A 129,827-nucleotide genomic window follows, 5' to 3' on the forward strand; every position below is an offset into this window, starting at 1 on the left:
CAACACAGACTGGTATACAGTCAATGAATCACAGTCTCTGGCTGCAACTGTAGCCAAGGACTGTTCATGTCCTTTCACATATTTGCATTCCTAGCCCACGTGACGTTTATTCTTAGGTCTCTGAGGCCTTGGGCAGAGGTCTTCACGCTCCTGTGCTGGGACCTTATAGGAGGAAGAGGGGAATCTGAAGACGCTTTTCCCCACTGATTCAGTATCCAGTACTTTTCCACTCCTAGACCCTCGCCCTTCCATGACCCCAGGGTGCATCAAACTGCCACAGCTGGGTGTCCCTCAACAGTGTAACAACCCCATGTCTTTGGTGAGCCACGTGACCTTCAACTGGTGCACTGGTCCACTGGAGAAAACAGAAGATGGAGAAATATACAACGGAACTTCCCGTTTTAGCTTCTTGCTTACGCCATCACAGTAAGTGATTAAATTCTTACCTCTTTCATTTTCGGCTTGTTGCTTTAATTGGCTCCTCTGACCCTTCCATGTTCGGCTCTCCCAGCTCAACTGAGCTCCTCCTGACAAGACTCATTTTTCCATTCCTAAAACAAACGCCAAGAATCACAGTCCTAAAACCCGTGACCACAGTGAGCAAGTATGGCTAGTGCTTGAAAAAGAAAATGAGTTTTAGTAAATTTGCTCCCAAATATTTTATTAATAAGTTTTATATAAAAAACAAGCTAGAGATGTGTCACACTGTAGAAAAGGCATTGAAAGCATGTGTATGGTTGTAGGTTCTATTTTCTCTACCAAATTAACCAGCCATGATGGAGTTAAGAGTATCATTCATATTTTTTGGAATACTTCAAAGTACAAAAAGCAGTGTTAATATTTTAAGTGCAAAGAAAGCTTATAATAAAATAGACTTTAAAAATTACAAATAAAAATCTGTACATCAAGGATATTTTCCAGGCCTTCCTGTGTGCATAGCACGGATATAGAAAGAGAACGGGAACTGCCGACAGAGGACCCGTCACATCAGGTGTTGCAGGTCTGGCCCATTTCAGCTTGCAGGACCATCTCCTCTTTTCGCAAGGGGAAAGTGTCGATCAAGGTGAAGAGGGCCACAGGCGTCACCAGGGAGACATAGCGCTCCCTGTCCATGCCGTGCTTATCCACTAGCACCATACTGAAGGAGTAGAGTGGGATTCTCAGCAACAGCCTAGGGCAAAGAAAAGAGAAGCCTAGGTCAAAATTGGCTCCCCGACGGCTCTGGTGGACCCACTAGAGTCCTAGGATGACACTGTGTGCAGAGAAAGGCTTAATACCGCAAAGGACTGAATTACCCTTTAGACCCTTGCTACTCAAACCTACTGGATTAGAATCTATGTGATGAGTAAGAGCCACCGAAGACTGGTGTGCACGTGACAGGTTGAGTAGCATGGCTTTAGAGTCTAGTGGCCAGGAAGACTTTAGACCTGCAGTGGTGCTATGGACCAATAGGTGCTCCAAGGCATGTATGACAATGCTAACAGAATTTTTCTGTATTAAACTGGAGTCAACCCCCATTCGCAGACTAGGTTTGCACAACCACATACCACGAGTCATTGGTTATCACTGGGTATCAACACAAGTTTTGGTGTTCACAATGGCAGGGGGCGTGCTACTGGCCTCTAGTGGTTGGAGGCCAGGGCTGCTGCCTAACATCCTACAATGCACAGACCAGCCCTCTCCCCACCAAAGAAAGAATGATCAGGCCCCAAATGTCAATAGTGCCAAGGTTGAGAAACCCTGGCCTAGGTGAAGCTGATTGAAATGACATTCCAAACATTGTAGCTCTGGCCCATCGATCTCACAACTGCATAGAGGGAATCGAACTGGCGCTTCACCCTGGGCCGAAGGACTTGGTTCATTAGAATTTTTTTTATACCTCAATTTCAAAAAGCACTTGAAGTGATTTCAATGGCCTGTTTTTTTTCTATTCTACCCCCATTAGAATTAAAACTGTAAAAAAAGAATGTATTTCAGTACCATGTTTAGATGAAAAAAGCCAGAGAGAGCAAACAGATAAGCTGAGCCCAAGGAAAAAAGAGCACACTCAGCTAAACTGAGCAACAAAATCTGGAGAAGACACTTTCGAGGAAGATGGGGATACTTTTATCTCATCCCAGTGGGAAACTAAATTGCTAATCCACTTCTAGTGAGTAGAGACAAAAGCGTTACAGTGTCTGCACTGGTTTCTTGTGGTAAGAAGAGGGGACCTCGAGGAGTGCATTAATGAGTTTTTGAACATGTAAACGTAAAGCACGAAAGTGAGGTGAGAATGGAGAACGAATCTTCTCTGCCTCTTTAAGAAGAGGAATATTTAGAGTTTGGAGGCAGGGGGAGGAGGGGGAAGTCCTGGGGCAGGGGTGACCCAGGAAAACAGAGAAATAGCAAAGTCTGGAGGGGAAAAAAGGCTATGCAACCTTGTGGTGGCTGGAACCTGTGGGAAAGGACCTGGAGCATGGGGGTGGTCCAGTACTTAAGTCAGGATAGAAACGCCCCCCCCCCCCCCACATTGGTGCCACCATCTACCACACGCATTCCTCCTGTGAGCCTTGTGCCCTAACAAAATATTAATGAGGGAAAACTGCCATGAGAGATGAGTGGTCAGGGCAGCAGGCTACCTACCAACAGGTACAGAAATGCATCCGCCATGGCTAAGAGACCACAGAAATTCGGGGGATGGATAGACACCCGATGGATGAGGAGTGGTACCAGCCACAGTTCAGAGTTACACAAATGTCAGACTGAAATGAACTCCTGGAGAATCTTCTAGAGAACTAGACAAAAAAAAAATACAACCCTCCTCCTCCCATGGACACACCAAATCTACAACTACATATGGAACAATGTTCTCTGCCAGAAAGCGAAAAACTAGGACTCTTGCATATCAGGCAAGTGAGAAGGAAATCACACCAAAGTGGGTAGAAGAGGCTGAGACACAACCCTGTCCAAAAACCTAGCAATACATCCAGCCCCAGTCACTGCCCCCACCCATGTGGAGGGAACTGGAAACCTGGAGTTTCTCCCTGAGGAGCAAAGGGTTCCAGTCCCACATCAGGCACTCCAGCTTTTAAGACCCACGCCTGAGAGACAAACCCCAAAATATCTCACTTTGAAAACCAACGGGGCTCACACCCACAAGATCTGCTGGGCTGTCGCAAACTCAGAAACACCCCAAGACACAGTGCAGAAGCATCCGTTTGAAAAGTACCCACACTTTATGTGAATAGGCTCATTTAATAACCTGAAAGCATCAGAGTGGGGCAGGGATGTGCCGGTGGAAAGCAATTTTCAAACTCTCCCTCCACCTTGCTAAAGCCAGCAGAAACCATCTCTTATCTCTTCTTTTCCAGCAGGTTGCCACCTTTACGTTCCATCTAGCAGAGACATCTTCTTGCATTCCTCCTGCCTTGCTAAATCCAGCAGCACCTTACATCTCTCTCTCTCTTGCCTGGCTCCAGTGGCCAACAGGCCTTATGCTTGCAGACCCTCAGGACTGCATCTACTTTTAAGCTGCTGCCTGAGGGTCTGCCTTCCAGTCAGCCTGAATCTAGGTGCTGACTAATCCTCTCCATTGGGGCACTAACAGGTCTTGGCGCACCCTGAAACTCTGGGAGCTATTAAAAATAAAATAAGCTATATAGACAAAGGTCTGAGAGACCAGAGTTAGGGCAGGGTTGAATAATAAGTTTCATCTCCTACCTGAGGCCACTTCTTCAAGACCAGAAGTGGCTGTTGCATATTTTAATGCATAGAAACCAACGGAGAGCCAAGTAAAATGAAGAAACACATGAATATGTTCTTCTATATATAAAATTGATAAACATGTAAGATAACCAACAAGGACCTACTGTATAGCACAGGGAACTCTACTCAATATTCTCTGATAACCTCTATGAGAGAAGAATCTAAAAAAGAATGTATATATATATATATATATATATATATACACACACACACACATACACACACACACACACACACACACATATATATATATAACTGAATCACTTTGCTGTACACCTGAAACATAACATTGTAAATCAACTATACTCCAATAAAATTAAAATGTAAAAAGATAAGGCGATTGTCAAAAAAAACTTAAGCTAAATAAAAACTCAGGCCAAAATTCAAGCCCCCCCCCCTCCAAACAAAAAAAGAAGGTCAAGATGGTGACAGCACACCACTAAACCAAACACAAGACCCTTTTCAGTGTGGGACCTGTGTGCTTGCACAGGTCGCACACCCATGAAACTGGCCCTGGGTCTACAAGTCCACCAACTCTTTCCAAACAATGCAACCATGCTAAGCCAACCTCAAGTTCCAGGATATGACAGTCAAGGAATAGTTAATTACAATTCCTAATGCAATGAGGTGTCTTTCTATTATCAATTCACTCTCAGCAAAATAAATGCATATCAAGTAAAATAGATAAAAAGGGACCTACTGTATAGCACAAGGAACCATATTGAATATCTTGTAGTGACCTATAATGGAAAAGGAGATGAAAGAACAGAAAAACCTCAGGAAAAAAACTTAATGAAACAAAGATAGGTAATTTACCTGATAAAGAGTTAAAAGTAATGGTTATAAAGATGCTCACCAAACTCAGAAGAATGGGTGAACATGGTGAACTTCAAAGAGATAGAAAATATAAAAAAGTACCAAAGAGAAGTCACAGAGCTGAAGAATACAGTAACTATAGTGAAAAATACACTAGAGGGGTTCAAGGGCAGGCGAAGCAGTGGAAAGTACTGGGCAAACTCAAAGACAAGGCAGTGGAACTCACCCAGAGAACTAAAAGAAAAAAGAATTTGTTTTTTCATTAAGATAACTCGAGAGATTTATGGGACACTATCAAGCACACTGACATTCACAGTATAGGGATCCTAGCAGGAGAACAGACAAAGCAGCAGAAAACTTATTTTAATAAGGAACAGCTGAAACCTTCCCTAACCTGGGGAGAAAAACACAGATCCAGGAAGCCAAGAGAGTTCCAAAAAAGAGGAACCTAAACAAACCCACACCAAGACACATTATAATTAAAATATAAAAAGCTTAAAGTCATGGAGAGAATCTAATGGGAAAAACAGCATGTTACATACAAGAGAATCCCATAAAAATATCAGGTTTTTCAGCAGAAACGTAGCAGGCCAGAGGGAGTGAAACAATTTATTCTCCTGAAAGATAAAAGCTTATAACCGAGAATATATTATACTACCCAACAAAATCATTCAGAATTGGAGAGATGAAGAGTTTTCTGGAGAAGCAAAAGCTAAGGGGAAGGCCACCAATAAACCAGCCTTATAAGAAGTGTTAAAGGGACTTCTTTAAGCTGAAAAGGGCACTCATTAGTCATAAGAAAAAATACCACAGTATAAATCTCACTGTTAAAAGGTAGGTATACTATGATAAAGGAGGCAAGAATATACAATGGAGCAAAGACAGGCTCTTCAATAAATGGTGCTGGGAAAACTGGACAGCTACACGTAAGACAGGAAAATTAGAACATTTTCTAACACCATATACAAAAATAAAATGGATTAAAGACTGAAAGGTAAGAACAAATCCTATAAAACTCCTAGAGGAGAACACTAGGAAGAATACTCCTAGGGAAAACACTGTGACATAAATCACAGCAATACGTTTTTGGATTTGTCTCCTAGAGTAATGGAAATAAACATAACCAAATAGGACCTAATTAAACTTAAAACCTTTTGCACAGCAATGAAAACTGCAAATAAAATGAAAAGACAACTTATGGACTGGGAGAAAATATTTACAAACAATGTGACGAAAGGTTAATATCCAAAATATACAAACACCTCATACAACACATTATCAAAAAAGACAACCCAATATCCCTACCCAATGGGCAGGATACCTAAATAGACAATTCTCCAAAGAAGACATACAGATGGCCAACAGGCACATGAAAAGATGATCAGGATCGCTGATTATTAGAGAAATGCAAATCAAATCTACAAAGGAGTTCTCACACCAGTCAGAATAGCCATCATCAAAAAGTCTACAGGGCTTCCCTGGTGGCGCAGTGGTTGAGAATCTGCCTGCCAATGCAGGGGACACAGGTTCACACCAGTCAGAATAGCCATCATCAAAAAGTCTACAGGGCTTCCCTGGTGGCGCAGTGGTTGAGAATCTGCCTGCCAATGCAGGGGACACAGGTTCGAGCCCTGGTCTGGGAAGATCCCATGTGCCACGGAGCAACTGGGCCCGTGAGCCATAACTACTGAGCCTGCGTGTCTGGAGCCTGTGCTCCGCAACAGGAGAGGCCGCAATAGTGAGAGGCCCGCGCACCACGATGAAGAGTGGCCCCCGCTCACCGCAACTAGAGAAAGCCCTCGCACAGAAACGAAGACCCAACACAGCCAAAAATAGATACGTAAATAAATAAATTTATATTAAAGAAAAGTCTTACAAATTTTGGGGAAAGTGTAGACACATTCATTCTCTAATTGTGGCGATGGTTTTATGGGTGTATACATATGTCAAATCTTATCACACTATGCTTTAAGTATGTACAGTTCATTGTATGTCAATTGTACCTTATAATCTATAAAACTCTTAGGCCATGACTTAGCAAAGTTCTTAAAATATCAAATGTATTGAAGATGAACAGTATGAAGAAATGCAAATGATAATGGCCTGTATTCTCCAGTTATACTAAGTAAAATAAATATGAATATTATTTTCTCAAAAAAAAGTCTACAAATAATAAATGCTGGAGAGGGTATGGAGAAAAAGGAACCCTGCTACACTGTTGGTGGGAATGTAAATCGGTGCAGCCACTATGTAAAACAGTACAGAGGTTCCGTAAAAAGCTAAAAATAGAGTTACCATATGATCTTACAATCCCACTCCTAGGCGTAACTCCGGAGAAAACTTTAAGCTCACCTCATCTCATGAAAACACAAAATCACAACTGCTGAACAACCATCAACAAAAAAACACTGGAACCTACCAAAAAAGATATTTTAAATTCAAAGACAATGAAGAAATGGCAACTGAACAGTAACGGGTGATTTTGCGACATAATCAAATCCCATACCCGCCAGGTGGGTGACCCACAAACTGGAAAATAATTATATTGCAGAGTTTCTCCAAAAAAACGTGAGTCCCAAGCCCTACATCAGGCTCCCCAGCTTGAGGGTCTGACATCAGGAGGAGGAAGCCCCAGTGCATTTGGCTTTGAAGGCCAGTGGGGCTTGAGTGCAGTAGCTCCACAGGACTGGGGAAAACAGACTCCACCCTTGGAGGGCACACACAATATTTCACATACACTGCGACCCAGCAGCAAGCAGGAACTCCATATAAGCCTGGGCTGTACCTACCTACAAGTCTTGGAGGGTCTCCTGGGGAGGCAGGAATCGGCTGTGGCTCACTGCGGGGGCGGGGGGGACCAAGGATACTGGTGGCAGAGGCTCCAGAGAATACTGTCAGAATGAGCTCTCCTAGAGGCCGCAATTTTGGCATCAGGACCTGGCCCCTCTCAACAGCCTTCAGGCTCCAGTGCTGGGACGCCTCAGGCCAAACAAACCAGCAGAGGGGGAATACAGTGTTACGCGTCAGAAGAGAGGCTGCCTAAAGTCCTCAGCCAACAGCCACCAATAAACACACCCCTTGACATGGCTCTGCCCCCCAGAGGGACAAGACCCAGCTCCCCATCCCGCAGTGTGCAGGCACCAGTCCCTCACAGCAGGAAGCCTGTATAAGCCCCAGGACCAAACTCACTCACCAGAAGCAAAGGGAGCAGGCACCAGAAGCAAAACGGAGCTACGATCCTGCAGCCAGTGGAAAGGAGACCACAAACACAGAAAGTTATAAAAAATGAGATGGCAGAGAAATGTTCCAGACGCAGGAACAAGATAAAAGCCCACAAGAACAAGTAAATAACTGTAGATTGGCAACCTGAAAAAGAAAATGATGGTAAAGATGATCCAAGGTCTCGGAAAAAGAATGGAGGCACAGATCAAGAAGATACAAGAGATGTTTAACAAAGAGAAGATTTAAAGAACAAACAGATGAACAATACAATAACTGGAATGAAAAATACACTAGAAGAAATCAATAGCAGAATAATTGAGGCAGAAGAACGAATAAGTGAGCTGGAAGACAGAATGGTGGAAATCACTGTCATGGAACAGAATAAAAAATGAAAAGAAATAAGGACAGTCTAAGAGACTAAAGCAACTAGAAGAAGAAGAACAAACAAAACCCAAAATTAGTAGAAGGAAAGAAAGATCAGAGCAGAAATCAATGAAATAGAGATGAAGAAAACAGTAGAAAAGATAAGACTAAAAAGCTGACTCTTTGAAAACATAAACAAAATTGATAAACATTTAGCAAAACTCATGAAGGACAAAAGCGAGAGGACTGGAATCAATAAAATTAGAAATGAAAATGGAGAAGTTACAATGGACACCACAGAAACACAAAGGATCATAGGAGACTACTACAAGCAACTATATGCCAATAAAATGGACAACTTAGAAGAAATGGACAATTTCTTAGAAAGGTACAACCTTCCAAGACTGAACCAAGAAGAAATAGAGAATATGAATAGAGCAATCACAAGTACTGAAATCGAAACAGTGATTTAAAAACTTCCAAACAAAAGTCCAGGACCAGATGGCTTCACAGGCGAATTCTGTCACCTATTCTTCTGAAACTATTCCAAAAATTGCAGAGGAAGGAACACTCCCAAGCCCATTCTATGAGGCCACCATCACCCTGATACTAAAACTAGACAAAGATACCACAAAAAAAGAAAGTTACAAGCCAGTATCACTGATGAACATGGATGGAAAAATCATCAACAAAATACTAGCAAACTGAATCCAACAATACATTAAAATGGTCATACACCATGATCAAGTGGGGTTTATCTCAGGGATGCAAGGATTCTTTCACATCTGCAAATCAGTGTGATACACCACACTGACAAACTCAAAAATAAAAACCATATGATCGTCTCAATAGATGCAGAAAAAGCTTTTGACAAAATTCAACACCCATTTATGATAAAATCTCTCCAGAAAGGGGGCACAGAGGAAACACACTTCAACGTTATAAAAGGCCATATACGACAAACGTACACTTAACATCATTCTCAACAGTGAAAAGCTGAAAACATTTCCTCTAAGATCAGGAACAAGACAAGGATGTGCACTGTCGCCACTTTTATTCAACAGTTTTGGAAGTCCTAGGCACAGCAATCAGAGAAGAAATACAAGGTGTCCAAACTGGAAAAGAAGAACTAAAACTGTCACTATTTGCAGATGACATGATATATACACAGAGAATCCTAAAGATTCTACCAGAAAACTACTAGAGCTCATCAATGAATTCAGTAAAGTTGCAGGATACTGAATACACAGAAATCTCTTACATCCCTATACACTAACAACGAAAGATCAGAAAGACAAATTAAGAAAACAATCCCATTTACCATCACATCAAGAAGAATAAAATATCTAGGAATAAATAGACCTGTACTCCGAAAACTTAAGACGCTGATGAAGGAAACCGAAGATGACACAAATGGATGGAAGGATATACCACGTTCTTGGATTAGAAGAATCGATATTGTCAAAATGACTGTACTACCCAAGGCAATCTACAGATTCAATGCAATCCCTATCAAATTACCAGTGGCATTTTTCACAGAATTAGAACCAAAAGAAATCTTAAAATTTGTATGGAGACATAAAAGACCTCGAATAGCCAAAGCAATCTTGAGAAAGAAAAACAGAGCTGGAGGAGTCAGGCTCCCTGACTTCAGACTACAATATAAAGCTACGGTCATCAAAACAGTATGGTACTGGCACAAAAACAGAAATACAGATCAATGGAACAGGATAGAGAGCCCAGAGATAAACCCATGCACCTATGGTCAGTTAATATATGACAAAGGAGGCAAGAATATACAATAGAGAAAATACAGTCTCTTCAACAGTGGTGGTGGGAAAACTGGTCAGCCACATGCAAGAGAACGAAATTAGAACATTCTGTAACACCATACACAGAAATAAACTCAAAATGGATCAAAGACCTAAATGTAAGGCCAGACACTTTAAAACTCTTAGACTAACATATAGGTAGAACACTCACTCTTTGACATAAATCACAGCAATATCTTTTATGATCCACCTCCTAGAGTAATGAGAATAAAAACAAAAACGAATGGGACCTAATTAAACTTAAAAGTTTCTGCACAGCAAAGGAAACCATAAACAAAATGAAAAGACAACCCACAGAATGGGAGAAAATATTTGCAAAAGAAGTGACCAACAGGGGCTTAACTTGCAAAATATACAAATATCTCATGAAGCTCTATATCAAAAAAACCCAAACAGCTCAATCAAAAAATGGGCAGAAGATCTAAATAGACATTTCTCCAAAGAAACATACAAATGGCCAAAAAGTACCTGAAAAGATAATCACCATCACTAATTATCAGAGAAGTGCAAATCAAAACTACATTGAGATATCACCTCACACCAGTCAAAAAGGCCATCATCAAAAATCTACGAACAATAAATGCTGGAGAGGGTGTAGAGAAAAGGGAACTCTCTTGCACTGTTGGTGGGAATGTAAACTGGTACAGACACTATGGAGAACAATATGGAAGTTCCTTAAAAAGCTAAAAACAGAACTACCATATGACCCAGCAATCCCACTCCTGGGCATATACCCAGAGGAAACCATAATTCAAAAAGATACATGCGCCCCAGTGTTCACTGCAGCACTATTTACAACAGCCAAGACATGGAAGCAACCTAAGTGTCCATGAACAGAGGAATGGATAAAGAAGATGTGGTACATATATACAATGGAATATTACTCAGCCATAAAAAAGAATGAAATGATGCCATTTGCAGCAACATGGATGGACCTACAGATTATTATACTAAGTGAAGTAAGACAGAAAGACAAATATGATATCACTCATGTGGAATCTAATTTTTTAAAAAATGATACAAATGAACTTATTTACAAGTGAAACAGACTTACAGATATTGAAAACAAACTTATTGTTACCAAAGGCGAAGTGTGGGGGGGAGGGATAAATCAGGAGCTTGGGATCAATATATACACACTCCTATATATAAGATATATAATCAACAAGGACCTACTGTATAACGCAGGGAACTCTACTCAATATTCTGAGATAACCTCTATGAGAAAAGAATCTTAAAAAGAATGAATATATGGATATGTATAAGTGAATCAGTTTACTGTACACCTGAAACTAACATGACATTGTAAATCAACTCTATTCCAATAAAACAAAAAAAAGAAAACCTGCATGCATCCCAGTGTACAAAGCAGCACTATTTACAATAGCCAAGACATGGAAGCAACCTAAGTGTCCATTGACAGATAAATGGATAAAGAAGATGTGGTACACGTATACAATGGAATATTACTCGGCCATAAAGAAGAATGAAATAATGCCATTTGCAGCAACATGGATGGACTTAGAAATTATCATATTAAGTGAAGAAAGATAAAGGTGGACAAATATCATAGGACATCACTTATATGTAGAATCTTAAAAAATGATATAAATGAACTTATTTTTACAAAACAGAAATAGACTCACAGACATAGAAAACAAACTTATGGTTACCAAAGGGGATAGTAGCGGGTGGGAAGGAGGGGAAGAAATTAGAAGTTTTGGATCAACACATACACACTACTATATATAAAATAGAAACAACAAGGACCTACTGTACAGCACAGGGTACCATATTCAATATCTCATAATAACCTATAATGGAAAAGAATCTGAAAAATACATATATATGTATATAACTGTATGACTTTGTTGTACACCTCAAACTAACAAAATTGTCAATTAACTATTTCAATTTAAAAATGGTTAAAATAAAAAGATTTTTAATTTTAAAGGTAGATATATGAGTAAAAGTAGTGGATTTATAAAGCTAATATAAAGGTTAAAAGAAAAAAAAAAGGTTAAAAGACAAAAGTGGTAAAATAACTACAATAACTGCTTAAGGGATGGATACACAGGATTAAAAGATATAAAATGTGACATCAAAAACAAAACGTGTGTGGAGCTTTAGAATGCCTTCAAACTTAAGTTGTTATATTTATAATGGTCCATTTTAAGTTGATAAGTTAAATGTAAGCTTCATGGTGACCACAAACCAGAAACCTATAATAGATACACAAAAGATAATGAGAAAGGAATCTAAGCATACCACTAAATTCATCAAATCACACAGGAAGAGAATAGAGAAGAATGTAACAGAGGACCTATAAAACAGCCAAAAAACAATTAACAAGATGGCTGTATCTACCTGTCAATAATTTAAGTGGACTAAATCCTCTAATCAAAAGAAAGAGTAGCTGAATGGATAAGAAAAAAACAAACACCTATCTATATGCTGCCTACAAGGGACTCACGTCAGATGTAAAGATACACACAAAGTGAAGGAATGGAAAAATATATTCTATGCAAATGGAAACCAAAAGTAAGCTGGATCACTGTTCTTATATCAGACAAAATAGACTTTAAAACAAAGACTATGGGCTTCCCTGGTGGCGCAGTGGTTGAGAGTCCGCCTGTTGATGCAGGGGACGCGGGTTCATGCCCCAGTCCGGGAAGATCCCACATGCCGCGGAGCGGCTGCGCCCGTGAGCCATGGCCGCTGAGCCTGCGTGTCCGGAGCCTGTGCTCCGCAACGGGAGAGGCCACAACAGTGAGAGGCCCGCATACCGCACAAAAAAAAATAAAAAAATTTTGGGTTGCTCTGAAATTACCTTTTGGCTGTTGAATTCTGCTTTTTTAATGCACCATTACTCAGAGTCTGAACACCATGATTCTGGCTTTTTAAGTGTTACCAAAAGTTGTTAAAATAGGACTATGGACAAGTGCCCTGGAAGCATGGGGGAAAAAGAGGCCAAGCCTGGAAAGGCTAAATTGGAGGCCTGCCCTCTTAAGAAGACCAAGGATTGCTTAAGTCCTTTTTGCATTCTGTCCCCTTCCCATCCCACTCCCACCAAGGGAAAAAAAAAAAAAAAAGAAAGCAAAAACACCTGGAAGGGGAAGGAACCCTGGTAATTACCCACTGCATCATGTATTTGGACAAGGAGCCACATGCCAATTAATATTGTTATAATACTCCCAGAATAAAAGTAATTAAAGGTTGAAGGTTGCCTGGAATCAAGAATGAATAGAGAGAAATCAGGGAACCTGATCAGAGAAAAGCACATTTATAGGTAACAACACTTAAGAACAGAACTTCCCCCTACCTGAGTTGCAGAGCTAGGGCTGGAGGCATAATCTTTGCTCCTATCCTGCCGATGAGGGTCGGGAACACACCTACCAGCTCCACTACGGTGATGTGTCGAAGATCCAGGCCACATTGTGCTTGCTGGAAAACAAACAAAATAAACAAACAAAAAAAAAAACCCAAGCAGGGAGGTGTGAGCATGGCTAAAGAAAATTCCATGTCAAACTACAGACCCACAGGAGCAGCATTGTTCTGTTTGGGGAAGTTTATTTGCCCACTCCAAACTGTCCTGAAGGTAGGTGAGAAATTCGAGTTCAACTAGTGGCTATAAAACCTAAATACCTTCCTAGAGGAATCATTCAGAAATGGCTTGGCAATGAGATTTTGAAAACCTAAGCAAAATGGCAACGTATGTATTTCCAGATGGGCTGAGACTTTGCATGAGCCAAATTTCCTAAAAAGTGTCCAAGACCACCCCCAGAGGATTCTAATTTGTCTTTGCAAGGACAAAAGAATATTTCCAGTGTCCCACTATCTGCCCTTGTTTTCACCCCTCACACCCGCCTTCACGAACCCCCCCGCAACATGAGCATGGTGAAGAAATAAGGATAAGCGATTCCAACCCTCATCTGATGCCCTGGATTTTTACATCTGGTGACCTGGCCTTGGCAGTTGCCACCCAGGGAAAGCCCTTGATGGCCTGGCTCTGGTGACCAGAGGGGCTGGAATTCCTGGGTCCCACGCGACTCTAACAGTTCTTGGTGGGCTACCACCCCTGGGGCATTGCACAGACAGCAGACTGAAACACACCCCCAGTTTCTGTGGAAAAGGCCTCATTTTTTGTCCTGGATCATCAACCTTAAGGGCAGGCTTCAGGCTTGGCATACATCTAGAGGCCTATAGAGAGGCCCTCGGGGAACATAGGCCAGGGATGCCATCTTTGTGTTCTCCCTCTAGAGATTTTCCCTGTTACACCCAGGCAGGGGAGGTGATACATGGTCCCACCCACTACAGACTGAGGCTCCTGGCCCTTCCAGACCAGAAAGCCTGTTTGGGAAAATTTGAGAGCTACCTGAAGTGGGCCCTCCCAGTGCCACCCAGGCAGGAGCCCAAGTTATAGCCCTAGGCACTGTGGAGTGTGGCCCGCATCTGATAGGAAGGGTTTGTGAGAACACCTGGAAGCTGTGTAACCCAGCAACTCTTAAGCTGAGAGGAGGGTGGGCAGAGCTGATGGCTGCCAGGGCAAACAAACTGGCCCCGTTCAGCCAGGGAACTTGTGGCATGAGTTGGCTTGACTCAAGGCCACCGACAAAGAGCATTAGTGGCATTTGAGGTGTTTTTCCTGCTGTGCCCAGGAAGGGGAACTGAGTCACAACCTCACTTATTACTGAATACTATACCTTCAGACCACCTGACCAAGGAACCTAACCCTAACACACGGGAAGCTGCATCGCCCATCTAACAGCCATGCTTATGGTGGCGCTTGAATAGAGTACAGCCCATGGCTTTCTCCGCCTGCAAAGGAAAACTGGTGGCCTCACCTAACCAAAATATTCAGTGCACACTCTTGCCTGATTTGAGTCCCCAGACAATGAGCCACACAGGCCCTGGGTCCCGTCCTGCTGCTTTGCCAGGGCAGGGAAGCTAATTCATAGCCCCACCTACCGCTGGGTATAGTAGTACCCAGTACAAAGCATTTAGTAAGCCTGACCAGAATCCAGACAGTCATGAAGCCCATCCTACAGCTGCATTTGGGCAGGGAACCAAGATAGCAGTCCTATCCAGCTGCTCTCAGCCAGTGGCATGCCCCCACCGCTAACCTCAGAGCTTGAACAGATGCCTTGACCAAACTGACCCTAATAATGGGCTCCACCTGCCCAAGGATGTTACCAGCAGACATGTCCAGAAACCTAAACAGAGCTGACTGGTGAAGAACTGTCTCTGCCAAAGTAAACCTGAAAGTCTGGAAAAAGAGATCACTTATTCAAATGAACAGACGCTGGTATAAAGAATCAAGGATCATGAAAAAGCAAGTATGTATGATACCACCAAAGGTAAGTAATAAAGGGCCAATAACTGACCCTAAGGAAATGGAGAGCTATGAAGTTTCAAAGAATTCAGAACGATCATCTTCAAGAGGTTTCGTGAGCTACAAGAACAGACAACTAAATGAAATTAGAGAAGTAAACAAAATGAGTTCAACAAAGAAATATAAACCATGAAAAAAATCATAGAGCTGAAGAACAGAATAACTGAACCAAAGAATTCAGTAGAGCGCTTCGGACTTCCCTGGTGGTGCAGTGGTTGAGAATCCGCCTGCCAATGCAGGGGACACAGGTTCGAGCCCTGGTCCGGGAAGATCCCATATGCCGTGGAGCAACTAAGCCCATGAGCCACAACTACTGAGCCTGTGCTCTAGAGCCCACGAGCCACAACTACTGAAACCCGTGTGCCACAACTACTGAAGCCCGCGCACCCACAGCCCGTGCTCCCCAACAAAGAGAAGCCACCGCGATGAGAAGCCCGCGCACCACATCGAAGAGTAGCCCCCACTCGCCACAGCTAGAGAAAGTCTGTGCACAGCAACAAAGACCCAATGCAGCCTGAAATAAATTAAGAAGGAAAAAAGAGAGAGCTTCAAAAGCAGACTCAACCATGCAGAAGAATCAAATCCTGGAAAACAGGCCATTTGAAATTATCCAGTCAGAGGAACAAAAAGGAAAAATAATGAAAAAAGATGGAAGGGAGCCTAAGGGACTTATGGTACACAAAGAAAAATATTCGAATTTTTGGAATTCCAGAAGGAGAAAAGGGACAAAAAGTGTATTTAAGTCAATAATGGCTGAAAACTTCCCAAACCTGGGGAGAGAACTAGACATCCAGATTCAAAAGGCCCAAAGGATCCCAAATAGGGTGAACCCAAATAGGGCTACACCAGGACATATTATAATTAAATTTTCAAAAGTCAAAGTCAAAGAATTTTAAAAGCAACAAGAGAAAAGAGAGAAGTTACATACAAGGGAACCTCCATAAGACTATCAGTGGATTTCGTAATGGAAATTTTTCAGACTAGAGGAGAATGGTAGGACATATTCAAAATACTCGGGGTGGGGGGAGGGGGACTTCCGTGGCAGTCCAGTGGTTAAGACTTTGCCTTCCAATGCAGGGGGTGTGGGTTCGATCCCTGGTTGGGGAGCTAAGATTCTGCATACCTCACAGCCATAAAACCAAAACATAAAACAGAAGCAATATTGTAACAAATTCAGTAAAGACTTTAAAAATGGTCCACATGAAAAAAAAATCTTAAAAAAAAACATTGGGGGGAAAACTGTCAACCAAGAAATTCTACACCCAGTGAAGCGCCCCTTCAGAAATAAAGGAGGGATAAATACTTTCCCTAAATAACAAAAGCTGAGAAAATTCATCATCACTAGACATGCTTTACGAGAAACGTTATAGGAAGTTCTTGGAGTGGAAGTACAGTCAGCCCTCCATATCCACGGGTTCTGCATCCACAAATTCAACCAACCGTGGACCACGTACTATGTGTACAACTGGAGGATCCTTGGATGTGGAGCCCACAGATACAGAGGGCTGACAATGGGACATGAGCATCCACAGATTTTGGTGTCCCCAGCAAGTCTTGCAACCAGTTCCCTGCAGATACTGAGGATGATAATTATCATAAAAACATAAGGCAGTGTAAAACTCACTGCTATGGAAAATACAGTCAAACTTGGATTCTGTAATATGGTAATAGTGGTATGTAATTCACTTACAGCTCTAGTTTAAAAGTTACAAAACAAACATGGTCAATGGAGACAAGATGGCAGAGTAGGGGAACATGAGCTCACCCCTTCTTACAAAAACACCAAAATTTCAACTAACTACTGAACAACCATCAACAAAAAACATGCTGGAGGGACTTCGCTGGTGGCACAGTGGTTAAGAATCTGCCTGCCAATGCAGGGGACAGGGGTTCAAGCCCTGGTCTGGGAAGATCCCACATGCCACAGAGCAACTAAGACCGTGTGCCACAACTACTGAGCCTGTGCTCTAGAGCCCATGAGCTACAACTACTGAGCCCACATGCCGCAACTACTAAAGCCTGTGCTCCACAACGAGAAGCCACCGCAATGAGAAGCCTGCGCACCGCAGGGAAGAGTAACCCCCGCCTGCAACTAGAGAAAGCCCACACGCAGCAACGAAGACCAAACTCAGCAAAAATAAATTAAAAAAAAAAACAAACACTGGAACCTACCCAAAAAGATACCCTACATCCAAAGACAAAGAAAAAGCCAAAAAGATGGTAGGAGGGGCACAATGAAATCCTATACCCACTGGATGGGTGAACCACAAACTGGAAAATAATTACACAACAGAAGTTCTCCCACAGGAGTGAAAGTTCTGAGTCCCACATCAGGCTCCCCAGCTGGGGGGTCTGACAATGGGAGGAGGAGCCCCCAGAGAATCTAGATTTGAAGGCCAGTGGGGTTTGATCACAGGGATTCCACAGGACTGGGGGAAACAGAAACTCCACTCTTGGAGGGCACACAAGAGGTCTCGTGCTCACCAGGACACAGGGGAAAAAGCAGTGACCTCATAAGAGACTGGGCCAGATGTACTTGCTAGTATTGCAGGGTCTCCTGCAGAGGCGGGGGCGGGAGGGGGCGGCTGTGGCTCACTGCGAGGACAAAGACACTGGTAGCAGTAGTTCTGGGATGTACTCATTGGTGTGAGCCCTCATGGAGGACGCCATTTTCTCATCAAGACCTGGCCCCACACAACAGGCTGTAGGCTCCAGTGCTGGGACACCTGAAGGCCAAACAACATTCAACGCTCCAACATTAGCATTATTGAAGTCCCAGAAGGAGAAGAGAGAGAGAAAGGACCTGAGAAAAATATTTAAAGAGATAATAGCTGGGGCTTCCCTGGTGGCGCAGTGGTTGAGAATCTGCCTGCTAATGCAGGGGACACGGGTTCAAGCCCTGGTCTGGGAGGATCCCACATGCTGTGGAGCAACTAGACCCGTGAGCCACAACTACTGAGCCTGTGCGGCTGGAGCCTGTGCTCTGCAACGAGAGGCCGCGATAGTGAGGCCTGTGCACCACGATGAAGTGTGGCCCCCGCTTGCCACAACTAGAGAAAGCCCTCGCACAGAAACGAAGACCCAACACAGCAAAAATAAATTAATTAATTAATAAACTCCTACCCCCAACATCTTCTTAAAAAAAAAAAAAAGAAAGGGGATAATAGCTGAAAACTTCCCTAACATGGGAAAGGAAACAGTCACCCAAGTCCAGGAAGTGAAGAGAGTCCCAGGCAGGATAAACCCAAGGAGGAACATGCCAAGACACACAGTAATCAAATTGACAAAAAGTAAAGACAAAGAAAGAACATTAAAAGCAACAAGGGAAGAGCAACAAATAACATACAAGGGAATCCTCATAAGGTTATGAGCTGATTTTTCAACAGAAACTCTGCAGGCCAGAAGGGAGTGACATGATATATTTAAAGTGCTGAAAGGGAAGAACCTACAACCAAGATTACTCTACCCAGCATGGATCTCATTCAGATTTGGAGAAATCAAAAGGTTTACAAACAAGCAAAAGCTACGAGAATTCAGCACCACCAGACCAGGTTTGCAACAAATGCTAAAGGAACTTCTCTAGGCAGAAAAGAAAAGGCCACAATTAGAAACAAGAAAACTACAAATGGAAAAGCTCACTGGTAAAGGCAAGCATACAGTAAAGGTAGGAAATCATACACACAAATATATCAAAACCAGCAATTGTGAGAAGAGGAGAGCACAAATGCAGGATACTGGAAATGCATTTGAAATTAAGAGGAGCAACTTAAAACAACCTTGTTTATATATAGACTGCTGTATCAAAACTTCATGGGAACCACAAACTGAAAATCTACAGATCACAAGAGGATAGAACAAAAGAAGAGAAGAAAAAAGACCCACAAAACAAATCCAAAACAATTAAGAAAATGGCAATAAGGAACATACATATCAATAATTACCTTACACATAAAGAGATTAAATGCTCCAACCAAAAGACAGACTAGTTGAATGGATCCAAAACCAAGACCCGCATATATGCTGTCTACAAGAGACCCCCTTCAGATCTAGGGACACATACAGACTGAAAGTGAGAGGATGGAAAAAGGTATTCCATGCAAATGCAAATCAAAAGAAAGCTGGAGTAGCAATACTCATATCAGACAAAATACACTTTAAAATAAAGACTGTTACAAGAGACAAAGAAGGACACTACATAATGATCAAGGGATCAATCCAAGAAAAAGATACAAGAATTATAAATATATATGCACCCAACATAGGAGCACCTCATATATAAGGCAAATACTAACAGTCATAAAAGGAGAAATTGACAGTAACAATAATCATGGGGGACTTTAACATACCATTTTCACCAATGGACAGATCATCCAGACAGAAAATCAATAAGGTATACAGGCCTTAAATGACATATTAGACCAGATGGACTTTATTGATATTTATAGAGCATTCCATACAAAAGCAGCAGAATACATGTTCTTCTCAAGTGCACATGGAACAATCTCCAGGATTGATCACATGCTGGGCCACAAAGCAAGCCTCGGTAATTTTAAAGAAAATTGACAACGTACTGACAACAACTGACAGCAAGCATATTTTCTAACCACAATGTGAGGAAATACTATAAAAAAACAAACACATGGAGGCTAAACAATATGCTACTAAACAACCAATGGATCGCTGATCAAAGAGGAAATGAAAAAACACCTAGAGACACATGAAAGCACAATGATCCAAAACCTATAGGACTCAGCAAAAGCAGTTCTAAGAGGGAAGTTTATAGCAATACAATCTTACCTCAGGAAAGAAGAAACATCTCAAATAAACAACCTAACCTTACACCTAAAGCCACTACAGAGAAAGAAGAACAAACAAAACCCAAAGTTAGCAGAAGGAAAGAAAAAATCAGACCAGAAATAAATGAAACAGAGATGAAGAAAAGTTCAATGAAACTAAAAACTGGTTCTTTGAAAAGACAAACAAAATTGATAAGCCTTTAGCCAGACTCATCATGTAAAAAAGGGAGAGGGCCCAAATCAATACAATCAGAAATGAAAAAGAAGTTACAAGGGACCCCACAGAAATACAAAGGATCATAAGAGACTACTACAAGCAACTATATGCCAATAAAATGGACAACCTGGAAGAAACGGACAAATTTTTAGAAAGGTACAACCTCCCAAGACTGAATCAGGAAGAAACAGAAAATATGAAGAGACCAACCACAAGTAATGAAATTGTAACTGTGATTTAAAAACTCCCAACAACCAAAGTATAGGACCAGCTGGCTTCACAGATGAATTTATCAAACATTTAGAGAAGAGTTAACACCTATCCTTCTGAAACTATTCCCAAAAAACTGCAGAAGTAGGAACACTCCCAAACTCATTCTATGAGGCCACCATCACACTGATACCAAAAATAGACAAAAATAGACAAAGATAACACACACACAAAATAACAGGCCAATATCACTGATGAACATAGACACAAAAATCCTCAATAAAATACTAGCAAACAGAATCCAACAATACATTAAAAGGATCATGTACAATGATCAAGTGGGATTTATCCCAGGTATGCAAGGATTTTTCAATATCTGCAAATCAATCAGTGTGATACACCACATCAACAATTTGAAGAATTAAAAATCATAAGATCATCTCAATAGATGCAGGAAAAGCTTCTGACAAAATTCAACACCATTTATGATAAAAACTCTCCAGAAAGTGGGCATAGAGGAAACCTACCTCAACATAATAAAGGCCATATATGACAAACCTATAGCTAACATCATACTCAATGATGAAAAGCTGAAAGCATTTCCTCTAAGATCAGGAACAAGAGAAGGATGCCCACACTCTTGCCACTTTTATTCAAAATAGACTTGGAAGTCCTAGTCACAGCAATAGGAGAAGAAAAATAAAAACAATCCAAACTGGAAAAGAAGACTATCACTGTTTGCAGATGACATGATATATATAGAGAGAGAATCCTAAAGATTCTACCAGAAAACTACTAGAGCTCATCAATGAATTCAGTAAAGTTGCAGGATACAAAATTAATACACAGAAGTCTGTTGCATTTCTATACACTAACAATGAAATATCAGAAAGAGAAATTAAAGCAACAATCCCACTTATCATTACATCAAGAAGAATAAAATACCTAGGAATAAACCTACCTAAGGAGGCAGAAGACCTGTACTCTGGAAACTATAAGATGCTGATGGAAGAAATTAAAGACGACACATACAGTTGGAAAGATGTACCATGTACTTGGATTGGAAAAAATAATATTGTCAAAATTACTATACTAGGGCTTCCCTGGTAGCGCACTGGTTAAGAATCCACCTGCCAGTGCAGGGGACACGGGTTCGAGCCCTGGTCCAGGAAGATCCCACATGCCACAGAGCAACTAACCACAACGGGTTCGAGTTGTGTGCCACCAACTACTGAAGCCCGCGTGCCTAGAGCCTGTGCTCCGCAACAAGAGAAGCCACCGCAATGAGAAGCCCGTGCACCGCAATGAAGAGTAGCCTCAGCTCACCGCAACTAGAGAAAGCCCGCGGGCAGCAATGAAAGCCCAATGCAGCCAAAAATAAAGCAATAATTCAAAAAAATTTTACTATACTAACAAAAGCAATCTACAGATTCAGTGCAATCCCTATCAAATTACCAATGGCATTTTTCACAGAATTAGAACCAAAAAAAAACTTAAAATTTGTGTGGAGACACAAAAGGCCCTGAATAGCCAAAGCAATCTTGAGAAAGAAAAATGGAGCTGGAGGAATCAGGCTCCCTAATTTCATACTATATACTACAAGGCTACAGTCATCAAAATAGTATGGTACTGGCACAAAAACAGACATATAGATAAATCGAACAGTATAGAAAGCCCGGAAATAAACCCATGCACCTATGGTCAATTAGTCTATGACAAAGGAGGCAAGAGTATACAATGGAGAAAAGATAGTCTGTTCAATAAATGGTGCTGGGAAAACTGGACAGGTACATGTAAAAAAAATGAAATTAGAACATTATCTAATACCATACACAAAAATAAAATTAAAAAGGACTAAAGACCTAAATGTAAGACCAGATACCATAAAACTCTTACAGGAAAACAGGAAGAACACTCTTTGACATAAATTGCAGCAATATTTTTTTCTATCTGTCTCCCACAGTAATAGAAATAAAAATAAACAAATGGAACCTAATTAAATTCAAAAGCTTTTGCACAGCAAAGGAAACAATAAACAAAAAGACAACCCACAGAATTGGAGAAAACATTTGCAAGCAATGCAACCTGCAAGGGATTAATCTCCAAAATTTATGAACAGTTCGTGCGGCTCAATAGCAAACAAACAACCCAATCAAAAAACGGGCAGAAGACAGACCTAAATAGACATTTCCCCAAAGAAGACATACAGATGGCCAGGAAGCATATGAAAAGATGCTCAAAATCACTAACTATTAGAGAAATGCAAATCAAAACTACAATGAGATATCACCTCACACCAGTCAGAATAGCCATTATCAAAAAGTTTACAAACAATAAATGCTGGAGAGGGTGTGGAGAAAAGGGAACCCTCCTACACTGTTGGTGGGAATGTAAAATTGGTACAGCCACTATGGAGAACTTACAGTATGGAGGTTCCTTAGAAAACTAAAAGTAGGGGCTTCCCCGGTGGCACAGTGGTTAAGAATCCGCCTGTCAATGCAGGGGACACGGGTTCGAGCCCTGGCCCAGGAAGATCCCACATGCTGCGGAGCAACTGAGCCTGTGCACCACAAGTACTGAGCCTGCACTCTAGAGCCCATGAGCCACAAATAGTGAGCCTACATGCCACAACTGCTGAAGCCCTCATGCCCAGAGCCTGTGCTCTGCAACAAGAGAAGCCACAACAATGAGAAGCCCGTGCACCGCAACAAAGAATAGCCCCCGCTCACCACAACTAGAGAAAGCCTGCACACAGCAACGAAGACCCAACACAGCCATAAATAAATAAATAAATAAATAAATTTATAAGGCAAAACCCCCCTAAAAACAGAGCTACCATATGATCCCGCAATCCCACTCCTGGGCATATAACTGGAGAAAAACATGGTTCAAAAGGATACATGCACCCCAATGTTCATTGCAGCTCTGTTTACAATAGCCAAGACATGGAAGGAACCTAAATGTCCATCAACAGATGAATGGATTAAGAAGATGAGGTACATATATACAATGGAATATTACTCAGCCATTAAAAAGAAAGAAATAATGCCATTTGCACTAACATGGAGGGACCTGGAGATTATCATACTAAGTAAAGTAAGTCAGAGAAAGACATATCATATGATATTGCTAACATACGGGATCTAAAAAAAATGATACAAATGAACTTATTTACCAAACAGATATAGACTCACAGACTTAGAGAATGAACTTTTGGTTACCAGGGAGGAACAGTAGTGGGGAGGGATAGAGTAGAAGTTTGGGATTGACAGGTACACACTGATATATTTAAAGTAGATAACCAACAAGGACCTACTGTATAGCACAGGAAACTCTGCTCAATATTCTATAATAACATAAATGGGAAAAGAATTTGAAAATGAATAGAAACATGTATAACTGAATTACTTTGCTGTACACCTGAAACTAGGACAACATTTTTAATCAACTTTATTCCAATATAAAATAAAAATTTTTTAAAAGGTAACTTAGTAAAAAAAAATGGTAAAAATAACTAAAACTACAGTAATTTATTAGGTACACAATATTAAAAATTGTAACATCAATAACCTAAAATGTGAAGGGAGGAGAAGTTAAAGTATAAAGCTTAAGACTTTATTGAAGTTAAGGTGGTATTAGTTTAAAATAGTGTGTTTTAATTTTAAGATTTTTTTAGAATGTAAGCCTTATGGTAACAAGTGATACATCTGAATTACAAAGAATATGATAAAGTCAAAGCATACTAGTACCTCACAACATCAAAACACAATAAAAGAAAGCAGGGTAAGAAGGAAAAATGGATCTAGAAAACAACCAGAAAACAATTAACAAAATGGCCTAAGTCCTTATTTACCAATAATTACTTTAAATGTAAACAGATTCAGTTCTCCAAACGAGAAACAGAATAGCTAAATGAATTTTTTTAAAAAAGATTCAACGATATGCTGCCTACAGGAATGACTTTAGCCTTCAAGACACACATAGGCAGAGTAAATGGATGGAAAAATATTTTAAGCAAATAACTAAAAAGTCAGGAGTAGTTAAGTCAGACAAAATAGGCTTTAATTTTTAAAACGGTGAAAGGAGACAAAGAAGGTGATTTTATAATGATAAAGGGATCAATATATCATGAAGTTATAAAGATTATAATTATTGATGTGCCCAACATTGGAAAACTGAAATATCAATACATGAAGCAAAAACTAATAGAGCTAAATAAAAGGAGAAGTAAACAGCTATACAGTAATAGTTGGGGACATTAACACCCTACTTTCAACGATGGATAGATCATCCAGACAGAGAAATCAATAAGGTAAGAGCAAATTTGAACAACACTATAGACCAAATATAATCACAGAATATCCTATCCAACATCAGCAGAAAACACATTCTTCTCAAGTGCACACAAAACATTTTCTAGGATAGACCATAGGTCACAAAATAAGTCTTAGAAAATTCAAGAAGACTGAAATCATACCAAGTATCTTCTCTGACCACATTGGTATGAAACTAGAAATCAGTAACAAGAAGAAACTGGAAATTCACGAATACATGGAAATTAAACAACATTCTCCTGAATAGCATATGGATCAAAGAAATTAAAGGGGCAATAAAGTATCTTGAGACAAAAAGTGGAGAAACAACATACCAAAACTTATGGGATGCAGCAAAAGTAATTATAAGAGGGAAGTGCACAACAATAAAAACATTAAAAAGCAAGAAATTTCCCAAATAAACAACCTAACTATGCCTTAAGGAGCTAGAAAAAGAAACTGAGCCTAAAGTTATTAGCAAGAGGAAGGAAATAATGATTAGAGAAGAAATAAATGAAATTGAGAACAGAAAAACAATAGAAAACATTAACCAAACTAAGAGTTGGTTCTTTGAAAAGATAAACAAATTTGACAATCCTTTAGCTAGACTAACCAAGGAAAAAAGAACTCAAATCAACAAAATTATACATGACAAAGAAGACATTACAACTGATACAACAGAAATACAAAGTTTATAAGAAGCTATTGTGAAGAGCTCTACACCAGTAAACTGGACAACCTAGAAGAAGTGGAAAAATTCTTAGAAACATACAAACTATCAAGAGTGAATCATGAAGGAATAGAAAGTCTAAATAGACCAGTTACTAGTAAGGTGATTAAATAAGTAATCAAAAATCTCCCAGTGAAGAAAAGCCCAGGACCAGATAGCTTCACTAGTGAATTTTGCCAAACATTTAAAGAAGAATTAACACTAATCCTCAAACTCTGCCAAAAAAATAGAAAAGGAGGAAACACTTCCAAACTCATTTTATGAGGTCAGCATTACCTTGACACCAATGTCAGAAAAGGACACTATCAGAAAAATACAGATCCATAACCCTGATTAATATAGAAGCAAAATCTCTCAAAATACTAGCAAACTGAATTCAACAGCATATTAAAAGGATAATTCAGCATGACCAAGTGGAATTATACTTAGGATGCAACGATGGCTCAACATACACAAATCAATGTGATACATCAGATTAATAGAATGAAAAGAATCATCTCAGTATATGGAGAAAAAGCATTTGACAAAATACAACTTCTGTTCATGACTAAAAAAAACTCTGGTAGAGAAAGAAGGTACCTCCCACAGTTTACGTCATACTCAGTGGTGAAAAGCCAAAAGATTCTAATGGCATTTTTACATAAGTAGGGAAAAAAAGAACAATCCTAAAGTTTGTAGAGAACCACAAAAGACCCCTAAATAACCTAGCCATCCTTAGAGAATAGAACAAAGCAGGAGGCCTCACACTTTCTAATTTCAAGCTATACTATAAAGCTATGGTAATTCAAACAGTATGGTACTGGCCTAAAAACAACAACAAAAAAATCAAATGGAACAGAATTGAGAGCCAAGAAATAAACCCAAGCATACACAGTCAACTAATATTTGACAAAAGAGCCAGGAATATTCAATGGAGAAAAGACAGTCTCTTTAATAACTGGTGCTGAAAGAACTGGATATTCACATGTAAAAAAAAATGAAAAAAAGCCCCTATCTTATACTACTTATAAAAAGGAACTTGAAGTGGATTAGAGACTTAAATTTAAGATCTGAAACCATGAAATTCCTAGATGGAAAAACAGGAAAACGAGCTCCTTGATATAGGTCTTGGGAATGATTTTTGGATATGACACCTTAAGCACTAGCAACAAAATGAAGAAAACAAACAAGTGGGATTACATCAAACTAAGAAGCTTCTGCACAGTAAAAGAAACTATCAACACGTGAAAAGACAACCTACAAAATGGGGGAAAAAACTGCAAACCATGTATCTGATAAGGGGTTAATATCCAAAATATCTAAAGAACTCATACAACTCAATAGCAAATAAATACATACTCTAATTTAAAAATGGGCAAAAGACCTTAATAGACATTTCTCCAAAGAAGATATATGAAAGGCCAACAGATACATGAAAAGATGCTCAATATCACTAGTCATGAGAAAAATGCAAATGAAAATCATGAGGTATCACCTCATGGCTATTAGGATGGCCATCGTCGAAAAGACACATAACAGTCAGCACTGCTGCTCTACGTGGATGGAGCTCGTGTGCTGTTGGTGGGAATGTAAATTGGTGCAGACACTACGGAGAACAGTATGGAGGATGCTCAGAAAATTAAAAATACAACTACCATATGATCCAGCAATTCCACTGCTGGGTATTTATCCAAAGAAAAACACTAACTTGAAAAGATATAAGCATCCCCATGTTCTCTGCAGCATTATTTACAATAGCCAAGCTATGCAAACAACCTCAATGTCCACTGATGGATGAATGGATGAGGAACATGTGATAGGTAGAATGGAACATTATTTAGCCACAGAAGAGTGAAATCTTGCCATCTGCAACATGGATGGATCTTGAGGGCATTATGTTAAGTGAAGTAAAAGAGGAAAAGGTAAATATCATATGATCTCTCATATGTGTAGAATCTTAAAAGAAAAAAAGAAAAACACTGAGCTCATGGATATAGAAAACAGATTGGTGTTTTCCTGAGGTGGGGGCTGGGGGTTGGGCAAAAATGGGTGAAGAGGGTCAAAAGGTACAATTTACAGTGATAAAATGAAAAAATTATGGGGACGCAATATACAGCTTGGTGACTGTAGTTAATAATACTGTACTGTATATTTGAAAGTAGCTAGGGGAGTGGATCCTGAAAGTTCTCATCATGAGAAAAAAAATTTTCGCCACTAGGTATGGTGATGGGTGTTAAACGGACTACTGTGGTGATCGTTTTGCAATATATACAAGTATTGAATCGTTATGTTGTACACCTGAAACTAATGTTATATGTCCATCATACCTCAATTTTAAAAAAAAGAAAATGGGGCTTCCCTGGTGGTGCAGTGGTTGAGAGTCCGCCTGCCGATGCAGGGGACACGGGTTCGTGCCCCGGTCCGGGAAGATCCCACCATGCCGCGGAGCGGCTGGGCCCATGAGCCATGGCCGCTGAGCCTGCGCGTCCGGAGCCTGTGCTCCGCAACGGGAGAGGCCACAGTAGTGAGAGGCCCACGTACCGCCAAAAAAAAAAAAGGTCCAGCCCCCAGAGCTGGCCCTTGGCAAGAGCCTCGGGAACGTGACCCACTCAACCATATGCCAGAAAATCTCATCGGGAATGCCAATGGCAGTAAGGGAACAAAAAAGTAATTTAAGATGAATACGACTAAATGGGAAAAGAAAATTTAAACTGCTGAATTATTAGAACACCAAGTTTTTATTACACTTCCACTGAAATCTCTCTGGGGTGACAGAATTGGTAGACAAGTTAGAAAAGGTAGAAATATACATTTTTATTATTCTAACTGAATCACATAAGCCAATCAAACCTTTCCTTGAAGGCTCTGCTTAAAATGCCAATGTAAATATGTTGGGGGGGGTCACATATAAACACCTTGATAGCAAATATCTCATCCAACTAGTTGATTAGTAATTTAGCAAGTACCTGAAGGAATAGGATAGACTAGGGCAGGGGTCAGCCAACATATTCTGTAAAGGGCCAGATAGTAAAGGTTTTAGGTTTCATGGGGCTGGATGGTCTCTGTCCTAACTACTCAGCGGTGCCTTTGTGGTGCTAAAGCAGCCATAGAGAATGCACAAACGCATGAGCCTTGGCTGTGCTTCAATAAAATTTTACTTACAAAAGCCACAGTTTGCCAAACAGAGGAAAAGCAAGTTGTCTGGCTTTTTCATTTTTCCATGGAACTAAGAAGAGGTCAGGGGACTTCCCTGGTGGCAGAGTGGTTGGGAATCCGCCTGCCAGTGCAGGGGACACAGGTTAGATCCCTGGGCCAGGAAGATCCCACATGCCGCAGAGCAACTAAGCCTGTGCACCACAACTAGTAAGCCTGCGCTCTAGAGCCCTCGAGCCACAACTGCTGAAGCCCGTGTGCCCTAGAGCCCACGCACCACAACTACTGAGCCCACGCACTGCAACTACTGAAGCCCACATGCTCTAGGGCCCGCGTGCCGCAACTACTGAGCCTGCATGCTGCAACTACTGAAGCCTGCGTGCCTAAAGCCTGTGTTCCGCAAGAAGAGAAGCTACCACAATGAGAAGCCCGCGCACTGCAACAAAGAGTAGCCCCTGCTCACCACAACTAGAGAAAAGCCCGCATGCAGCAATGAATTTCCAATGCAGCCAAAAGAAAAAAAAAGAGAGAGAGGGAAAGAAAAGGTCAGGAAACGTATGGTTGTGAAATAGAGCCCGCAAGGCCAATTTCCCACACAACGGAGTGGTGCGGGCTTGTGCTAACCAAAGAGCAACTCCCTAGCTGGGACGAGGCGACACAAGGTGGAGGTCAGGTGGCAGGGATTGGGGCTAAAGACGAGATGAATTGGGTTCCTATCAAAGGAGCCCAAAATGTTTTATATGGCTCTTCAGAGTTCATGGGAAGTCCAAGTACATGGGGAGAATAAACAAAGTTTTATCATTATTCATTGTCTTAATGCTGAAATGAGAAGTTAAATTGTAGCCTTTGATTAAACCAAGATTGTTCTAAAAACCTAGTTCTATTCACTGTAATACAGGAATGAAACATTCCTCCCAAAATGTGCAGCACCGTGTCCATGACCCAGCATAACATCCTACCTCTTTAGCATTCAATCAGACTGGCCACTCTTATTGACAACACGCTTCAGGACAGAAATCAAACAAGTTCTAATTCAATCCTTTCAGTTTCTAGCTTGTTTGGTTTTTTTCCCCAAAAGACACTGGTTGCCTCATTGTGTAGCTACAAAACTTACACAGCTAAAAAGGGCACATTCCCTAGCAAAGCGCCCCCCATCAAACTTTGAAGTTCTTAGGAATCACCTGAAGGTCTTGTTAAAATGTAGTTTCTGATCCAGCAGGTCTGGGATGGGGATCGAGAATTTGCATTTCTAACAAGCTCCCAGGTCATACTGACGCTGCTGGTCCACAGAGCACACACACTTGGAGAACCGCTTCTCTAAAGGATGGTTATCCCTCTCTGAGGAGCTCTGTGAGAGCTGGGGAAGCTCCCTGCAGCAGGATGTGGGGCCTGAGGGCTCCTAGACCCCTCTCATCCCTTGAGCCAGCCTTTAGGGCCAACAACTGCTTGATCGCCTCCCTCGCAGGCATATCCTGGACGGGTTCAGCAAAGACAATTTGTTCTTTGGCTGAACCTGGACAGCATGTCAATTAGGCTTATTAGTGAAGACGACCAAACCTCATTAGTTGGAAAACGATTGGGTTAGCTCTGGGGAGTCAATGTTAATTAGGTTATGCCCCAGAGCCAGAAATGAATGGGGGGAGTTCTGAAGTGCGGTTCCTGAAGCTCACGGGAAATGGATTAGGCACTGAATCTGGCCTTTGCTTTTAATGAAATGACTGGGCCCCTCCTGTTCAGAGGTCTCCCTCCCGCCTTGGCCCTGCTGCAAGGACTCACCTGCAGCATCCCCAGCTGCAGCCGGTAGAGGAGGTTTCGGGCTGTGGGCGTGGACACAATGAGCAGTCTTCTTTTCTCATAAAACTGATCCAGAAGCGCAGCGGCTGTTCTGACGCCGACATTGACGTTCATAGCTGTAATCAGAAATGGCCAGACAGGTCAGAAACTCTCTACTGGTTCTGGCTCAACACAGCCTGTGATGAGACACAGAACCACATGTGTAAGAAGTAAACCCTGAGATAAAGATTCAACTAGAAATATTAGTTTATTCGGGATGTGGTCCCAAGGAGCACTGGGTTGGGGAGGGGGGAAGTGTGTTAGTTTCCTCTCGCTGCTATCACTCGCCACCACAAACCCCGTGGCTTAACAAACACACATTCACTTACAATCCTGGCGGTCCGAAGTCTGGGACGGGTTTCACTGAGGTAAAGGCAAGGTTGTTGGCTCGTAGCCTCTCCCCCACCTTCAAAGCCAGCAGCACAGCATCTTCCAGCCTCTCTCCTCTCTGACCTCTGCTTCCCTCACCGTTTTCTCTGACTCTGAGAGCACGTCTGCCTCCCTCTTATAAGGACGCTTGTGATTCCATTGAGCCCACCTGGATAATCCACGCTCTTCTCCCCATCTCAAAATCCTTAACTTAATTACACCTTCAAAGTGCCTTCTGCTACCTAACGTAATATATTCACAGGTTCTGGGGATGAGGATGTGGGTATTTTTGCTAGGCCTGGGGGGTGGGCATTCCTCTCCTGCCTCAGGAAATGAGACGGGGAAGGAAAGAGGGATGTTCTTTGTACTTTGATGTATGAAATTGAAGAGCCTCAGGCATTTAGCTGAAGACTTATGTGTCTGTGTCTCTCTGTCTCTGTCTCTCAGCTAACTCTGAATGGCTGGGATTAAAGGGAAAGCATAAAGATGAGAAAGTACCAGGAAACGAGAAAACAGTGAAGTATAGAAATAAAAGACATGTCTGGAATTTTCTGGCCAGCCCAAATTTCACACTATAATCACTACCCAGCCCAATTTGTGTTCCTCAGCTGTGTTTCTCAGCTGACAGGTATTGAGAGTTTACCCTGTGCCAGGCCCCGCTCAATTCCACTGTTGAATAGATGACCTCATTTAATACTTACAACCACTCCAGGAGTGGGCAAAGTATTATCCTCCTCATTTGACATTAGAGGAAAGATTCCAAATGCCCAAGGTCTGCGGGACTTTCCAGCCAGTGCTGCAAAGCAGGCATTCTATCATCTGTGTGCAGCAGTGTACTGGCTTTGTAAAAAAGATCCTTACATTTGTAGAAGGGAGGAACAAGGGTACAGACTGTGCTGATTCATAATGCCGCTGATTCATAATGGGCTCTGGGCTCCCACCTCCAGCTTCCTCCTTACAGGACATGAGAGAGAAATCAGAAGATAGGCAGAGGCACAGGAAGAGGGCAGGTGAGGTGGGCTGCCCGGGGATTCGAGGACTGTTTTCACCCATCCGATGAAGAGGGCTGGCACCGAACCTTTCACGGTATACAGAACGAAGCCCTCCCTCCTCCCTGTACTGGAAATCTGGGCCAAAGGGTCTTCAGGGTCTGCTGCTGGCTGGAGAGAGGGCTGCCCTCGTACCTGCACAGGTGGGCTCTGTGCCAGACCAGGCCAGGTTGGACTGACACACTCGGGCAGGGCTCCCCTGGAGCTCGTAGCCTCCGATGCAGGAGAATTCACAGGTGGCCCCGTAATTATCGCCGTCGCTGGAGCACTTCATGTAGCCATTCTCTGGGGCGTTGAGTTTGCCGCAGCGTCTGACTGTGTGGGACACAAGCCCAGAGGGGGCTCAGTGCTGAGCTCCCCGCCACAAAGTAACCAGGGAAGGGGAGGGTTCAGAAGCACCAGAAAACGAGTGAGGGGGCAGGCATGGGGGCAGGCATAGCTCTCTGGCCAGTGGGTGGGCCTTGGGATGGTCATTGTTCATACTAACAAGACCACTGAGATGCACTGATTTAGCCCCCTGTGTTCTAGATGAGGAGGTTGAACTCAGAAGAATAAGGAGGAAGGATGGTTAGTTAAGTAACTGCCCACTGAGGCATAAAATAAACCTTTTTTTTCAGGTAGACCAAGAGTTCTAGAGCACCAAGAACATGGTCTCCTGGTGACCCCAGCTGGGGCGGGGGGTTCTCCTAACCTCCTTCATATCAGTAGAAGGACTTACAGGCTTTAGCTGGTCACCGAAGCCCAGGGGTGGAAAAGTTATTGAATAATACTCTTCTGGGACAGCCAGCTGTGGGCTTACGTGAGACAAACTTACTGCTCTCTCGGACTCCTTCAATCTGCCAGCACTGGACCTCATCCGGATCGGAATTGTGAAATTCAGGCATTAAGATGGCACCCTTCCCCTAGCCTCGTGATCAGAGGCTAATCCAGACCTGGCAAGTCTCCCTCTGGCAGTGGCCACTCACAGAGGGTTCTTGCTTAAGGCTCTGTTTCCCTTTGTTCTTATAAAGAGAGAAAAAAGCCAAGAACCAGTCATCTTACCTCTTACTTTAACTCGAAATTTGCAAATGCCCTTGTTCTCAGCTCTGTCATACACTGTGTATTGGATCTTGTGGTCTCCTTCTGGAAAATGTGAGCCTGGGGGTAGGCCTTTTAGAATAACACTTAAAGGGGGAAAAAAAATCAGAAACACCAAAGATGATCATTGTAGGCCTAACAACAACTGGGCCATGATGGGCGTAATGATCAAAGAGGGGCATCACGGGCATTTGTTGAGTACCCATTCTGCCCAAGATACAGAGACTCCAAGGGACAGCCATTGGACCAGTTTTACTACTTGAATTCTCAAAGAATAGAATTTCCTGAGCTTTACTCTGTTTTGGAAGAACGGTTTGAGACCAGAAAAATGGAAGTCCCCAATTCCTGGGAAGTTCAGATTTATTTTTCTCGTTGGAATGTAGAACAGAGGATGGGGGATGCTCAGAACCCAGGGCCCAACTCTTCCTTCCTTTGTTCCAAGGGGGACCTGCATTGCCTCCCTGTTGGGAGAATGAAGGAATTTTCTGTGAGGAAAATCATTTGAGAGGGAAGTCCGAGCACTCATTGGCAATTTGGGCCTGCAGGGGGCGCTAGAACTTTCTCTGCTTTTTCTATCTGGGTGGAGACCTTTCCTGAGCAAAAGGCAAGTTCACTGTGATTCCTTGGTGATCCTAATAATAATAATAACTTAAGTTATTATTATTAATAATAAGTTATTATTACTATCATTATTATTGTTCTTTGCACGTACATAAACCTTATACATGTCAGGCATGGTTCTAGGCATTTTACATATATTAGTTTATTTAATCCTCACAACAACCCCATGAGGTAGGCATCATTATCCACATTTCACAGGTGAGGAAATTGAGGCACCAAAAGATCAAGGAACTTGCCCAAGGTCACACAGCATGGGTGACTCCTGCATCTTTCTTCTTGGTTGTCTGATAAGAGCAGCAGTAGGTACAACATGATCAAATGCCAGGTTTTGTTTGTTTTTCAATAGATAATTTCCCTTCTCTCTATACTTCTTAGAAATAATGAGAATATTGGCTAATAATAGGCATGTGAAGTTATCACTGTCACCATTGAGGAGAACCTTCCACATAGGTGGACAAGGTAGCTGTTTACTTGTAAAAGGGTGAAGTGAGGGGTGTTAGGAAAGTGCCAGAAATCCCACCATTAGAGACGTGTCACTTTGAACCTTAGATGCTTTAAGGTCCTCAAGAAGCACAATTTAAAAGCAGATAAACCTGAAAGGAATCAGACTTCCAACGTGAGTGGCTGCTCACCTCTTGGAGACACTCTTTCATCTGACATGCAAATAACAGTCATAAGGAGTAACTAAGGGAGCTCACAGGAAGCACTTGTCTCAGTGCCTGACACTAGAACCTTCCCTCCTAGAAGGGGACTATATAACAGGAGCTTCCAAAACACATGGGGAAGAGAAATGTCAGAGAAGCAAGGAGGCCAAGCAAGAGCTGAAAAGGGGGTAAGACGGCCTTCTCTGAACCCCTCGTTCTGCCCAAGGAAGCGTCCTGCTCCACGCCTCCGCCGGCTCTGAGCTGTAGAGCTCAGGAAGCCGACAGCTGCTCTGAACAGAGGCGTCGGGGCTACTAAGACGCGCCTTCAAAATGTCACATTTCTGGGCTTCCCTGGTGGCGCAGTGGTTGAGAGTTTGCCTGCCGTTGCAGGGGACACGGGTTCGTGCCCCGGTCCGGGAGGATCCCACATGCCACGGAGCGGCTGGGCCCGTGAGCCATGGCCGCTGAGCCTGCGCAGCCGGACCCGTGCTCCACGACGGGAGAGGCCACAACAGTGAGAGGCCCGCGTACCGCAAAAAAAAAAAAAAAAAAAAAAGTCACATTTCTAACCATAACACACAGGTTACCCACAGGCATGCCAAGGTGAATATCCTTGTTTGATAGAGTCATCTGATGACCTGATATTGTGTGTTTATTATACCAGATTTCAATAGCAATCACAGTTGTGAAAAAAATGTAAGAACCTATTATGGACTAGGGGTTAGCCAGGCATTGTGCTGGGTCCCAAAAGATTCAACGATAGTTAAAACCCAATCCCTGATTCTATCAACTGTGATTTATTTTTTCATCCCAATTGCCTAAAGTTTCTCCTTAGGGGTTTGTGACGTGTATACAACAACAAATAAATACTTTTCTTAATACTCAAAGTTTATCTTTGAGGAGTTACAAGGGGAAACATAACAATTATGATCTAAGCTAGATGGTGCACAGGGAGATCATTATCAGGCTGCGGGAACAAAATGTCCTGCTACGGGTGAGAGACTCAGGCTCTTGCTAGTTGAAGATGTTCTATTATGACTAATAATCGCTCTAAAACATTTCCTCTTGCCCAGCCTGGGTTGACAGGATTCTAGAAAGTCTTTCCCTGCTGTATGGCTCACCGGGGGGTAAGTCAGAGGTATTCTTTGCCCACAGATGGAAACTCGGTAAGGAGGTCTAGCAGGACGGTGAACTTTAAGGCATGGATGTGAACGTGCTGACATGAAGTAGTGGCCTTCAGGGAAGGTGGGGGCCCAGCAAATAGCCGCAGGGGCACAGGCCCATATGCTAGATTAGAACAACATGTGGCTGAACTTCACCGAAGGGAACCACCCATTTTTAAAAACATTTGGGATGTATTTCAAACTACTCATGCAGTTGGTCCTGGAGAATGGGGGAAAGGAAGAAGGCAGAAGATCCCGTCTCCTTTTACTTTCTTTCTTTTTTTTTTTTGCGGTACGCAGGCCTCTCACTGTTGCGGCCTCTCCCGTTGCGGAGCACACGCTCCGGACGCGCAGGCTCAGCGGCCATGGCTCACGGGCCCAGCCGCTCCGCGGCATGTGGGATCTTCCCGGACCGGGGCACGAACCCGCGTCCCCTGCATCGGCAGGCGGACTCTCAACCACTGCGCCACCAGGGAAGCCCCCATCTCTTTTTTTTTTTTTAAAGCTGCTTCTTTAAGTGTTTAATGTGGTTGCAAGTTTTAAAAAATAAAAATCAAATGTTTTGAAAGAAGCAGGTGCCAAAACACAAGGGATAGACTCACAGAGCACAAGGGGGGCAACATCGGGCTCCGCCTGGGAGACACAGAGGTTCCCAGCGAGGTGGTGGCTTAGGAAGGTCTGGGCAGGGGCCCCTGGCAGGCAATGGGGGTGAGTCTATCCCTGAATTTACCAGTTGGCTTCCTCTTCCTCCTTCCGTCTCTTCTCCTCCCTTCTTCCCACCACCCCGTCGTCTTACTTCCTTTCTTTCCTTTGACAGATATTTACTGAGTACCAACTATGTGCTAGGCATGGTTCTGCGCATTAGGGATATGGCAGCGAACATACTGTAGTGGAGACAGGCAATAAACAAATACGAAAGTGAAAAATATAGTATGTCGGACGGTGAAGAAAAATAAAGAAATGAATGAGGAATGGCTGAAAGAGTGCTGTACTGAGTCTGAAAGCATTAACTGACCAGCATAGATACACTTCCTGACTCTGGGTGGTGAATGTCTCACAAAAAAGAGGCAGCATCATTCCAGCTGCCAAGTTGCACTTACTCAGTGAGAATGCCATCTGCTGTGTCTCTTCCCTCAGGGGTCTCCCAGGACACCCGGACTGTCAATTTATTGGGTTCCGCAATGCGTTCCTTCACACTTGGGCACTTGATTCTAGGAGGTTCTATATCTGCAAACAGAACCAGAATATTCTCGCCATCAGCAGGAAATATCTCATCAACCTGGGGTTCAACACCCAGCATTTGACATGCCCAAAGGTCTAGGTGCTCCCCACTTTTGAAGGGTTTCTTCACCCCTCTGTATTTCTCTTCCCTCCCTTCATCTTGCCCCTTCTTGCCTGCTGAGTTTTAAAGATTGAGTACTCACCTGTGCATTGCTAAACCTGCAATCAGCTGGCCTTGCTAGGTGTCTCGTGGGGTAATTTATTAGCTACAGCAACTTCTTCCCCAGACTTCCAAACTCTGCCTGCTGACTTGGCAATATGGCAGTTACTCGACTAGAAGTCATTCAGCCATTCTGAGTCCCTCCCGCTTTAAAGACAGCGTCATAGGAGACTAGAGAAAGGTGCCTTAGGTATCATCTAGTTCCATTCAATTCAAGGCAACAAATCTTTAGTGAGTACCTGCCTTCCCCAAGGCATCATTCTAACTGCTGGGTTTGGGCAGGCACAAAGGCAAGTCTACAGTCTGTTGGGGATCATGTTACCATATGTGAAATATGACACGAGGTATAAAATGACACTGCCCCAGGCTATATAAAAGTAAATGCTATAGGGACTTCCCTGGTGGCGCAGTGGTTAAGAATCCGCCTGCCAATGCAGGAGACACGGGTTCGAGCCCTGGTCGGGGAAGATCCCACATGCCGCGGAGCAACTAAGCCCATGCGCCACAACTACTGAAGCCCGCGCGCCTAGAGCCCGTGCTCCACAACAAGAGAAGCCACCGCAATGAGAAGCCCACGCACCACAATGAAAAGTAGCCCCCGCTCACCGCAACTAGAGAAAGCCTGTGCACAGCAACGAAGACCCAACGCAGCCAAAAAATAAATAAATTTATTTATTTACTTATTTTAAAAAAAGTAAATGCTATGGAGGCTTAAAAGAATTACCCAATGCTCTCATTTTACAGATATGGAAACTGAGGCTCAGAGTGATTTATTTAAGGCCAGGCATGTAAATAATGATAATGTGAATTATAACCCAAATTAGAGCACTTACCCCTGGAACCAGCTCTCTCTCTCCTGGCTATGTCTATCCCCAACATACTCCTCAATATCTTAAACAATGATCTGTCTGGGTCCACTCTCCCCTCCAACTGCCACTGGACCACACTTATGCCTTTGTATTTCGGGACAGCAGTTTTACCTTGGTTCTGACCCTCCAAAGACCTCCCAAATAGTTTCCCTACCTGGTAATAGAATTTCTGCCCCCTCACTATCAAGGATGGGTTGATAATGAGGGCTAGCAATAAATGAGATGTCAATTCCTCACTCCCTTAGATTTCATCTTATTATAGCTAAAGTGAAATCAGAAGAAGGGGGAATTCAAACTTTGGCAAATTCTACTGGATGATTCTGAATAGGTAGAGAATGTATTTAAAGAGGGCAGAGTAAATTAACAACATGTAGATTTGCATTGCTTTACATGTCAGCTGGTAATTATTTACATGCTACTACAGCCTGAATGAAAATGAAATGTCATTCGATTCTGAATTACAAACACCTTTGAGAGACTAAATGCACCAAGTAAAGTCTTCATATACTTTCTCCTGTGTCTTGTCTAATAACTTCTCATTTTATTTAGGGTAAGAAATTATGAATAATTTGTTAAACAATTTTGTCTTCAGCTATCCAAATTCATTTTCATTCTACGGCATGCTTCAATGGAGTGTGAATTTACAGCCCTAATATACTAATCCTAAATTGAATAACTACCATATTTTATTGAATCTAAGTCACTATCGATTGCGAGATGCATCCTAATTCCAGGGATAGTAAAATGTGAAAAAAAACATGCTTCTTAGAATTGATAAAGTTTATAAATGTGATGGTGCAATGGAAGCTGCTTTAAATACATTAGAGGTGTCTATTTTCAGTTGATACGTTTTTAAAAATAATCCCCCTTTTTCTGGTTTTACTGTGACAGGTAATAGAAGACATACTTTACAATTCAGATGAACATTTCACAGCTTTGGGTGAATCAGGAAGACAAGTGTACAATACCTGCCCCCTGCTGGCCAAATACAGTTGGCAACCTCATAATAGAAAGCATATTTATTTTTAAAAAATTTAAAGCCAAAAGGGAGGGGCTGAGGAGAGGAGATAGATTTCACTGTAAAATTACTTAGTGTTACCAGATTTTCTTGGAGCGACACTGTCAGAGTGAAGAGATACTCTTACCCTCTGTGTCATGTAAACTAAACAGCTGGATGATAGGCTGGGTTGTCTTCCCTATAAACTTGACATTGTCACTGAGCAAACAGCACTCCAAATTAGGTTATCTGGGTGAAGAGTCTCAGAGCTTCTGAAAGCCAGCTTCTGACAGCTAACAATGATCTGCTGAAACTGGCCTAATTTTTCAGAAGTGGTGTTCCTCCAAGCCAGAAACAAGAAGAAATAAAGCACTAAAAATAATAGCTAATATTTACTGAACCCTCCTACCTGTCCACCCCAGGCGAAGTACTATCCCTGCATTATTTCATTGAATTCTCGCCACCACCTACTAGACTAAGTACTGTTATTATCATCCCCATTTATAGACCGGGAAGCATCTCCTCTCTTTTGGAATTTCTTTGTGGTCTGAGATTCTAAGCCATGATCGCATCTTTTTCAATTATTTTAATCAGCCGAACACTTCTGTATGTCTGCCTGCCGCTGACCTAGCGTTTTCCTCCATCCTCTGCACACACATTCTTCCACGGTCGCCGGCTCCAGCTTCCCCTTACATCCTTTAAGAGCGGCAGCAGGACTGAACTCTGTTGCATCCTCCAGCGTCATGGCCTCTCTTTCAGCTCAAGAGACCAGCTGGCCTGCCCTTCCCCAGATGCTCCAGGACTGAAGCCTAGTATTATACAGCCATGGCCATCATTGCTTTTTCTAAGTTATTATAAATTTCCATGAATGAAATAAACGAAGTTACTATAGAAACTGAATCATGATTCCTTGTTGAGTCAGGATGCCCACAGAGCCAGTTATTGTGTGGCAACTGTGCGACTCTGCACAGAAAAGCCTGGCCTCTGCCCCACTCACTGGAGACATCTGACAAACTGTCTCCCTCCTCCGTGCTCTAGTTTCTTCTCTGCATATAAAAATATCAGAAACAAATATACTGCACTCTATCAACTACTGTTTATCTGAGAAGCTAAACTATATACCTGGGAATATTGAACATGTCTAACCAGGTAGGTGGTAGGTGGTAGGTAGTGGAAATAAGAAAGAGGGTGAAAAGGGCAATGTTCTGGCCAACAGATAACAAGGGGGAAAAAACCCTTTAAACTAAGGTTATAAATTAACTGCATCCTAAAATGTTTGCTTAAATAATGTTTTCCAGCGGAGACCTGTGTTTGAACATGACTGTTAGAGGTATGAAGAATAGGTGCTTCAGAACATAACAGTAACTTGTGTCTGGGACTGCCTCACCTGGAGTGGGGATGCGCGTTCTTCACTCCCTCCACCTCATTCTAAGACAAGGTGATATTCTTTTTTTTTTTTTTTTTCTTTTTTCACTGTTGTGGCCTCTCCCGCTGCGGAGCGCAGGCTCAGCGGCCATGGCTCACGGGCCCAGCCGCTCCGCGGCACATGGGTTCTTCCCAGACCGGGGCACAAACCCGTGTCCCCTGCATCGGCAGGCGGACTCTCAACCACTGCGCCACCAGGGAAGCCCAAGGTGATATTCTTATCTCAAGAATGTAAAGGATCATCACAGCTGCTCACAGCAAGCAGACTCCATTTGATGCTCCTTTCCTCTCTGATGTCCTCCATAACTCATTCCAACTGGATTTACGTTTGGGAACTATCTTATACATTTTCTTTATTAAATACAACTGATTATTGCAATGAGAACCTCAATTTTTAAGCAAATTGTTTCTATAAATACTTTTACCTATATGGTATATAATATGATTTTTTGTTGAATTTAAAATTTTATTTTATTGAAGTATAGTTGATTTACACCAACTGGCTTTTTAACTAATCTTTTTCTCCCTTGATCTTTTACACCAACTTCCTCTCAATCTGTACAGTCGATGTGTTCACCCGCTCTCCCATCCCCCTTCTTTTTTTAGCACAAAAGAAGTTTCCCCGGGCCTGTGGCCCTCCAGAATAAAGACTATATTTCCCAGGCTTGTCTGAAGTTAGGTGTGGCCATGGGATGGCTTCCACCAGTGGGTTGTCAGAAGAAGTGATGTGCTTTTCAAAAAGTATGTGTGGCTACCCCCGCTTCCACCCTGGTTTGAATGTCCATGGGGTGGGGAGCCGGAACAGCATCTTCGACTGTGGGATGAAAGTGGCAAGTTGAGGATGGAAGGACAAATGAGAAGGAGTCTGGGTCTAGGACACTGCCCCGGACAAACATTTATACGAGAACAGAACTTCTATCTTGCTTAGGGCATTATGACTTTGGCCTTGTTAATAGTATGTGAACTGGGATATAAGCAATCACACCTTTTTTTTTTTTTTTTTTTTTCAAATTTGGTATGGCATCTTCCAAGATGTATATCATTAATGATTTCTAAGCTCTGATTTCTAACAAAGGATACTCTGGCGAATTTCCTGCAAAGATGGCCACCCATAATCCCCTTATATACATGCAGCTCCTCCTAGCAAGAGATGGAGTCTGTTTCCCCTCCCTCTGAATCTGTGCCAGGCTTGTGACTTGCTTTGACTAACAGAATGCAGGGAAAGTGACCCCACGCCAGTCCCAGGTGTAGGCCCTTAAAGAGTCTGGCACCTTCCGCTGTTCACTATCTCAGAAGCCAGCTGCTATCTAAGGAAGTCCAATTATCTGACTGGAGAGGCCATGTGGAGAAACTGAGAAATTATGAAGGGAGAGAGAAAGAGACTCAGTCAAATGCCAGCCAGTACAGCCGCCTCTGAGTGAGATGCCAGACATGGGAGTGAAGCCAACTTGGATCCTCCAGCCCCAATCAGGCACTTCAGCCATTACTATGTGGAACAGAGGTGAGCCACCAAGCCCTGCCGAAATTCCCCATCCAAACAACTGACCACACAAAACTTAGTGGTTTCAAACAACCATGGTATTCTTCACGGTTGTTTGGATGGGGAATTTTGGCAGGTTGGTGATGGAGGAAGGTGGCGGTCATTTCCTGGGGCACAGGAGGAAAGGGCAGAGGCAGAACAAACCTGGACACGGAAAACTTGCCCCATTGCTTGCCTCCCCCAGCTAGAGTGTAATCCTTGCGGATGTCTCTGGAATGTGGTTCCATTTCTTTGGCACCATGAGGTATTAGAAAACTTTCCCCAATGGACAGAAGAGTCTAGAAGAGAAGCAAAGAACTCCACAATTAGAAGTCACTATCACCAGAAGCAAGATACCAAACTAAAAACTGCAACTTGTTGCAAAGCTGAAACTAGCTTCCTGAAAGTTTGCAAGAAAATGTGTATTTGTCAACCCAGGAAAAATTCAATATGATTTAAGAGCATCTACAACAATGCACTGACACATTTATTCTTAGCCCCATGATATCTGTATCCTCAACTGAATCTCGGGAAATAATACCATTCAGCCCAGCAAACTTCCTTGTGGGTCATTGGGTCAACCCAGCTGTCAGATGATTGGGAGGCCAGAAACGTATTCCATCAGTTTTCAAATCTAAAATCACAGATTTTTTTTATTCCAGACTTCCATTTGTGTTAACTCTCCAACTATTCCATTCTGTAGGAAATATAAAACAAGCAAAGAGTAATTCCAAAAACCAAGTTGGTTTGTATGTGGACCTTTGTTAAAAAACGAAATGGGGCTCCCTGCATGTCCAAAGATACCTGCTCGGTTTTCATTGCCCATGGATTTTAAACTTACTTGAATTTTGGTCTCTTTCTCTTTTGGCCTAGGAAAAACTGTTGGTCTAAAGGAGAAATCGTGTGTCTACTCAAAATCTGGTCTCTAGATGGGGCCTTGTAATTCTAACTGTCCATTGTTCGATCTAAATGCCAATGTAACCGAAATGAACTAAAAATGGAAAAAAGAAAAAAAAATCCCCCCAAACAATAGTTATTACATTCTATGGTTTACTTTTTTTTATATCAGTGGAAGTTGCGGCTCTCTAAATATTTTACCCTCCTGCAATTTGCAGTGTGTTGTTTCTCCCACACTGACTGATTTCTATCTATATCTGTTTCTGAAATAACCATGGATTTGAGCCCACTGCCAGAGTGTGGGCTGCCTAAGAGAATGAGTTTTAACTTGCGGTCCTTTCAAATTAGCCAGACCACAGAGTGAAAAGTGAAAAGACCACCACCTCAGAGCGAAAAGTAAGCCCAGTGTTCTCTCGTCCCTCCAGATCTGGAGGAGAACTGAGACGATTTCCTCAGCACTCAGTACAGCTCTGGCCCAGAGGCACTGTTCAAGGCTGTGTGGAAATCTGGGAAATGCTCGGCCACCATGTGTCAGCTCCTAAACTAGGCTGAGGCTCTGAGTTGTGCTCAAGGACCCCTGAGCCTTGCCAACACACAAACAAAGTCATTAAACGAATTTAATAATACATTTAAAGCCAAAAGTATCCATGACAGCCCTGCAGTAAAATTCACCGGGGACAAGCTCCAGCTTATCTGTCACAAAATCTAAGAAAGAATCGCCTGCTTGCTTTGTCCATTTCTCTCCTTTTCCTGGGAGCTCATTGCTCTCTTGTGGCTCACGGGTCCCCTTTTCACCATTACCCACCCCCCCTCACTGCGCGCACAAATTCCCCTTCCCCCAAAGATGCCTGAACCTTGCCCTGGCCCGCTCTAAGATAAATGCCCTGAAACTGGGGTTCATTTCTTAGTTCTTTCTCTCTCCCTCTGGGAAGGTTCCAGGCCCATCTGGTCTGGCTTAAGACATGCTTGTTGCTTTTTGCGAATAATCAGCATTTTCTTTCCACTGTTGCACACAATCTGGACATCTGAACAGTGTGATCCCTAGAAGATTCTGCCAAAGCTTGCTCAGCATGAAGATGTGTATCTCCTCCCATCCCATCACCTCTGGCCCTTCCAATGTGAGGAAAGAGAGAGTCCAAAATGGGGGGGAGAGCTTGTTCTGAAGAGCTAGCTTGCACATACCAAGTCACAGGGGAGAGAGTGAAAGCAACATCTGTGACGGGCTCTTCTGACCTGAACATCTGGCCTGAAGTCATGTCCTTCCAAAGGAGCGTGTCCAGAGCTCACAGCCTGGGCGCTATCCTACCTGCACTGGCTGAGCGGGGCTGCTCTGCGTTCTTCTCCTTGCCGAGAAGTACAGTAATTCACGGGGAGATGTCTAAGACCTCAGAAAATGGTTGCTGTGCCAAAGATTCTGTTGGTGCTCAGTTTTTCTATCATCTCCCTTTTACTGCCTGTGCTAAAAGTCACGAAATGACATTTCTTGGACTCCTTCTGCCAGCTGGGTACCAGCTAGGTTTGCCAATGGGAGGAGGCACTCATGAGAATAGAAGGCAGGAAACAGATGGAAGCCATTATGCTTCTGGTAGGGGCTTCAGTGAGGGCTTCCTGGGCTCCTGGCTTCATTCTCATCCATGATGGTGTCAGGTACAGACATGTCAACATCAGCGTGAGCTTCTGGATTTGGGGTAACACTACCAGGCCACTTGTGCTCCCCCAGCCCTTGGTTGCTATGGGTTTCTGCTGTAACTAATCCCTCGTAACAATGTTTTTCCTCTTTTGCTCCTCCAGCTCTTCCTATGTTTTTGTAACCAATGCCCCTTATTAAATTCTCTTCTGCTGGAAATACCTAGAATGGTTTCTTTCTTCCTAGTTACTGATCAATTCAAACTCCTACCTAAATCCTAGAAAAAGAGAAGCTCGGAATGAATCTGAGTCGGTTATCTGAGTAATTATTTGGACCTGGTGCTCTTGTCAGATGGATACAAGGTAAGGTCCAGGCTGTGACTCTGATGTAGAAGGTTTTTGCTCACATTGGTGGGGAACAATTGACCAAAACTGCCTGCCTTGGCCAGGCCCGATGACAACCGCTTGCCTGGGTTTTCTCACAGCAGGAGGTCCCGACAAAGAACGCAGCGCTGCTGCTGCTGAAAACTAACAGGGAGAATTCGGGAGGGGCCAAAAGGAGGGAGGACAAGACATGCCAGCCCATAGTATGTTTGTAAAACTAAACTGGGGACTTCCCTGGTGGCACAGTGGTTAGGAATCCACCTGCCAATGTAGGGTACGTGGGTTCGAGCCCTGGTCCGGGAAGATCCCGCATGCCGCCGAGCAATGAAGCCCGTGCACCACAACTACTGAGCCTGCGCTCTAGAGCTCAGGAGCCACAACTACTGAGCCCATGTGCCACAACTACTGAAGCCCTCGAGCCTAGAGCCCGTGATCCACAACAAGAGAAGCCACCACAATGAGAAGCCTGCACACCACAACGAAGAGTAGCCCCGCTTGCCACAACTAGAGAAAGCCCACGCGCAGCAACAAAGACCCAAACGCAGCCAAAAAAAAAAACCTAACCTGGAAGAATTCGGGAGGGGCTGAAAGGAGGAGGGAAGAGACGATATGTCCTGCCCTGACCTCCCAGAAACCCTCACGCTGGAATCCATCTTGGCTGAGAGATGCGTGCGCCACCAGGCAGGACCCTGAGTCAGACCAAATATGGGCACGAGCAAGATGATTGGCCAGAGACAACCCAGAAAGCTAACATCATTACCTTAAAACCTGAGACTGCGAGCCACGTGACAGAGCCGTTCTCCTGGGTTCCCTTACCCTCCTGCTCTCCCCTAAAGCGCCCCTTCCCAATAAAGTCTTTTGCTTTGTCAGCACGTGTGTCTCCTCGGACAACTCATTTCCGGGTGTTAGACAAGAGCCCACGCTCGGGCCCTGGAAGGGGTCCCCCTTCCTGCAACAATATCTTGGCCAGGTCCCCTGGCTATAGCTCATTAACCACATAACTGCAGAGTAAGAACGGCTGATGCTGCCAAAGGATACAGTGGACAGTGGTACCATCATGAACACACCCTGGGGACCAAGGCCAGAGGAGTTGTTGTACAACTGCCCCCAGAGGGTAGCATCCAGTTTCAGTCTCATTCCTGAAGTATCTGCTCCAGGCTCTGAGCAGTCAGGAAGGAGTCCTTGGAGTAAAGCACACACAGGCAGACTGAGCTGAAGGACTCTCTGGAGGATGGGCAGACCCAAGCAGGGTAGGAGCCAGGCTCCTGTGGCCAGCTGCCTCGGCACCTCAGTGCCAGAGCTGTCTCTGGATTCAGGGACTTTGAGCCTGAAAGCCTGGAGACATAGGCTTGGCTCTACACAACATCAAGCAAGTCAGGTGACCTCTCAGGCCTCATCCGTAGATGGGGGATTGGACTAGAATGTTCTGCTGGGGTGGGTCCTGGCAGCTCTAACGCTTTATGAGTAAACAGTCTCCTGGGACAGTGGTTTTCAACTACTTGGGGGAGTTTTGGAAAAATACCAGGGCCCCAGATATTCAGATTTAAATGGCAGCCAAAGTTGAAAACCACTGTCCCAGAGCAGTCTGCCCCAATGTTTAAAGGACATAGGAATCCCCTGGGGATCTTCTTAAAATATGGATTTTGATCTGCCAGCTTCGAATGGGTCCCAAGATTCTCCATTTCCAACAGGCTTCCTGCTGGTGCTGAAACTGCTGGGCACTATTTTGAGTAAAAAGGTACTAAAGTTCTTCCCAAATTTGATCTTCTAAGGCAGGTTCTCAACCTTTAGAGCATCAGAATCCAGCAGTCCTGCAGGTCCGGAAATCTGCATTTCTGATGTTGATGTTTCTGATCAGGGGACCATACTCTGAGATCCACTGCTCTCAGACAATGGTCCTGGATCCTGGCTGCATATGAAAGCCACCTGGGAAGCTTTTATAATGCCACTCACCTCCTCCAGCTGTCCCACATCAGACTAATTGAATCAGAATCTCTAGGGTTGGACCAAGGCATGGCTAGGTTCCAAAAGATACTCAGGTGATTCTAATAAGTAGCAGGGGCGGGGGTGGGGAGAAGGGACCCACTGCTCCTAGATGGGTGATTCTCAAGGAGCTGGGGGGAGTGATTTTTCTCCTTCCTCTCCTCTCTCCAGGGGACATTTGACAACGTCTGAAGACATTTTTGGTTGTCACAAGTGGGAGTTGGGGGGAGATGTTACTGGCATCTAGTGGGTAAAAGCCAAGGCTCTGCTAAGCATCCTAGAGTACAAAAGATGGGACCCCAGGACGAATAATTATCTGACCCCAAATGTCCATTGTTCCAAGATTCAGAAACCTTGCCCTAGAGAAAATCCCAGGCTACACCCCAGATCTACTGAATCAGAAGCTGCATTTTTACCAAGTTTCCCAGGTGATTCCCAAGTTGGAGAAGCACTGCCTCAGATCAGAGGCTCTCTCTTTAAGCACTTTGAAATGCCCTGCGAGGCTCATGAAAGCACCAAGTACTGGGGCCCATCCCCAGAGTTTCTGAGTCAGCAGGTCTGGGGTGGAGCCATGAATTTGCATTTGTAAAGATTTCCACCTCCCCCGAACCACAACTAAGAACTAAGAACATATATACACTACCAAACGTAAGGTAGATAGCTAGTGGGAAGCAGCCGCATAGCACAGGGAGATCAGCTCGGTGCTTTGGGACCGCCTGGAGGGGTGGGATAGGGAGAGTGGGAGGGAGGGAGACGCAAGAGGGAAGAGATATGGGAACATATGTATATGTGTAACTGATTCACTTTGTTGTAGAGCAGAAACTGACACACCATTGTAAAGCAATTGTACCCCAATAAAGATGTTAAAAAAAAAAAGAACTAAGAACTACTATTTGCCCAACAAATCCAGACTAAGGTAAAATAGCCAAATCCCTTCCAGTTTACAAACTGAGTGTTTGCTGACTACCGGAGTCTATGACAATGGAACTACATCTGCCAGCTGAAAGACACAGAGATGCTCTCTGCAGGAAATGTCCGGCCAATGTCAAAAACTCTGCTCAGTGCTACAGGGCAGATCCCTGAACTAAAGCAGCGGGATTACCCCGTACCTCTGCCAGCCTCCAGCTGCCTCAATGGCAATCCAAGAGAGGGACAAAAGTCCGAGGAAAGCCATGAGCTGTGCAGTCAACTCTAGCGTAGAGACTGAGGCTAGGTCTGCGCTGAGCCAGAGAAATAGGGATGAAGAGAACCACTGAAAGCAAAACTGGCTGCTTATGCTTTACATTCGGGACATGGATGCTTCCTTAAAAATCCACTGTACGGACACCCCCTGCTCCTTCCAAAGCAGGCGCCTCCTGAGGGCTGGTGACATTCTCTTACCAACACAGGAGGCTGGTCGGCCACTCCACGCCTTGTTGTCCATACACGTGACTGTCTGCTCCCCTTTCAATGTGTATCCTGGTGAGCAATAGTACTCACACCGGGAGTTAAAGTAGGCACCGTCGACGCACTTAAACCCTCCATTTGCTGGCATGGCAAGGGTAGGACATCGCTTTTCTGAGAAAGAGAAAACCAGAGATTCAGTATTACTTAGATTTTGTTCATGGAGTTTCAGAGTCCAGAAACTCTGAAAGCATAGGGTGAAGTTAATTGAAATATAACTGATAAAAGTAGAGAAATGATAGATAGTGTAACCGAGCAGGACCCTATGGGTCCTTCCCGGGGCAGACCCCTCCCCCATACCCTCTGCTGTAGCTCCTCTCTGAAGACCCAGATTAATAGCATCTGATGCATATTCCCTGAGTTTTTCAGATGCTAAAACCACCACCAAATGGAAGGAATTAACTACTTGATGATCAAGAGCACGTAGCCCCCAGACCTTCCGGCGCCTAGAATGTTAACCTCCGTTTCCTCACCATCAGCCAATCAGAGAATTGTGTACAAGCTGAATTGTGTACCCTGCAACACCCCTCCCTCACCTGGCCTTTAAAAATGCTGTGCTGAACCCTTTCAAGGAGTTGGTGGGGCGGTGGGTTTGGGCTCGAGCCACTCGTTCTCCTTGCTTGGACCTGCAATAACCTTTCTCTGCTCCAAACTCCGATGTTTCGATTTGTTTGGCCTCACTGTGCGTCAGGCGCATGAACTTGCATTTGGTAACAATGGTTGCATGTCACACAGAAGGGACACAAAGTTTTACACCAGACTGGCTTGGGTTGGCATCCCAGCTAAACCACGGTCTTATGCTGGGCTCCTCAGAAAGAGACGCTGAGACCAGGATTTGTGTGCAAGTGATTAAGAAAGTGCTCCCAGGGGAGACCAGTGAAGGGTGGGGGAAGCAGGACGGGGGAGGGGAGGTAGCCGGGCAAGGTAGCAACTCAGGCAAAGTCAGCCTCAGCCTGATTCCGCAGGGAAGATCTGGAGCGTGAGTGATGCCTGAGTCTGCCCTGCCTCCAGGCAGGGCAGCTGGGCTTTCCTAATCCTTTACCAGTCAGTACTGGGCAGCTACAGGCTGCCCATGGGGAATGCTCTCCCTGTCAGAACGAAGAAAGCAGTCCTCTGAAGGCGCAGAGCCTCTTCTTCCTTGGTAGAAGATCAACCGAAGGTGCAAGTCATTAAGAGCAAAGCGCCCAGAAGCTGGGGGATGGACACACAGAACTGGTAGCAGGGCATCCAGGGACATATGGGGGAAGCACTGAAAGTGTTCACTATAGTCACCCAGAGGCGTAGTCTGCCTAGAGTGGATCACACGGCTGCAGACCCCAACCTCAGTTTCCCAACAATAAAGTAATGGCACCCATATCAATAGCATTGTTGCAAAAATTGCATATATGTGAAATGCTTGGCACACAGCAGGCGCTCCATCATGATAGCTTTTTTGAACAGCAATGGCATCTAAAATGCACTTCAACGATGCTGTGTCACTTGCAGTTTCCCAAATGAGACGACTTTCCAGGAAGCTAAAAGTCAGCCCCTGAAATGTGCTTCCAACCTTCTCCCCTGAGGCACAGCGCCTTTCATGGAATCAGCATCCTTCCGCGGTAATTCTCTCCTCGCCTCCCTAAGTTCCACTCCTTGGGAGGACGCTTGTGGCTACTACCAGGAGTCCATGGCAGAGCACCATTCTTAGGGTCGGTTTTACACGTCTGTCCCTAATGCTGTTCTGTGGGACCCCTGATGGCAGATGACCCTTGATGGCAGAGTGTGTCTTTACCTGTGTGTCTTGTTTGTTTTTCAATCCCCAAACCCTTTGCTGGGGCCAGCACTTTGCTAAACAGACCTCTGTTCTCTCCCCCTTTCCAAACAGCTGATCGCACCCCTCTGTCTGAAATGTGTCATCTTACTTCCGCCATATCTTAGGAACTAACGCATGGCTTCTGCTCACAAGGGGAGTTTTTCTCATCAAAGACCACAAAGCATTCAGTAAAAATCCCTGATCTCAGAGCAAAAGAACTTTGGCCCCAAATGGCCCCGAGGCCGCAGCATGGGGCCGGGCTACTCACGCTTGCAGATGACCTTGTCCGACCACCGTCTGTTTGACTGGCAGATCAGCTGGGAAGAGCCATGCAGCTCGTAGCCCTTCTGGCAGCGAATGTCACACCTGGTTCCCAGGGCTGTTTTGTAGTATCCTCCCTGAGGGGCCCTGCAGTACACATCCCCGTACTTCACCTTGATGGGGGAGCACCACGGGGTATCTACAGGTAGCAGAAACAAAGGAGAGGAGAAATAGCAAGTGACATCTTCAGAAAATGTGTCTCTTCACTCTCGAAGTCCCTGGCTGGCTGCATTCCAGATTTTGGACCTCCAAATAGTGCCCCACGTCTTTTAAGTTGTCTCTGGGTGGGGAGGTTATGATCATGGGAGTAGGCGTCAGACATATACGAATATGGGTCCAGGTTCCTCCATTAGTAGCTGTGTGATCTTGGACAAGTTACTTAACCTCTCTGAGTCAATACCTCTACCTATGTCATAGGACTCTTACAAGTCCTCTTACAAGGACTGAAAAAACAATGCATATCAAGCGTCTAGCACAGTGCCTAGCACACAGTGAACGTTCAATGAATGCTTGTTCTTTTGAATATTTCCCTTAACTAGATACATAATTCCCTTGAGAGCAGCTGTTACCGTTGTGAACCTTAACCCCAGCCATCCATACAGAGTGGCGGGGGAGTCAATAATTGATTAATTTAGATTTTTTTCCAAGTCTGTATCATATTCACTGTAAAAGCACTTAATACGATCCTAATCAATGTGAACGAAGCAACAATTTGCAGGGTTTTGCCACAGGATATAATTTGGGCTTAACGTCACAGAACAATTTCTCCCCATTGGGAAGCTACCTCCTTTTTCAGATGTCCCCAGTTAAGCCCCATTTAGGTAAGAGATGACACCCTTCTCCAATGGCAAAGTTCCAGGGTGTTTTGATTTTGGTCTCGTAGTTGCCCAGAGCACAGCTTAGGATGACACTATTAAAGCAGAACCTCTCCCCTGGGCCTTTGGAAGGTGTCGCTGAGGGCCATAAAATTAGTAGGGCAAGACTAGCTCCTCGAAAGCTCCCACAGTGGCCACCGTACAGTCAATGGGGACCAGAGACTGGCTCCCTCAAGCCTGTCAGGCTCTCCATGCCTTGAACAGGAGCCCCCTCCCTAGGGCTGCCAGCTTCTCCCTCCACCCCAGCACCTGAGCTGACAGTGAGTGAAGTTCGTGCGCCATCATGTGGCCAAGGAGGAAATCCCCTGTTTGACTTTGCCAGGAATTCTCTTCTGATGATGTGTTTCTGGCTGCTTCTCAGCCATGAAAACCAACAGTTCTGTCCAGGTCTCGTGCATGGACTGTTTTTTGTTTTGTTTTTTTTTTTACTTATGTGCTTTGACATCTCCTTTGCCTAATATTTTCATCATATAATGTTTTTCAGACAGCTTCAAGTGGGTGCTACCGTCGGGACTCAAGCAGTATTTCCTGGACTTTCTGGGGAGAAGTGATGCCCCACGCTTAGCCTACAGCTGATTAAGTTTGATCTCTTGGATGCAGTCTTGCAAGAGCTTACTCTAGGCCTCCAGGCCTTCCTTGAACAAAGTTTCGTTCCTCTTGGGTTTATACATCTAGTCTGTATATGCTAACATTTTTAAATGAGAAAAAATCTGGACCCTGAAGTAAAGTACAAAACAGTATACATATCTCCATTATTTTCCTCTAAGTATAAAAGAATTTTTTAAATTTATTTATTTATTTTTGGCTGCGTTGGGTCTTCGTTGCTATACGCGGGCTTTCTCTAGTTGTGGCAAGCGGGGGCTACTCTTAGTTGCGGTGCGCGGGCTTCTCATTGCGGTGGTTTCTCTTGTTGCGGAGCACGGTCTCTAGGCGCACGGGCTTCAGTAGTTGTGGCTCACGGGCTCTAGAGCACAGGCTCAGTAGTTGTGGCGCACGGGCTTAGTTGCTCCGGGCATGTGGGATCTTCCCGGACCAGGGCTCGAACCTGTGTCCCCTGCATTGGCAGGTGGATTCTTAACCACTGCGCCACCAGGGAAGTCCTATAAAAGAATTATTGAACTAATTTTAAATGTTTCAGTTCTTTCTTTGGTGATGGCTCCAGGTAAGCCATGAAGCTAAGAGATTTCAAGATCACAGTTTGGGGTATGTTTGCTTAGCACTGCCAAGTTGTGGATATTTCTTCTATAATCAAAAGTCCTTAAGATAAATTCTGGAAAAATCCATAGATGCCTACCACTCAAATTAAACTAACATTTGGAACCTACTGGCTTCTATGACTACTAGAAGTGAGGTATATTTCTCTCCCCCTCTCTCTTTCTGCCTGTCTTTTCCAACTGTAATAGGAAAGACCACCCACAAGGAAACTCCAAAATGCACTTGGTGTTTTCAAGCTCAAAGAAGCACTTTTTTTTTTTTGCGGTACGAAGGCCTCTCACCACTGTGGCCTCCCCCGCTGCGGAGCACAGGCCCCGGACGCACAGGCTCAGCGGCCATGGCTCACGGGCCCAGCCGCTCCGCGGCATGTGGGATCTTCCCGGACTGGGGCACGAACCCGCGTCCCCTGCATCGGCAGGCGGACTCTCAACCACTGCGCCACCAGGGAAGCTCTCACGGTGTTAAATCTTAAAAGTCATCTGTCGCCTGACCTCTCTGTCTTTGTCCTCTCCCACACCCCTTCCTCCTAACTTCCCCACTGCCTCACTTCCTCTTAGTTTCCCTGTCTGCCCTATTCCCCTGCTGGACTGCAAGGCTTCTCTGCTTCCCCAGCTCTGGCCTCTTCTTCTCTTGCCAACTGGTCCCCTTCACTACCCTTCTGTCACCATCTCACAGGACAAACTGTGAAATCCTTGATTGAGAACTGGGCTCCAGAGAGAGAAAATGAAATCCCCATTGGAGAGGGCAGAAGGGTGATGAGGTGAGAATGAATATGGGAGACCCAGAGGGAGACAATGAAAACAGTGAGCTAGCGGAGTATGGTGGATACTGGGCAGAGTCGAGAGGCCTGGGCAGATATTATCTATCATCTCCTAGTAACCTGGACAATTCAAAAAAATTTTCAGGGACCCACATTCATAGTCTATACAAGAGAGGAATGGATGAGATTATTTTCAAAGTCCCATCTACAATGGTTATTTTTATTCTGATTAAATTTTATATTTATATCGGTGCTAAAATGTCAAAATAAAAAAGGTCCCATCTAGCTGTGAAGTTGTATGATTCAAATTCTTATTCCTCTCTGATCTCCTACCCCTCTCACACCCATGCCTACTTCCTTAATCCTTCTTCTGACTGATAACTTTGAGTAGTCTCTTGTAAACCTTTCAGCTAAAGGCAAATCCTCTTTACGTTCTGGGTCCTGATCACAATTCCGCAGATGCACAAACTGGAAGAGCGTCCAATTCTCTACTTGTTTTTCGCTCAAATGTTGAAAACACTCACATCCTCCAGCTTCTGGACTTTGGCGTGAGTTTAGGAGGGGCACGATTTTATTTTTTCATTTTTAAATTTATTTATTTATTTTTGGCTGCGTTGGGTCTTCGTTGGGGTGCGCAGGCTTCTCAGTGCGGTGGCTTCTCTTGTTGCGGAGCACGGGCTCTAGGTGCGCGGGCTTCAGTAGTTGTGGCACACGGGCTCAGCAGTTGTGGCTTGCGGGCTCTAGAGCACAGGCTCAGTAGTTGTGGTGCACGGGCTTAGTTGCTCTGCGGCATGTGGGATCTTCCCGGACCAGGGCTCGAACCTGTGTCCCCAGCATTGGCAGGTGGATTCTTAACCACTGCGCCACCAGGGAAGCCCGAGGGGCACGATTTTAGAGTAAACTAATATGAGGCGGCAGACCTGCAATTCTTAGCACACACACATTATGGTTGTCTTTTTCGCAAATGTGCCCAGGACAAATATTTAAGGCAGCAGGTCCATTAGAGAATGACCTGCATATACATGTATTACAAATTCGCATATTTCAGTACAGCCATGCAATTAGCAGATTTTTTTTACTCAGCTATTTTGAGTCTTCAAATCCTTCCAGCAGAGCTGCCTACGCATCCCAGAGCTGTGCTGTTGTCAACATGTGGGGGGAAAAAATCTTGTTTCTATTTATTCGCAAAAGGAATTTCTTTTGGATTACTTTCCAAGACAAACCTTTGGAAGATATTTTGACATTTTAACAGCCCTGCAGTGATAATAATTAAAAATTCAGTGAGTGACTTGAATTTGAAGTGCATGCAAATAGCATGAGTTAAAAGTGAATTAGCGGAACATTTAACATAGAGGTTTAGAGAAAGGAAGCTCTTATGCTGCTTCAATTAAGACAGGGTTTATTTAGGGAGAAATCTAAATCGATTATTCAGGAAAACGTTTTCATCTCCCTGGGCCATTGTGGAGCTCCTGGGGTAAGCAGTGTCATGTAGCAGACCAAGGAGCTACTAGTGAACTCTGAATGTTGAGCTAAAACATCTGGATTTCAGACTCAAACATAACGTTTGCTAGCTGTGTGAGTCTGTGCAAGTCACCTCCCCTCTCTAATCTGCGGTTCCTTCATCTGTAAATAATAACATATCTCTACGCTCCTTCCTCCTTCCCTCAATTAGTGTGAAGACAGGATGGCATTCCAAGTAAAAGAATCAAAAGCAGTGCTTGCCACATTAAATGTTGGTTACACTTCACTTCCTTTTTTCTTTGATAAATTTTATAAATTATCAATTTAATTCAAAAAAACGTTTACTGAGTATGTGCCAGACACTGTATAGGGGCCGAAGGATCTAGAACTAATCTCCCAATGGACAATGGTTTGCCTCTAAGTTTTAAAACTAAAAAAAAAAATGACAGTGAAAACAATTTCCTAAGAAGTATTTATCCTTAAACATTCCGGGTAAGCTCTAGGCCAGGCACATATTTTCCTACATCTGGTTTACCTTCCACACTTGCAGTGCTGCGAAGCGAGGATGAACATTGAGAACAGTAATCTGAGGGTGCTATATAACCCCTCTTGGACATGTGAAGGGTCACACGTGCACGCGTGTGTTTTAGGAAGATTTTTCAATAAGGAACTCGAAAAAAAAAGATTTTTCAGAACTCTCAATTAAGAAGTGTTAGGTATGTATACGTATAGCTGATTCACTTTGTCATAAAGCAGAAACTCACACGCCGTTGTAAAGCAATTATACTCCAAGAAAGATGTTAAAAAAAAAAAAAGTGTTAGGAATCAGAATACCACCTTACCCCAAACATCTAATTAACAAGTTTGTGCTTTGCTGGATTGGTTAATTCCTGAGGCAGTAATATAGGAGCTGTGGATAGGAATGAGTATCTGTATTCACAGGTCATAAGCAAACGTGGAACATGGTGGGAAACACCTGGACATAGACACCAGTCATTATATTAGCAAGGTTGTTCACTTGTGTGGAAAACAACTGAAGGACTCTCTCCAACCAAAGGCTGACCAGTACTACCCTGATTCTCTTATAACTCAGACATATCACAACAGAGCAGGGGAGTGTCCTCCTGCCAGAACGCAGATACATTTCCTGGGCAAAATGCCACAATAGAACTTTATTAATCAATTGTCTTCAGATTATTTCTCAACTGTAAAAGGAACTGAATTCAGAGAGAAATAATCTAAATTTGCCCTCACTTTCCTCAGGGCTCCCAAAGCTTCAGAGAAACGACTCACCATTAGAAAATATTTATGGACATACTTACCTGAGCCTGCATAGAAGGTTCTTGTTTAGGCTTTTTATACCTGCTGGAGGGGGTGGATTGCTGGAAGTGTGTAGAGATGGAGCTCTTTATCATTAAAGTTTCATTGGGCAACACACTTTACTCATCATTTCAGGAGCCAAGCCAGACTCAGAAAGAGCACAATGAAATGAGCTTATGAAAATCAAGTTTTCTCATTCCTCATTCATCTCAGTACATTAGCAGCACTGGGTCCAGATTTGACCTGGGATGGTTTACTCTGGACGATTCTGGCTGTAATGTATGAATCAGGTAGAACTCATGGCTTGATTTTCACTTTCATCAGCTAGAGCTTGGCTTTGCAGAAGTAAGGACAGTAAAGAAACTGATGAGAATAAAATGACCACTGGGGTGCTGAAGGACAGCACTTCAGAGATTTCCAAATGCTTTTTGTTTTCTTTCATTTGTTTTTCTGTATTTTCTTTCAAATGGGAGCGTATGCATATTAATTTTAAAACATTTTGTTTTCTCGACAGGTAATTAGAACTTAAAATGTGTTGTCTGGTCACTTTATTATAGTCTGCTCTGCAGGGCAAAAAGGAAAGTCCTCCTGGCATCAGCAGGTCTTCATTAGCACATAAGCAAAGCATTCACCTTTATATCTAGCGTGTGAATACGCGACTTCATCGTCTTCTAGTGGTGAGTCTCCAGATCCTACAATAAAAAAGAACAGAAACTGCAGCAAGAAAAGCCACATGATACGGACGAATATTTTTGAAGCACTGCTTTGGCACAGTCCATGCAAGAGGGGCTATTAGAACGCACAGCCAAGAGTAAAAGCTTTTGTGGCCATTCATGAAGGGACAGGGGACCTCTCAGAGTGAACCTGGCTGGGCTGGGATTACCAGAGCCAATCAAGATGAGCCTCAAATGGTTTTGGAATTACCACATGCCAACTGAAATTCTCGACTCGGAATTGAAAGAAAGTCAACTTCACTCTGAGAAGAGGCCGATGGATATGAATCTCATGCCAGAGGAGACGCAGTAAAATGTGTATAACTCAGATACGGCCCAGACTTTCTCCAGCAATCAAAGAAAACCTGGTAGAAGTGGGTGTTTATGTTACCTGAGAATCAGTCCATTGTATGAAATGAACTTGGGTGGAGGTTAAGGAGGAAAATCAAATGTCTTATCTTAATGACAAAGAAATATAAAGCTGTCTTGGTACATCTGTAGGAAATGAGTGTTGAAACTGATGATATGGATGTTTATTCAAAACCTCTCACCGAGGCATGGCTAAAGTCAAATTTCGTGATGAGTCTTGCTACCCTTGAAAACACCAGCCTCATAGAGAAAGTCTGTGCTTGATTTCAAAATTTAAACTCATTTGGAAGTTGGAACTGACTCATTTTTAACCTGTTAAATATTGAATTCCAGTAAATGGTAGATACTTAATCTTTAAAGCAGTGCCAGGCCCCAAACTTCAAAGCGATAATCTTACATTCAGAGATCTTTCCTCCTAGCCTTCCTAGTCTGATCACTGACTGTTGAGTTAATACCATCTTGATCACACATTTACCAGCAGGGACCGCAACCATCACAGATAAGAACATTCTCTTTTATGAGGTTACTGCAAGTCCTCACACGCCAAAGCCTTGTTACACATCTAAGAGGATTGCTACACAAACAAGTTCAGGGCCGACTGTCAGAAACTGGATTTCTATACTCTGAGTTCTGAGTTTTCTCCATTTGCCTTCACCAGGCACGTCAGGAATAAACTACATGCATTGTTAAACCACAGATTCAAGAGCACAAGCTCAACTCTGGTGTCATTTGAAGAGTGGTAAATGTTTGCCTAAAGAGAGGAACCCTCCTGGTTACACCATGAGACAAGTCTTTATAATGAGTCAAAAGGAGATATAAAGATGGTTCGCATCACCACCCCCAAGGTAGCAGCGTCCCTGGTAGAGTAAAGCAGCTCTTCTGTTCATTTGTTTCTTTTTTTTTTTTTTTTTTTTTAACTATTGCTCCATCTTGTTTTGGCTTGCTCGGTTCTTTGTTTTTTTTATTTTTGGCTGTGTTGGGTCTTTGTTGCTGCGCGTGGGTTTCTCTAGTTGAGGCGAGCGGGAGCTACTCTTTGTTGCGGTGCGCAGGCTTCTCACTGCGGTGGCTTCTCTTGTTGCGGAGCATGGGCTCTAGGCGTGCGGGCTTCAGTAGTTGTGGCACATGGGCTCAGTAGTTGTGGCTCACGGGCTCTAGAGCACAGGCTCAGTAGTTGCGGAGCACGGGCTTAGTTGCTCTGCGGCAGGTGGGACCTTCCCGGACCAGGGCTCGAACCCGTGTCCCCTGCATTGGCAGGCGGATTCTCAACCACTGTGCCACCAGGGAAGCCCTCAGTTGTTTCTTTGGAAAGCCCATTGAAACCCCAAACCAGGCATTCTCACTACTGCCTTTACTTAAATTAGAGCCTGCAAGGCAGACAGTTCAGATGATCTCAAGAGTTTACCTTGATTAGCAACTTGATTAGTAGCACACTTATATTGGTCCATCCACCTCCACTTAGATCACAACCACTCATTATCTCTCTCTGCCTATCTTGAACTGTGATGACTCTAAGTCAGAAATTCCCCTTTGCCAATGATTGTTCCAGGGGTAGGCATGAAACCCAGTATTGGCCAGTGACAAGGAAAAATATGTCTGCTTTGGGGGAACAGGGCTTATGGAAAAGACTTTCCCCCTGATAAAAGAGAAAAGTGCACAAGAAAACTCTTTTGCCCTCTTTTCTCCCTTCCTGCTTTGGAAGCTATGGTGTAAGGATAAATGCCTGAAGCTACAGCAGCCATTTTGCAACCATGAGGTAAGATGTCTCAGGACAAAAGGTTTTTGGCTGAGGATGGTAGAGTGGAACTATTAAAAGAACCTGGGGTCTGTGATGACTTTATTGGGCTACTAAATCAGCCCTAGACATCCTACCTCCATACTTCTTGCTAGGTCAATAATAAATGTCCTTTCAATTTAAGCCATTGTGAATAGCATTGTCACTTGCAGCTTAATGCATTCAAACTGATTCACAAATGAACAGGAAATTTACTGCCTATTATTGATAAGAGATAAGAGAATACAAAATAAACGGATATTAGCTACCCCTTCCCCCAGGATCCCAGTTTATATTCAGCCTAAACTCATATATCAACTTCTATAAAAAATGATGACTAGTCTACAAAACGGACATCATGAAGGATACAATAAGATCAGAGACCACTGACTAACTTATGTTCAGCAGACTGTACGTATTAAAGCTCACTAAAGCAGCAAAGGAAATCCACACATATTAGAGAAAGATTTTCCACAGGGTTAAAATAGAAAGAAAGGAATAAAAAGAGAGAGAGAAGTTGGCAGGGAAGGAGAGAGGGAGGTTTCCTAACAAACTCTTCTTTATTTACAAAAGGCCGTCCCTTTAGAATTCTGGTTAATTGAGGTTTTATCATGAAAACCATTAATCAGTCCTCATGTGGTTCAGATTACCACTCTTTGGAAAGAATGCTTCAGTGCTTCTTCTACACAAATACAAATTCTACATTGGCTCAGAAATCAGAAACTCAGTGCCATGTAGGATTCTGTCCCTCAGCCATACCTGGAGCCAATTCCATTTATAATTCTGCTCTCCTTGCAGAAACTTCATCTAAATCAACAGATTTGCAAAGAAATAGTCACTCCTTTTTTCCCAAAGTTCAAAGAAGGGTCTTTCTGGTCCATTGAATCCCACCCTTTCATCCAGTATGTCCAGGTAGTTAACACCATTGAGGCAACCAACACACTCTTAAGAAATATCTATTAAATGTATTAGAATTACACCAGGAATTTAGATTTAGAAGGCTAGACTGCTCTTTTCATCACCCTAAAAGTTTTTTCATCGTGACGGTGGTGGGTAGAGGGAGCATTTGAAACTAACGGAAGATGTAGCCAATTTGCTAAACTACATTCCTGTATTGACTGTGATACATGATGCAAGTTGACAGATTTGCTGGTTCTGTGTTAAAGTTTTAGCTCAAAGGGTTGGGTTTATTTTTTAATTATTTTGAAGATAGCTATACATTCTTAACTTTTGTCAGAAATTTTTGTTTTTCCCCCTCATCATCCTTATTCTAATAATAATTTTATTACTATCAGGAGTCATCATATTTAATAGTAAACTACATCATCAATTTTATACTGAAAGTCAATGGGAAAATCAAACTCACTTCGCAGTAAAGATTCTAAACTTGAGTCCCTGGCCTCCTAGAGGAACAATGGAAGCACTCTGGGGGAGTCCATGAACCCCTTGCAATTGGACATGCTTTTTGGTACATGAATATACTTTCCTGGGGAAAAACTCGCTGACTTTTAGTAGATTTTAATAAGGGTCTGTGATCCAAAAAATTATTAAGAATCATGGTTTTACAGCATTCTTTATTATGAAGCATGTTAGAGTATTTACTAAAGAAGTATGCAGTATCTCCTTGATATTTGAAACTTTTTAGTATGGGAGAGGAGAGACAAATATATTTCAAACAAGGATAAGTGCTTATCTTTATTAGATCTTACTGCTTTCTTCTCTAGATTATTGTTATCCAATGGAACTTTCTGCAATGATGGACATGCTCTATATCTATGCCGTACAATAGGATAGCCACTAGCCACATGTGATCATTAAGCACTTGAAATATGGCTAGTACAACTGGGCGGATACATTTTTTATTTCATTGAACTTTAATTAATTTAAATTTTTACAGCCATGTGGCTAGTGGTTACCATACTAGACAGCATAGGTTTAGACTTAATTTAAAAATATATATTTTGTGGAGATAAATCATGTCTCTAAATTGCTCAATGGTGAGAACCATGTCTAATTTGCCTTGTATACCTAGCATATGATTCAGAATTGGTAGCTGACAAATGTTGGAAGAAAAGAGAAAAATCTGCCTCATGTTTCTTATGACACATAAATCATGTGTCATTATGCTCGTATGTCTGGAATGGTTTTATCCCACTCAGTATAGCTTCAGGATATAAATTTGAACGGTGACAATACTGGAGATTTGGATGTTTAGAAAAAGGTATTTTGGGCACTTCCCTGGCGGCACAGTGGTTAAGAATCCGCCTGCCAATGCAGGGGACACGGGTTCGATCCCTGGTCCGGGAAGATCCCACATGCTGCGGAGCAACTAAGACTGCAAGCCACAACTACTGAGCCTGCGTGCCACAACTACTGAAGTCCACGTGCCTAGAACCTGTGCTCCGCAACAAGAGAAACCACCGCAATGAGAAGGCCACGCACTGCAATGAAGAGTAGCCCCAGCTCAGCTGGCCGCAACTAGAGAAAGCCTGCACGCAGCAATGAAGACCCAACACAGCCAAAAATAAATACATTAAAATAAATAAATAAATAAATTTTAAGAAAAAGGAAAAGGTATTTTGCACTGTTGGAAGACACAGGGTATTCATTTACGGGAACCAGATGATTTAGTGCTAGCAAATGATTTGCCAAAGGGGCTACACTGCAGCTGTAGTAAAGTCAAAAGGACATTTGAATGGCTTCTGAACAAAGATCAAATCCAGGGCACTGCCAGGAAAACACAGCCAAGGATATGACCGTCAAATCCTTTGTTAAGTCAAGGTGGTGCTTCAGAGTACTTTCAGTCATACAAGAGTCCCTTTAGAGAGTAAAGGTGTGTCTCCCAGATCCTCTCAAAGAAACAACAGAGAAGAGTTTATGTCTGTGAGATTTGTGGATGTGGCTTCTGTCTAATGGACAGAATGTCTAATGGACAGGAGACCCACAAAGTGCTTAATGAGGTATATATTCAGAAATATTACCAACATGACTGAGGGGGACAGAGACATTATAGAGTGAGGAGAGCCCTTTGAACTCCCAGAATTCTACTGTCAGGAAGCAGGCTCATAGAGCTGCTTAGCTGTAAATAGGTGTTACCCTTCCTGGAAAAGGAAAGATTGCTTAGAGGGTGGAATCAAGAGCGTAGAGAATAGAGCAGAGAACCATAAAGAATTCTTTCCAGACTGTGAGGCCTGAAGAAAGAACTACCAAAACTTGGCCAGCTCGATTTCAGGACTTCTATGGAACAGTGACTCCTTTATGCCTCCCATTTAACCCCATTTTTAACAGGAATCTCTATAGCAGTTATATTATGGCTATTCGACCATTGTAGGTTGGGTATGTGGGGAGAAGATACCTCTTTGGTTTTACAGGTCTACAGATAGAGGAGAACTGTATTCAAGCAGTTACAGTTAAAGAAGTACATAGAAGGCGCCTCATCCCCACCTGGCCCTGATTGAGATGATGAGATTCTGGACTTTGAGCTGATGCTACAATGGGATAAGACTTTTAGGGACCTTGGGAGGGCATGAGTGTATTTTGCATGTGGGAAGGACAGGGATCACTGGGTGCCAGAGGGTAGACTGTGATATGCAGCCCCCCGTGATCCCTTTCTCCCAGAATTCATACCTTTGTATAACTCTCCCGTATTGGGACGGACTTACTGACTTTGCTTCTAATGAAAAGAATATAGCAGAAGGGATGTTATATCTCTTCTGAGATATAAGAGGACTGTGGTTTCCATCTTGGACATTCTCTCACTGTCTTTCTTGGATCACGCATCCTGGGGCATGCCAACTGCCAAGTCTTGATGGAGTCCCATATGGAGAAGCGCATGTGGTGAGGAACAAAAGCCTGCCAATAGTCATGTGAATAAGGTTGGAAGAAGATCTACACACACACACACATACAAACACGCCGAGCCTTCAGATTAAACCTCAGGCCAAGGCAACAACTTGATTGCAACCTCATGAGAAACCCTGAGCCAGCTAAGCCATGACCGGATTGTAATGTACACAAATTCTGATATAAGAAGCAGTATTTGTTTTAAAAACAAAAAAGGGGGTGTGGGTCCTCTCTAGTAAAATAAACTGTTGTCAAGTTTAGTCCGTGAATTCGTATGACTGGGTGATAAAATCTGCTTTAGGAATAAGTGACTTTCAGTCTCAAGATATTACATAGTTTATCCTTTGAGGCAGGAAAACCCCTGTGTTTCTCTATATATATGTCTTCACGTCCTAAAGATCTTTACAAAATGGGAGCCTTATTTTACTGCTGTGAAGCATTACTCCTGAGTCTCTCGCATTCTGTGGCTTTTGCTAACACTTACAAGTGTTCCAACATTTTGGGAGAGCCTGAGGAAGGGTGGACAGAGGGTAGAGTGGTAACCCATCTCTCCTCCGTGGGTAAATTTGCAAGGGCTTCTTAGCTAGTCCTAATATACGGGGGACCATTGATTGAAGAAGCCCAGGTGTGAGTCTCACATGCCCGACTGGCAGGCAAGACTTGCTCTGTTATGTCTTGGCAAAGTTTTGAGACAGAGGAGAGATGTCCAGGAGTTGTGTATAAATGTGTGTGTTTGAAGGAGTGGAGCAGAGAAGACAATTTAGCTTTTCAAGAGCATCCGCTTCAACTCCAAGATATAGGAGCGAGTACACAGAGGGCCAGATACTGTAAATGAGACCCTCTTCCTTGGAAACTTTACACCTCTAAATCAGGGGCAGACTAACAGATAAAAGCCCAAGGGTAAGAAAAGGGGGTGGCGGAAGTACACAGAGATGATGCCCGTCCCAAGTGGAACAAGGGGATCCAGAAAGATGGATCTAAATAAACCTTTTGCTAATCACGGGGAGTAGACTGAAGGCAATGTTTATTACCAGTATTTTTCTTGGAGGAGAACATCCACGAAAATATTCAGATGGGACAAGTTTACAGTACATCTCAGACATTCGCTTCACTATACACCCTCCTCTTTTCCCCTCCCCATCACCATCCCAAAGCCCTCACATGTACCAACAATCAACTAGAGTAGCGTTTCAAACTTTTGACCCAATTTAATGTCATAGCTAGTATTTTCAGAGTGAAAGAGAACAGAATTGAAAATGTCAGGGCTCATTGCACATATTAAAGATAAATACTACTTTGTGCAACTTATGTTTTAATTATACAGGTGTACGTGCAGTAGGGCGTCCCCAGTTTGCATGAGACAGTCTGATTTCGTGTCTGTTGTCCCGGCATTATTATCACTAGCACTCCCTCACACTCAGAAGTGTTCTGATTGGACAATAAATACTATATTAACCCAAATAACAGGTCACAGTATATATTTCTTCCTATGGGTCTTAGTCAAAATAATTGGAAAAACAGTGATTTAGAATATTTTGAAACACCCATAGGTAATAAGAGCCTTGTCTAGTTAATTCTTTGTTTCCTCCCTCCAAAGGAAGATACCTGACTATCTGAGAAAGGCTTCTGCGGGCAGTAAGGGAAGCCTTTGCTTCGCCCTGATTTGTTCAGGACCTGGATGTTCTAGCCCATGAGACGCCAAGCAGGGACTGAGCTTCCTCAATGGCGCATGGCCATCCTCTCTGGTAGGATGCAATTGAAAGAGCCCTGGGATTAAGTTCCAGCTCCTCCACTAATTCTATGGTATTGACTGAGGAAGCCACTTTCCTTTCCTGAGCCTCAGTTTGCTCACCTGTAAAAGGGAGTGACAGTAACGGGGAGAAGAGTGCAGTACATGTCTTCAAATTATGTCCCCTCTGAACATTCCTATAGTCAACCTCTAGCTGGGATCATGGTAGTTCTCCTCCAACTGGTAATAAACCATGAGCATGGTGCATGACACCTTCACCAGATTCCTTCATTTTCATTGCCCCTTTAAGTAAGTCCTAGGGCAATCCCATGAGGGAGGTATCATTCAGGGACTAGCATGTATAGGTGGGGAGGGCAGCAACCCTTTGTAACCTTGTTCATGCTCTGATGTCAGCTCAGAGAATGAAATGAATATCGAGTACAAGGCAAACAAGGATTGAACTCTTCTGATCATAAATCCTGTGCTATTTCACAACTTCTTGTTTCTGTCTCTCTGCCTTTACACAACCCACCTGAAAAGCCCTTCCCCTCCTCTCAGCCCCTTTCCTGATTTAAAAGCTATTTCAAAGCCTAGCTCCTCTAAGTTGGTCTTTTCTAATCTTCACTTTAAAGTCTATTCACATTCACATGCTCTGTCCTATTTTTGAATTAGCACTGATCTTATATGGGTTTGGATTTTTCAGAAGTTGTTTCAGACGTGTGTAGGTTCTGTCTTCCCAGGTAGACAGAAAACTTCTCAGGGAAGTTATGTTGATAATATTTCTGAATATATAACTCATTAAGAACTTCGTGGGTCTCCTGTGAATCTCTTGGAGTTCACTCCATTAGACAAAAGCCACATCCACAAATCTCATAAACTCTTGTCTGTTGTTTGATTGAGAGGATCTGGGAGACACATCCTTGCTCTCTTAGAGCTTCAGTGAACAAAGCACCGCTCCACCCAGAGTTCCTCAAAAGGCTTCTTCCCCTCGAGGCTTTCGTCTACATACCCCTGATCTGCTGGAGCTGTTCCACCAGCATCAAAGCGAGACACCATCTCCCTGAGTGAAGGCTATACTTACAGAAACAGATACTGTATTTAAGATTCAAAAAAGCTGCCCAAATAAAGCTGCAATTGGCACATCGTTCTTGGCAGTAAACCAGTGGTATAATTTACAAAATTCTGGCACATTGTAGCAAAACTGAGAAGAACAGGATTCAGGAAAGAGAGATGCTAAGAAAAGAAAAGAAAATTGCAGCCGTGTGCACTGAGGATAGTAGGGCAAGCGTCTAACTGAATAGCTGTAGAATGATAAAATGTAGATTAAAGGGAGAGAGACAGGCAGGCAGACAGACTGGACGGGGGTAGGGAGAGAGAGAGAAAGAAAGAGAGAAGTGAGGAAAGACACTGCCAGAAAACATCCCTTAAATAAACATCATAGGATTGTCTGTGACAGGCTGCAGCCTGTTCAGCTGAAACCTGAGGCTTCATCCTTCTGGAACATTCTCTGGCTCCCTGACAGAGGATGGAACACCATCACCCAAGGATGAAAACCTGGACTTCACTTGAAGCCTTTCGTGCTCTGCCGTGATGAGAAGTAGAACGGTTTCTTTTCCGGGTAGCTTCTCTCTTGGATTTTGAAAGCATGGTTTTCCACCCAGTGTCCTTGAACTGACAGTCACACACTGGCTGCTGTCAGTTATTATTATCTTCACTGGGAGACTCAAGCTCTGGGGAAAAAAGAAGGTGGAACTGAACCGATGGCAATTCTGGGTTTCAACATGCTAATCGGCAAGCCTTGTGTACTACCTCTTGGGAGTGGCTAAACTCCAATACACAATGTCTGGTGCTACCCCTTTCTAGGTGTGCTGGGCATCCACTGTGTTCTTCTGAGGGAAACAGGACCCCTCCTTTTCGAGAACTGTACCATTCCCCCATGCTACCCACATGCTTCTAGCGGAGATGGCTTTTTCCTAACCCCTGACCACAGGGACAATCACGGGAATCAAGCTGGAACGATCAGATCCTTCAGAGGATTTTTCTCTGGTCGTAAAATATGGTAAAAGGAAAATACAGTGGTAAAAAGAAGCTATGATCCCTGTATATGCCAATGACAAAGGTTAAGTCTCGTAGAGAATGCGAATCCGAGAGAATGAAATCACAGAAAAGCAGGGACAAAACAGAGATAGAGGGAGAGAAAGAGCGATCTCACAGTATTTGAGCCCTTGGTTCCATTATGCCTTGGGCCCACCAGCATACCCCTGCCCTTACAGAAAACAAAACCTCCCTTTGGCCAAAGCTGGTTCAAGATGAGTTTCTGTCACTTACCATCAAGAGGTCTGACTTAAATAGCAGGCCATCGGTTCACATTTGAATGAAATGAATAACCGAAGGATATGGTACGACCTCTGATTTGGGATAAGAAATCAGTCTCAGAACATAACCTCCAATTCCTTATTTCAAAACAATAGTGTAGCTCAGATTTAAAACAGCTTCGTGTGCTGTTCAACAAATTTAGTGGGATCAGCTTATTTTTTAAATTTTCATTGGAGTCTAGTTGATTTATAATGTTGTGTTAGTTTCAGGTGTACAGCAAAGTGAATCAGTTATACATATACATATATACACTCTTTTTTAGGTTCTTTTCCCACATAGGCCATTACAGAGTATTGAGTAAAGTTCCCTGTGCTATAACAGTAGGTCCTTACTAATTATCTATTTTATATATAGTAGTGTGTATGTGTCAATCCCTATCTCCCAATTTATCCCTCCCCGTCCCTTACGCCCTGGTAACCATAAGTTTGTTTTCTACATCTGCAACTCTCATTTCGCTTTTGTAGATAAGTTCATTTGTATCCTTTTTAAAAAAATTTTTTTTTCATTTCATTTTTGGCTTCATCAGGTCTTAGCTGCGGGATCTTCGTTGCAGCACGTGGGCTCTTTCGTTGCGGCGTGCAGGCTTCTCTCTAGTTGCTGTGGGTGGGCTCCGGAGCCTATGGGCTCTGTGTTTTGTGGCACACGGGCTCTGTAGTTTGCAGCACACGGGCTTAGTAGCTGTGGCGCACAGGCTTAGTTGCCCCGCGGCATGTGGGATCTTAGTTCCCCGACCAGGGATCAAACCCATGTCCCCTGCATTGGAAGGAGGATTCTTAACCACTGGACCACCAGGGAAGTCCCTGTATCCTTTTTTTTTTAGATTCCACACATAAGTGACATCATATGATGCTTGTCTTTCTCTGTCTGACGTACTTCACTCAGTATGACAATCTCTAGGTCCAACCATATTGCTGCAAATGACATTATTTCATTCCTTTTTATGGGGGAATCAGCTTTATTTTTAATAAAATACATTAGATCAGAATGAGAAAAAACAGTCACTGTATATAGTAAAGGTTTATGTAACTTCTGGCTCAGTAACATAATTATGTATATTATATATATAATATTTCATTGATTCTAAAAAAGCATTTTTTTACATTTTAATTTCTCTGAACTCACGATGACCTTTATAATCGATGGAATGGCTTAATTTAATTGGCATCACTTCTTTCTTTCTTAGTGGTATTTAAAATAACAATGCCTTTGACAACCACTGGAGTCTTAGATGTGATGACATACTGTGTGTGTGTGGTAGTGTGTATGCGCGTGCATCTGTGTGCTCTGGACTGTGGTGTAAAGTATATTTCTTACTGCTGGTAGCAATAGAAAGAATTTGAAAATAAGTGCATTACATGACTTACCTAGGGATTCCAAATTGATAATCAACTTTGATTTAATAAAGGAATTTTTAAAAAAATTGATAAAGTAATCTTTGCTGAAGTAATCTTTGATAAAGTAATACATATCAACTAAGGCATTTATCCACTCTCATACTTACATTATGCCTTAACACAGGGGTCCCCAACCCCCAGGCCGCAGACAGTCGTTAGCTCAACATCACTAATAATTAGAGAAATGCAAATCCAAACTACAATAAGGTATCACCTCACACTGGTCAGAATGGCCATCATCAAAAAATCTACAAACAATAAATGCTGGAGAGGGTGTGGAGAAAAGGGAACCCTCTTGCACTGTTGGTGGGAATGTCAATTGATACAGCCACTATGGAGAACAGTATGGAGGTTCCTTAAAAAACTAAAAATAGAATTACCATATGACCCAGCAATCCCACTCCTGGGTATGTTCCCAGAGAAAACCATAATTCAAAAAGACACATGCACCCCAATGTTCATTGCAGCACTATTTACAATAGCCAGGTCATGGAAGCAACCTAAATGCCCATTGACAGATGAATGGGTAAAGAAGATGTGGTACATATATACAATGGAATATTACTCAGCCATAAAAAGGAACGAAATTGGGTCATTTGTAAAGACGTGGATAGACCTAGAGACTGTCATACAGAGTGAAGTAAGTCAGAAAGAGACAAATATCGTATATTAACGCATATATGTGGAACCTAGACAAATGGTACAGATGAACCAGTTTTCAGGGCAGAAGTAGAGACACAGATGTAGAGAACAAACGTATGGACACCAAGGAGGAAAAGCAGGGGTTGGGGGGTGGTGGTGGTGTGATGAATTGGGAGATTGGGATTGACATGTATACACTAATATGTATGAAATAGATAACTAATAAGAACCTGCTGTATAAAAGAAATAAATAAAAGAAAAAAATAAAAACTATGAAAACTAAACTTACTTATATAGAGAGACTGCCAAGACCTCCTCTTAAAGAGTTCTCAATAAATGGCGGCTATGATTGTCTTCTTAAAAAAAAAAAAAAAAGGAGATATCCCAACTCCCCTCACCATCTCCCTACACAAAGCTGATATTCCAAATGTCTACACACTCAGTGTGAAGAATGAACTAGAAATAAATCCATCCTGTGTACCAGGGCTACAAAGATAAGTTCTTGTACGTGGGCACTGAGCGGAGGAAGAAAAAACTTTCCCGTGAGAATTCATAGCCACATTATTATGACTATTACATTATTACTAAAATCTCAATAATAATGGTGAAAACCACAGTGATAACCATTTCACACCAAACCAAGTTGGCAAACATTTGAAAATCTGACAAGATCAAGTGCTGATAAGGGTGTTGAGCAGTAGAAACACACATTGGTGCTTTAAATGGGTACAATCTCTTTAGTAAATCATTTGGTATTACTGAAGAAAGTCAGAGTTATATATGTACTATGATCCAGCAATTCCACTCCTAAGTATTTATCCTAGAGAAATTCCTGCACATTGCTCCAGAGAAATGAACAAGGATCGTCCCAACAGCGCAGTTTCTTATAACATAAAACTAGCAATAACCCAAATGCACATCAAGAGTAGCATCAGGGCTTCCCTGGTGGCGCAGTGGTTGAGAGTCCACCTGCCGATGCAGGGGACGCGGGTTCGTGCCCCGGTCCGGGGGGAATCCCACGTGCCGCGGAGCGGCTGGGCCCGTGAGCCATGGCCGCTGGGCCTGCGCGTCCAGAGCCTGTGCTCCGCGGCAGGAGAGGCCACAACAGTGAGAGGCCCGCGTACCACGCAAAAAAAAAAAAAAAAAAGTAGCATCAATAAACTATGGCATATTTATATAATGGGACTTCATATAGTAATGCGACTAAACAAACTATAACTACATGCAACAATATGAACAAATCTCAAGAATCTAATATTGAGTGAAAAAAGCAAGCTACAGAAGAATACATTCAGTATGAGTCCATTTGTACAAAGGTCAAAACCGTGCAAATGTAAATAATATATTTTATAGATATAAACATATTCCAGTAATACTATAAAGAACACCAGAGGAATGATAAACCCAAAGTTAGGATATTGGTTACTTTGAAGAGATAGGAGGGTTAGAATCCAGGAGTAGCAGAACAAGGACTTCAAGGTAACACTTATGTTTTTTGGTTTTTTTAAATTAATTAATTTGTTTGTTTGGCTGTGCCAGGTCTTAGTTGCAACACATGGGATCTTCGTTGCCGCATGTGGGATCTTTTAGTTGCGGCATGCGGACTCTTAGTTGCGGCATACAGGATCTAGTTCCCTGACCAGGGATGGAACCCGGGCCCCCTGCATTGGGAGCCTAGAGTCTTAACCACTGGGCCACCAGGGAAGTCCCCTTATATTCTTTTTTGGTAATGTTCTTCTTATTTAACTGGCTGGTAAGCACAGAAGTATTTGGGTTTTTATTACTTTATCTATATTATATAAATATTCTTTTGTTCTACTCAATGTTTAATTTTTAAAACATTTTTTAAACCAGAGCAATTATAATGTCTATGATGTAAAAAGTTTGTTCTATTACATTGGCTTCTCATTTGTTTGCAATGATAAGAACTTGTTTGTCCTTGAAGTTAAGAATGACTGTTTCGGCCTCAGCTAAAAGGCATGCTTTGCCAATAAAATTAGAGAACCTTAGATCTGGAAATGCCCTCGGAAGACAATCTGATGCAGAGAACAGCTTCAAGGACTGATAACGTCCCAATGAAAACTCAAAGTTCAGAGACGTAGACATCCCAGCCTAGCATCAAGAAGCTCTCAACTTTTATCTCTATGATGGTCTAAAGTTCTTCCTTAAAGTCCACTTAAAATTTTTCTTGCTTTGCTACGTATGCCAATATCCTACCATTGCCACGATCAGAGCTCAGGAGAAGCTTTCTGTGTGGGTCAGATAAACCTGGGAAAGGGGGGATGACACTATATCAGAGTGGAAAGAACGGCTCTCTTGGGGCTCAGGCAACAAAACTGGGTCAGATGGAGGCAGGGCCTAATCCATAAAGTCACCCAAGCAGACAAAGGAACTTCCCATCTCTGCAATGGGAAGATGGGCCTCTGAGTCTAGACTGACCAAGGGAGGAGGACCAACAAGCACTGACCGCCACAGCCAGATGAGAAGGGATTTGAAGTCTGGGAAAGAACAAATTAAATCCAGAAACTATATTTTCCCAAACAGATTAGGAAAACTTTAAAAGATTGGTCATATCTAGTGTCGGTTAGAGTATGGGGACATAGTCTTATATATTGCTTACAGATAGACAATTGGGAACAGTCTTTCCGGAAAGCAAACTGGCAATACACGTGAAAATCCTTAAAAATACACATGTACCTTAAGGCAGCCACTTCCAGAATTCATCCTAAGGAAACAATCAGGTGAGTGTGCATAAACAAGGATGCTTGTTGTGATGGTGTTTAATACTAACAAAATGTTGAAAATACTGTACTAGTCCATTAAAAGGGGCTAGTTAAATAAATTGTGATATAGCTATTAAAAGCAATGACACAAATAGTAATTGAGATGATACTGGTCTGCAGACTAAAGCATGGGGGTGCTAATGTCTATAAGTTTGAAGTGTATTTAAAAACTAGATGTATTGAGGGAATTCCCTGGCCGTCCAGTGGTTAGGACTCGGTGCTTTCACTGCCGGGGGTACAGGTTCGATCCCTGGTCAGGGAACTAAGATCCTGCAAGCCATGCGGTGTGGCCAAAAAAAAAAAAAGAAAAGAAAAGCAAAAAAAAAAAAGACTAGATGGGTGGAGGGATAGATACATATGCAATGCAGCATGTACAGTAAAATGTTCTTTGTAGAATCTAGTTGGTACCATATGATGGTTCACCATAAAAATGCTTTCAACTTCTCAGTGTGTTTGAAATTTCTGTCAATAAATTTTGTTGACACTATTAATTGGAATGAAAAGATGTCCACCATGAATTTTAAGTTTACAAAAAGACTCCAAAATAGATGGATAAATAACATCATTTTAATTGTGTGAACGTGTATGTGGAAGAGCCTATAAACAACTATATTCAAAGTGGTTATCTTCTGGGACTTCCCTGGTGGTCCAGGGGTTAAGACTCCCCACCTCCACTGCAGGGGGTGTGGGTTCAATCCCTGGTCAGGGAACTAAGATCCCACAGGCCAGGCGGCCAAAAAAACAAACAAAAACAAAACAAACAAACAAAAGTGGTTATCTTCACGTGGTAGATTAAAGGCGATCAGCTTTTCTTTTTGTATTTTATGCTTTTCAGTCTTTTCAGATGTTTTTCTATGGCCCAGTATTACTTTTACAATTATCTCATAAAGTTATTTCCAAAAAAAACAATAGAGGAAAGAACTAGAGAGTATCAAGAATGGAAGGCGGGAAGGGGATTAGTTTGGGAGCGAGGCAGAGTGCAAGCAAGCCCAGAGCCCAAGTGGGTGGTCCGGACCCTCTGCTGACGCTGAGGCGCTCTCAGGACCCCAGTCCTAAACGCAGTCACGCCTCCAAGGAATCTGGCAGCTTCCCACTTCTCCTGTGATTCCCACAGCCATGTGACAGAATTGCTGAATGAGTCACGAGACCAGGACAATATCTTGTTCATCCTGTTAGGACACAAACTGCCCAGATTCCATATATTTTCGTGCAAATGAGGAGTTTTAAAGTGATGAGAATATCAAGATGAATTTGACACTACTTGAGAAGCGGTGGAAACATGAACTGATTATCAGACTAAAACCAGATATTCTCAACTCCTGCTGCGCATGTCACCTCTACGCAGACGAACCATCACCAGACTAGGAAAAGCCACACATTAGGACGAGGGCCTTGAAACAAGAGCAGTGAGACCCCAACTGGTGCTTTACCTGAACTCAAATGTCCCGATCCAGGGAAACTCCATCTCAGGGCCTGACAGAATGTAGTGGACAGACTGGAATTATCCCTCACAATCATGGAAATATTAAAGAAAACCAAAGAAGTATCAAAGACTAAGGATGGGCAATTTTCAAACAGGTAAAAATATGGAGTGTGGAAACTATAGGCATGAAAAATTTCAATTCCACCCTAGGCTTTATTTTAGAACATATTACTAAACAGAAAAATAGGAAGAATTTTTTGGGGTTTTTGTTTTTTTTATTGAAGTATAGTTGATTTACAACATTGTGTTAGTTTCAGGTGTACAGCACAGTGGTTCAGTTATATAATATATATATATGTGTGTGTGTGTGTGTGTGTGTGTATATATATATATACACACACACACACACACACACATACATATTATTTTTCTTTTTCAGATTCTTTTCCCTTATAGGTTATTACAAAAGATTGAGTGCTATACAGTAGGTCCTTGTTGTTTATCTATTTTATATATAATAGTTTGTATCTGCTAATCCCAAACTCCTAATTCACCCCTCCCCTCCCCTTTCCTCTTTGGTAACCATATGCTTGTTTTCTATGCCTGTGGGTCTATTTTGTAAGTAAGTACATTTGTATCTTTTTTTTTTAGATTCCACATATAAATGATATCATATGATATTTGTCTTTCTCTGTCTTACTTCACTTAGTATGATAATCTCTAGGTCCATCCATCTTGCTGCAAATGACATTACTTCCTTCTTTTTTATGGCTGAGTAATATTCCACTGTATATACGTACCACGTCTTCTTTAACCATTCCTCTGTTGATGGACACTTAGGTAGCTTCCATGTCTTGGCTACTGTAAATAGTGCTGCTATGAACACTGGGGTGCAAGTATCTTCTTAAATTCTTTTAAATGGTGATACTTCGGAATCAGGTTTGGTTAGCCTCATTTCCTTCGTTTACTCAAGAGAATGTCTCCTCTGATACAAGGCATCTCATTTGCATCAAGACACATACACCCTCATTTGACATCCGTGTGACTGGATGGTAATATGTTCAGTGGTTGTAAATACCCTAAAGAAATATTGATTTATAAACTGTGTTTGTAAAAGCAGGGACTTTTCAGCTTTTTTGACCACAACCCACAGTAAGAAATAAATGTTATAAGTCAGTACACACATACATTCATATGACTGAAAAATAAGTTCTGCAGAGCAATGCTTAAGGTGTGATGCCCTCTTGTATTTTCTACTCTATTCCATTTAAGTTTTGCAAAAGTGCTGGCGTGACCCACTAAATGGAGTTCATAAGCCACAAATGCGTAACACTCAGGAGATGTGCTGTAGGGCTCTGTGTAGACTACGAGGGAAAGAAGAATTAAGAAGAATAGATTTTGTGGATGAAAAATGTCACCTGCCATATTAGTAAACAAAGGATGGTGCAGCCATCAAGCCCTCAGCCACTGCAGCCGCCCCCAATGGTGCACCCTGAGGGTACTCAGGATGGAGAAAAGCAGGATGCTGGCCCTAGAGAGTTAAGGTGCATATCTAAGGAATGATTTCCATGAGCCCAGACCCTTGCATCTTCCCATACATAGAAAAGCGCTAAATTCAGTAACTTGATGTCTTGTCTTCCTTCATTAACAGTAATGTTAATGTTGATGTTCAAACTACCTGGTTTTTGTTGCAAAACTCCTGTATATCCTTGTTGCTCCCTTACCTCTTGGGAACAGTCCCTCAGAGCGATCCAATAGGCTGTCTTCGGGGCTTAACTCCTCAAAAAAATCGGCCAAATAAAACCTAATTCTCAACTTTTAGGTTGTGCATTTTTTTTCAGTCAACAGTTTGGAGAAGATACAAAGCTGCAGAGGACAGGATCTTAGTTGTGTTCCCCCCAAAACAGGCCCTGAGACAAGGACGTGGGTAGGTCACTGGGGAGGTGATCCCAGGAAGCCTGATGCGGAAGCAGGGAAAGTGACAAAGGAGGAAAAAGAGAAAAGTCCATGATGATGCATTACAGAGCAGGCTGTTTCCGGGGACAACCGGGATGCACTCCCATGGGGGACCCTCTGGGGAACTGCAACCAATGGGACTTGGCAGCTCGGGCACTTATCCACTGACTCCTGCCCTGCCTTGACTGAGGGCTGGCCCCAGGGCTGTTAAACCTCCTACTCTTCCAGAACCTCCTGCTGAGCCAGTTCCCACAACACTGGAGAAAGCCTGCAGGCAGAGCCTCTCAGACACAAGGACATCTGAGGCGAAGAGCCGTCCCCAAGAGTGGGAACCGCCCACCTGGGCTGCAGGAAGATAGACAGGTGGGCTGAGCGGGGCGGGGGGCGGTGGGGGTGCATTGGATACGGGTGGGCAAAAAGGACAGATGAAGACATCATCAGAGGCAGTAGCCGGTTGGACACCTACAAGGAAATTATAAACATGAAGTCTTGTATTCCTCTTCCCACTTTAAGCTCTACATACCCAGTATGGGGGGAACTGGCAGACTTGGGAGAGAATGGTCAGCTAGTTGCCCAGATTGTGAGCTAGCAGGTGAAGCCGCTTCTAAAACAAAAGAGAAAGCAACAGTGACCAGGAAGAAGACAGACACTAAACCACAGAAGACTGGTTTATCCTACACTGAACCAACTGCACTGGGAATACCAAATAGGTTCACTCTTGGGGCCACTTGAGAATGACACAGATGTGCTGGAAGATGCTAGAAAGAAGAACCGAAAAAATGACCAAGGTGGGCTACCTTTCATAGCAAGTAAATAAGTAAAAAAAGAAGAAAAAAAAAGGAATAAAGTTTGTTGAATGGTGAGGAAACTTTAGATTTATAGCCTGAAGAAAATTAAACTTAAGGGAAATAGAATCCTTGTGTTTTGATTTGATTTCTCCTGGATAAAAATAGAGACAAGGAGACTCACTCTGTATAATTCCAAAAGTGAAAACCAGGGACAGTGTCTGGAAGTTATCCAGAGGCTGGTTTCACCTCCATTTGAGGCAGGACTTTCTAAGGCTTCGAGACCATCTTGGGACACCGTCAAAGCTCACTGAGCCTGGACATGTTCCCACAAGGCTGGAGGATGCTGGTGGGGCAAGTGAGATGGGGGTTCCTACTCTGGGGATTAGGCTGGAGGTCTAAGGCCCTTTCCAAGGTTAAAGTCTATGGTTCTGTGGGCTTCCCGGGTGGCGCAGTGGTTAAGAATCGCCTGCCAATGCAGGGGACACGGGTTCGAGCCCCGGTCCGGGAGGATGGCACATGTCACGGAGCAACTAAGCCCGTGCGCCACAACTACTGAGCCTGCGCTCTAGAGCCCGCGAGCCACAACTACTGAGCCCACGTGCCACAACTACTGAAGCCCGCGCGCCTAGAGCCTGTGCTCTGCAACAAGAGAAGCCACCGCATTGAGAAGCCCGAGCACCGCAACGAAGAGTAGCCCCCGCTCGCCGCAACTAGAGAAAGCCCAGGCGCAGCAATGATGTCTCCCACACAGATCCCCGGATCAACCTATGTCATTGAAGAACAACCTTTGGGAAGGGAGGGATGGGCAGAAAGATGGAGGAAGGGACAAAAAAAGACTCTAAACATAAGAGAGAGGAATACTAAAAGGCAGAGTGCTGAACACCTACAAAAGATCATTCCATCAGCTCTGGGGAGGAGGGATAGATCTATGGCTTTCAATCCACCGTTGGTTACACACTTGGGCTCCTGCTCCTGTAAAAGAAAGGTGGGGAAGGGGGGGAGACAGAAGCCTCAACAAGTAAGCATTTCCTATACCTCAGATTCAAAGTAAAAGCAGAGAAACAAGAGGTCTCAGCGCTGCCATTTAAAAAATAAGCTACAGCCTCTCACACATATTATATTGTTGGAGCCTCAGAGCATGGATGTGCAGGAAAACTATAAATCCAGATGTGCCCTGGCTTGTTAGAAGCGTGCACAGCAAGTATTAAACAAGCAAGAACCCCAGGGTGGGGCTAAGATCCCTGCATGATTATCGGTCTGATTTTTGGCTACAGCAAATGCCTCTTTTTAAGTAGGATTCAGCAGCGCTGATGGTACAAAGATTATGCAGGTGCCAGGAAGCAAAAGTACCCTGGAGAACAGGATAAAAGGGCTTTAAGAGGGAAATGAATTTTTTTTTTTTTTTGCGGTACGCGGGCCTCTCACTGCTGTGGCCTCTCCCGTTGCGGAGCACAGGCTCCGGACGCACACGCTCAGCGGCCATGGCTCACGGGCCCAGCCGCTCCACGGCACGTGGGATCTTCCCGGACCGGGGCACGAACCCGTGTCCCCTGCATCGGCAGGCGGACTCTCAGCCACTGCGCCACCAGGGAAGCCCAGGGAAATGAATTTTTAAGATGGATGAGAGAGGTGACTTGTTGCACAATAAAGGGTATTAGTAGAATATTAAGTTTAGAAGCCCAGGCACGAAATCAGGGCTCATGCCCTATGCTACTGGTCTCCTCTTATGCTTTTCCCAACCTGTCCACCACCAGTCATCCCTATTCTGTAGACTTTTTATAAATGTTTTATTTAAAGAAAAGTGCATAGTTCAATGACTTGTCTCAAACTGAACACACCCAGGTCAAAGCGCTCAGATCAAGGAATGGATCACGACCAGGATCACGCCACTGTCCTAACTTCTGACGCCATTACAAGGTGACCTCCTTTCATATACTTAAAAAGTGCAGAAAAGAGGGACTTCCTTGGTGGTCCAGTGGTTAGGACTCCGCACTTCCACTGCAGAGGGCATGGGCTCGATCCCTGGTTGGGGAACTAAGATTCTGCAAGCCTGACTTCCCTGGTGGCGCAGTGGTTAAGAATCCGCCCGCCAATGCAGGGGACACAGGTTTGAGCCCTGGTCCGGGAAGATCCCACAGGCCGCGGAGCAACTATGCCCGTGCACCACAACTACTGAGCCTGCACTCTAGAGCCCGTGAGCCACAACTACTGAAGCCCGCACCCCTAGAGCCCGTGCTCCACAACAAGAGAAGCCACCGCAATGAGAAGCCCACGCACCGCAACGAAGAGTAGCCCCCACTCACCACAACTAGAGAAAGCCCGCGTGCAGCAACAAAGACCCAACGCAGTCAAAAATAAATAAATAAATTAATTTTTAAAAAAAGATCCTGCAAGCCATGTGGCGCAGCCAACAAAGAAAAAAGAAAAAAAAGAAAAGTGTGGAAAGAAAGTTGAGAGCAGAGGAAAAACTCAGTGTGGTATCTTTGGTTGTGAGTGGATTAAAAATCCAATGTGGTGTCCTGAGAGGTGAGGTTCTGCAAACAGCACAGTGCCTTTCCAGAAGACTTGGAGTAAAACAATGGAGTGGGATGTTAGGAAGCCTCATCCACCTCTGCGACCACCTAGCTGTGTGCCTGTGGCTAGCCCCACCACCCCTCAGAGCTTTGGGTTCTTCCTGTTTAAACGTGGGGTCGGTGCGTTCTATTGAAGATTTTCAAAGTAAGACACAGGCATTGTATCAGAGGGAAAGACTTGATTTCAAGAGTGTGGGCATGACTTCCCTGGTGGCACAGTGGTTAAGAATCCGCCTGCCAATGCAGGGGACATGGGTTTGAGCCCTGGTCCGGGAAGATCCCACATGCCACGGAGCCACTAAGCCCGTGCGCCACAGCTACGGAGCCTGTGCTCTAGAGCCCGTGAGCCACAACTACTGAGCCCATGTGCCACAGCTAATGAGCCCGCGTGCCACAACTACTGAAGCCTGCACACCTACAGCCCGTGCTCTGCAACAAGAGAAGCCACCACAGTGAGAAGGCCACGCACTGCAACGAAGAGGAGCCCCCGCTCGCCGCAACTAGAGAGAGCCCGTGCGCAGCAACAAAGACCCAATGCAGCCAAAAATAAATAAATTTTTAAAAAGTAAACCAAAAAAAGAGTGTGGGCAAAAGGATACAGATGAAGAGGGAGATGGGACTGATAAATGACAGTTGCTGGAGAAAAGGAGAGAGGGTCTCAGATAACAGGGTTGGATGCTCTAGTTGAAAGGAGCATCGTTCCATCTTAGACTTCAAGCCTGATTTATATTCCCAAAGTGTTTTTCTAAGCTAATGATGAATTACATGTCAACATTGTTGGTTCACAAGACAAGACTTCAAAAGAGCCTATTAAATTGGGGGATTTGGCTTTGTGGATGTTTTCAACAGAACTTGGATGTTAACACTACCTCAGCTATCACTGAGGAATTATGCTACAGTCATTTTCAGACATCTGCTCAAAATAAGGATGTGTGACTGGTTCATCTGTGATTAGAAACAGCTTGGGTGGTGTAGGAAGCTGAGCTAATTACTGTGCTAGGGCCACCTCGTACATGACCTGCGCAGAGAAGCCACACACTTCCTCATACTTCACTCTTATAGATAAGTGTCTATACTTTCAGTTGTGTTTTAAAGCTGCTTACCAATACTAGTGCCCAAAGAAAAGCAATTAATTGAAAAGTTTACCAAAAGCCTCATCTGCATGAAAGATTATGTTTTACTGACTCTCTCCCAATTCCACAATTTCCATTTTTCAGACTGAAGGCAGGATTGTTCAATCGTTACTATTGGACACATAGCATTTGATGCATAATCATTCTGCATGGTTATGTTCCTTTAATTAGTACCATATATTTGTTGGCATTACCTCATGAGAAAAAAGCTTTGGATGGAACTGGGTTTGCTTAAAGGAACAAAAGTAACTTATACCTGTGTCAGATACAGATACATGATCCTTTTGCACTTTCAGTGTGACTCCATAAGAGCAGTATTCTCCACTTTCTAAATTATGATTCTTTTATTCTCTCATCCTGGTAGATATATCTTTGGAAAGCAGAAAGTGTTTTCCAGTGATAAGCATTCCAATCATTTCTCTAAATCGTAATATTTATAAAACCTCATGCAAAAGAATTTTCACCACCTGCAACAAAGTCAAATCAGAAGTTATTTATCACGGTCTAATAATCTACTTGGTACCACAGTCAAGAAAATGTAGGAAAGAAAGAAAAGAAGAAACAAAAGAGAGAGAGAAGGAAGGAAGGAAATCATCTATTTGACCACCATGAAAATGATCATGTAACTTTAGAAAAACAGGTCACAAGATTCCAATTTCGGGTAAGATGGAGTAATCACACTCCAACTCGTCCTTCCTACCAAATGCAACTAAAAAACCTGAACAAAGTGCATTGAACAGCTATCTGAGGACTCTGAAAAGTAAACATGGAGAAGAAGGCAGAATTTGAAGTACCACTGAATTGGTGGTGACGTTCCCCTGGGAAGAACTCAAGTCAGCCCAAATACAGAAGTAGACACTGGATGCTGAGAGGGTTCCAGAAGAATCTCTCTAGCTCTGGTTCAAAGAGTGGGAAAGAGGATTCCTAATGCTCAGAGAAAGTGGGGGAAATTCTCCAGTTTTTGCTTGTTTGCTGTCTTTGTTTTCTTGTGTCCCAGTCCCCAGGTAATCTTGTGGTGGCAATGGGCAGCTATAGCAATAGCAACGTAGGCCTGCAGGCACCTAAGACTCTGGGTAAGGGGAACTTTTCTTATTGGAGAAGCTGTGGTCTCAAGAGGGTGGGGAGATCACCCATGGCTTTTTGCCCTTCTCTGTCTTCCACTTGCTTGGTTTATTTTTCTCAAGCTTTTTTCTCTATTGTTCAGGGGACTGTAGGACAAGATCAAAAGGTCTAACATTCAAGGCATCAGAGTTCAAGAAGGAGAGAAGAAAGAGTGCAGCAGGATGCAGCTAAAGCGGTACTTAGAGGGAAATTTAGAGCACTAGACACTCATATTAGAAAAAAGGAAAGGTCTCAAAACAATAATCGCAGCTTCCACCTTAACAAATTAGATAAAGAAGAACAAAATAAGTACAAAGGAAGAAGGAAATGATAAAGGTAAAAGCAGAAATCAATGAACACAATAGAGAAAAATCAATCAAACCAAAAGTCGGTCCTTTGAAAATATTCATATAATTGATACAACTCTAGCAAGACTGACAAAGAAAAAGAAAGAAAGAAATTACCAATATCAGGAATAAAGCAGGGGATATCACTTCAGATACTATGTACAACTCTACACATAACTTTGACAACTTAGATGAAGTGGACCAATTCCTCGGAAATCACCAACTACCACGAATCACCCAGGATGAAATCAATAACCTGAATAGTCTCCAAATATTAAAGAAATTAAATTTGTAGTTAAAGTCTCCAGGTCCAGGTGATTTCACTGGTGAATTCTACCGAACATGTATAGAAGAAATAACACCAATTCTGCAGAATCTCTTCCAGAAAGCAGAAGAGGAGAAAACATGTCCAAATTCATTTTACAAGGCCAGCATTACTCTGATGCCAAAACCAGAGAAAGAAATTACAAGAAAATAAAACTACAGGACAATATCTGTCATCAACATAGATACAAAAGTCCCCAATATAATATTACCAGATAAAACTCAGCAGTACATAAAAAGAATAATATACCAACATCAAGTGTCACATACACTGTGAACGTAAGGCTGGCTTAATAGTTTAAAAGAATCAATCATGGGCTTCCCTGGTGGCACAGTGGTTGAGAGTCCGACTGCCAATGCAGGGGACGCGGGTTCGTGCCCTGGTCCGGGAAGATCCCACATGCCGCGGAGCAGCTGGGCCCGTGAGCCATGGCCGCTGAGCCTGTGCATCTGGAGCCTGTGCTCCGCAACGGGAGAGGTCACAGCAGTGAGAGGCCCGCGTACCACAAAGTAAAAATTAAAAAAAAAAATCAAACAATAAAAGAAATCAATCAATGTAATCTACCACATTAACAGACTAAAGAAGAAAATTCACATGATCATATAATTGACACAGAAGAAACATCTGTCAAATTTTAACATCATGACAAAAACTCCCAGCAAACCAGGAAGAGATGAGAACTTCCTCAACTTGATGAAGAAAATCTACAAAAAGCCTACAATTAACATTATACTTCATGGTGAAAGATTGAGTGCTTTCCCCCTGTGACTGGGAATAATGCAAAAATAAATGCAAATAATAATCCACTCTCACCACTCTTATTTAACATTATATTGGCTGTCCTAGCCAGTGCAACAAGAGGAAGGAAGGAAGGAAGGAAGGAAGGAAGAAAGGCACATAGATTGGAAAGGAAGAAGTAAACTTGTCCCTATCCACAGGTGGCATGATTATTTATAAAGAAAATCCTAAAGAATCTATGAAATAACTCCTGAGGTTAGCAAGGTTGCAGTATACAAAGTCAAAACACAAAAATCACTTGTATTTCTATATACTAACAAAGAATAGTTAGAAAATGAATTTTTAAAAAATATCATTTCCAATAGCTCCAGAAAACAAAATACTTAAGTATAGTTGACTCTTAAACAACACGGGTTTGAACTGTGTGGGTCCACTTATGCAGATTGTTTTCAATAAATATATGGTCAGCCCTCCATATCTGTAGGTTCCGCATTGGCTGATTCAACCAACTCCATATCATGTACTATGTTTCTGAACTGTGGTTGGTTGAATCCATGGATACGGATTCTGCGGATATGGAGGGCCTACTATGGGACCCGAGCATCCACAGATTTTGGTATCAGCAGCAGGTCCTAGAAACTAATCCCTCGCAGATACCAAAGGATGACTGTACAAATCTAAAAAAGCATATACCAGACCTGTATACAAAAAAACCTCAAAATGCTGATGAAAGAAATAAAAAATGATCTATATTAATGGAGAGATAACCGTGTTGGTGGATTAGAAGATTCAAAATAGTAAGGATGTTATATCTCCCCAAACTGATTAATAGATTTAACATAATTCCAATCAGAATCCCAGTGGGCCTTTTGGGTAGATGTAGACAAGCTTATTCTAAAGTTTATATGGAATTTTTAACCAAAACAATTTTGAAAAAGAAGAATAAAGCTGGAAGAAGCACACTACCCAATTTTAAGACTATTTACGAAGCTACAGTAATCAAAATAACGTGGTATTGCTGAAGCAATAGGCACACAGATCAATGGACCAGAATAAAGAACAATCAGCAAAAAACCTGCCAATTAATTTTTGAAAAATGTGCAAAGTGAATTCAATGGAATTTATTATATGTCAAGTATACCTCAATAAAGCTGCTTTAAAAAAAAAACAAAACAAAAAACCTGTGTAGGGACTTCCCTGGTGGTTCAGTGGCTGAGACTCCGCGCTCCCAATGCAGGGGCCCCGGGTTTGATCCCTGGTCTCGGAACTAGATCCAGTCCTGCATGCCGCAACTAAAGATCCTGCATGCTGCAACTAAAGATCCCGCACGCCACAAAGATCCTGTACACAGCAACGAAGATCCCGCGTGCCGCAACTGAGACCCGGCGCAGCCAAATAAATAAATAAATAAATTTAAACAAAACAAAACCTGTGTATTCCTCTCACTGTTTTTTTTTTTCATTTTAGGAATTTCAGGAATGTTAAATGCATGAAGGGGGCCTTTGGGATTCATAGAAATGGAAAATTATTTTTGATACTGCAGCTGTTCATCCAAGCTTCTTTATCCAAATTTAGAAACTAGGTGAAAAATATTCTGTTACTTACTCCTTATGTAATCAGTGTCCTTATTAAGCATTCAGCATTGAATTTAACATTAGGTCCTGGAGAAAAAATAATATATGAAAATGTGAAATAATCCATTTCAGATTACAAATGAATTCAAAGAAAAAATTAAGGTTAAAGTAAATCTCTTAGATATTGATAGTGCCAAGGAACAACTAAAGCTCTTTGTTAAGGGGCACAAATGATGCAAGTTCCTTGAAATGAAAGGACATAAGAACACTTGAGGGCAGAAAAAAGTAGGTAGTGGGAGATTTTTTAGGGAGACCTAAAAACCAGGCTGGCTTGGAAAAGCATGGTGGGAGACACCCACGTCCACTTGAGCTTACAGTAAATGACCTGCCTCAAATTGCTAGTGGCCAGTGGTTACCTAACAGTCATGGTCAGCAATTTGTGGGTGTCTGTCACATAAAGTCCAGTGAGGGAGAGAGAGAAAATGGCTAGTCAGCCCTCTACAAGGAACAGAAATGTGTGCAAGTTGTTTTTTGGGAGTTCTAACCATAACTTATATTTGCACAGTGCATTATAGATCACTCCCCCAGGAGAGCAGGTGGCATTGTTCACATTTGGCAGATAAAAGCAGGAACGGGGTTGGTCAAGTTTATCCAGCTAGTAGGTGAATAATGATGTTGGGCATCTTTTCATATATCTTCTTTGGTGAAGTGTCTGTTAAAATATTTCCCCCACTCTTTAAACTGGGTTACCTGTTTTCTTATTGAGTTTAGAGAGCTCTTTATATATTCTGGATAAAAATTCTTTACCAGATATGTCTTTGCAAATATTTTCTCCAGTCTGTGGCTTGTCTTTTCGTTCTCTTAACTTTGTCTATCAAAGAACAGAAGTTTTAAATTTGGATGAAGTACTTTTTTTTTTTTTTTTTTTTGCAGTACACAGGCCTCTCACTGCTGTGGCCTCTCCCGTTGCGGAGCACAGGCTCCAGACGCGCAGGCTCAGCGGCCATGGCTCACGGGCCCAGCCGCTCCGCGGCATGTGGGATCTTCCCGGACCGGGGCACGAACCCGCATCCCCTGCATCGGCAGGCAGACCCTCAACCACTGCGCCACCAGGGAAGCCCCCCTTTTTCTTTTTTTTTTTTACTTTTTATAGCTCATGCTTTTGGTGTCATAACTAAGAAAGCCTTGTCTAACTCAAGTTTGTAAGTATTTTCTCCCACATTATCATCGAGAAGTTTTATAGCTGTAGTGTTATATTTAAATCTATGATCTATTTTGAGTTACCTCTTCTTTAATAAAGTGTGCCTTTGATGAAAATAGGAGAGAGAAGTACTAGGGAGTGAAGAACAAAGGTGATGCCAGTACCAGTCAGCATTGGGAAATGAACCTTGGATATTCCCAGGACTATGCATTTATTCCGTTCTATGGACCTGCAATGAAGCTGGGCATGCCACATTCTGTAGCTAAACAGTCTAATACATTTGGATAGCTAACCTGGGGTCCATCAATTAATCAGAATGCTCCCAGGAAACATCCTGGGAAATTAAGCTCACATTTCCAATACACTCTTCCAAACCAGCTCCGTGGTGGATTGCTTGGAAAGTTGGCCACCAACAATTCCTCCCATCCTGCACATGTATACCACTCTTCCCACCTTAAGAGGTGGAATCTATCCACTACCACCACCACCCTGAAAGCAGGTGTGCTTAGCAATTTGCTTTGATGAATAGAATGTGACAGGAGTGACGTGCCTAGGCCTTAAGTGTCCTGGCAGCTTTGGCTTTCATCCCCTGGGAAGCCATCTGCATGTTAAAAAGTCCATTTACTCTGCTGGGGAGAAAGGCAACTGTTGGGGGGGGGGGGGAAGAGAGAGAGAGAGAGAGAGAACATAGAGAATAGGAGACTGTAAAGAGGTAGAGAGAGAGGCCCAGCCGTCCCAGCCATTCGGGTCATCCCAGATGAAGTGCCAGACATGGGAGGGGAGCCATCTTGGATTTGCCAGCCCCATATGAGCTGGCCCGGCCAACATCACATTAAGCAGAGATGAACCATCCCCACTGAGCCCTGCCCAAACTGCAGAACCATGGACAAATAAATGGTGGTTGCTGCTTTAAGCCACTAAGTTTTAGGATGGTTTCTCACACAGCAATAGCTAACTGAAACACTCCTCAAGCTTCCTCGTAGAAGTCTGCCTTACAGTTCGCTTCCTAACCTAGACAGCTCTATTCAGCAGGCATCAATTCAGCAGAAGAAAGAACTCTGAATCTTGGGTGAAGTTCCAGCTGAGCCATTATTTGTGTGAATGCCCCCAGAAGACTCTAAGATAAGGTGCAGGTGGTTCATTTGGGAGGCAGTCACAATGACAGACTGGGGAAGAGAGGCAGGGAAGGGAGGAAACTCAATAAACATAGCGCTGGCTACCGTGGCTCCATCCTACTGGGGACTCTTCCTCCCTCTTTTGCATCCAAACCTCAGCTTTATGTAATTTCTTTCCCCATTAAGGCTACTCCTCCACTTTTAACTTTATTTCATCCAGGAAAAGAAAATAATAGTGGTAAGGTGGGGGACTGGTAAGAGAGTGACTGACCCCCGCCAGGCATGAGGTCTCAGAGATGTCCTTGCTTCTACAGCTGCTTCACCTGAGAGGATGCTCCATCCTCCATTCAAGCTCTTTTGCACCAAGACCCTATAGGGACAACTTTAGGCAGAGTTGGTGGTACCCACCGTCCCCAGGCCCTCCGCCTTGAATTAGCAGAGACAATTAAGACAGCATGTGGCTTGTGCCATTTTAATTTTGGTCATATTTTACACGGCTAACAAAAAGAAAGTTAAAAGGATAACTTTTATAAATGAAGGCATTACTCTTGTCCAAGGGAAATTTTTTTTTCCCAGTTTAGTCTCCTTCTGTTATTTAATTTTTGGCTCATCGTCTAAAGCTAGAAAAGAGGCAAAACAGGAAAAAGGCACCTAACTCTGTGGAGATCAGCACAAAGCAAAGGCCCTCAGCAAATGCCAACTCCGGTTCCCACCAAGGGCATTCCCGAAGCCCTGGAGGCTGACTGTTGGCATTCAACACAGTCAGAACCAAAAAAGGTCTAGCCTTTAAAGTAAAACCAGACAGCGGAACAAAAGCAACAGCGTATATGGTCTTCCAAAGGCTCAACTGTCCTCCACAGAGGTCAACTGAGACACAGTCAAAATCCAAGAAGGGAGCGAGGCTGCAGCGAGGCCTTCCTTCAGCAGAAGGTTCCTGATCGAGGCACTGGCTGAGGGAGACTCTGAGGCTGGATTCGAGCTCTCTCTTGCTCCATATTCACACTGGGAGGCCATCACATCACCTCTGTCTCCTGGCAAACGTGGTGCTTCTGCTTCTTTACAGTTCTGCTCAGAAGGCGAAACCACATCGAGAAGCTGCCTCACCTCCATTTAAACAAAGACACAGAAAAGATCTGGGCAGCAGAACTCGGGGGATTCCTCTCACCTTCAAGCTCGAGCCTCACTGCCACTGGGATTTTCAAACTAAGTGACAGCACACCATTGACAAACTCTCTGACGGCAAAGAAATGAAAAGCGTTCACCTGCAGGTCCAAGGCTGTGACACCACTGGCCCTGACAGCAACGGAGAAAGTTCTAGAATGAAAGGGAGGGAGTTGAGCTCTGAGACGGAACGCACAGCTACCCTGGGCTAAGAGGCTCTGTCTGGGGACAAACCACCTCCTCAGATCTGAAAGCTTCCTGAGACTTTCCATGGACAGAAAGAGGGCCACTCACTGTGGGCAAGGGCACCAGCAAAAGCCACTTGGACCTCACTGACCTGGAAAGATGGCTTTGGGATTTGCACGAGGAAATTCTGCAGAAGAGGAAAGAAGAGTATTCTGAACGGAGACAATGTTTAGAGGAGGAGAGAAATACATCCCAATGGCTGCTCCCAGCTTTCTTCACCTTTTAATACACAAAACGTTGCAAAGAACACGTTTACAACAACCAAACGTTGGTAGCTTTCAACTGGAGGAACTTTCTTTTAACCAAGTAGGCACAGAACTGCCTAGCAGGCCAGAAGTGGGACAGATGGTGCTACCCAAAGATTTTTTTTTCGTTCTCTCCCCTCTTTATAGCCTGCAGTGCTCACTGCCACCAGTAAATGCTTCAGGCAATTCAATGTCATCTTCCCAAAGGACCTGTGCTGAAACCCGAAACACAGTTCCCTCTAAAATCAACAAATAAGAAACACTAGTCTATTAAGATGCTGTGAGAAAATAACTTGGAAATGTCCACACCAGTGGTTCTCACACTCGAGCGGGCATCAAAAGCACCTAGAGAGTTTGTTACAACACGGTTGCTGGCCTACCTTCCCCCAGGCCCAGCTTCTGATTCAACAGCTCTGGGGTGGGGCAAGAGAATTTATGCATCTATTAAGTTTGTAGGTACTGCTGTTGCCGGTGGTCTGAGGACCACGCTTTCAGATTCTGTGGTCCTTGTTATTTGTTCTCTCCCAGAGGGGAACAATTACGTTAGCATATCGATGACCCTGAGCCATCCTGCAGTAAAGAAACCTACGGAACTTATTTGCCATGCATTCTGCTGCCCATAGAACATCTATGAATCTCTCTGGGAAGCAGCGCTTCAAGGAAGCCACTTTGGGAAAATGTTCTACTAGGGATGGTCCTGACCAGCAGAAAGATCACAGGCTCCTGAAGGAACAGCCACCAGCAAGAGACAGATAGCCAAGTCAAAGCCTCAGCAGCGATCGGGGCAAGGGGCAGTGAAGGGCTTCAGGCCACACCATATAGCAGGACTGTGGCATGGCAGCAGGTCTGGAGAGCCCTGAACCTGCGGTCCAGAAACCCATGCAGCATCCAGGACGTCTCAGGAGGTAGCCAAGGCCAGTCTGCCTACAGCTTTGGATCAGAACCCTAGGCCTTGGCCAAGAATTGGTGAGAATAAACAGGGTCCCAGTTTCTAGAGGCTATCAGGAGGTTACCAAGCCTCAAACAGAGAGAATGAAACACCCAGTTATCTGTCAGATAAATGTGTACAGGGCTAGTTATAGCATGCGGGCCTAGGCATCTTAAAAGACCCCCTGACTAAGGCCGAGACGAGTCCTGAGCTGAGCACCATGGTGAAGGCGCAGGAGCCACAAACACTTAGGGATCTTGTTAAAGGGAGGCTCTGATTTCATAGGTCTGGTTTCTACATGACTGTAGAGCTCCCAGGCCAAGCAGGTCTCAGTCTATACTCTAAGTAGCAAGGCCCTAATTAAGGGGTTGGCAAACTATTTCTGTCAAGAGCCAGAGAGTAGATACTTTCAGCTTTGCAGGCCATATGTTCTGTGTCACAACTGCTCAACTCAGCCACTTATCACCAAGTAGCCACAGACAACACCCAAACAAATGAGTGTGGCTGGGTTCCAGTGGCACTGATATCTAAATTTCAGATAACTGTCACGTGTTACGAAGTAGTCTCCTTTTGATTTTTTTCAACCATTTGAAAATTTTAACACCATTCTTAGCTCACTGGTCATACAAAACCAGGAGTTGGGGTGCTCTGTGGCTTGGCAAGACTTACTTTGCAGACCCCTACCACAGATTGCTGCTCTCCCCACCCCAGGTCTGCCAAAGCAAGACACACAGGGGAGGGGGGATCAGGGAAACTTCATCTCACCAGACTCCCTGGGTAATCCCGATGAAGCCTGTCCAGATATTGGGTTGGCCCAAAAGTTCGTTTGGGTTATTCCATACCATCTTATGGAAAAACCCGAACAAACTTTTGGGCCAAGCCAATACCACTGCTGGGCTGGGAACTACTTATTCACTCAAAGCCCTGAAACGGTGGGAGGGCCCCCCTTTTAGTGCTAACAGTTCAGCCTTCCTGACTTGCCCAGTTCGGGGGGGGGTGGTCGGGGGGCTTCACACGAGGGGTGGGGTGTGCTGTCCTGACTTCCCCATTGGTGTCATTCTCACCCATCCTCCAAGGGGCTGCCTTCTCCCTAAGCCCGGCGGCGTCGGTCTCTGGCACAAAGATGTGTTGCCCCTGTGTCTTTAAGGGTTGATCAGTTGCAGAAATTCTCAATCCCAGGACAGGGTTTTGCTAGAGAGGCAGGGACCGCCCTAATCACACTCGTGTGGCTTTTTTTTTTTTTTTTTGCGGTACGCGGGCCTCTCACTGTTGTGGCCTCTCCCGTTGCGGAGCACAGGCTCCGGACGCGCAGGCTCAGCGGCCATGGCTCACGGGCCCAGCCGCTCCGCGGCATGTGGGATCCTCCCGGACCGGGGCACGAACCCGTGTCCCCTGCATCGGCAGGCGGACTCTCAACCACTGCGCCACCTGGGAAGCCCTGTGTGGCCTGTCTTAAAGAGCTGCAGTTATTTCTAAGCTGCAGCTGAGCTGCTCGGCAAAGGCATGTGAGGACCCTGTTACCCATCACCGAAGATGTGCTTTGCTACTGCTGGCCGCACTCCAGGCAGGAGGACTTCAAAGGAGATGAAGTCGAGTGCACCCCGAAGAGTTGGGTTTGTTTTTGAGTTAGAAGAGGGAGCAGAAAACAAAAGTCTGTACACGCTTATCTCAGGAATGTCGGGGACTTAGGAAAGGAAGTCTAGAAGATGCCATGATGACGGCAAAGCCAAGGGAAGAAGGGAGAGAGGAGGGAGGACAGCTATTGGGCAGCCCTTATAAACAGGCCAGCCACTCCGTCTTGGCAAAGGGCTGAACTCACCCAGCGGACCAGTCCTTCTCAAATTTCACTGTGTATAAGAATCATCTGCGGGACCTTGTAGAAATGCATACGCTGATTCACTAGGTCTCGGGTGGGGCCTGAGCTTCTGACTTGCTTGCTAGGCTCCCAGGTGACCCAAGGATTCAAGCTCGCGAGGATGCCGCTGACACACAAGCACAGCTTTTTGTTTTGTTTTTCTTTTTAATAGAAGCAAGCTGTCAGAGCACATGGCGCCCATAGCTCTTTCCCACCTGGGGCTGAGCTACGGACACCCAGGGCTGCAGCACAGATGGGTGTCCAGGGAGTTGTCTACACCACAGCACCCACCATCACACCCGTCCAAAGAGCAGGCGGGGTCTCACACTTTAAGTCTTGAGTTCTGGGCCTGCCTCTCTATCCTCTTCCTACTCAGCACAAAGTCTGTCCCCTGACCAAGCCCTGTGCCCACGCATTACACGTGCCTAGACAAGGCATCTTTTTCTAATCCACCCAAAGGCACCTTATGGACTAGCCGTGCCCTGCAGCCAGCAGTGAGAGGGTAGCAGCACAGACACTGCTTTGTCACTCAAGCCTCGAGTGGATGCTGTTAATGAACTGAGCTTTCATGACATCACTTAACCAAAAAGACAGATAAGCTCAAGAGCTGATAAAAATGTAGAGAAATCAAAACCGTCACACACTGCTGGGGGGAATGTAAAAGGGTACAGTCACTTTGGAAAACAGACTGGCCGGTCCTCACATGGCTAAACACAGAGTTACCATATGACCCAGCCATTCCACTCCTAAGGATCTACCCAAGAGAAATGAAAACATATGTCCACACAGGAACTTGTATATGAATATTCACTGCAGCATTACTCGTGATAACCCCAAAGTGGAAGCAACTCAAATGTCCGTCAACTGATGAACAGATAAAATGTGGTCTGTCCATACAATGGAATATAATTCAGCCATAAAAAAGGAGTCAAGTACTGATACCTGCTACAATATGGATCAATCTTAAAAACATTATGCTAAGCGAAAGAAGCCAGACACGAAAGGATACTGTGTGATTCCATTTATATGGAACGTTAAAAACAGGAAAATCTATAGAGCCAGAAAGTACTTCAGCAGTTGCCTAAGGCTACGGAGAGGGGGTGGGGAGCAATGGCTAAAGGGTGTGGAGTTTCTTTGGCGGGTAATGAAAATGTTCTAAAACTGTGATGGATACACAACTCTGAATATACTACAATTCACTGAAGTGGTTTAAATGGGGAAACAGCATGACATATCAGCTGGGGTGCTCAAAGCAAGTGGCATAGAGAGGGATCCTTTGGGACCTCGACAAGACGGGGCAAGGGCTAGCTCTGGGGCAGCAACTTCTCAGAACCCTGAGGAACACCCAAGCAGCCCCGGGCGTGAGACTCTGGGATTGCAGCCAAGTGTTGGTATGAACAACCACGCGGAAATACACCAGGGCGCGGCTCTGTGAGTGCCCGAGGTGCCACTGATCCTTGCCTGCCTATCCCCGGTGCCCGGCCTGATGCCTAATGTGTAGTGGCCGCTCAGAAACTGAACTCTGTCCCTGCCTGTGGAGGAAAGGGAATCCTGGAGTCGGGGGGCTGAGTTCTAAGGCCAGCTCTGCTTCTAACTCCCCGTGTGACCCCAGACAAATCCCTTCCACTCGCTGAACCTCAGAGACTCATCACTGAGACGTGGGGAGTTCCGTCTCGGGCGCCCTCCCAGACTGAGATGCCACATGAATTAGGTGGCCCATGCTGGGGAGCCTGGATGTGGATGAGAAGCTCCTGTGGGCATCTAGATAGAGCCCGAGACACCTATCAGCAGGTCAGTCCCGGTCAGAGGTGTGCTCCCTTGCAGATTTCACCGAGACCCACCGAGAGTCCCCCGGGGGCCAGGCTCCCTGCTCGGCCACAAGGGCACAGAATGAACAAGACCCCAGTGCCTGCCCACGTGGCTGAGGCCGTCGGGTCCGTGAGTAGCTCCTGGTGAAACAGTATGACCCTCCTCTTTGAAAAGCGGACTTCAAATCGAAGTGGAAACAGGATTTCAACCTCAGATATTTAAAGGAACCGGAGCCTTTGTGTGGCAAATGCTGAGTCAGTGGCAACAAGTCTGTCAGAGTTCCTAGAGGGAACGGCCACACTGGGGGCAGAGTCTGGAAGGCCGGGGACGTGGCCAGGCCACCGCTTCCTCACCCCTCCACCAGGGGCCTGCCAAAGCTCGGCTCAATTCTCGCTTGCCCCGTGGCCCTCATTTAACCAGTGTTTTGGAACATTCTTGAATCCCTGGGACTGGTAGGGTCATCAGCTCAGCCACCCACACAGCTAGCGGCAGGCCAGAGGCATTCAGCAGAGGGTCCTGGGCTGCGCTCGGTATGGAAGAGATAGATGCTCATCAGCCATAACTGGGCAGATGCTGCAAAGAGCCAGTGACAACAGGGGGAACAGCATGGAACCCATCACACAACAGGTCACTGTAAGAGCAGGGCAGAAGAAACAGGGCAACGATCTTTCAAGGCCAAGGCAGAAAGTCCACCCCCAAATTCTATATTTGGATCTATTACTCATAAAAAAAAAGCTGTAAAACCAATATACTCAATTTACAACACCAAACCTCTGGGATAATCCAAGCCACCATGTCCAAACCCATTTATCTTCTCCCTGGAGAACAACGTATAAAGAGGCATCCAGTATGAGCTAAGGATTACGGGGCAGTGAATCACTCAGCTCGGGAATGATGACTCCAGAAGTTTCTGAGGCTAGAGCGTGCCCGTAAGACCCAGGTGCAACCAATTATCATCTGGGCAACTTGGGAGCTTAGCAAAGCTACCGGTGACTTTTCTCTCAAAGAAGCTTTATCCTTAAATCTTTTATCTGAAAAATCCTGCCCCCTCCCCCCAAAGTCCCTGGTGTTTCTAAGTCTCCTAGAAGATTGTCCTAGGGTGATTTGAAATTCAAGAGCCTCAGCAACTAACTATGCCCCAACTTGTTGCCTGTCCAGATGGATCTTTCGTTCAGAGTCCTGCAAATTGCCTCTGATACCTCGCATTTCTTTCTCTTTGGGGATTAGCAGCTTGGAAATTCTGGTTAAATCCTGCAGGGATATTGAAATAGAATGTGTTGATTCCCTGTCACAATTACCTCAATCATTCAACCAACCCACAAATATCCACTAAAGATCCTATGATTATGACTGTTTTGTTTGGTGTTGATTTTTAAATGAGGAGAATGGGAAGTTGTACCGCTGGTTATAATTCAGGAGGCCACCTGATCATTGGTTCAAAGCTCCCCTACTCTGGCAACTTTATCGTACTTTCTATGTTGACTTTTGTGCCCATTAAGTGCACATTCTCTCACAGAATTCACAGAAGTATCTGGTGAGGAGTGATGTTGAATTGGGATAGGGCCTTCTCCCCAGAAAAAGAACACCCACACAGATTTTTGTTTCCAATTTCAAAGTGTTCTTAGAGAAGGAAGCCCAGAGACACCCTGCATTAACCTTCCTTGGGCCTGTAGTTGTCACTGCCACTGGCATCAGCATTGCTCAACATCACTCTGCAATCTCCGGGCCCAGGGTTCCTGCGTGGCTCCTCTCTGTGCTTCACAGGGCTTGTCGACCCATCTGTGTTATAATATTTACCCCCATGGATAACCTGGTGTCTATTTCCCCACAAGACAGAAAGCTATTGACAGAAGGAATTCCCTACCTTTTTCATCCTAGTATCCCATGCACTCCATCCTTCCATGTCCACTTTAACAGGAAAGTCTCTGGATAGAGCCAAGGTTCCAAGAGAGAAGGCAGAATTCATATATCCAAGAGAAAGATCCAGGCTTAAAAGACGCCATAAACAATGGCCAATAAAAGCCGACAGTCAAGAAATTACACAAGCAAGAACTGAGGACTAATACAGCATTGTAAATCAACCATACTCCGATAAAAGTTAAAAAAAAAAAAAAAGAACTGAAGGGCTGGCTTGAGAAATTCCCTATGAACTGGAACCCAGGCAAGGCGATTATTCACACTGCTATTTGGAAATGAATCCTTAACCTGGGTATCGATCATAATTTGGCTGCTAGAATTTCAGACTACGTTACAACCTGGCAAGTCAACCTTCTTCTCGTGAAACTCAATCTTCACTTTCAATTACCCATTTGAGTTGCATTCTCTGAAAGGGGAATTGATGTAGCACACATATTTGCGTTGACTAAGGAAACCACTCAACCCCTTTGGAAGGGGCTCTAGCAAAGCGGCCAACAAAAATAATAAATGCAAACTCCGGCTTGTGGCTGCAGTGTCTCTCATCTTACAACCCCCAGCGGAGAAGGTTATTGCTCAAAGGGAGGGTGTTCACGGATTTAAAAGCAAACCTCTACAGCCAGCAAGGCATCGTCCCTGTGTATGTAGGTTCATGGTGGCACAAGCCCTGTTTACCTGCACGCGTGTTCTCTCAGCTCTTCTGGCCAATGGTCTGTCACCCGAGTTGCAGGGAACTATTAACTCGATAAGTACAAATATCCACTTGGCTCCAGGGTCTTGGCTAGGCACCGTGGGAAATACAGAGGGGTAAGACAGAGCAGTGCCCTTCCTTCATGAGCTCAGAATCTACAAGTGTAAAGGAATGCATAGCTCATTGCAAGGTATGGCATGTATGATAAATATCACAAGAGAGATATGAAACACCATGGGTGTTTAAAGGAAGGCAGAAGCTTCCCAATCAAAGGATCAAGTAAAAGTTTCATCGAACTGGGGGGTGTCGCTGGACAATGGGCAGAATTTAGACACACATGTGGCTGCGGGGAAGCATTCCAGGTGCAGAAAGCAGTAATCACCAAAAAGAGGGAAAATGGGACTCCAGGTCTATAAAAACAGGTAGTCTACTTTAGCCAGATTTTAGGAAGCCAGGAGAGAAGGACTGGAAAATTAGGCTGTGGGCAGCTGGCCTGTTTTTTTTTAATAAATTTATTTATTTATTTAATTTTTGGCTGTGTTGGGTCTTCGTTGCTGCGCACGGGCTTTCTCTAGTTGCGGTGAGTGGGGGCTACTCTTTGTTGTGGTGTGCGGGCTTCTCATTGCCGTGGCTTCTCTTGTTGCGGAGCACAGGCTCTAGGCGCGCGGGCTTCAGTAGTTGCGGCACGTGGGCTCAGTAGTTGTGGCTCGTGGGCTCTAGAGCGCAGGCTCAGTAGTTGTGGTGCACGGGCTTAGTTGCTCCGCGGCATGTGGGATCTTCCCGGACCGGGGCTCGAACCCCGTGTCCCCTGCATTGGCAGGCGGATTCTTAACCACTGCACCACCAGGTAAGTCCTGCTCTATGTTTTTCCGTAGGAGAGCAATGCGATCAAAACAGTACTAACGTTGCCTCAATTTTAAAAATTAGAAATAAAATGTTTAAAGAAACCAGTACTGAAGTAAAACTGTACTTAAAAGAGCAGTATCTGGCCATAAAAAGTAGAATGAGTTGCTATAAGAGAGACTAAAAGTGAGAATGTTATAGAAATCACCGAAAAGCAAAGGGCAATATTTCAATTATGGTGGGAGGAAGGTCTGAAGATGGTGCTTTAGCGATGGTTTCTGGTGTCTCTTTCAGCTCACAAATCTGGGAAATGAGAAACAGTAATAGCAGGATACTGTATGAAAGTGTTATCAATAAGAAAATGCCAGTTGAAAATGCCCTGCTCTCCCCAGCATTTTCCTTTTTAATGCAGAGGAATTTTGTCAGCTGATTACATGTTTTAAACCCAAATAGAAATATCTAGCCTAACCTGCTCCTCATGTGACTTTAATTGTATATCCTGAGCCAGGTGTTCAGTTCCTAATACTTATCTCCAAATGTGGCATTTTAAAAGACTGCTTTGGCTGGTGTGCTCTGGTTTGGCTTTTAGCCAACCCCACTCGGTTTTCCTGGCTGGTGAAACCACACTACTTTACCAGTTTTCTCCAGGCATCAGATTCATGGAGCCTTTCTTAGTTGGCCATGGCGTTCATTCTCCATCTTCAGCCTTGCTTGCAGAAGGAGGTGCAGTGAACCTCCAAAATCTCAGATGTAAATGAGGCTTCAAGAGTTCAGGGCTTCCCTGGTGGTGCAGGGGACACAGGTTCAAGTGCTGGTCCGGGAAGATCCTACATGCCGCGGAGCAACTAAGCCCGTGTGCCACAACTACTGAGCCTGCACTCTACAGCCCGCGAGCCACAACTACTGAGCCCACGTGCCACAAGTACTGAAGCCCGCACGCCTAGAGCCTGTGCTCCACAAGAGAAGCCACTGCAATGAGAAATCCGCACGCTGCAACGAAGAGTAGCCCCCGCTCGCCACAACTAGAGAAAGCCCTCGCGCAGCAACGAAGACCCAAGGCAGCCAAAAATAAATAAATAAATAAAAAGAGTTCATTTAAGAACATAATAAAACGGAAATGCAAAGCAAAACCACAATGAGACAGCGCCTCACACCTGTCAGAATGGCTATTATCCGAAAGACAAGAAACAGCAAGTGTTGGCAAGAATGCGGAAAAAAGGCAACCCTTGTGCACTGTCGGTGGGAATGTAAATTGGTGCAGCCACTATGGAAAACAGTATGGAGGTTCCTCAAAAAACTAAAAATACAGCTACCATATGATCCAGCAATCCCTCCTCTAGGTATTTATCCAAAAGAAATGAAAACAGGATCTCAAAGAGGTATCTGCATCCCCATGTTTATTGCAACGTTATTCACGAGAGCCCAGTTATGGAAACAGTCTAAGTGTCCATGAACCGATGAATGGATAAAGAAGATGTGGTATACACATACAACGGAATATTATCCAGCCATAAAAAAAAGAATGGAACGTTGCCATTTGTGACAACATGGATGCACCTAGAGGGCATTATGCTAAGTGAAATAAGTCAGAGAAAGACAAATACCGTATGATCTCGCTTAATATATTGTGGAATCTAAAAAATGAAACAAACAAGCAAAACCTAAGCTCAAAGATACAGAGAACAGACTGGTGGTTGCCAGAGGGGTGGGGGAGTGGGGAGTGGGCGAAATGGGTGAAGGGGATCAAAATGCACAAACTTCCAGCTTTAAAATAAATAAGTCATGGGATGTAATGTACAGCATAGTAACTATCGTTAATAATACTGTATTGAGAGTAGATCTTAAAAGTCATCCCAAGAAAAAAGAATTTTGTAACTATGTACAGTGATCGATAGTAACTAGACTTATTGTGGTCACCATTGTGCAGTGCATACAAATATCGAATCACTATGTTATACACGGGAAACTAATGTGTTATATGTCAATTATACCTCAATAAAAGCAAAACCAAAGAACAGAGTAAGAATACTATCTTATAGGCATACAAACGCAATCCAACACAGACAACTTTGCTATGACTTTTCCATACATTTCATGTGGGTTTTTATAGACACTGCGTCTTTGCTAGGCCGCAAAGAATAAATCAGAGAGCCAGAAAAGCTGCATCAGATTCAAAGATGGAAGAACTCCAGAGAACTTCTAGAAGTGGGAATGGGAATGATTTACTCTCTCTCTGACAGATTTGCTATTAAATCTCAGATGTTTATATAAGTGGGGGAGGGGAGATGCCGATGGGGCCCTAGATTCCCATCTCCCTCTTTCAGAGGTTCCTGCTTCCAGGCCTCTTACCAGAGACACAACGTCCACTCGCTGAGAGACTGCCTCTGAAATGATCTTCAAAATCTCTCTGTCACCCAGCACTTAGGGTGAACTCAGCTGACATGATTCGCCTCAGGACCCACAGGCCTAGAGAGTCTCCCCCCACCAGCCTTCCGAAACCTCTGGCTTGGACTGAAACATCCTCCGTTGGAATCAACAGCCCTAGCAGAGCACATTTCCTGAAAGACCCCATTGGGATGTGCCAACTTGGGGGAAGCCTGCAGGCTGGTGCCAGAGGGAGCTGGGCCAGCCCGGGCCAGTTCCCAAAAGTAGTGAGCGCCCAAGCTGGAAATCCACGATTCTGTGGGTGGCTGGGTCCTGGCAGCAAGCTATGCTGTATAAGGGTAGAAGCTGAGGGAAGGAGAGCAGAGGGCAGGGTGAGGGAGGGGAGGAAGGTCAAATGGAAAGAGAGAAGAGGCCCCTTGACTGAGGAAGGCTCTGCCAGACAGATGTACAGGCGGCTTAGAGACGCCTCCCAGTTCAGCAGGAAAGGCTGCTTCTAGCTTCTCAACTTCTCCCCCTGCACCCTGTCCAGTACTGGCTTCCCCCTCCCCTCTACCTTCATATTAACCCGACTCCTGCTTGGGGGGTGGGGGCACTAACCTGCCCGGGAAACAGGGGGCTGGCACTTGCCTGGCACAGAGGATAAAGTCTCCTTTCCACTTTGCCCTGAATCAGTTCCTACCAAAAAGCTTAGCACTTACAGCAGTTCAAAACGCAAATGTTCCTGTGTATCACTTTACACGTTTGATTCATTCATTCATAAGGGGATGTGCAAGGAATTTCCAGCAGCCATCCCTACATCTCCCAAGCATGCTATCTGGGAACCCTCCCCCCTCCATCCTTCACCCAGAACTCGGTAGGTTCGTTTCTCAGACCCCAGACTTAAACCACCCACAGTGTTGAAAGTAAAGCCAGATATTTGCCCGCCACGTCACCCACTTTCCCATTAACACTAAACTAAAATGTGTCCATGGATTTCCTCTCCGGGGCGACAGGGGTGCATCCATGTTCCCCAGCTCCCCCGAAGCTCTTTGCTATCTTAAGACTCTCCGATGAGGGAGTCAGCTGGAGCTTTTTAAAGGGCATCTCCAAAGAAGGTTTTGTCCACACCAGAAGAGTCCTAATAAGTACCAGGGTCCCCTTAGATGCTACAGACCACGCCCCCCAGCAACAAGAAGCCACACCCCCTGTCTAGCAGAGCCCGCGTGTGTAGTCCTCTTTCCCTGGGGCTAACCAAGCGCCTGCCACATGTCACCGCTCTCAGCTGGCACCTCTCTCCCGGAGGTGCAGACTTTCTCGGAATCCCCAGCAGGGGGGGTTGGGGGATGCGGGAGAGGCTCCGCCCGGGCCTTCCACGAGAGTCTTTTACTGTGGCTCGTGCCCTGCAGCCCCAAGGGGTGGCCTGGGGCCTCGAGTGGGAGGGGGTAGGGGCTCCTTCCAGGATGAGCTGCCAGCCACCTGGTCCCTGGACGCAGGCAACTGTGTGAGAGGCAAAACTCCGGCGGGGTGAGAAAGTAACCCGCGGCCAAACTTCTCCTGGTCGCCTCCAGCGCCAACGGGGGTTTGATTGGTCCCCCTGGAACCCCAGGCGCAGAGGGTCCTCCAGCTCACGGCGCCCGGCGACGGGATGACAGTCGGCTCTCCCCTCCTGGTGCCCGGACGCGAGCCCCGCTCCGCGTCCCCCGCTCCCCCAGGCGGCGAAAGACGAAGTCCGCGCAAACAAAGGGCGCCCCCGCACCACCCTCCGGACCGAGCCGAGGGTCCCGGCGCCCAGCTGGGGAGGCTGGCCCGCCGACCCTACCTGGGAAGCCGCGGCTCGGCGGGACTCGAAGCAGCAGCGGCAGCAGCGGCAGCAGCGGCAGGAGCGCGGGCCGGAGTGCGGGGCTCCCCATGGCGCGCCCGGCGCTGCGCTCGGCTCGGCTGCGCGGCGCGCTTCCCGGGGGCGGGAGGAGACCAACCCGACCGAGGGGCTGCGCGCGGCTCGCTGAAGCCAAGCCGGAAAACTCCTCCTCTCGCCTGTCTCCCTCCCTCCCGCCCGCCCGGGGCCTGCCCTCCTTCCTCCGCCTCCCCGGAGCGCTGGCGCGGCTGGGGCTCCGACCCACCCCCCTCCTTTTGTGCCAGCGCTTCTTCTGGAAGCGGGGCTGACACTCCCGCACCCGCTCTGGGGGCCTGAGCGCGCCAGGGGCGTGCCCTAGCAAACCAGATTATCCTAAAATATCTTTCTGTTCCCCGATTGCGCGCCCTTTCACCACGAATACACACACTGGTGGCCCAAACACCTCCCAGATCCGGGGCCCCTACCACAAGGTCATCTGTGCAGAAAGCTACGTGAGTCACACGGAAAGAGAAGGGATAACCGAGGGGGTCCAAGAACGGCCCACCGCGGCAGGTTATTATCGCCAAGTTCGCGGGTTTGACCCTTCGGACCACGCCCCAAGTTCGGCGTCATTATGCCCATCCTATCCAAGAAGGAACGACGCTTAGAAACTTGCCCAGGTTCATGGTTACGGGCAGAGCGGGGATTTGAACTTAGGTGTGTGGCTCTGCCGGCGCCAACGTCCTTGCTACGGCTTTTTGGTTTCTCTTTTGCAAGGGAATGAATCAAGAGTTCGTGCCGGCTGCACTGCAGTTTGGGATGGGGCTTGAAGTACTCTTTCTAGGGTCGGCTGATGGACGAGCACAAGGCCCAGAAAGTTCCCCGTCTCACCCACAGCCTCGGGAATCCAGCTGTTGTAGTTTACTGCAACCAGATTTCCCCATTTCCTGGATTGTTCGCAATCACTCCTAGGACACCACGATCAGCCTGGAGCCTCCACCCTGTGGCCTGGCGTCAGGATAGGGTTTCTAGGTGCCTGCAGGACGGATCAGGTTTCTTCTTCGAGGCTTTCTCAATTATTTATTTATTTATTTATTTTTTTTGGTAAACCCCTAAGGCAGGACCTCGCCCCTTTCCTGACCGAAGGAGATCTTAGCTAAGGCAGATTCCAACTAGGGCTGCTGCATTTGGTCGTGTAGTATGGGCACTGCACGATGGCCCCGGAGGAAGGGGCAAGTGGGTGCCAAAATCCAGCTGCCTCTGGGGTCACAAGAAGCCTGTGCCTTGGCAGAGGCCATGTTCGTTGTGGAAGGGCAGCTTTCTCCTCGCCTCAGCAGTCTGGTCTGTTAGCTAGGCTAAGGGCCCTGGGAAAATCCACCCAGAGGTTTTCGATTTTTTTTTTTAATCTAGATGGTGTGCTCTTTTCCCAATTCTCACAAAAACCTCTGCCTTGAACTTCCATCTTATCCCCCCCAGTGCCTGGGGAGCTTCTCTCCATCTCCTGCGGGTTTCTCCATTACTGCTACCTCTTCAAGGATCCAACAACCCCTCAATAACCCTCTAATCACAGGACAATGAGGGAGGTCAGGCTCTTTTGTGGCCTCCATCACACCAGACTCTCCAGGGAGTGGTTCTCAATCCTGTGCACACACAAGAGTAACCTGGGGGAGCCTTAGAGAAATACCCTATCTGGACTCGACCCCAGACCAATGAAACTAGAATCTTTAGGGATGTGGCCTGGCGTTTGAACAGATGGATTAGTGTTGTGCCCCCATGCTCAGTGGTGCAGGTTTTACGACGGGATAAATTCTAGGCCAGTGTTCCTCAACCCAGGCACTGTTGACATTTGGGGCTGGATTCGTGGTTGGGGAGGGCGGCTGCTCTGTGTGCTGAAGGATGTTTAGCTGCATTCCTGGCCTCTATGCCCCAGAGAGCAAGTAGCAAGCCCTCGTTTTACTCAGTTGTAACAACCAAAACATGTCTCCAGAAGCTGCCGGATGTCCTCTGGCAGAAAAATTGGCCCCAGTCGAGGACCACTGCTGTAGGCCCATGAGTAAAAGTTAATGGGCACCCCAAATTCTAGGTCCGGGTTGGTCTGTCCAGTGGCCTTCCTTTCCTATATCACCTCTGAAGCAAGCTTTGCTCACAAAACGCGGCACACATTCTATTATTGGGCTGACAAGGAACACCTGGCTCTCTCCTAGCCCCTGAATCCGGCTGAATTACAAGCAACACCACATTCGATGTTAGGAGTTGCTTTCTTTGCTACTTTAGAGCAAATTCCAATCAGATTTAGAATAATAATTATAATAATAGTTATAATAACTATTTTTATTTATTATAATAATTATTATTACCAGGCCTCTCTGGTAGAAGGGATGAGGGCAGAGGGAAGCTTAGAAGAGATTATCCATCCATCCCACAATATCTCGGTAGACAAGAGGATGGTTGAGTAGATTCGTAATCTACCAAACAACTGAACCCAGAAGATGGGGTAATGAGTGGATGGAAACAGGAAGAGAAGCCACTCAGGGAGGGCCACAGAGCTCTGATCTCTTCCTGTCCTGCTGGTCCTAACTACTAATGAATTGGGAAAAGATGCTGTTGGCATGAGACACAAAGATAGGCAAGAAATATGTTCCAAGCATCTCTATAGGCAGGAATGCCGTGTTGACTCTGAACATTAAAAGGTAATAAGGATAAATACGATGCCCTACATTAGATCTCAAAATCCAACCGCACAGATGCAGAGTATGGGAAACGTGGCTTCTCAGTAGTACCTACCATACTTAGTTGCCTACAGGCTACGACAGACTTCCCAGGCACCTCAGGGCGCTGCTGACAGTGCCTGTTCTGTCCTCTGAAGCATTCCAAGCGCTGGGCAAAGCGCCGAAGGTGAGAAGGGAACACAGCCCTCAAGGTCTGGCACGGGTGTGTGTGGGGCATGTGTCTTTCCACCGTGTACAGTGCGGAGGAGGCTGGATTAAACAGCACAGCCTTTGCCCCTGACTCAGAGCAGAATGACCCACAGTGGAGAAGGAAGGAAAAGGAGTCCCAGGATTCCCCGCCCCTCCACTTTCTTCCTTGAACTTGTAGACTCCGAGAAGCCATTGAAGGAGAACCTGGCAGCCCCCTACCTACTGCAGGCGAGAGATTTCCTGAGCACGTCAGTCAAGGCCCTTCCCTCCATGTGCCGCTACCATCTTCCCACACCTCTTCATCCCCCCACCCTCGCAAACCAGTTCTTCTCTTCCCACACCCCTCCAGAGTAAAGGACCGGAAGTTTAAGGGGAACATTGGTGGCTCACTGTACCTTGGGAAATGGTTGGCAGTAGAATAAAAGTTGAGGAGACACTCAGGAGTGATGCGACCTAAGACAGTGCTTCTCAAGCTATCTGTGGCGAAGGACTGTTTTTCAAAATTTCCCAGTCCGAGCCTGGGATTAGCAGATGTAAACTATTATATATAGGATCTGACCTCAGTCTACTGGAATCATGCTAAATGAATGCCAGAAGGGTAGGGTGAATTGGGCTGGTACTTTTGCTCTGGTATCTGTTAAAAATCTAGATCCGAGAGGGTTAAGGTAAGAGTGCTCAAGATCAAGATGAAAAAAAGCTAATGGCAGTCCAAGAATGGTATCTGTTTACAATCCCCTGGCTTAAAGAGATTTCTTCCCTTTCTAGAATAAATATTCAGAATGAAACAACACAAGCTCTAAGGGATGAAAAAATTCTGCAGCATTAAGGGAAAGGGAATGCTTTGACTCTAAAGATTCAAAGGAAAAACACCTTGTTTGTGAAAATAATCAGCTACAGAAAAGGGAAAGCAGTTTTAGAAAATATCTCTTTGGTGTATTCAGTAAAAGATTCAAGAAGAATGCTTTTATAAAGTAGCAATAGGGGGTCACACAGAGAATTGAGAAATGTAAGAATGCAGAGATTCAAAAATGAAATTAATGCCTTTCAGTTTCAGTGGCCAGGCTTGGAAGTGATCATTCCTGTCCTGACAACAAGATAAAGCTGGGCAAACAGAAAAATCCATGACTTTTCTCAGACTCAACAAGGAACTGAGTTTTCAGGGCAAATCACCACCCATCACTATCTGGAAAGACAGGCATATCCAGACAGCCACAGCTGAGATCTGCTTACCTGGAGCAGAAGACGTGCGGGAGCCATACATTGGTAGGAACACTGAAATGGCAATTTAGAAAGATTGCTGAGGACTGAGTGCGGACTAATAGGGAGAGTGAGAAACTCCCGGGGGCTGAAGTCATAGCAGAGACTCCCACACTGCTGTAGGTTTTAACTCCAAGAACCCTACCAGGTTTTCATGGTGAAGGTCCAAGAAAGCCCCCTCCTGCTCTGGCAGGGAGAGGGGAAGGGGAATCCTCCTGAAATATGCTCAGAGACTTCTCCAGAGAAAAGGGTTACTCGACTTCACCAGAGCTTTATGTCACCTCTGAGAAGGGCTTGGTGACGAATTTCCAGAAAAACATCATTTGAGGAACTGCTCATATGGTTTTGGAGGGATCTGCCGACCACAGATACTCCAAATCTCCGTCATAGGTGTGGTTCCATCAATCAGGCTGAGTCAGTAGAACTTGAGCCCCAGGCCACTGTAATTAGAGGGGTAAGTACAGGTCTCAGGCTGGCCAATCAGAGGCTCGCTCAGCGACAATTTTTTTTTTTTTTTTTTTTAAATACATCAGGTTCGCTCAGAGACTTTTAAAACAAAGCCCGGTTGAAAGAATTCCTCTTATTTTCCTCTTTGGTTAGACATTGTATGAATGTGACCTAAGAAATGCTAGTTTTGAGTGGGGCTCAGAACAAGAGAAGACCCTGTCATATGTCTGGGCCACTTTGTAAGCTGCTCTGTCAGTTGGGCCATGTGACCCAGGAGATGTACTGGTGCGCAGTTTGAAGTCTTTGGCAAGCCCCTCTAGGTGAAGCAAGATCCGACCCTTAAAACTTTGCAGCAAATCCCTGCCATCCTTGGTGGATAACTACGACCCTTTTCAGAATCAACTTTTGGCTTTTTGTTACTGGGCCTTCCTAGAGATGAAATGCTTAACTGTGGACCACCAAGTTACCATGTAGCCTGAGCCACTCATCTTGAACTAGTGTTGTCCAACTAGCCAAGCCATACAGCTGGGTATTCATAGCAGCACTCCACCATCAAATGGAAGTGATACATATGTAATCAGGCTCGTGCAGGCCTGGAAGGCATAAGTTGCATTAGGAAGTGGCCCATATACTTATGGCCCCTACTTCTGCTACATTACCTTCTGTGTTCCAGCCCCCATCTCTGGCCTGGTGGAGCGTTCCCAATGGCTAGTTGACTGAGGAAGAAAAACCTCAGATAGTTCTGCCTGGCATGTAGGTACTGCCTTAAAGTGGAGTGTGGCAGCACTGCCGCCCTACTCTCTCACAGCCCTAAAGAACAGCAGTGAGGGGGAATCCTCCCAGTAGGCAGGATTATGAGTAGTCTACCTGGTTACTTGAATAGACATATTGGATATGGATTTTCCTTCTCTGTCCACATGCTTCTGCCCAAATTGTCATCTGTGGTCTTATGGAATACCTTACCCACCATCGTGGTATTTCACACAGCACTGCTTCCAATCAAGAAACTCACTTCACAGCAAATGAAGTGAGGCAATGGGCTCAGACTCATGGAATTCACTGGTCTTACCACGTTCCCTATCATCCTGAAGCAGCCTGATTGAAGTGGAGAGGCCTTTTGAAGACAGGGCTAACGCACAGCTAAGTGGCAACACCTTGCAGGGCTGGGCAAGGTCGTCCTGGATGCTGTATATGCTTTGAGTTGCCATCCAATACATGATGCTGTTGATCCCATAGCCAATATTCATAGATCCCTGAGCATAGCTGTGGAAATGGGAGCGGCACCGTTCGCTATTACCTCCAGTGATTTATTAGCAAAATGTTATTTCCCATCCCTGTGATACATAGGCTCTGCTTGTCTAGAGGTCTGAGTTCCAAAGAGAGGAATGCTTCCACCAAGGCACCCAACAATGATTCTACTGAAATGGGAGTTAGGATTGCTGCCCAGACACTCTGGGTGCCTTGTGCCACTGAATGAACAGGCAGAGAAGGGGGTTCCTGTCTGACTAGGGTGATGAATCCTGAGAGGTGATTATCAGGAAGAAATTGTGTTGCTACTGCCACACAATGGGTACCCCCATTTCCTGCTTTTCTGGAAAGCAGGAAATCCTTAAGAGTCCCTCTTAATACTCCCATGTCCTATGATAGACGTCAACAGAAAATTACAACAACCCAATTCAGGCAGGGCTGCTAATATCCCAGAACCCTCAAGAATGAAAGTTTGCGACACTTCACCAAACAAAGAACCACGACCAGCAGCTGAGGTGCTTGTTGACAGCAAAAATGAATACAAAATGGTAGACTATGGGAAGGTAGTTATAGATATCAGCTGTGACCGTTTGACCCTCGCAGAGACAGACTGCAATAGTTGTATTTCTTCCTAATTTTAATACAGATATGTTTGTATATATATAAACTAGATGTTTTCTTTCTTTTCTCATCTCCTTATCATCTAATGTGACATATATTAATAATATTTTATATCTCAAAGATATCAAAGGAAAAGAATGAACATCACCTAGGACAAAAAAAAGGACCTTTGTATTCTCTTCTAGGGAAAGGGTTAGCATTTTTTGGTTGTATGTGGAATAGTTGTATAACGCTAGGCAGAAGGAGAGCTTTGGCATTGTCTTGATTCAGATATTAAGTATACTTTAAGGAGATGTGTATGGATGCCAAGTTGACTAGGGGTGGATTTTAATGGCTTCGTGACGCGTCAACGTGGTTAGGCTGAGCTACATTTCCCAGAATTCACTCTCTTGTTTCCAGTTAAGGGAGATTCTCGGGAGATTTGGAGGCTGGAAGAGAAGCAGTGGCCATTTTGTAGCTCACACATGTTGCCGATTTGCTGACTTACCTCGTTGGTGTGAAGCAGCAGCTGGGCTTGCAACTGCTCTACCCTCCCCTGATCCTCCTTCGGCTTCTTCAACTCCGAGGTCAGGTGTATGTGTTTTGCTGTGTGATGAAGAGCCCCCGCTGGAGATGCTCACGGCCAAGGTCAGAGGCAAGAAGAACATGAGTTCCAGTTCTTCCTCATGGGGCTCTAGCTTGTGCTTGTTGGTTCTAACCTACCTTTGATCTCCCCCACTCCACGTTACATCCTCCTTCCCTACTGCCTGCTCCATGAACTTCAAGCTCCAGCATTAGACTCAGAGACAACAGCCATAGAGAGACTGCTTAGTAAGCGCCCACAACTGCAGAAGAGCGATTCCCTGTAACAAATTCATATTGGACTTAACGCAATTTATATCTGCTTCTCTGGTTGAACTCAGACTGATACAGGTGAGGAGCGAGTGTGGGGTGAAAATAAGTTTAGTTTAGAACATGTGAAGATTGCAGTATGGGGGGAACCAACAACGTGGGGACTGTCTGGTGCTAAGATAATTTGAAATTCAGTAGGAGAGAGGAGGAGAGGGGTATAGATTTGAAACGCCTGCATGGAGGTGAAAGCGGAAGTCACTGCAGTGGATGAGATCCTTGAGGACACTGGAGAAAAAGGAAGAAAAGGAAAAAGAGGCTTGGAGAATACAAGTCAAACAGGGAAGAGTGAAGGAAGACATAGCAAACATCAGCTTCCGTATCTTGATAAGGGACATCTGAGTCCCAAGGGGGAAAAGGCCTTTTTTTTTTTTTTTTTGCCAGATAAAACTTGTAGAAAGGAAGGATAGAACTTGTACAAGGGAACATGACCCAGTTCTAGAGGCTGACAGAAAATGGAACCCAGTAAGGAAACATCAGTTAGATCCTGTAGTTAAATCTCAATCCTGTTAGGACTGAGTCTCATAACTTCAAAGCCCTCACCTTGGGTCATAACTCGGTTTGTGGCAGCCTAAGAGAGGAGCAGAGGAGCGGGTCAGAGCACTTCTGAAGCAGGAATACTTTAATGTGGCAACAGGAAACAATCGATTGGTATTCCAGAGGCTATGCATTTGAAAAGGAGTGTAACTCGTGTGAGACTGGGATGTTTTTGCCAAAAGACTATCCCCAGATACGTACCTGCATCCAACTGTGATGATATTGATTGCCCAAAGAAGACCCCAGTCCTTGGCCCAGTGGGGTCTGCTCAAGGCCCTGTGGAGATAGTTCGGGCCCTTTCACCCTTTATTCCGAACAAGATTCTAGGGCTGCCAACTTTGGAGATTGTGCAACTGACCCCCTGCAGAAGGTTGCATCCATCATACCGTCTCCCCACTCTCCCCTTAATCCTTGCTGATTCTGTTGATGTTGGCACATCCCCGGGGCCTCTGCCTTTTAGAATGCTGATTCATCCAGAAAGCATCTGCTGGAGGTAACAGCCTGGTCACATGTTTCAAGTCACAGAAGGATGTGTTGGAGGAGAGGAAAAGCTTTCATTTACTCTCTTGTAATCAACCCAGACGTCAGCATCACAGCAAGGATTGGGGCTGGAAAATTAGTCCCGGAGGCTAAAGAAGGGCTTCCAGCTGCAAGAGGCACAGCTAACACACATCCCCTGTATGTGTGTGCACAGTGTAGGCTGCCTCTCCCTTTGGCTGTACCCATGCCCTTTCTCCTGTTCCTAAAGACCTTTCTTGGATCTCGAGAGTTTCTGGCTCATTGTGAGGTCTTCAGGGAGGCTGGAGCACATGCAGAAACCCTGCTGTTGGCCAGAGGTATGAGGGCTCCAGCCAAGTACAAAAACAAGTCAAGTTTAGAAACAATGAGTTAATAGTCCTTCGTGGGTTGCATCGTGCTGTTAGTGATAACTAATCAAAGGCTTCATTTAGTCAAATCCTGTTGGACTTTTTTGTTCCATCTGCCTTTCAAGGATCAGCCTTTCTCTGACCCTGGTAAATAGCCAAAGAAAAGTTGCCGCAAGGAAAAGTTACAAGAGTTGCACAAAGGTCCACAAGAGTTTAACACGCCCAAACCAAATAAAGATTCTGAGCTATCAGCATTGGGATTCTACAGTAATATTTTTCAAGTGGCTGCTTGAAGCCTTCCTGCATTGCTCTGGTCCTTCTCTCCCTCTGCCAGAGTGGATCCAATTTCTGTTTGTCTGGAACATATAAGATATAGGTACTTTCCCCACTTGCCTCACGGTCCGTTCTTTTTTTTTCTTTTTGCGGTACGCGGGCCTCTCACTGTTGTGGCCTCTCTCGCTGCGGAGCGCAGGCTCAGCGGCCATGGCTCACGGGCCCAGCCGCTCCGCGGCACGTGGGACCCCCCCAAACCGGGGCACGAACCCGTGTCCCCTGCATCGGCAGGCGGACTCCCAACCACTGCGCCACCAGGGAAGCTCTGCTCCGTTCTTTTTAAAAGGAGGATGTATGATCTGGTACAATGAAACGCAACGTTGGTATATCTTATTCTCAAATGGATGCTATTGCATGATGGTCATATTATATAGTTTCCTCCAACTCTCTCTTTCCCCATTCAAGAAAGTTGCCTGAACTCTCTGCTTCCATCAACCTACTCCAATCTGGGTCTGTGCACATTGGTCCTCTGAAATAACTCTTGCTGTCATGACCTGCATGTTGTTTGCATCAATGGATACGTTTTAGTCCTCATTTCTATACACTTCTCAGAAGCATTCAATACTAATGGCCACTCATCGCTTCAAGTAACTTGAACCATCTTTAGCTTCCGGGATTCCACACTATCATACCTCCAGCATCTCTGGATGCTTCTTAGTGTTTCTGGCCACCCACCAGTCTCGGGGCAACCATTCAATGTTGAATTCCATGGAATCTCTATACTCTATCCCTAGGTGATCTCATCCACACTCAGAGCTTTACCAGCTAAACATTAAGAACTCACAAATATGTACCTTTAGACTCTCCTATGGGTGCCTGACCTTACTATATAACTTCTTTTCATTGTTCAAATGCACCTCCAACTCCACACATACTGAATAGATTCAGAACCTCTAACCTGCAAATCTCGTTGTTCTCCAGCATTCTTTGTGTCTGTGACTGACACCACTATTCATCCCTGACTCCTTCCTTCCCCTCCAGCCAACCCATCCCTAAGTCCTGTATTTTCTTCCTTATGATGCTTGAATCCAGCCATGTTGCTCTGTCTTCATTGCCACCCACTTGGCCCATGCTCCATCCCATCACTTCTCAACTGGACCCCTATCAATGACTTCCTAAGTGGTCCCTTGCATCCACTCCTGTATCTCCTGCAACCTCAATATCCTCTCCATTTGCTGCAGTCAGACCAAACCATCACTCACAGGCTTAAAACCCTTTGCTGGATTACCGGTACATGTACACGAGAGAGCAAGATTCTGAGTGTAACATACAAAGCTGTTTCATCTGGACCCTGTCTATGCTCATCCAGCCTCAACTCTCAAGACCCTTACCTCACTCTTAGTACTGCCGTCACCCTGATTTTCTTTCAGTCTGTGCTGTGTTCCTTTCTGTCTCAGGGTCTTTGCACATACTCTTACTTCTGCTTATTTTTTCTACTGCTTATTCTAGGTAACATCTCCTTATTTTCAGATCTTATCTTTTCTTTTTTTGCGGTACGCGGGCCTCTCACTGTTGTGGCCTCTCCCGTTGCGGAGCACAGGCTCCGGACGCGCAGGCTCAGCGGCCATGGCTCACGGGCCCAGCCGCTCCGCGGCACGTGGGATCCTCCCGGACCGGGGCACGAACCCATGTCCCCTGCATTGGCAGGCGGACTCCCAACCACTGCGCCACCAGGGAAGCCCACTGATAGGGTTTTGATATGAGTCTGCAAGCAATTGATTTATTATGGTCTCTGTGCAGTCAAACCTCTCTGCTAATGGTAGTCTGTGTTTGCAGTCGCTCCCCACAGCACTGGCATCACCGCCTCAGCTCCACCTGAGATCATCAGGCATCAGAGTCTCATAAGGAGCACGCAACCTAGATCCCTTGCGTGCACAATTCCTAGTAGGGTTCACGCCCCTGTGAGAATCTAATGCCGCCACTGATCTGACAGGAGGCGGAGCTCAGGTGGTAATGCGAGCCATGGGGAGCGGCTGTAAATACAGATGAAGCTTCGCTCACTTGGCCGCCGCTCACCTCCTACTGTGCAGCCCAGTTCCTCACAGGCCACGGATCACTACCGTTCTGCTCCTGGCTTGTTGCAATGCACAGGCCCACTTCTGTGTTTCTGGTTACATTGATCTCTCTTCTTCAAAATCTACCTTAAGCCTCACCTCTATAATGGCTTTCCTGACCCCTCCAGTCTACTGTGACCTCTCGTTGACCACACCACCCATAGGGTCACTCAGCAGACACTCAGAATTCACAAAGGCTTTCTAAACCACTAAAATGTCAAATACACATATTTTATATGCATTCCTAGCTTTATTTCTGATCACATTTCAGTAGAGTCGAGTGATTCCTAGATGTGACCACACACTAATTTACTGCCACAGAGACACAGAGGTTCAATCACTTCAAGAACATTACCAGATAGAAAACAAAATTCTATCAAGATCTTGATGCTGGAGAGTCAAGACCCATTACTTACCAGCAGAGCATCAGAACTTTTGAGATTCAAATAAATGCCTCAGTAATTTCTCACAAAAATAAAGAATGTGGAATCCTTGAATGCCAATAGTCTCTGGTAAATTCTTGAAGCATTTCATGTATGAGCAACTGCAGTGCAGAAACCCCATGGTGTTAACTCTTGGTATTTCTAAAGTGCCTTTGCACATAGTCAAATATTTGATGAATGGGTGTTGAATCATCATACTTTGAGCAATTAATTCTATAGTGAGAAATGTCACCTCAAATAAGCATTAAGAGATCACACAATTAGATGTATTGAATCGTTCATTTAAGCTCTCATGTGGGAAAGGTATTAAACCTTGTACAAACAATAGGAAGTCATTCATTTATTAAAAGTGTTTTCTTTTAAATTAATAGAAAATTAAAAGACATTTCTCCAAAGAAGACATATAGATGGCCAAAAAGCACATGAAAAGATGCTCAACATCACTAATTATCAAAGAAATGCAAATCACAATGAGATATCATGTCACACCAGTCAGAATGGCCATCATCAAAAAGTCTGCAAACAATAAATGCTGGACAGGGTGCAGAGAAAAGGGAACCCTCCTATATTGCTGGTGGGAAGGTAAATTGGTACCACCACTATGGAGAACAGTATGAAGGTTCTTTAAAAAACTAAAAACAGAGCTACCATACGACCCAGCAATCCTACTCCTGGGCAAATATCTGGAGAAAACTATAATTCGAAAAGATACTTGCACCCCAATGTTCACTGCAGCACTATTTACAATAGCCAGGACATGGAAGCAACCTAAGTGTCCATCGACCAAAGAATGGATAAAGAAGATGTGGTACATATATATACAATGGAATATTACTCAGCCATAAAAAAGAATGAAATAATGCCATTTGCAGCAACATGGATGGGCCTAGAGTTTATCATACTAAGTGAAGTTAAGTCAGCAATATCATGATATCACTCGTATGTGGAATTTAATTTAAAAAAATGAAATGATACGTCCTGTGAATGAAATGACTGTGTCCTGTGCTCCACAACGGGAGAGGCCACAACAGTGAGAGGCCCGCGTACCGCAAAAAAAGAAAGAAAGAAAGAAAGAAAGAAAACCCTATCAGTGAGTGACAAGTAAAAACAAGCTCAGGGCTCCCACTGATTGTGCATTATGGTGAGTTGTATAATTATTTCAGTATATATTACAACGTAATAATAATAGAAATAAAGTGCACAATGAGTGTAATGCGCTTGAATCATCCCCAAACCATCCCCCCCACCCCGGTCTGTGGAAAAACTGTCTTCCACGAAACCAGTCTCTGGTGCCAAAAAAGTTGGGGACGGCTGATGCAGGGAGACAGTGGGAGAGGCAGCTGGAAAGGAAAACTGAAGCCAAGTTATGCAGGTTCTTGAAGGGCAGCTAAAAGCTACGCACTTGATTCTAGAACCTACAGGTAAGTGATTCTCAAGGAATATGCAATATGGCCTCTTAGGGTTGTCAAAAACACCTGCTTCTGGAGAGCCTGATTTGCACCACCCTGCCAGGGTTGCCCTTCTTTTCCTTTCCTTCTTTTCCAGAATCCCTTCTGTAGTAAAACAGTAAGTAACAAGCCCCTGTGGCTGATGGGCATGTGTTGTTTCTCTGGGTAGGCTGAAGCAAGAAAAAATAAAATGAAAAGACTGAAAGTATCTATAATATGATCTGTAGATACACATTTAGGGTTTTTTAAAAGCATGAAAGTGAGAGAAATAAAGCAGTCTCTGAGGAAGAGGACTATGGCAGAGGGCACCATGAGTAAGAAGGAAAATCTAGAGGCAGAAGTAGATGCCTCAGACACTGTTGGCTGCCAAGCCAACATCCACCCTTTGCATCTTCACTGCTGGTAGAGCCCCAGCTTTGTTCATTTCTCATTCACGCTCCACAAGAATTAGGGGAGTTTGATCCCTTCCCCTGCTCGAGAGGCAAATCCTATTTGGTTTAAGCCAATCATGACAGTCCTGTTCTCCCTACCGGGAATCTGTTTTAAGGGAGTGCGTAAGACACAGCAGCACAGTGAGATTTGAGGGGATACCTGAGAAAGATTTATTCACTTCTTGTTGCAGATCAAATTCCCTAAAAAGCAGACTCTGAGATGGCAATGAACATACAGAAGGGTCATGAGGTATACCTGGGATCAACACCTGTGAGATGAAAGAGAAGGCAGCAAGATGTGGCAGAGGGAGAAGTTGGGCTATGATGTAACCACAGTGAAGGTCTCAGTCAACCCAACAAGGAACTTTCTTGCAGAGTTGTTCTGAGTCGGACTGAGGAGGCTGGGCCCTTATATGTTTGTGACAAACAGTCATTGGATATGGGCTGCTCCCAGGAAGGGAACATGAACTCGGGAAGACAGTTATAGTCAGCAAAGAGCATTTCCAAACGGGCTGACAGCTGCAGGTTCTCTGAAGGAAACACCCTCAGCAGCTGGGAAAATAAGTCCCTTTAAGCCTGAAGAGGGGGAATTCCCTGGCGATCCAGTGGTTAAGACTCTGTGTTTCCACTGCAGGGGGCATGGGTTCGATCCCTGCTCGGGGAACTAAGATCCCACATGTAGCGCGGTGCGGCCTGAAGAGGGATATAGGCAGTACATCACAGCATCCACTCTACTCCTAAAACAACTGTTTGTAACAGCTGAGTTAGGGTTTTCTCTTACTTGCATCCCAAGCAGCCTAGCCAAGGAGTGGCAGGTTCAGGCAACAGGTAATAAGGTTTGGAAAAACACAAAAAGAATGGGAAAGAAGGGATAGGTAGAAGAAACATGACAAAGAAAGCACCAGTAAAACCGAGGTCCTGGCAGCGTATGGGATATGATGGTGACTTCTTTTTTTATAGTTGTCACAACTTTGTTTTGGGGATGGTCAAATAAATTAGATGGTACCAATATTCTGGCAAATATTTAAAGTGATTAATATGGTAGATATGCGTTTTGTGATAGCCCAACACCCTTTCCAAATGGTACCCCAATTTCTTTCTGGGGACCTACCACTCCCTATTATAAAGAATTTGGTACTATGAGAAATCCAAATAGCTCCCCCTCCAATTGTGGAAACCCATGGAGTTTCAGGAGGTCACGTTCATCTGATTCTTCCTTATTTCCCCAATACAGAGTAAGGTATTTATCTTCTCTTGGTCATTTGGACCTTGAATCTAGAACAAGTGACAGAAAAATGACAAAACGGTTGGAGTTTTTTTTTTCTTTAACCCAATAGCAGGGCCCTGACCGTTCCTATAGTGCCTGTTTCCTGTGCACCCTGCCCCCACTCAAAGCTGGCATCCTTTTGCTTGTTTCCAAATTGTTTTCTTCTGCCTTCCGGCCCATATCGTGCACTCCTGAAAGCCTACTCACTTCCCACCAATATCCAGTCTCTCCCTTTAACAACGGAACTCCCATAACAAGGTCCTACTGTATAGCACAAGGAATTATATTCAATATCCTGTGATCAACCATAATGGAAAAGAATATTTTAAAAAAAGAATGTATATATATATATATACAGCAGAAATTAATAAAACACTGTAAATTGACTATACTTCAATTAAAAAAAAAAGCTGAAAAAACCCCCCAGAATTCCCAAGCTTTACCTAGGCACTTGGATTCCCAGCTCAGGATGACATTTCATCCTTGTTTGCAATTTGGTGTGGTCACGAGGCTAAGTATTGGTCATTGGAGCGAAGCAGGAGTAATGTATGCTATTTCAACTTGTTCCCCTACAATGGAAGGTTCACGTGCTCTCCTGAGCCTTTCCCTTTAATCTTGGCTGGGAGATGATGCGAACTGGACCCAAGCTATCTTGAACCATGAAACAAATGGAAGCCCTACATTGACGATGGCAGAGCAGCTTTACTAGCCTTGGACTGCATATTTCTGGACTGTGATCTGAGAGAGAAACGTACACCCTGAATAAACCACTGAATAGTAAGTTCTCTGTTGCAGCATCTTGACATGTGCCCTGCGTGATATAACTTCCAATAAATTCTTAATTTATGATCAAATATATTTATCTGACACACCAAAGAAACTAGTGTTAAGAATATGGAAGTTTTAATAAAATTCAAGCTTTTGTGGGGTTTTGTATCCTAAATATTGGTGCACATGAAATATTTAAACAGTTCGGCAGCCAAGAGAAGCTTCTGCAGACACTGGAATATTTATAGTGTAAGACAGGACGAGTCATGGTATTTGTGTTTCCATAAGGCCAAGGAACCATTTTCATCTTGGATCCAATCTAGAAATTATTTTTCCTGCCAAAGCCTAACTTGGATAAAATCCTCTCCTCACCAATGTGGACCAGAAGCCATAGGAGGAGAAAACTGAATTTCCACTGAAGAGAACAGAGCCACAGCACAGAGAATGTGATCTTATTTCCAGAGTCGTACGATAAAAGCAACGTGGTTTTTTTTTTTGCAGTGTTGAAGGGGACAAACCTGCCTAGTAATATAGTTGCTACATCTCACAACCTTAAAGTAAACTTTGAACAATTACTCAAAGTAGACTTAATTTTCTATAAAATTTCCAAAGACCCTATGGCACAGATATTCACTGACCACTAAATATTTACGTGCTCCCCTACATTTCCCAGCCTCCTTGCACTTAGGCAGAACCATGCCGCTGGTTCTGGCTATAAGTGTGATGCATCATTCCTAGGCTTTAGCATTTAAGAGTCAATATGTGTAGTCAAAAACCTCCCTACAAAGAAAATTCCAGGCCCTGTTGACTTCACTGGTGAACTCTACCTACATTTAAGGAAGAAATAATACCAATTCTCATAAACTCTTAGAGAAAATTGAAGAGGAGGAATACGTCCCAACTCATTCTATGAGGCCAACATTACACTGATAGCAAAACCAAAGATATTACCAAAAAACACCAAAAAAACTACAGATCAATTTCCCTCATGAACATAGATGTAAAAATTCTTTAGCGAATTGAATCAAACAATATATAACATAAAAAGTATAATGCATCATGAAAAGAGTTTAGCATAGGAATACAAATGTTTTAACATTCAAAATTCAATCAATATGTTTCACCACATTAACAGACCATAAAAAAACTAGATGATAATCTCAATACATGCAGAAAAAGTATTTGACAAAATTCAACATCCATTCCTGGTAAAAATTTTCAGCAAACTGAAACTAGAAGGAAACTTCTTCAACCCAATAAAGAGCATTCATTTACAAAAGAACTGCAGCTGATATCACACTGTATGGTGAATGACTGAATGTTTTTCCCTTAAGATCATGACGTCCACTCTTGCCACTCCTATTCATTATTGTACTGGAAGTTCTAGCCAGTGCAATCAGGCAAGAAAAAGAAAACAAAGGTATTCAGATTGGGAAGAAAAAGTAAAACTGTCTATTCAAAGATGAAATGATTGTCTATGTAGAAAATCCATCGGAATCATCAAGAAAACAATTAGAACTGATAAGTAAGTTCCCTATACTGTAAATTATATAAACAATTGGAAGTTGAAATTTAAATATAGTACCATTTGTAATAGCATTAAAATATGAAATATTTAGGTATGAATCTGACAAAAGCTTGTAAGATCTGAATACCCAAAACAATATTAAGTGAAATTAAAGTTCATGGATCAGAAGACTCAATATTGTTAAAATGTCAATTCTCCCCAAACTGTCCTATACATTAAACTCAGTTCAATTCAAATCACAATCTCAGTAGGCTTCTTAAACAGAAATTAACAGACTGATTTTAAAATGAATATAAAAATGAAAGGGCCTAGAAGAAAAGAAAAATTTGGAGGAATAACACTCCTTGACTTGAAGATTTATTAAAAAGCTACATTAATGAAGACAGTGGTGTTGGCATAAAGGTAGACAAATAGATCAATGAAAACAGAATAGAAAGTCCAGAAATAGGTCCACACATATAAGGACAATTGATTTCCGATAAAGGTGCAAAAGCAATGCAGCACAGAAAGGATAGTCTTTTCCTTTAGTGCTGTTAACAATTAAACATTCATATCTCAATAAATAAAAAACTTTGACCCATACCTCACAGTAAAGACAAACATTAATTCAAAAAGGATAACAGTCCTGAATGTAAAACAAAACTGTAAAATACCTAGAAGAAAACATAGGAGAAAATCTTAGTGACCTTGGGGTAGGCAAAGATTTCTTAGATATGACATCAAAAGCACAATCCATAAAAAAATAATGTTAAATGGACTTCTTCAAAATTAAAAACATCTGCTCTTTAAAAGGTAGTGTTAGGAAAATTAAAAGGCAAGCCACAGATGGAGAGAAAATATTTGCAAATCACATATCCATAAAGAACTCTCAAAACTCCATAATAAGAAAATAAACAACCTCACCAATTTGGAAAAGATAATCCAAAGTAGATATATGGATGGCAAATAAGCACAGAAAAGATGCTCAACATCATTAGGGAAACTCAAATTAAAACCATAATGAAAACACTATATACCTTTTAGAACGGCTACAGTTGAAACAGCTTACCGTATGTACCAAGTGTTGGCTAACCCACTTTGTTGATTCACACTGGATTTGTAACCTGAGCTCAGAATAAACCTTTGTTAAGTCATTGGCTCTGAAGTTAGTTCATCATCACAGGATAAACTGGTTTGTCCATCAGGGTTCAATTAGGGAAGCAGAACCACCGTAAGCCACATGGAATTTGAAATTTATCATAAGGATTAGACCTTAGGCAATTGTGGGAATTGGTGAGGAACTGTATGAAAAACTTGTCTCTGCTTATGGTGATGAGCCTGAAGTCACTGCAAGTAGCAGGGCTAGCTGTCAGCAAGAAAAGCTGGATGTGAAGTGGGAGAGAGCAAGGACAAACTGGAACTCACAAAGTGGAAACCATCTGTCGTTACCATCTCCAGCTTCAGTGATGTGGGTGACCTGCAGAAATTGGCATCTTTTGTTATGCAGCTGCATATGCAAGTGGCCCAGAACTTGAAGTTGAAGGTCAGGCAGGAGCTGAAGAACCTGCGGGCCCAGCTGCTATCCGGTGCTAAGAAGGTAAGCCAGCATACCAGTGGCAACGTGTGCACTCTGCAGTATTGCCTGGTACCTTTCACTGACTTTCAGAGAATAATTACTACTGAATCTTTACCTTCTACAATCTCTTGTGGCCAACCAGAAATCAGAACCACACAAGGAAGGCAATTCTGAGAAACACAGTTCCGGGGTTAGCTAAGCTGACACAGTACAAAGCCAATAAACATAGCCTAACTCAACACAGACCCCAGCGGATATGGCAACGGGACACTGAGAAGAGGACTTATCAACAGAACTTGAGTAACACAACAAAGTAAAACAAGACAGGATCAAAATGAAGAGCATTTTATTAGCTACACCTGGCTAAGGATATTCATTTCTTCAGAGAGAAAAAAGGAAATTAATGTGGAAGTGAAATAATTACTATACACAATTTAAAGTGTCGTGATTAAGAACACGGGTTTTGTAAAGTTAGAAATCCATTTACAAGCTGTGTGGTTTCTTTAAAAATATCATCTCTTTTATTTTTCTTATTAAAAAAATTTTATTATTTTATTATTTTTGGCTGCGTTGGCTCTTCATTGCTGTGTGCGGGCTTTCCCTAGTTGTGGCGAGGGGGGCTACTCTTTGTTGCGGTGCACGGGCTTCTCACTGTGGTGGCTTCTCTTGTTGCAGAGCACGGGCTCTAGGCACATGGGGTTCAGTAGTTGTGGCACAAGGGCTCAGTAGTTGTGGCGCACGGGCTTCGTTGCTCCACGGCATGTGGGATCTTCCCGGACCAGGGCTCGAACCCGTGTCCCCTGCATTGGCAGTCGGATTCCTAACCACTGAGCCGCTAGGGAAGCCCAAGCTGTGTGCTCTGATGCAAGTTCATTATCTTCTCTGTGACTCACTTCTACATTTGAAAATTGGGATAATAACTCTTCTCATACGCTTGTTGTGAAGATTAAATGACTTAATAAAGAGAAAGCACTTAGAACAGTGTGTGGTGTATCAATGCTTATTAAATGTTATTGTTATAATTACTGTATATAATCATGCTTTAACTTTGTAATGAAATATATACATTTATGATTCTCATTGTCTTCATGAAGTTCTCAATGAAATGCTTCCTCCATGTGTTATGGAAGGTAGATACTTGGAATGGGAGTGTCTGCCTGACAGCTGAAGGCAAGGTTCTGGTGTCCAGAATGGAGAAAACCAACTCTGCAGTTCTCTCTTGCTGAATGCTTCCCATTCAAGAAAGTGTCTGTTATATTATATACCTCATTAACATGAATTATCATCACTTCTATATATTTATATATCTCATCAACAGAGGAGTTATGACATAGGAAAATGATATATTCATTCCATGAATAATCAGAGAGAAGGCAAAAACTGTCTACTTTAAAAAAAAAAACTCTTCTAAAATCTTCCCTGTGTGTTCAGTGAAGACTTCTCAGGTAAAGTCAAAGTAACAATCAAGTACAACTGAGTCTACCAGACTCAGTTCTGGACCTGGGATGATTTTCACTAGAATGTGTGTACTTGTGTGTGTGTGTGAGGCTGTTACCAAATCAGAGTTTATATTTAGTAGATTTTCACAGCCAATTTGGTTGATTTTATTGTACTATTTTAAAACAGTCAGTACCTTTTGGGAGGAAGGCCTGGGGAGCCATGATTATGCAAGACCATACTGGTTAAGAAAGTTTATATAAAGCCTTCTCCTTTTTGTAACCTAGATATGGCTGAGCCTTTCCAATTTCTGTTAGCCCAAAGAAGTCTTTAATGCTATATAAAATATCATGGACTTGCATCCTAATGAATCTCATGTCTGGGGTTTTTCCAGGGTAGTGAGCAGGGCTCTCCTCTAGTACCTGGTGGTTATGGATGATTCCATGCCACGGTTCACGAAAGGGGTTGACTCTGTCCTCTTGTCTCTAGTGGAGCCCGTAAGGAAAAATATTTCCCCAAGTTCCTGTCTCTTTCTGTCCACACTGTTCAACTTAACCTAGATCAATTGTGGTTTTTTTTAAACTGAGGGATCACTGCGGCAAAGACTTGTTTAATAACGGAAGCCTGATTTTTAGCTAGGCACATTGCTTCCCAGAATAAAGAACTACATGTTCTGCCTCTGAACCCCTTGTTGTGGAAATGTGATCAAGTTTTAGCCAATGGGATTTAGCGGAAGTGGTGTAAGCAACTTTGGGAAGAGTTGTTTAAAGGAGCTAACTCAGTTGGGGTTGCTTTTCTTCCATTCTCTTTCCTAGACTACATATGTAATGGCTGGAATTCCAGCATCTACCTTGGGACATGGGGTGACCTTAAGGACAGAAGAAGCCACATGGTGAGAATGGCCGAGCAAAAGTTAAGATGATTCTGTATCCCTGATGATTTTGTGGAGTTGTCATAACTATTGAAGACTGTCTACCTGTGAACTTGTTCTATGCAAGAGAATAAACTGTTGTGTTTTTAGCTACTATATTCAGGTCTCTATTACTAGTACTTGAATGCAAATATTGATATAGTTAGGAAACCTTAGAAGGTTATTTACTTCCTGGCTCAGGTCTTTGCCAGGATGGTACCCCCAGTGGATCCTCCTTCAGCTCTTAATCTAGCTTTCTCACCTCAGGTTGGTGACAACTGACTAAATTCCAATGGCCGTTGAATCCTCTCCTATATGATTGCCTCATTCCTTTATACAGGAGGAATTTAACCCCTGGGTTCCTTCAAGCATTGAGTGATATCTTTGATTTCAGCTAGCAGACCTGGAGAGAGACCGGTTGTTTGCTCCAGAGCAGTGTCAGTTTTATGAATGAGGATGGTTCTGGATCATCCAATTCTAGTTTAAACACCTCCTCAATGAAAACTGCAAGGTTGATGGCCCATTTAACTATGCCACCCATTGTGTCAGCTTAGGTCCTCTGGAAAGCAGGTGCCAATGTGAATTAGATGTGTAGGATATTTTGGGGGGGGGTAACACCTGTGAGGGATAAAGGGGAGAGGATGAAAACCCACAGATTTGCCAGACCGAAGTGATGGATTTGGTTTGTAACAGAAGGGGGAAACCCTCCCAGCTTTGCTAGTCCAAGGCTGAGGTCCTAGGTTGAGGTTGATTATAGCCAAATATTTAATGGGGAGATCCTGAAACCACTGAACCAGAGAAGTGCTGAGATAAGTCCATACCAACCTCATGGACTGCTAAACTAAAAACATGAGGGAGACCCAAAAGATCCTGGGGAAAAGTGAAAGCCAAGGGAAACATAAGAACTGGCTGCAAGTTTGAATGCATTCCTTAACTATGTACAGTTCAATCAGCAGAGGGTGGAAGCCTTATGAGCACAACTGTTTGAATACAACTTCAGCCAAATTAACTGGCTAACCAACTGAGCTATTCAGACACAGAGGCAACCTTTAGGAAGTTGGGCTAAAATGCAAAACTAATTAAAAATCTGAACAGAGACATCAGCAACTGGATACTGGGGAATGAGGTGGGATGATGGGGGTTGGAGGTGGGCGAAGACAGATTCTGCAGTTTAAGTTCAGACAAGTAACTAAACATCAAACAAATAAAACAACTATACAAAAAACTTCCAGAATTGGAAGACTGGGATTGGCACACATATACTAATATGTATAAAATGGATAACTAGTAAGAACCTGCTATATAAAAAAATAAATAAAATTCCAAAAAAAATTCCAGAAAACTAAAACAATCTTGAATTATTAGAATATATGATATAAAATATTATCTAAAATGTCCACTTTTAAACCAAAAAGTACTGGACATACAAAGAAACTGAAAAGTGTACCCCAGACTCAGGAAAAATGTGGTCAATAGAAACTGACTGTGAGTGGACCCAGATATTGCATTTAGCTGAGAATGTCTTCAAGGTAGGTGTTATAAATTTGTTCAAGTAATTAAAGGAAATTATGTTTAATGAATTAAAAGAAAATATGTTAATAATGAGTCAATAGAGAATCTCAATAGAGAAATAAAAATCATAAAAAAGGTCCAAATGAAAATTCTAGAGTTGAAAAGTACAATAACTGAAATGAAAAATTTAACAAAGCTGTTTAAAATATCAGTTTAGTCAATTTCTTTAAGTTCTATCTTTGGGTAGTTAGAGAGGATAAATTATTAGTCTTTTCCTACTAAAACATAGACAATTTCTAAAAGGCAGAGAAAATTATTTTCCAATGGTGCTTATGTTTCTACTTCCTTTTTTCTCTGGAAACTTTTGAGGTGGTTAGTAACAAATTGTTGAAATATGAAAACAATTTGCCAACTTCCAATGAGCCTTACACAAATATACGAAGAAATTTTCTGGCAGTGGTTTTTGGGAGGTCAGATTTTTGCCCCAAGATTTAGAGGGTTTGGTAGGCTATTTTATCATTTATAAAATCATTTACATTATTTTCAGAAACTTGAACATGGCAGGTAGTTGCTCAAAGGAAAATGTACTGTGCTTGTATTACAAAACCAAATTCCTTCAGCTTCTTCAGCTATGCTTAAATCCAAATAGTTCAGAGGGAGGGTCCATGTTTCTCTCTGTTATTTGGGTTTCCATTTCTCTTTCAACCTTGGCTACTTCAATCCCTTCAAGGCCTCTTTTTACTGTCTCTTATGGTTTATGAAATGTCACATTTCTTCCAACTTCTCAATTTTCTCTTTTATGATCATTCCCCTTAGTATTAGATACCAATCCTGAGGAAAGTGTGCTTCTAGGCCTCCTTTTGAGGATTCAAAATCTACAGGATTGGGAATTTTAGGGAACAAGTGACATACAGGCTTGGAAACTAAACACCCATTGCCTAATTGACATTGATTTTGTCAGTTTACACATACTTCTTACTCCTTTTCTTATTGCTTCACCCACACACTGTCTGAGCCCTGTGTCTTATATTTCAATTCTTGATGGAAGTAAAGAATTTGCTGGTTTTCTAAATAAAACAATCCTGCTACTAAGAAGTCATAACCCTACAATGGAGTTCTGACACTGACCTCATGCTGAAGACAGAGGTGTGGTCTTTTGGAGTACCTTCTCTTCTGACCCCTGAAAGTACTTACTTTGATGCCTTTGTGGCTGGAGTAATCCCTTTATTAGTGATTGTGAAAGATGGCCAAAATACTATCCAATATGTTACTCTATTCAACTTTTCAGGAAAGAGGAGGCATAAAATCCCTTGTAAGCCATCTCTTCTTGGAAACAAAACTTGCTTTCAAATCAATGCAAATGCAGTCTGTTACAAACATAGGAAACAGACAAAATGTATTGATTATTTCATTTGTTTGATGTTTAGGCCCTTCTACGAAAATAGGGGATAAATTCCTGTATCAGTAGATCACTGACACTTTCTATTTTTCTGTTTCTCCTTTTTCTACCTCTTCCCACATGTACAAATGCTGCTGCCATCACTACCATACAAGTCAAAGAATCACTTTTCTAGCACTTAAGTGGAGAATGAAGAATGGGATAAGGTTATATTCCATATGTGCATTCTTCTTGGAGTACCTCTGTGATGCTCACCCCACTGACCACATCCAATTTATAATATGTGCTAAGACATACGGTACACATGTTGTGGCTATGGATAATATTTTTATATACTGTAATAATGAATGTGTAATGAGTGAATTTTTCTCAAGTCTATGTGACTATCTGCGTGGGAAGTAGGAAGGGAGGAAACACGCCTGTGTGGATCTTCACTGAATACTCTGGAGAAGAACAGAGGTGATAAACAAAACCTAGAGGACAAGACCATTCCCTAGGGTACAAGGGAAACAATCAGGGGTGATGTCAGCAGGTCCTCGTGATCAAAAGCAAGAATAGGGTGGGAAGCCTCCAAAGCCCAAATTAAACTTTTATATATTTTCCAGTATTCTTAGTAACACACAACTATGCTTTGGAAACTTGGCTTTTTGTGCTGTTGGCAATGTCTTAAAATGAGTTTTAAAAAAAGTATAAAGTATTCCATACTCCTTCATTCTTAATTGTGAAAGTACATGGATATACCCTCCATTGGCACACAGAGTAAGTATATTCAATTGTGTTGAGCCCTTGTTTTCCTAGGCTTACAATTAGCCTACATTTTTCAATTTTCCTTATAGTAAGTTGGGCCCATGCCATTGAATGCCAGTGGAATGTGGGCATAAGTGATATATACAACTTCCAGGCCTGGAGGATGGCAAGACTCCAAGGGAATACTAAAGCCACCAAATGATAAGAGACAAGATTCCTGAATTACTGTGTGGAGGAAGGTCACACAAGTGGTACGTAGACACCACTGGTGTAGTTTGACATGTCCAAGAAATAAATACTCAGTTAACTCAGATTTGGAGAGTCTTTGTTACAGAAGTTAAACTACCTAGACTAATACAACTAGTATCTTTCAGAGAAAACAATGTGGAAATTTCTTCTAATTATTATAGTAGTTTGCTTGTGAGAGACAACATTCTGAAGTTTTGTAGTAATTTGTCAGTTCAAATAAATTATTCTCCACTTGATGTTATATCACAATTACCTTGGAAGCTATTTTAAAAGATATGACCAGCCCTAGCCTTGACCTAGTGAATCAGAACCAGGTAGGTCATAGGCAGTTACGTTTGAAAAATTTCCCTGTGTTTTACATATACCCTTGGCTAAGAACTACTACTCTAAGATAACCCAAATTTTTTTTTTTTTTTAATATTTTTGCTGATTTTTTTGTTTTTAATCTTTATTTATTTATTTTTGGGTGTGTTGGGTCTTCGTTTCTGTGCGAGGGCTTTCTCTAGCTGTGGCGAGCAGGGGCCACTCTTCATCGCGGTGCGCGGGCCTCTCACTATCGCAGCCTCTCTTGTTGCAGAGCACAGGCTCCAGACGCACAGGCTCAGTAGTTGTGGCTCATGGGCCTAGTTGCTCCGTGGCATGTGGGATCTTCCCAGACCAGGGCTCGAACCCGTGTCTCCTGCATTGGCAGGCAGATTCTCAGCCACTGTGCCACCAGGGAAGCCCCCAAATTTTACCTTTAGATCAAAAGTTAGATTTTCAAGTCTCATTGTCTTAGGTCCATATAATTTATTTGACTGAATTGGGTTTTTTAAAAAGTATATTCAATGGTATTGTAAAAATTAATGTAATAAAACTGACCTTTATTGGGTGTACAGTTTTTACAATGTATAGTTTTAGGCAATACCACCAAAATCAAGATACAGAACAGTTCCATCACTCCAAAAACACTGCCTCCTACTATCACTTCATAGTCACACTCCCCTCCTACCCCAACCCACTGCAATCACCCAAGGTCAGCAGAAGGAAGGAAATAATACAGATCAGAGGAAATAAATAAAAGAGCGATATAGAAACAATAGAAAAGATCAATAAAACCAAGAGCTGTTTTTTTCTTTGAAAAGATAAACAAAACCGACAAACTTCTAGCCAGGCTCACCAAGAAAAGAGAGAGGACCCAAATAAAGTAAAAAATGAAAAAGAGAAGAAACAACAACAAATACCGCAGAAATAAAAATCATAAGAGAATACTATGAACAGTTATATGCCAACAAATTGAACAATCTAGAAGAAATGAACAAGTTTCTGCCAGAACTGAGTCAAGAAGAAACAGACGATTTGAACAGACTGATCACTAGAAGTGAAATAGAATTTGTAATAAGAAACTTTCTGCAAACAGAAGTCCAGGACCAGATGGCTACACTGGGGAATTCCACCAAACATATAGAGAAGAACTTATACCTATGCTTCTCAAACTATTCCAAAAGATCAAAGAGGAAGGAACACTCCCAAATTCATTCTATGAAGCCACCATCACCTTGATTCCAAAACCAGACAAAGATACTACAAAAAAAGAAAATCACAGGCCAATCCCTTTGATGAATACAGATGCAAAAATACTAAACAAAATATTAGCAAACCAAATCCAACAATACATTAAAAGGATCATACACCATGACCAAGTTGGATTCATTTCAAGGTCGCAAGGATGGTTCAACATATGCAAATCAAGCAATGTGATACACTACATCAACAAAAGAAAAGAACCACATGGTCATCTCAATAGACACAGAAAAAGCATTTGATAAAATTCAACGTCCATTCATGATAAAAACTCTCACCAAAGTGGTAGAAGGAACATATCTCAGTATAATAAAAGGCATTTACAACAAACCCACAGCCAACATAATACTCAACAGTGAAAAGCTGAAAGCCTTCCTACTAAATTCAGGAACAAGACAAAGATGCCCACTCTCACTACTTCTATTCAACATAGTATTGGAAGTTCTAGCCATAGATATCAGACAAGTAAAAGAAATAAGAGGTATCCAAGTTGGAAGGGAAAAGTAAAACTATCACTATTTGCAGATGACATGATACTCTATATAGAGAACCATAAAGACTCCACACAAAAACTATTAGAACTAGGGAATTCCCTGGTGGTCAAGTGGTTAGGACTTGGTGCTTTCACTGCAGTGGCCCAGGTTCAATCCCTGGTTGGAACTAAGATCCTGCAAGCCGTGTGGCATGGCCAAAACAAACAAACAAAAACTATCAGAACTAATAAATGAATTCAGCAAGGTAGCAGAATCTAAGATTAATATACAAAAATCTGTTGCATTTCTTTACACTAACAATTAAATACTAGAAAAAGGAAGTTAAAAAAAACAACAATCCTCTTTAAAACTGCATCAAAAAAATACCTAGAAATAAACTTAATCAAGGAGGTAAAAGACCTATATGCTGAAAGTTACAAAACTCTGATAAAGGAAATTGAAGATGATTCAGAGAAATGGAAAAATATCCCATGCTCTTGGACTGGAATAATTAATATTGCTAAAATGGCCATACTACCCAAAGCAGTCTACACAGATTTAATGCAATCTCTGTCAAAATACCCATGACATTTTTGACAGAACTAGAACAAATAATCCTAAAATTTATATGGAACCACAAAAGACCCAGAATTGCCAAAGCAATCCTGAGGAAAAAGAACAAAACTGGAGGCATAACCCTTCCAGACTTCAGACAATACTACAAAGCTACAGCAATCAAAACACGTGGTATTGGCACAAAAACAGACAGAGATCAATGGAACAGAATAGATAGCCCAGAAATAAACCCACACACCTATGGCCAATTAATGTATCACAAAGGAGGCAAGAATAAAGAATGGAGAAAAGACAGTCCCTTCAACAAGTGGTATTGGGAAAGCTGGACAGCTACATGTAAATCAATGAAATTAGAACACTCCATCACACCGTATTAAAACATGAACTCAAAATGGTTTAAAGACCTAAATATAAGACATGACACCATAAAACTCCTAGAAGACAACATAGGCAAAACATTCTAGGACATAAATCATAGCAGTATTTTCTTAGATCACTCTCCCAAGGCAAAAGAAATAAAAGCAAAAATAAGCAAATGGGACCTAATAAAACTTAAAAGCTTTTGCACAGCAAAGGAAACCATCAACAAAACGAAAAGACAACCTATGGAATGGAAGAAAACAGTTGCAAACGATGCAACCGACAAGAGGTTAATATCCAAAATATACAAACAGCTCATACAATTCAGTATCAAAAAAACCCAAACCCAATAAAGAAATGGGCAGGAGACCTAAATAGACATTTCTCCAAAGAAGACATATATATGGCCAACAGGCATATGAAAAGCTGCTCAACATCACTAATTATTAGAGAAATGCAAATCAAAACTACAATGAGGTATCAGCTTGCACCAGTCAGAGTGGCTATCATCAGAAAGTCTACAAATAACAACAAGGTCCTACTGTATAGCACAGGGAATTTATATTCAATATCCTGAGATAAACCATAATGGAAAAGAACATAAAAAAGAACATAAAAAGAACATATATATAACTGAATCACTGTGCTGTACAGAAGAAATTAACACAACATTGTAAATCAACTATACTTCAATTAAAAAAACGTATATCACACACAAAAAGTCTACAAATAAATGCTGAGAGGTTGTGGAGAAAAGGGAACCCTCTTGCACTGTTGGTGGGAATATAAATTGGTGCAGCCACTATGGAGAACAGTATGGAGGTTCCTTAAAAAGTTAAAACAGAACTACCATATGATCCAGCAATCCCACTCCTGGACACATATCCAGAAAAGATGAAAACTCTAATTTGAAAAGATACATGCATCCCAATGTTCATAGCACCACTATTTACAATAGCCAAGACATGGAAACAAGCCAAGTGTCCATGAACAGATGACTGGTTTAAGAAGATATATATATCTTCTTATACACACACACACACACACACACACACACACACACACATACGAAATATTACTCAGCCATAAAAAAGAATGAAAAAATGGCATTGCAGCAACATGGAGTAACCTAAAGAACATCATACTAAGTGAAGTAAGTCAGACAGAGAAAGACAAATACTATATATCACTTATATGTGGAATCTAAAAAATAATACAAATGAACCTATATACAAAAGAGAAACAGACTCAAAGACCTAGAAAACAAACTTAGTTACCTAAGGGGAAAGAGAGAAGGGGAGGGATAAGTTAGGAGTATGGGATTAAGAGATACAAACTACTATACATAAAATAGATAAGCAACGAGGATTTACTATAAGCACAGAGAACTATATTCAATATCTTGTAATAACCTATAATGGAAAATAATCTAAAATACACACACACACACACACACACACATATCTGAATCAGTTTGCTGTAAACCTGAAACTAACACACTATGTAAATCAGTATTCAATTAAAAAATGAAAGTTTCAATTTAATTGAAAAGTTTTCCCAAATTAGTTTACACTTTTATATAATTTTTGTAATTCTTAATTACTCTCTGCAGTAAATTACATAATTATACCAATTAAGGAGTTACTATAAATCTGATGCTAAGTTGGAAATTATAAGTTACATAAAAATATAAAATCAAATATTCCTATGTACAGAACTTTAATGATTTTAAGCAATTAATAGACTGAGATATTATAATAGAAAACTTCTGTTGTAATAAACACACTCATAGGGAAAATTCTGTAACTTTTAGAAGTACTGTGCTACTATTTAGACAAATTCTAAACAAAGTATTTGTAAAGATTACTTCTGAGAAACTTCAAAAGCTTTTCTAGCATATAAAAAAATTTTTTTTCCATCTTGGGATAGATGTTAACCACGAATCAGATAAGATTTTTCTTAAAATAAAAACATATTAATGTCATTTAAAGTTAGATATAGCTCTCTAGTCCACTGCTAACCTTACCTTTAAGATATCTCATTTATCATAATACACATATTATACATACCAGATGAAAATGAAAGCAAATGGAACTAGTTGGGAATGCAGCTTGGCCTGGTCAGATAAAATTTCCTGCTGTAGTTTTCGTAAATAATTTTAGGGTTAGGATAACATTTCCTGACGTTTCAGTGATTAGGACTGTGTATTAACATTATGCCAAAGCAGTCATCCGTCACAATTGTTGGAGGGACTGCTATTAAGCCTGTTTGTCTGTTGTCTCTTAACTTCAATGTAGCTTCTTCCAGCAGAAACATCTTACTTTATTGTATTCAATACAGTTACACTCGATCATCCTCCC

The 129,827-nt window shown here is 43.4% G+C and overlaps 1 protein-coding gene across 2 annotated transcripts; it reads right to left on the bottom strand.

Annotated features, from left to right (window-relative positions):
- Positions 1-640: 640 nt before the first annotated feature.
- SRPX (sushi repeat containing protein X-linked) lies at positions 641-99,979 on the bottom strand. 2 transcript variants are annotated; one of them, XM_032620864.1, is made up of 10 exons: positions 99,618-99,979; positions 56,481-56,540; positions 50,165-50,356; positions 48,045-48,221; positions 36,624-36,750; positions 33,060-33,181; positions 32,154-32,333; positions 30,544-30,677; positions 13,300-13,421; positions 641-1,171 (listed from the first exon to the last, which is right to left on the bottom strand). In XM_032620864.1, exons 1-10 carry the CDS (start codon positions 99,706-99,708, stop codon positions 988-990), a joined length of 1,389 nt encoding a protein of 462 aa, XP_032476755.1. In that variant the 5' UTR covers positions 99,709-99,979; the 3' UTR covers positions 641-987. The 2 variants fall into 2 exon arrangements, with proteins under 2 accessions (XP_032476755.1, XP_032476756.1); XM_032620865.1 differs by lacking the exon at positions 56,481-56,540 and having other exon boundaries at positions 99,618-99,905.
- Positions 99,980-129,827: the final 29,848 nt, after the last annotated feature.

Source organism: Phocoena sinus, chromosome X (genome assembly GCF_008692025.1).
Source record: "Phocoena sinus isolate mPhoSin1 chromosome X, mPhoSin1.pri, whole genome shotgun sequence".
Lineage (NCBI taxonomy): Eukaryota > Metazoa > Chordata > Mammalia > Artiodactyla > Phocoenidae > Phocoena > Phocoena sinus.

Excerpts from the sequence above, each read along its gene's own strand:
- SRPX (XM_032620864.1), bottom strand. The coding sequence starts at position 99,708 with ATGGGGAGCCCCGCACTCCGGCCCGCGCTCCTGCCGCTGCTGCCGCTG. Across the intron at positions 30,678-32,153 it reads CACAGAGCCCACCTGTGCAG|CTATGAACGTCAATGTCGGC; the intron begins GTACGAGGGCAG and ends TTCTGATTACAG. Across the intron at positions 13,422-30,543 it reads TGCAGCTGGGGATGCTGCAG|CAAGCACAATGTGGCCTGGA; the intron begins GTGAGTCCTTGC and ends TTTGTTTTCCAG.